The sequence below is a fragment of the Phyllostomus hastatus genome, unplaced genomic scaffold (genome assembly GCF_019186645.2).
Source record: "Phyllostomus hastatus isolate PE091 unplaced genomic scaffold, TTU_PhHast_1.1 phas_contig_86, whole genome shotgun sequence".
Lineage (NCBI taxonomy): Eukaryota > Metazoa > Chordata > Mammalia > Chiroptera > Phyllostomidae > Phyllostomus > Phyllostomus hastatus.
Window position 1 is genome coordinate 21,140,981 of NW_025333977.1, and position 144,179 is coordinate 21,285,159.

The 144,179-nt window shown below is 40.2% G+C and overlaps 6 protein-coding genes and 2 non-coding genes across 16 annotated transcripts in view; 5 read left to right on the plus strand and 3 right to left on the minus strand.

Annotated features, from left to right (window-relative positions):
- ACTRT3 (actin related protein T3) overlaps positions 1-798 on the minus strand; it is a 2,068-nt gene extending 1,270 nt beyond the window's left edge. Inside the window, exon 1 of one of the 2 annotated variants that reach the window (XM_045851609.1) lies at positions 390-798. In XM_045851609.1, the coding sequence (XP_045707565.1) occupies positions 390-589 (200 nt within the window). In that variant the 5' untranslated portion in view covers positions 590-798. Of the gene's footprint in view, positions 1-327 lie in introns of both variants that reach the window. The other variant, XM_045851610.1, reaches the window with a different exon arrangement.
- A 1,242-nt stretch (positions 799-2,040) lies between these two features.
- Positions 2,041-2,113, plus strand: TRNAV-AAC. Its single transcript has one exon. It is a non-coding gene; the product is annotated as a tRNA-Val (tRNA).
- A 1,309-nt stretch (positions 2,114-3,422) lies between these two features.
- Positions 3,423-18,608, plus strand: MYNN (myoneurin). Of its 4 annotated transcripts, none has more exons than XM_045851322.1 (8): positions 3,424-4,075; positions 4,927-5,223; positions 9,090-9,883; positions 10,605-10,764; positions 13,165-13,343; positions 14,159-14,242; positions 15,473-15,559; positions 16,850-18,608. In XM_045851322.1, the coding sequence occupies exons 2-8, from the start codon at positions 4,958-4,960 to the stop codon at positions 17,110-17,112; spliced, it is 1,833 nt and encodes a 610-aa protein (XP_045707278.1). In that variant the 5' UTR covers positions 3,424-4,075; positions 4,927-4,957; the 3' UTR covers positions 17,113-18,608. The 4 variants fall into 4 exon arrangements, with proteins under 4 accessions (XP_045707279.1, XP_045707278.1, XP_045707281.1 ...); XM_045851324.1 differs by lacking the exon at positions 3,424-4,075 and adding an exon at positions 6,721-6,870 and having other exon boundaries at positions 5,110-5,223; XM_045851323.1 differs by lacking the exon at positions 14,159-14,242 and having other exon boundaries at positions 3,423-4,075.
- Positions 18,609-23,547: 4,939 nt separating this feature from the next.
- On the minus strand, positions 23,548-47,308 carry LRRC34 (leucine rich repeat containing 34). The gene is made up of 11 exons (XM_045851576.1): positions 47,170-47,308; positions 40,315-40,435; positions 39,138-39,256; positions 38,976-39,040; positions 37,934-38,017; positions 34,389-34,517; positions 31,740-31,835; positions 27,635-27,789; positions 26,865-27,020; positions 26,195-26,321; positions 23,548-25,279 (listed from the first exon to the last, which is right to left on the minus strand). The coding sequence occupies exons 1-11, from the start codon at positions 47,276-47,278 to the stop codon at positions 25,076-25,078; spliced, it is 1,365 nt and encodes a 454-aa protein (XP_045707532.1). The 5' UTR covers positions 47,279-47,308; the 3' UTR covers positions 23,548-25,075.
- A 6,484-nt stretch (positions 47,309-53,792) lies between these two features.
- LRRIQ4 (leucine rich repeats and IQ motif containing 4) lies at positions 53,793-64,832 on the plus strand. The gene is made up of 5 exons (XM_045851983.1): positions 53,793-54,815; positions 58,283-58,456; positions 59,727-59,865; positions 60,873-61,069; positions 64,678-64,832. The coding sequence occupies exons 1-5, from the start codon at positions 53,793-53,795 to the stop codon at positions 64,828-64,830; spliced, it is 1,686 nt and encodes a 561-aa protein (XP_045707939.1). The 3' UTR covers positions 64,831-64,832.
- Positions 64,833-64,854: 22 nt separating this feature from the next.
- Positions 64,855-89,396, minus strand: LRRC31 (leucine rich repeat containing 31). Of its 4 annotated transcripts, none has more exons than XM_045851980.1 (10): positions 89,275-89,396; positions 87,714-87,965; positions 84,950-85,093; positions 83,093-83,260; positions 80,481-80,648; positions 80,088-80,255; positions 79,155-79,322; positions 76,218-76,352; positions 72,670-72,837; positions 64,855-65,911 (listed from the first exon to the last, which is right to left on the minus strand). In XM_045851980.1, the coding sequence occupies exons 2-10, from the start codon at positions 87,901-87,903 to the stop codon at positions 65,580-65,582; spliced, it is 1,641 nt and encodes a 546-aa protein (XP_045707936.1). In that variant the 5' UTR covers positions 87,904-87,965; positions 89,275-89,396; the 3' UTR covers positions 64,855-65,579. The 4 variants fall into 4 exon arrangements, with proteins under 4 accessions (XP_045707936.1, XP_045707934.1, XP_045707938.1 ...); XM_045851978.1 differs by having other exon boundaries at positions 76,218-76,385; XM_045851982.1 differs by having other exon boundaries at positions 76,218-76,385; positions 87,714-87,835; positions 89,275-89,385.
- A 9,061-nt stretch (positions 89,397-98,457) lies between these two features.
- LOC123827588 lies at positions 98,458-98,561 on the plus strand. The gene has a single exon (XR_006787252.1). It is a non-coding gene; the product is annotated as a U6 spliceosomal RNA (small nuclear RNA).
- Positions 98,562-123,543: 24,982 nt separating this feature from the next.
- SAMD7 (sterile alpha motif domain containing 7) overlaps positions 123,544-144,179 on the plus strand; it is a 22,811-nt gene continuing 2,175 nt past the window's right edge. The window contains exons 1-7 of one of the 2 annotated variants that reach the window (XM_045852081.1): positions 123,544-123,746; positions 128,480-128,585; positions 130,577-130,703; positions 133,331-133,455; positions 136,723-136,801; positions 138,079-138,707; positions 139,691-139,812. In XM_045852081.1, coding sequence (XP_045708037.1) covers positions 128,483-128,585; positions 130,577-130,703; positions 133,331-133,455; positions 136,723-136,801; positions 138,079-138,707; positions 139,691-139,812 — 1,185 coding nt within the window. In that variant the 5' untranslated portion in view covers positions 123,544-123,746; positions 128,480-128,482. The remainder of the gene's footprint in view (positions 123,747-128,479; positions 128,586-130,576; positions 130,704-133,330; positions 133,456-136,722; positions 136,802-138,078; positions 138,708-139,690; positions 139,813-144,179) is intronic. The other variant, XM_045852083.1, reaches the window with a different exon arrangement.

Genomic DNA, 144,179 nt, shown 5'->3' on the forward strand with positions numbered 1-144,179 from the left:
TTTCTGTTGCTTTCCATTCTCCCTACCCACTTTGGAAGACCTTTTGTGACAAAAAAAGTTGGCGGAGGCGGGGTTCATCTTCACATAATATTTCATCGAAGAAAATAACCCAAATGACAAAGGTAGCATGAACTAACATTCTTAAATGAATTAGAATTTTATGATGACTTTATAGGTTTGGGTACATTTGTATAGATACAGAATGCAAGTCATATTCACTCATTAGATGACTGATATTCGGAGATTCGCGGCCTTCACATTTTCAATAACGCAGGCTAGCTGAGACTCTCCTGGCTTCCTTACCTTTTCTCTCACCCTTACACACACCTCATCAGGGCTCTCGCTCTTTCCCCGCCCCACGTGTCCCGCCAGTCAGAAAAAGGCCGTACTTGATGCACAGCGAGCCTCTTCTCTCCTGCGCTTGGTCACCCACCCACAGCTCCTGCGCGCCTTCCGCCGCGCAACTGTGGCCTTTGGCGCGGCCGATAATGTTCGGGTAGATAAACTGGGGCTCCCGGGATCCAGCCAGGCCCGCCTTAACCACTCCCGAGCCGTTGTCGATCACCACCCGTCTCTGGTAGTTGCTCATGCTGCCCACGCCGCCACCACCTCCGCTGGCCGGGTCGCTCCTGCTGCCCCGGCTGCGGGCACAGCCGAGAGGACGGAAAGTGCGGAGAGTAGCCCTTAGGCGGCGCTACAAGGTTCCAGTGATGCGCGGGAGCAGACGGCCTGGAACGCAGCGTCACAAAGGCCCCCGCAAGGGCCCTTGGCGCCCAGGCCTGTAGACTCCGCAGACTCGCCGTGCGCTCCAAAGTGCAGCTCGCCAGGGGGTCTCACCGTGGCGTTACTCCCTGACCTCCAGCATCCCGGAACATCTTTATCAGGAAAAGGCGGTCCCCCCCCCCAAAGATACAACCTAACCTTTCACAAGTGGCTTTCTCTAATACCTCCATGAGCTATAAAAAGTTTTATTTCCCCAAGCCATTGAATTCTGGTTAATAAGCCTTAATCCAGGAGCCTGGGAAAGCTCTGGAATGCGCTGTTAAATGGGAAAAGATGGAAACATTAGACAAAGGAAAGTGGTCCCAGCAGGGAGGTAGGTTCCTGCTTTTGAAACTTTGTCAACTTCTGAAAAGGGAGGAAAAAATGCTAGGATTTAAAGTGAGTTTAATTTTTTTTTTATTATTGTTTCTATGTACTGGGCAATGGTTGTGTTTCCTGTGGTTTGTAAGCATAATGTACTCAAAAGCAAAATGGTAGAATCTCGGTATTTATTTATTTATTTGTTTATTTAAGCAATCTCATCAGGTTATATCCCGGGATAATATGGAAACTCAAAACGAAAACTTCTGGATTTTTAAACCTAAGAATGTCTCTCCCTCTTTGCAGGAAAAGTAATATTCCTTAAGTCATATGAAGCTCAGACTTAAAAACATTGTGTTCCAGAAAGGGCATCTTGGTGTCTAATTTTCCCCTCTCAATTTTGCACACCCTGAAGAGGATTTTTAAAATAGTACGCAACTTAGAAGCTCTGATCTACAGAAGCAGGGAAGGCAATTCAAAAGCTATTTACACGTCCCTCCACTAGCGGCTGGAAAGAGTCGCTTTCTCGCCAGCTAAATCCCGGCTCTGGGGTTTGGCGATGAGCGCTGTTGTGGAATCAGGGAGTCGAGTGTTCCGTGAGGGCGCGCCCTTCCAGGCCGGGGAAGCCCAGACACTCGCCTGGCACTCCCAGCAGTCCAACGCAGGGGAAAGATAGGTAATAACCACTTCTTTCCCATGGAAGAAAGTGTACCCACAAGAAGGGCAACTAGCGGGTGGGTAGGTGGGGGCTTTAAAAATATATTTTTAAAGTACACGCAAATTCTAATTTTTGAAATAGTAGCTCTGTTCCACTGGACATATGGTTATTTTCTCTTTCCTTGTTTTATTATTTTCTTTCTGGTAAAAGTTACATTAATACTGTTAGTTTTAAGAGCAAGCAAACAGCAAGTTATAATACTTATATATAGTGCTTCTAGAGGAGGGCACAACAGCCGGGTTTCCGTAGTGTAGTGGTTATCACGTTCGCCTAACACGCGAAAGGTCCCCGGTTCGAAACCGGGCGGAAACAGCTTCTTTTCTGGATTTTTAAATGACAGTGTCTACCAGACACGGTAATGCCATGTGCAATAAGGACTACAAACTTACATTTTAAAAAATTCAACTCACAACTTGATGCTGGGAAAACAATGTACAGCTTAGAAAGGGAGATCAGTGTGAAAACTGACAGCCCTATCGCTTCCTGGGCACTGTTTGTATTACGTCGTTTGGTTTTCTATTAGTTTGCCCCCCAAGACTGTAGATTTTCCTAAATGCCAGACAGAGACCATGCTTTATTCGCTTCCTGGGCACTGTTTGTATTACGTCGTTTGGTTTTCTATTAGTTTGCCCCCCAAGACTGTAGATTTTCCTAAATGCCAGACAGAGACCATGCTTTATTCGTATTCTTAATACAATTGTCATGCTTGACACCTAGAAGAGACTCGCACATTTTTCTGAATTAATAATTCATCAGAAAAGGCTCCGACAAAAATTAAAGTGGAATCAGAAAGAACGGCTTACTCAGATAAGTCTGTTAGGACAAGGGTCTCAAGATCTGGGTCATTCTCACTAAATGTTAGAATGTAGCATAGTATTTTACATACGAGCTGTAAACAGGATCAGCTTGACAGGAACTCAACTAGGTAAGTGTAGCCAACTGCAAAGAAGTTGGCGTGTAATTGACCAAATAGTGTATATAATCAATGGTTAAGCCTCCCTTCTGGGAGACAGAGCTTCGGATGTGAATCCCGTGTTCTTTATTTATTACAAGTAAATAAAATTACCATTCAACAACCACTTCGTTTTTTAATATACCACCCCAAGCGGCCAACCCCTTGAATTCAGTAACAAAATCAAGAACAAGCCTCAATTTTTTTTTCTTTATAAACATAACAGTTGTGGTTTTATGCACCAAAATGATTCTGAGTAAAAATAAGTTATAAAAACAGCAAACAGAATCTGGTTAGAAAAGTCTTGGAGAGAAGAAATGAATAAATTCAAGTGAGAATGTCCTTTAAGATAAAGTTGCTAATACGTTTCCTATGGTTCTGACACAATTTTTTAACAATTGCTGTTGGTTTTGTTTTTCTGAGACTTTTTTATATCCCCGGGTACGCGAGAATACGCCTTAACATAAATGACTGTGAATCCTACTGTTTCTGCTCTTTTTGTATATTATGCAAACTTGCTTCCCTCTCCCTCATTATACAAAATATGAATTAGATGTAAATAATTGTATTAAAATGTTTCTAGCTCCGTCTCAGAACTCTTTCCGGTATAACGCCCACCTTCCTCCATTGTTGCGCATGCCCAGTGTGCCCTACTGCTTTGCTCCGCTTTCGTGCTTCAGACTTCTGTATCCAGGTAGGGATATCCTGGAAACTGGGCTACAGTTGGCCGATGCAAACAAAACCCAGGAGGTCCCACGAGTTTTCGGGTACGTAAACTGACAAGGGGCGATCAGTCTCAGCTCAAATATTCCCCACGGCCGAGAGCCCAGTACACAAAGCAGTTGTTCATGAGGAAGGGAAGAATGATGGGAGAAGACGAGCAACTACAAACCCCAGCATGCAGTGCGCAATTTGGCTCCTGGAAAGAGGATTGCGTTGCAGCTCTGCCAGGCCTCGGGCCAAATTCGGGCAGAGCGCGAGACGTCGCCTGTCGTCCGAACAGAATGCTGAGGATGAGGAAGACAGGCGGGGCGTTGTGAACGAGCCCTGAGGTCCCTTATCTTTGACGCTCGCAATTTTGGTGGGCCCGGGCATGTAAGTGGTGTGTGTGTGTGTGTATGTGTTTGTGGGCCAGCCAGTTCGGCCCAGGCCAGTATCGGCTCTCCACGGTCCTAGAGCCTCCAGTGTTGCCAGGGACATCTGGGCCGGATGTGACGTTACCGTAGAGGAAGAAGAGAGAGGCGGAGCGTGGCGTGGTGACGTCCTCCCAAGATGGCAGCGAGAGAGTGAAGAAACAGTGTTTCCGCTTGGTTTGCTATTAGGTGAGTTCTCTCTTCACCCCCCCAGCCCTCTATCCCCGTGCTCTTCAGACCCTGGGCCACTGGGAGGCAGGCGCCTTGGAGTTAGAGCTGAAGTCGGGACGAAATTGTTAATGTGGAAAGCTTGGGCGAGGCAGCCCGGTGTTGGCCTTGCTTACAACCTTTGCTGTGGGAATTTGGGGGAGTGGGAGCTGGGCGAAGGGCAGGGCTCCAGAAGCCGCGAGAAACCGGCTTTCGCTGTCACTCTACCTTGCCACCTTGAGTGGAGAGTTGGGGAAGTGAAGGGGTGTGGCCTCTTTCCGGAGGGGGACGGAACCTTTGACAAGCCTTGGCCTTGCTCATTCTCCACCCCCTGGACATTCGCCTACGGTTTTAAAGCAACTGTACCGCGAAAGCTTAACGGGTTTCGGTGGCTTGCGGGCAGTTTTAAAGATCTCATACCGGGTCTTTCCCTCATCTTTCCTATGGAATCATTCCTTAATGGTTGGGTTTGTTTTTTTTTTTCTTAACATGTATGTATGCGTGCTGAGCTTGAAAATCTGAAGTTTCAACTGGTGCAAAATTGAGAAATTTTGTGGTGCTTTTTTTCCCAGCTTGTGGAAGTGTTTTTTCACTCTTGCCATTTATCGATGTGTCCTAAGTATTGTGATAGTTGGCGAAGATGAAACGAAGATAGAAAGAACTTATCCCTTTAGCATTTTTGACCATTATGTATTTGAGAAGAATTTTCTGGTGCGGGGATAAAATGAGAACTGACTTTTTTCTTGTTCCTGTTATGCCTTTACCAATTGCTTGGGTGAAGTGTTTGATGGAAACTTAAGATTGCTGATTTGATATTTCTTTTTGTCTTTTAGAGCAAGGGTAAAATTCCATTGAGATATCAAGATGCAGTATTCGCACCACTGTGAGCACCTTTTAGAGAGACTGAACAAACAACGGGAAGCAGGTTTTCTTTGTGACTGCACTATAGTGATCGGGGAATTCCAGTTTAAAGCTCATAGGAATGTGCTTGCCTCGTTTAGTGAGTATTTTGGTGCAATCTACAGAAGCACTTCTGAGAACAATGTCTTTCTTGATCAGAGTCAGGTGAAGGCAGATGGATTTAAGAAACTGTTGGAGTTTATATACACAGGAACTTTAAACCTTGACAGGTAAAGTACACAGTTTATTTAATCTGTAAAAGCTAATCAAAAGTCTTAAGAGCTAAAGTAGATACGTACTTTTTACATTCAGTCCCTGAACTCTGAGTCTTCAAATATGATGTTGTTTTGTGTTTTTTTAAGAAATCAGTACCACTAATTTTGATGAACAGACTATATTTTAAGTACAAAAGCACAGATGTTAGTATGATTAAAGCATTGTTTCTGACACATCTGATTTACCTACGGAAACAATGCCTATGATTTCAGTTACATAAATTTGAAGACCAAATACAATGAATCTAAGTGAATTCTAGTTTTCCCTTGCTTTTTGGTCTTTATGTTCTTTTGGTATTCTCTCCCCCTCACTTTCTGTCCATTATTGCTTAAGATGTTTGGGGTGAAGGACTGTAGATAGAGAAAGAAGCACCTCTGTGCTCACTTAATAGTGCTCCCATTTCCAACTCTAAATAGCAGTGTGCAGGACCTCTTTCTGATCTTGATTCACGAAAATAACTTCATTGGAGTATAAATGGTAGTGAGTTCAATATTAATGCTGCAGTTAGGTCCAAGGTGCTAGAATGGTTTTCCAGTATGCTGAATGCAGTCCCTGCACTAACAAAAGGTACTGAGGACTTTAATAACACAGGCACTGTGTGTCTCCCATACATAACGATCAGTATAATTAGTTTAATAGCAATGCATTTATTAGTTTGTGAGGGGAGATTAAAGGAAAGGGAGATTAAAGGAAAGAGAATCTTAGGGAAGTGTGAACATGAATAGATCATACTCTTCTGTCATAGAAAGATCGTGGGCTTTAGAATTAGATCTTACCTATTGGTCACTATGTCTTTGAGCAAGATGCAAACTCTCTGGGCCTCAGTTTTCCCATCTGTAAAAATGAGATGGTAATAACTACTTGGTGTTACTGTGAAAATTAAGGATTTATTTGAAGGCCCATCTCCCAATGAAAATTAGTTTCCTTGACTTTCCCTTCTCACCCTCTCCTTTAATTCCACATTTCTTGGAGAAAAATTGGGGGAAAAGTGTGAAACACCTGAATTTCTGCCACCCACTGATAACCACTACTAACATTTTGAAAAATAGTCTTTCATTTTTTTCCAAATGATCTCTATAGATATGTGCACATACACATTGAGCAAAATCCTCCCCTCTCTTTTATATTGCAGCTTATCATGGAAGGTAAAAATACCTTTTTAAAAAATTAGAATCATGGTGTTCCTTAATGCTTTTGAAAAAGAAACATTCATGCTGTTTTGGAATTATACTTTAAATGTTGGTATAATGAAATCTTTGAGTCAGTTCTGTGTAAATTGAATAGAGGAACAGAAGAGTGTTATAGCTTAATCTCATGATAAGTTATTTAAATTTACTGAATAGTTTTATGTAGAAGTGCCTGTGATTAAAAATTCAAAATATTTTATGTAAAATAACCACAAAACCAGTGAATTTTGGTTGCTTTTTAATTTAGTGTTTTCCCTTTCTCAGTTAACTTTGCTGGGAAAATCTTGATTTGAAGATCAGACAACTTTGTACTTTCAAGCAAAAAAAAACAGTCTGGAGAAAAGCAGATGTTTTGCTCAGTCTTCTGGTATATGTCTTTCCTGGGGAGCTAATTGTTTGAGTCCAGCCACAAATGTAAGAGAGGATTTTACCAAAAATAGAAAGTCTGTGTGATTTAGTGAATAATAGAAAATTAAGTGGACTCAGAAGGCAGCTTACCTTTGTCAAATTTTAGTTCTAACACTGTTGTTATCTTGGAAAAGTTACTCAGTTTTTTTGGACCTCTGATCTTTCATTGGTATGTAAATTGGAGATTATAGTAGATTTCATAGGCATATCCTGAGGGTAAACTACTCATATAAAGCATTTAGCTAGGTACCTGCAATATGTCATTAAGTAACTTTCAATTACTGTTCAAAAAGTACAAGCCAATTTTCAAGCACTGTAACTTCATGCCTGTACACAAAAGCACATCAATTATTGGCATAAACAAATGCTGATTGGTTCTCTTATCTGTAACTGAGATTACAGGCTATTTATGAAATAGATAAGTAATTTGTATGAATTTATATGAATCATTTTAATGTGTGACTCAGTGTTCATATTGGTCTTAGAGACTACTTGACTACTTGGTCATCTGTTTGGTGGTTCATTTTATGGAGTGCTGAGCACAATTACAGTATGAAACCAAAGTATAGAAAGTGATAGAGTAAATTTAGCTTTCATTCTAGTGGTGTCTCTGATTTATAACTTGATTCTAAAGATCATTGGTTCACACACACACACACACTCTCCAAAATTGTAGCCAAGGGCTGTAACAAAAGATGATCTTAAGTAATATTTTCTTATCTATGGGAAAGAAGACTCAGTTTGCAAACAGATGTTCCCAAACTGTATTTGTAGTATGTTTAGGAACTTGGAGTGGAATTTCTCAGAGAATTAAATGTTGAATTCAGAGAATTAAACTGGTGATTAGGTTTACAAAGTGGCCTATAAATCTAGATGATAATCAACTGATAAAATGGTTATATGTATAATAAAACAAATTTTTAACAGCTGTTGTACTGCTAAATTTAAAAAGGTGAAATACAGGTGGCACTTGGCAAAGCAGATTTAATTAGATTATGAGAAAATGGGTAGAGATTGTAGATACTATATTACATATACTCTCAGTGATCGAGATGTTCATGACACTAGTTATTTTTATTTCATTTCAAATTTTCTTTTTTAAAAAGATTTATTAATAGTGTTATATTTAGATTATTAGCTATGACCAAAACCCTTTTCTAGCTTATACACATAATGAATAGGAAAAAGAGTTACTTTTTCCTGGAGAATTAAATAATATTTGGTGGAAATGGCAAGTAGAAAAGGTACTTGGGGGAGGAGAGTGGGTGTGCATGCGCATGTGTCCCCTCAAAAAATTAAAAGGGTCACATTTTTAGTGTTAATGAAAACTCAGTTCTGATTTTACAGTTGAGAAAACTGAAGCCAGTATTATAGTAACCAAACAACATTTCACTACATTGTAAACTTCTGGAGGGCAGGGACTATTTGATAATGTTAATATCCCTCCTTAGTACCACACGAGGCGTGGGTGCTCAGGAAATATTGACTGGAATATTGGACAGGGTGGCGTAAGTGTTTCTATATAATTCTAATATGACAGACTCTCTAGCTAACTCAGCTTGGTGTCTCACAGACAAAGTGGAAGGGTTATAAGAGAGGGAGCACATTCTAAAACCTCTTCCTCCAAGTATGATCAGTAGACTAGCAGCATTGGCTTCACCAGGGTATGTGTTAGAAATGCAAACACTCAGGCCCTCCACAGACCGTCTGGATCTGAATCTACATTTAACAAGAGGTCTTGGTGATTCACATGCATAGGAAAATTTAAAAAGCATTGTTAAAGTTTCTCACAGAGAAAAGCAGAGAAAGATATAGGAACAGTTTTCTTAGACTTTTCCTGTTGTCTAGTCAGAAAAGTTGGTTGCAATCTGAAGAGGGCTCAGGGTGAATGGGAGGAGGCAATAAGTTATGTTCCAAGTGTTATTTAAAACAGGTAGAAGTTTTAACCTTTCTTTTTCTATAGTGGTACCTAGATAGCTATGAATACCTATTATTTTACAACTTTTCAAGTTCTGTAAAGCTAGAGATTTTTGCTTAAACATTACTCTGAGCAAATGAATGAATTTGCTCTCTGAGCAAATGCATAGTTTTGTTCTCTTAGTTATGCCTTTCTCGTCTTTCTGCTTCATTAGATCTTTAAAGATGTTGAAATATATGTGCAGCTCTGTTACAAAAACAGTTTTTCTTTGATCAGAATAATGTCATTTAGCCTTATTTCTTTACAGTTGGAATGTTAAAGAAATTCATCAGGCTGCTGACTATCTCAAGGTGGAAGAGGTGGTCACTAAATGTAAAATAAAGATGGAAGATTTTGCTTTTATTGCTAATCCCTCTTCTACAGAAATATCTAGTATTACTGGAAACATTGAATTGAATCAACAGACTTGTCTTCTTACTCTACGAGATTATAACAGTCGGGAGAAATCAGAAGTGTCTACAGATTTAGTTCAGGCAAATCCTAAACAAGGGGCTTTAGCAAAGAAGTCGTCTCAAACTAAAAAGAAGAAGAAGGCCTTCAATTCCCAGAAAACAGGGCAGAATAAAAGAGTGCAATATCCCAGTGACATTTTAGAAAATGCATCTGTTGAATTATTTCTAGATGCAAATAAATTGCCCACACCTATAATAGAACAGGTTGCACAAAGAAATGATAATTCAGAACTTGAGTTGACATCAGTTGTGGAAAATACTTTTCCAGCACAAGATATTGTGCAAACTGTTACAGTGAAACGGAAACGTGGAAAATCACAGCCAAATTGTGCTCTGAAAGAACACTCTATGTCTAATATAGACACTGTCAAGAACTCTTATGAACTGGAGAGCTCTGGGGAAGAGCTGGATCAGAGGTATTCCAAGGCCAAGCCGATGTGTAATACCTGTGGGAAAATGTTTTCAGAAGCCAGCAGCTTGAGAAGGCACATGAGAATACATAAAGGAGTCAAACCTTATGTTTGCCACTTGTGTGGAAAGGCATTTACCCAGTGTAACCAGCTGAAAACGCATGTAAGAACTCACACAGGTAAGACTGGTTTGTAGGAGATATAATTGTTTTTATACTGTGACTGAAATAATACTTTTTATAGTGAACGTATTAATATACAGTGACCAAAATTTGATACATACTTGTATGCATACAAGTATTTAGCATGTATAATTGTTGAACATTTTATAATTGTGCGCAAGTATTTAATGGCTGTTTATTTTATTGTAACTGATACTCTGTAGTCCTGGTTAAAATAAACATGTATTTTGCCCCCATAGTTAAAATAAACATAAATTTTGGATCTAGTTTATTAAGTATTTAACACAAAAATACTAAAACTAATAACCAGAAAAAGTAATTACACCTGAGGCCAATACTCAGATTTTGCCAACATATCTCACTACCTGCTTCCTGGACTTGGTCAACTTCTGAACGTTTATTGGCATTACACAAGATTCCTTCCTCAACTACACTTACCTATTAGTACACTTAGGTTTGTACTTTTTAAGTTGTAATATATATTTCTCTAATTGATCACTTTTTACTATTGTCAGTTAAAAAGCACTAATAATTTTTAACTCTACTCCTGTTTTTAATAGTTAATCCAGAAGAGATCCTATTTGCTTTTTTACTTCTTGCAATTAACATTTTCAGAATATAGAAACTAATATTGTTGATGGACTCTTGAAAGTTTATATGACTTATGCAACTAAAACAATATTTCTTTCTAAATATAGATTTTATTTCTTTTTTTTAGGTGAGAAGCCATACAAATGTGAATTGTGTGATAAAGGATTTGCTCAGAAATGCCAGCTAGTCTTCCATAGTCGCATGCATCATGGTGAGGAAAAACCCTATAAATGTGATGTATGCAATTTACAGTTTGCAACTTCTAGCAATCTCAAGATTCATGCAAGGTAAAAAACAAAAACAGAATAAGTTGTTTGATCTTCAAGTCTGTCATTCACAGTAATCTTATGAATAGTACTGTATTAGAATTCAGGACAGTAGAGTTCTAATTGTGGTTCCACCATACAGTATTAGCATAGTCAAGGAACCACAAGCTCTGGTGGCTGGAGGAAAATAAGTGAGAGTGATGTAAGATCAGAGTGGTAATAAGGCATCCAGATGGTGTAAGGTTTTATAGGCCATTTTGAACCTTTTATTCTTGAGATTGAGAAATAAGTGGTGTGATATTGCTGTTCTTTTAAGAGGATCATTCTGGCTGCTATATTTGGAAAAGATTGCAAGAGTGGAAACAAATTTTCCAGTTACTAAGTTCTAGGTAAAACCCAAGTGAACGTGATGTTGGTTCAGTTAGAGTGGAGCCAGTGAAAGATAAGTAGTAGTCAGGTTCTGGATATATTTGCAAATGTAGGACAAACAGAATTTGTTGCAGATTGAACGTGGGGTATAAAAGAAAGGAAGGGAAGGAGATCGATCAAAGATGGTTTTGACATTTTGAGCCTGACCACCTGAAAAGATGGAATTACCATTAACTGAAATAGAGTAAATTCATGAAAAGAGCAGTTTAACCAGGGGTACAGATGTTGTTTGAGTAGAGTTCTGAACATGTTAAATTTTAGATGACTATTAGACATCTGGAGGTATACAGTAGACAGTTGGTTATTTAAGTCTGAAATTCAGGGGATTTGTTTGATCTGAAGATACACATCTAGAAGTTATCAACATTATTGGGTTGGCCAAAAAAATTGTTGTTGTTGTTGTTGTTGTTTTCCATACAACAGCTCTAGTAGCTCTTAGTTGTCTTTAACTTCATTCAAAATGGTTTTGTTAGATTGTATTGTGACACTTTCCTGTTGGGTGCATTTAAAAAAATGAAAGTCGGTGAATTTTTGTGCAGCCATTTTAATACTGAAGATGGAAGAAAATAAACATTTTCATTATATAATGCTTTACTGTTTCAAGAAATGTAAAAATGCAACTGAAACACAAAAGAATTTGTTCAGGTATGGAGAAGGTGCTGTGACTGATCGAACTTGCCAATGTAGTTTGTGAAGTTTCATGCCAGAGATTTCTTGCTGGACAATGCTCCGCAATCATGTAGGCCAGTTGAAGTTGATAGTGGTCAAATTGAGGCATTAATTGAGAACAATCAATGTTCTACCATGCAGGAGATAACCAATATACTCAAAATATCCAAATCAATAAAGTTATTGGTGAAAATGAAAAATGTATCGTTTATTTTACAGAAAAAAACCATGTGGACTTTTTGGCCAATCCAATAGATAGTATTGCAAGCCGTACATTGGATGAGGTCACCAAGAGAATGAGTGTAGATAGAAAAGGGATCAAAGGACTGAAGTCATAAGACATTCTTAAGAGCTCTGGAAGATGGGCAAAAACCAGCAAAGGTGACTAGGAAGGAGCAGCCAATATAGGAGAAAAACCAGAAGAGTGGAGTGCCCCAGAATCCAAGTGAAGAAAATGATTTCAGAAGGGAGTAATCAGCTTTCTCAAATTCTGATGTTTGGGAGAAGACAATTGACTTGGATTTGCAAAGTGAGATGTCAGCAGTGCTTTTGATGAAAGTAGTGTTAGCAGAGGCTAGTAGAGAATAGATTAGTAGAGAAGAAATAAAGTAGAACAGTTGGAGACTCAAGTTTTGTCAAGCAGTAGCAAAGAAATGGAAGAGCAAATAAGGTTAAGTGTCTTTTGTAAGATGGGAGAAATCACTATATTTGTATACTGCAATCCAGTGGGATAGGGAAGATGGATGAGGTAGGATGGAGAAAAATGCAGGAGTAACACTGAGTAGGTCAGAGATAATATCTAAGGACACAAATGGGAGTAGTCGGATTCAATGAAGTATCATCATCCTCAGAGTTAACAGGAAGGAAAACAAACTATATAGGTACTATATAGGCATTATATATAGTATAAACTGTATCGGTTAGAGTGTTGTGATGGTGGGAATTTTCTGGTTGCTTAAATTTTTCTGTGAAATAGAAAGCAAAGGAATCAGCTAAGAGTGAGGATGGATAAGGAAGTGCTAGAGTTTTGAGGAAAGAAAACTTCTGAGGAGTGAGTGAATAGACAAGCAACAATAATTGCCTGCAATATTAAGGGCACATTTGAGAACCATATAAAGATGATGACAGTACTTTTTGAACTGGTCTCAGAACTGATGTTTTATAACAAAACATTGAAACTGTTGGTTTTAAATGTATATGCTTGGTCTGTTAAGATGAAATGAAATAAAATTATGAAAGTTGTGTGGAAAATGCTTGCTATATAAAATGACCTCCAAATTGTTTTATTTATTAACATATAACTCTGTGTATATTTACTAATAGGAAGCATAGTGGAGAGAAGCCATATGTCTGTGATAGGTGTGGACAGAGATTTGCCCAGGCCAGCACACTGACCTATCATGTTCGTAGGCATACTGGAGAGAAGCCTTACGTATGTGATACTTGTGGGAAGGCATTTGCTGTCTCTAGTTCTCTTATCACTCATTCTCGAAAGCATACAGGTAAGAATTTGATGTGGGGAGACTGCTTAAAGTAAGGGAAGCTGTAAAAATAAAAGGGGAAATTGAGTCTTTACAGAACGTAGGTTACAGACTATAGTTACATATCTGTTGTGTTTGCGCTTTTTATGCTTATGATTTTCTGATAAACATAACACATTTTTTGAATAATATACAATGGGTGAAATTTTTATCACGTAACATACATTAAAATCATAATTTTGACAATGTATAAATTTGAGTTGAAACTCTTTATGACCTTAGAAAAACTCCTTAGCCTCTTGAAGTTTCATTTCCCTTGGATAAAACTAGAGTAAAATTAAGGGGTAGGGGTGGATTTGGGTAGAACATTGATTTTGTGACTTCCTACACAGACATTCTAAGATTTGCATATTAAACAGTGTTCAGACAAATTCTGTTCAAAGATTTTCATTATTTGTAGGGTACCTTTTTAATAGATATTTTCTAAATAATTTTATTCTCAATAATATATTAGATAGCAAGAATTGAAATATGGATTGATGAATTTACAGTTATTAATCGTATAAAATCTAATTTCTTGCCCAATTCTAGTCTACTAGAAGGACATTTGCAGAAATAAAGTTTTATTATGTGAAAAGCATTAGGTTACATGAACAGTATAAAATAATTACTAATATTCACTTCAGTTGGATCACACTGAAAAATACCTCTAAAATACAATATAAAGAGGTTTTAATTTAAATAATATTTTAGAACAGCTTACTTTAGATTATTATAATTGATAAATATTATATTGGTATAGTACACCACTTCGCTATCTTTTATTTTCCATCTAGGTGAAAAACCATACATATGTGGTATTTGTGGGAAAAGTTTTATTTCCTCAGGAGAGCTCAACAAACACTTTCGATCCCATACAGGTCTGTGTTTAGGGGGAACGTATTATTTTTTGTTCTCTCTAATTTCTTTTTATGTAAACCTTGACTTTTAAACCATTATGGACTCTATGGTATCTATATAGTAATATTTTAATGCATAAATATCAACTTTTCATTTGCTTATTTTGTTTTAGTTAGGAGTATGAATTAAATGTGGTTGAGAATTGTGTAATTTTCTAAGAAATATGCCAGATAATCAAGTTTTTTTAAATGATTTGGATTTAATGGCAGATATACCAAGAAATGAAAAGGAATCAGTAATAAGATATTACATTTTCAAATTAAACAGTGTTCAGTATGCAAGTTTTAGGAATAAATTTTAATACTGACATGTTTCTTGTAAAAGGTAGTATGTAAATAGTATGAAGAAAATACTGAGTGTAAAAAAAAATGTAAACAAAGGAAAAAGCCACCTTAACAATGTGCTGTTTTGACTTTTTCTTCTTAAACATTATCCCTTATAATTGTTGCCTAGAATAGTATGAGCATCTAGGAGACATTTAATAAATTTATTGGCAACTTCTATATTCTCATGCTGTTTGGTTTGCATAATAAAGCATCAAATAGTTCTTCAAAAGAATTACAATTTTGTAGCACTTAATTCTGTTAGTTTTTTAAAGGGTTTTTCTAGTAATTTGTAAGCTACTTGACAACAGAAAAACATAATTATGCTTCTCCCCCCTGCTGTATGTCTTAGCCAGGCTCTGGCATCTAGTTGCACTCACTAAATGTCTGGTAGAAATAAAAGAATGTTTGTTTGTTTTTTAATTGATTGGAAAGAGAGAGAAACATCAATTAGTTGTTCTATTTATTCATGTATTCACTGGTTGATTCTTGTATCTGTCCTGAGTGGGGATCAAACCTGAAACCTTTGTGTATTGGGACAACGCTCTAACCCACTGAACTACCAGACCAGGGCTTTAAGAGAGAGGTTTTTTGTTTGTTTGTTTGTTTTTTAAGTTTAAAATTTCTGTTAATGAAGATGCTCCATTTTCCCTAAAATGGGGATGCTTTACGTAAAGTAAAGGAGTGCCTATAGAGAGAGAGAGAGTAGTTTTTATTTCGCTATATTAGAACCGCACGATTAAAATGGTAATTTGAAACTAAATTTAAGGTGTAGTAATGTTTCCCTTGTGTTCCTAAACATTGATATTTTTGTCTTAGTTAGCTTATAAAATTACTGATGTTTTAAACCTTTAACTTGTTTTTCAGGAGAAAGACCATTTATCTGCGAATTATGTGGAAATTCTTACACTGATATTAAAAATTTAAAGAAGCACAAAACAAAAGTTCATTCTGGTAAATGCTTATGTTTTTTTAAAATTTGGTGCACTCATATTGGTGCTCTTAAAATACTGAGATACACATAACAATTTAGATTTTTTAAAACTAGATACATACAAGTAAAGTAGCTTTATAATTTGTACTGTGAATGTCTTTTCATGTTGACCTAATAAATAATATTGAAATATTTTCTCCTTTAAAAATCTGATGTATGCATAGTTTTAAAAATGAATATATAAGCAAACTATGTATTACTATTCCCCATACTAGAATCTGGGTTGCCTAGAGTTTACTGTAGTTTTAGGGTGGTGGGGGGAGGCTATCATGAACGTTAACCCAAATATATATACATATATATATTTGGAAATAAGGAAATGGGAAGCTACAAACTGTTACATAAAAATAGAACTAAATATTAGAACTAAATATGATTGAGACCAAATGTGGGCTATAATAGAGACACAGAAGTGCTGAAGAAGAGTAAATACTTCTGAGGTGTTGGAAAGGCTGAGTTTTAGGGAACTTGCAGGACAGAGAGGAGCCTGGAGGATGGACATGGGAAAGGAAGGGCTCCTTCCAGGCAGCGTTGCGAAGAGAGTCAGTGGGACAAGCGAGTGCAGGCTGTATTCTTAGCTGGTTGAACTGAAGAGTAAGTACTCTGCAAGAACTGAGTTACAAGTTTATAAAAGCAAACAAGCAGTTTTGCCTAAAGAGGATAGTGAGATTGAAATCTTGTCATACTTTGGACTGTCAGGAGCATGGTAAAGCCAGTAGAAAATCTGAAGGCAAATATGTCTTTAATCAGTGTGATAATTACTCCCTTGACTAGAGCAGAATTCCTCACCTCTGAAAATATATGCACTCGCCATTCTGAACTTGAATATACAGAATAGTATGAATGATTCATTAATACAGTCAGTGAACAAATAGAGTATTTATTATGGGTATAGCACTGTTAGGTATTTTAGTCTAGTTGAGGATTAAGGCATACCTAAGTTGAGTGTTAAGTAGCACTGAGAGATAGGATGTCACAACAAGGCAGTATATGAAACATTGAAAAATGAGTGATAAAAGAGATAAGAAACAGCTAACCTTGGGCTAGAACAATTAAGTCCATTTTTACCATGGAGCTGGTGTTCGAACCTAGTCTTGAAGTCCATATTGATTTGTATGGCTAATGAGGGCAGCTCAGCAGAAGAGAAGTAGCTTGAGTAAAAGTATGGTAGTTGAAATGCAAGTTCTGGGAATGGGTGGGAATTTGTTTAGTTTATAAAGATAGTATAATTTTTTTCCCTTTCATTTTAGGGGCAGATAAAATTCTAGATTCTAGTATAGAGGATCATCCCTTCTGTGAACAGGATTCCATACAGAAAAGCCCTTTATCAGAAACTTTGGATGTGAAGCCTTCTGATATGACTTTACCACTGGCCCTTCCACTTGGGACTGAGGACCACCACATGCTTCTGCCTGTCACAGATAATCAGTCTCCTACATCAGATACATTGTTGAGATCATCTGTGAATGGGTATTCAGAACCACAGTTGATTTTTTTACAACAGTTATACTGACTTTGTGAGGAGTATGGAATTGCTAAGACATCTCTGGTAGTAAACAAACATCTCTGGTAGGGTGCAGATATTCATCTTAAAATACTATTTATTTGAGTTGTGGCCATCATGATTCATTCACTCAAGTAAAGGCACCTGATGCTGCATCATAACCACCATGCCTGTTTTGAGTTCTGGCTTTTATGTCTAGATTACACCTGCAGCTTTTTAAGAAATGAATTATAATACAGTAGCACTATTTTGGGTGGTTAGGTTTCATTTTCTTTTAGAGCTGCCTTAATTCCATTTTTATTTTGCATCTTAGAATTAATTGCCTTCCATGCATTGAAATGGAGTCTGTCAGTTTATATGATTCAGTTTGATCTGTGTGATTTAAAACTTTTCTTTCCCTCAAAATTTAAGCAAAATCTACCATGGCATCAGCCCAAGAATGTTGCTGTTACTAAGCCCCACAGACCAATGCATAAACTATGAGGGGAAAAAAATAAAATTTCATATTTCTGCCTAAGAAAATTTAAGTACTAATAAGAATTATGCTATTTCTCTATTAATATAATCCATTGGAGGTAACTTTTCTAATGAAACAAAAAGAAGTGTTTCTCTTAAGAGCTAGAAAACTAAATTTTTGTTCATTTTAGAACTCAGTAGTCTGGAGAAAACTAATACTTTTGAGTTACCTGAGACTGCATTTTCAAATAAGTTTATAATAGATATTTGGTGTTTTTACCTAGTTACAAAACATTTTCAAAATTTGACTCTGGTTATGTTTTAACAGGTTTGTAGGTTACTGAAGATGAGGAAAATTTTGATAAGCCTCTTGATATGCACTTTTTAAAATATTAAATTCTAAAAAGAATTTTCTAAATATAAACTTAAAGCATACTATAAATTACTTGGCTCCTGAATATGATTCATTATATTACATAGGTTTAGGAAATTAACTTCAATTATAAGTAAACATTTGAGTTATCGGAAAGCCAGTTTATTAAACATTTTATATTTGAGTGCTGTTTAAGTTTTAAGACTTAAAATTTTATAGTAAACCACAACATTTGGTGGTAGTTGTAGCCTCACAGTAGCCCTTCTCCTTCCTGCTGAACATAGAACATTCAGTATTATTCTCTTTGCTACCACTCTTCCCTACCCCACTTTTCCCACATACTGACTTATTTTACTGCGTGATCTTTGGACATTAAATTACCAGTTTCACAAAGACAGTTCTTATACTGCTGATTGAACACTGTGGTGACATATTTTATTTCTGCCATGCATTAGTTGTGGCTTGTTTTTGTTTTTAAAGTATACCTGTAATAAAGTTAATGTATTTTCCATTGGTACTGATTTCTTTAATTGTATTTTCTCTGGGGTTCTGGTCACAGGAACCAACTAGAGGACATAATAAAACTATGTAATTCTTGTAAACTGTAGAAATTGTCACCATTTCACAGCACACTCAGCATTTTCACAATAAATTGCTACCAGTGGTATTGACTTAATTGAATAGAGTTTGAAATATTGCCTTGTATTTCCATCAAACATAGTATTTAATTATTTATCTAAGAAATCTAATTATGCATGTATATTAACATACAGAGTTTAAATACAATTTATAGTTATAAAATGTTCAACTAATCTGTTTTGGCTTAAATGCAATAGGAATTTATTGGAATGTGAATGTTTTAAAGAAAATTAAAAGACTCGGCTTTTTAAAGAAGTCTGCTGAAATAGGTTATATTTAATTGACACCTTCATTAACCTAAACATCTAATGAACAAAAGTTCTTTTTAAAAACACTACAGTGATGTCATAATTCTGTGAGGGCAGAAAGCACCAAATTTCCTCTAACGTGGTAATTAGCATTCTGCCTTTGCATAGATTAACCTTCACATTTATTATTTTTAGCATTACTGGATTAGAGTGGGTGTGATTGATTTGCTGTGCTTTTTTCATCACAGTATCTGCTTCTTAAATAATTTTATTTTAAATTGGGATGGCTTGATACTCTTCCAAAATGAACAGGTAAACAAAAATTGAAAACTGAAGTTACTGTCTTGTCATTCTTCATAAAACCATTCTTTTTTTTATCATGATGTGCTTATATTTTAGTTGTATCCAGTATCATTCTAATACAATTTTCATTTTAGTTCAGTTGATCTTTAAATATATTATAATACAGTGTGCTAAGAAGGTTCTATAAATTATTTAAGTATTACTAAGTATTTTGAAAGTGGGATACTGAAGATCTTATTGAGTAACAAATTATTTTCTAAATTTTGTTTTATATTTGTATTAGATTTTTATTACTATATTGATAGAGATTAGACTTTTCCAATAGAAACAATAGACTATATATAAATGATCTTTGCTGTTTTTAAATGGTACTTGTTTTGTGTTTAATTTCATAGGATTTGATAGACAAATTTTAGAAAATTGTTTTTCTTTCCAAAAGAAAACGTTCTATCAGTTCTGTTGCAACAATAGTTTATCACTTTTCTGTATGTTTTAATTCTACAGAAATTGTGCAAATGCGTAGTGGAAATATATTCGTGTAAAGACATGTATTCATGTTTCTAGATATCCAAGAATAGTAGTTCTACCACTTGATGCATATCGGAAACATCTTTATAGAATAATGATATCCAAACCCCGCCCCAACTTAGGCCTACTGAATCCTCGGGACATGTACATGCTGGCAAAGCCCCACTGGTTATTTCAATGTATTACTATATGATGAGAACTATTGTCCTACATATTTCTTTATGTTCTTCCTTTGGGAAGCATTTATAAATGAAGCTCTTGATATAACTTTCCATCTTTTTCAGAGATTTTGAGTCTGTAGAACTTAGCTAGAAATACCACTGAGTAAAAAGAAATTGTAAATTGTATTTTAATACAATACCTATAAGTTCTACACTTTTACTCATTATTTATAAACAGTATTGAGATTTACTTATTGGAGTATTAAGTTTTTGAGATGATAATATGGTTTCTTTTTCTGTCTTCTGCAACCCCTATTCCTGTTCATTCAGGTGAGATTTGGTATGTTTGTTAAAGGAATTAAGTAATCATGCAGAAATAGGTTATTCCATTTTGAGAAGAATAGTCTAAAACATTGTGGATGTGAACAGATATTTGAATTGAAATATCTGGCTACTATTTCAAATGCTTGAAAGTTAAATCATAATACATGAAGCTACAAAGATAGATAAACACCCTTAAGTTTACAGTCAAATGAGAAAGACAAGCCTGGATATAAATAGCAATAAAATAAGTTAGAATGTTGAGTACTACAGGGGAGGAAAGCAAGAAAGGAAATGCTGAGCAGTCAGAAGGAGTTGAATGGACAGAGACAGGACCGTTGATCCCCTGGATCTGCAAACAAGATAGCTGATGGGAGCAAGTTGCGCACAGCTCACCGAGATGGGCAGAATGAGGAGCACCTATGAAATGAGACACACGTCTAAGACATGTCCTGTAGACACGGTCTGTACCTATCCCATCTTACTTGCCATAGTGCTCTACCCTTAGCCTGTGCCGAAGGAATGGGATTGGATAGCCAAGTTTGTAACCCACATTCTCACACACCCCTCGGTTGCGTGCTGAAGGACAGGGGTTGGACAGCCATGTTTGTACCACATGACACCATACGAAACCACCACAGCTGACCGAACACCTTACTGGGGCGGAACAATTCTTAGGCCAGACTGAGCTAGTTCTTTCTATGCAATGCTGAGGCTATTATGCATACACGTAAATGAAAAGATCATTTACAAGTAGCCCACAGTTGGTGAAGCAAGCCAAAATCTAAAGGAAATGGCAGAGAAAGCTGATTTGTAGAGCAGGGGAGGCAGGGGGTGGGGGGTAGGTTTGCAGAACCAAACAACTGAGGCCCCGTGAAAGGAGTGGCCTGGGCTTCTAGCTTTTCAGGCCTATTCTGGAGGGGGCACAGCTACGCCTCACTTCCTTGTCCCTGGATGCCAGTGATTGTTTTTGCCCGTTAGTTACATCCTTAGAGTAAATCCCTTAAACTGACCTGCTTGGGTCAGTTTCTATTCCTTACAATTAGATAGCCCAACTTGAAGACCCCTAAGTTTTGATCCTTAGTGATCGAAATGGTGATACCAAGGACATTTATGAATGAGAAGACTTTATTTTGGATGTACTGAGTTTGATTAGTGTAAGGTATCCATGTGAAACCATCTAGCAGTAGTTGGAAATGGAGCCTGAGACCCAGGAGAGGTTAAAACTAGAGATACAGGTCTTGCAGAACAAGATTAATAATTATTGTGATAGAAATGACTAAGGCAGCTCTGGGAGATGGTACAGAAGAGCGAAGGATGAGGACAAAATCTTGGGGAAATATTTTTAAAGGATGAATAAAGGACAGAAGATGGAAAGTGATAAAAACAAAAACAGTGGAGCAAGTTTCACAAAGACGAGTGGCTTTGTGTTGGTCACGTGGTACAGGAAGTTAAAAGGGATGCCAGTCAAAGACAACATTGGGTTGGGTGATTGGGAGCAAAAGCCAGGTGGATGTGGTTTGAGTAGTAGGTAAAACATAATACTGTTTAGTTTGAAAAGGACATCATGTGGCACAAACAAGATCATTATTTTATCAAATATCTAAAAAGTATAAAACTGTTTCTTGCTTTTTTGCTTAAATTTGAAACATTGTAAAGTGAGCATTAAATAATTTGCAGCACTGTGATACGAGGCTGTATATCAGCCAGATCATAGAGGACTGCTAAGAGGAAAATGGAAGGAAACTTCTATTAAAACATACATGGGTGCAGATTTGCTCATTACACTTCACATTTGCAGAAGTAGTTTTCCTACAGAACGTACCTGTCCTTCCGCTTGACCCCCCACCAGTGGGAGATCTGGAAAATAACTTGAGTCCTAACCAACTTGAAAACCTAGCCTTATAATATCTTAAAGTAATGATTAAACTCTTGGAATATTATTATCTTATTTTCTGCCCTTCTCTCCAAAATGGTGTCTAGATATATGGAGGAGGGGGCTTACATGACACAGTGGCATGGAGGCAGTCAGTGTCTTCAGCTCTTCCATTCTCTGGGCATCTTCCTGGCCTCTGACGCACTAGGCGACGGCTTATGAAATACATGATCAGGTTTTTCCTGTCCTGGATGGAATGCCAGTAGTTCTTGGCTAGACCGGCCTCATCTTGGCTCTCTTAGGTGAAGAGAATCTGGAGACTTCTGCAACTCCGTCTCCTGAGTCTCCTCTTGGGGGCAGAGAATATGGGAACTTGAGGGACCCCCACCATAGCACACAGGAACTGAGAGGCCTGGAAAAGCAAGCCATGGTACTAAGGTTTACTTGGATGTGACTGTGTCCTAGCTGAGACACTATCTTTCCAGAATGCTGTAGATTCCTCTAATACCCAGCATATTATAGAGTATTTCAAAGCCGTAAAAGATGGACTACTGTTACATGAATCACTAATGCTGAGCAACAGAAGTCAGATACAAAAACGTATATACTGTTTGATTCCATTTACGTAATATCCGGAAACAGCAGTTATCAAAGGAGTCAGGATAGTGGTGTCTACAGGAAGAGCGTTGGAGGAGCTTCGGAGAGGCTTGTGGCATTTGCTGTCCGTCTGTCATGGTTACATAGGTGGCGAGCTTTGCGATGATTCATCTTGCTGTTCACTTACAATTTTTGTAGTTTTCTGTATGAATGTTATGCTTCCATTTAAAAGAAGTATGTATATATTGTTTAAAAAACAAAAATTGAAGAATGAGAAAACCAGATCATTGGTTCTTAAACTATAGTGAGATTAAAGGTAACCTGGATTGTAAAAATACAGATTTCACAGACTGAATAGAAATTCTGATTCAGTAGGTCTGACTCTAATAATATAAATGTATTTCAAACATTTGCCCCAGGGATTCTGATGCTCCACACTTTAAAAAATGCTGATTTAATATCTGTAGTTTGACAAACTCTGCTAACTCTGGACAGATTTTCAAGTATAAGAAGTTTGTCATATCAATTGTCATTCAAACTTGAGTTTATTGGATCTTTAACTGCTAGGAGTAGCAGTTTAAAATGCTTTTGCTTTTTCCTATAGCATGGTTTTATTGGCTTCATTGAATTCTGCAGGTTTTCAAATTTGATTAAGAAATTGTATTCTCTTCCTATTGCACTTGTAATTATTACAGAGACACTTTGACTTTCCTGGGACATAGGGCTTTTTAGATAGATACTTCTAGATATATTTGGCATATAATAATGTAAAAGAACTCTAAAAAAATAGTCTTTTTAATCTGCAGGGATGAGGTCTTAAAATGGAAAGAAAAGATTTGAAACATGTAGAGAAGAGCATTGCCATGTAAGGCTTGATAACAATAACACTTAATAACAAAAAGTAAAATCAACAAGTAAAATCAGTGTATGAGTCGGGATACATTCTGTGCTCTCTACAGCTTTATTCCATTGTAAACATTTGTTGACAGTAAATACTCAATGTGGGTTTTTTTTTTTGGCATCATGGAAAGTCATATATAAAATTCCATTCCCAGACATGGTAGTTTTCTTTATCATAATTTATAAACAATATTTATGTTGAAAAAAACCTTTGAAATCCACACATTGTGTCACTAACATGAACTACTAAGTGTACATTTTTCAACCAATTCCAGATGTTTCAAGATTTTGTTTTTCAGCACAGACTCAACCTGATGGCCACCATCCCTCCTGGATGATTCAAATTGATCTCTGCTAGCACAGGAATGAATTTGTTAAGACCTTCAGGTCTTTTCTGGCTCATGACTCCCGAACGTTAAATGAAAATAATGATACAATTATTCAAATGTTCTTCCCATTTTAAAACCACCACCACCATCCTCACCTTCCTAGGGAGTATGGAAAGGTGCTGAGTATAAGGAAAGACCTGTTAAACTTTAAAAATAATGAAATAGTGAGTAGGGGATATTTACCTTAATTGTTTAATCTACTAAAGGATGGGCAGTGGCAGATATGTTTGGGTTTTTTAATGTTAAATTTTTAGACTACAGCTATGATTTGAGGAATTCACAATACTGTCAAGTGGATGTCATTACTTGGATAACTATAAAGCTGACCACCACCTCTATTACTCCTTCCTCAACATTTAGAGATAGACTGTCATTTACTTTTAGACTGCAGAACCTCAATTTAAAGTACCTTTTAAAAGCTGTTCATATACTTTTTTTAATACTTTGTCTGGCTTGAGCAGTAATAAATCATTCAGATTAAGCAGCCTCTGCCTGTGTATGAATTAATAAGTTTGTGAGTATAGGTCTCTAAACAAAGGATCATACTGTCAGTTGCCTCTTCATGGGAATCTTAATTTAAAAACAAGATTGGACTCAGGCAACAATCATTATTTACCATTAAATCATATAAAATGTTACTGGCACCCTCCAAAAGAAACTATCTTAAAAAGCTCATTGGCAGCACTGACTTGTTTGGAAAGATACTTACATGTGTTTGTAAATGTTTATATTTATATATATTTGCCTTTATTTGTGAGATTCTATAACACCCACCTGTAATACCTAAATAAGACATAACATACTTCTACCCCTAACCCCCTTGAAATTCCCTGAGAACCTGCCACCTGAAACCGTTTTGCCACTTCACGTCAACTTTCAGTTAGCATACCTCTAACGACTTTGCTTCATTGCTCTTTTACTCTTGGTGATATTTTTCTTTATAAAAATAGTTTAGTTCCTTGATTCTCCAGGGTTAAAATGTTAGTCTCTATTTTGTCAAATTTCTTTTAAAAATTACACTAGTCAAGTTTTTCATAAGGCATAGTTGTACAAAGTTTAATATATCTTTTACATATTTGACAAAAGTAACTTGTTCTAATTTATGAAAGAAATTTAATAAGCAATAAAATACTAATCTGTGAATGTAGTAAGACAAATGTATGAAATTTAAGAGCCTTTTTTCACAGCTGTTCGCCTACTGGTACAATACTAAAACCCGCATTAGATGAGGGGCTGCAAGCTTCTCCATAAGTTGGTGTCCAGTAATAGTGCTTTTTAAGGCCATTGGAGACTTCTGCAAGATACGTGTGTCCGTCCACCACATATGGCTCCACATCTGTATTGTCTGGTTTCAGACGGCCCATTTGAATTAAGTTGGAATATGCCTAAGATTTTTAAGAAAAGAGAAACTATATCATTAAGAAAACAGTTTGTTCACTGTACAATGCTTAAACAAATTAGCCATGCTAATTTTCAGTGTATAATAAGTATTCTAAACATTGCTGAGTCTTAATATTTTCCAGGTACTGTGGTTAGGTTTTTATTCACTTATTTCATACAATGAAATTATAATTTTACAACATTTCTAATATATTAGGTACTTTTAAAAAATGACTACCAGAGTTAACAATTCTCTGTATTACCAATTGTGTGGACCAAAGATCCCATGGTCAAAATTTTCAAATCCCACAGCAGGGGGGTAGCTATTATCTATGTCCTTGAAGATCTGACGATAGTGGGGAAACCATTTCTCAGAAGTGAGCAAGTGAAGATTTTGTCGTACAACTCTGGAGTTCATGAGGCCGCTGAAGCAAATCTACAGATTTAGGCTAAGAGAATAATCCCCATAGTACTATTAGATGCTGACCTGGCTGGCTGCCTAATTATTTCTTCGTTGTAGAAATTACCTTGTATATCTCATGGATCATTGGTATCTGTGTAAGGGTGTGTTACAAATATGTTCAACTGGTTTGTCAGTAAGTTTGAAATTATAGAGAAAGGCAAAAATTATACAGTAAAAGATTTAAAAGTCTAGTTGCATTCTGCTTTAGCTTTTTACTATTAGTTCTAAACTCGGGTTTTAGTATATGACCTTAGTAGTTTGATATCTTTTGCTATTTCAACCCCAAAATTTCCAGTAGCTAATTTTTAAGACTTAATGTTAAAATTTATCAAAACAAGTGTCTCACTCTACTTTGTAATCATTCCTAATGCACTTGTAATAGTGTAAATAATTATAAATGTCTGATGTTACAGAGAAGACCCCAAGAAATATGTCTTCAGTCAAGAAACAAACTTACCACACATGTAGCCTCATCAAATTTGTTTCCCCAAATGTAGATATTAGAGAGTGTGGTGTTTGTTTTCATCGATTCTGAAAGGGCAACAAGTCCTTCTCCCTCTATACTGTTGCTGACTACTGACAACCTAGAAACCAGTATTTCCATAAAAAGAGAATGCATAAGTTAGCAACAGCATTTATTACAAACAGGTTATTGTGTAAAGTTGTAGGATTATCCTTAAATATGTTTAGGGCAGCAGTCAAAATATTGACCAGGTAATTCCTAACATCCAAGGGATGCAGTTTTCTAATTGTATGCTTCATGTACCTAGTAGGGCTACCTACATTTTGGAAATAGTTTTACTATTATTCAGTAAACATTTGGGGATGGATTACAGATATATTTTTCAAGATAAAGTCACCAAAGTAATTTTTTTATTCATTCTTTATTTTTAGTTGACTGAATAGTTATGATTTTTGTTAGAATTCAGAATAAACATAAGCAGTAAGAATTTTCTCATTAATTTATTATTACCCTATTATTTTATTACTATTTTAAGAGTACTTTTCAAAAATAGATGAAATTGACTTTAGAAAATGTGTTCACATATTTCATCATGAATCTTAAGTGGTTTGAGATTACATTTCAAATTTTCTATTATTTTGATTAAATATAAAACCATACTAACGCTTTAAGACTCGTGTTGTGTGAAGCAAGAGTTTCACTGAGTTTCTCTGCTCCTACATTTTCTATTCTGTTAAAAGAAAGATCTATTACTTCCAAGGTAGTATTGCTTTTCAGGACATCAGCCAAAGAAGTGATTCCATCACGAGTTATTTTATTGCTGTGAAAGAAGAAAATATGTACTTACATTTGTAATTTGAAGTATTTTATTCATAGAGATAACATGCTTAAAAACTGTTATATAGTGCCCTGACCGGTGTGGCTCAGTTGGTTGGGTGTCTTCCTGCAAACTGAAAGGTCACCAGTTCAATTCCGGGTCAGGGCACAAGCCTGGGTTGTGGGTTCAGTCCCTGGTTAGAGCATGTGTAAGAGCCAGCCGATCAATGTTTCTCTCATATACTGATGTCTCTCTCTTTCTCCTTCCCTTCCTCTTTCTCTAAAAATAAAATCTTTTTAAAAACATAGTAATAAACAGTACTTCCTAGTTTAGTAAACATTTATTTTTAATCATTCAATTTCCAAAAAAAAAAAACTAATGAAAGTTTACCATAAAATGTTGCTTCTATTATGGTTTACATAATTAAACTGCTCACTGGAGTTATTAGGTGATTAATATCAGTATAAACTAAATTCTAAAGCTTAGGATAAAAGGTTGATAATAGTGGTTGTGTTTTCTAATCTTTGGAATAAAATATCCTACATACCATGAATATGTACATAGATTATTCTCATGTCTTAATTTCTGAATCACTTATTGTCTAGATTATCACCTACCAGCTGATATCAAGGTAGCGCAGGCTTTTGTTCAGATTCAGCCCATCACACAGCTGCTTGAGACCAGGGTTTCTGACGTCGTGCTTACTCATGTATAGTTCCACAAGCCAGTGATTTTCTTTCAACATTTGGCCTAGGTGAACGGTGGACTCTTCCTAAAAATAGATAAAATCATTTTTCCAAAGTATAACTTCGAAGTAGTACATTTGCTCTGAACATATGCTAAGTTATTTTAAAAAGAATACACCAGTTAAGACAGTCTACAACTTGCATTTTGTTTGGCCTGGCTTTTTTTAAAAAGCCATTTTTGGCATGATAATCTTTACCATTTTTGCCACGTACGGTGGTATGTTTACAGTCTTAGAAACAGGCAGCAGGCACTTGTAAAATGCAGTGACTAATGTTTTAAGAGGCTACTTAAAAAATCATAACTTACCAAAAACAATTTCAGAAGGAAAAAAAACAATCAGCTCCACAATGTATTGAGCATATAAGCTCCCTTACTGCTGTCCCCTCAAGAGTCTCTGAATTGTTCTTGACCTTCCACATGTTCCTAAACTTTGCTCCTGACCTCCATGCTTCACAGTAGGCAAGATTCAAAGGCATTTCCCAGTCTTGATTCTATTTTAAAGTACTCATTTTAACAATTGATTTATCTGACTCCTCCCTTTTATAATCATCCCAATGTCTAAATATGTTTTACTCTTGTTTTCTGGTCACTGGAAGACTTTTTTTTAAAAATCCTCAAATCTAGTTGCTTCCAGGAAAAAGGTGTATAACCTCAAATGAGGATTTGAATACCAGGCACTTCAAGTTTTTAACAAAATAAAAATGTGCTTTTTAAATTAATGGGCCAAAATATCTCATGGTCCTCTTACATGATTGTTGTATTTGCAGTAAGCTTTAGAGTCATTGGGAATGCTGATCACAAAGATTGATAACCATATATGAGTTCTTTCCAGAAAAAGTCCAGCCATTGTTGATACGAGAACAGTTTGTGCCAACATCAATGTAACCTGGCAGCCAGGGAGAGTGGACTGGAATGTGCATGTGTGAACAATGATGACTTCACTGTGCTAGTCAGTGGGGGTGGTAAACACCATTGAGTGAGCATGTGTACTTTGTAGCTGTCACATTCAAAAGGACTGAGCAAGAAAAGCAACAGATTTTGCATTAAACTTGAACATTCCTCCATGGAATTTTTTTGAATGATTCAGAAGGCCACGGCTATGAGCAAATGGTAATTAACAGCTTCATCACGACAACGCATCCACTCACGCATCACGTCTCCTACAGAGCTTTCTGATGAGTCATCAAATCACCCATGTTGACTTTGACGTCCTGTGACTTCTGGCTTTTTTCAAAACTAAAACCACCTTGGAAAGGGTAAAGCTTTCAGACCATTGAGGAGATTCAGGAAAATAGGATGGGGCAGCTGATGGCAATCTGGAGAACTGTGTGAGGTATCAAGGTGCCTACTTTGAAGGGGGCTGAGACATCATTGTCCTGTGTACAACGTTTCTTAACGTCTCTTCTTCAATAAATATCACTATTTACATGGATGGATACTTTCTGGACAGGCCTCCAGACAGTAGTTTTAAGATAAACTTTAAAATGTTTTTGTTTTTGTTTTTGTTTTTAGACAGAGGGGAGGAGAGTGAGAAACATCAATGTGTGGTTGCTCTGGCTGGCAACCCAGGCATATGCCCCAACTGGGAATTGAACCGGTGAGCCTTTGGTTCACAGGCTGGCACTCAATCCACTAAGCCACACCAGCCAGGGCTACAACAAACTTTAAAGGTTAAATGAAACCACACAGCAATAGTAGATTGTGCTTGTGGTTTATAATAAAAGTACCCAAATGCTAGATTTGGCTTTTGCTAGCTATACAACTGAGCAAATTATTTTATCTTTCCTTTTCCGTAAAATAAGTGAAATTATACTTCCCACACAAAATTCAAGTACCTACACGAAATGAATTCTATAGAAAACTACAAAGCATTTATCACTGTTCAATACTCTATAATCCTGCATCTGGTTTGTTTAAATTACTGCTTTGACAATGGTAACATATACCCAAGGGGAAACTGTAGTCTGTGATCTTAACAAATGCAAACTAATCTATTCAGGAAATCCAGTACTGCTCTGGATGGTGCCTGGAATGGAGGACATACTCAAAAATATTTGTGTTTTGAGAACAGGCTGACAGTGACCAGAGAGGGGAGGGGGGGGAATTTCAGGGGAAAGGGGAAGTGCAGGAACTAGATAAAGGACACATGGACAATAACAGGGGGGAGGGGTGGAGACAGGAGGGAGAAGGGGAGGGAGAAGGGGAGGGCTGGGGGGTGGACTGGGATGGGGACAAAGGGCAGAAAACTGTACTTGAACAACAATTAAACTTAAAAAGAAAAAAAAATTGTGTTTAACACCTTAGTTGCATTTTTAGGTCGAGAAGTTTGAACGAGAAAACCAGTGTCAGAAATAGTAAAGGGTGTTTTTTTAGCCCCATTCACTGAGTTTGTGATTTAATTTGTCTAGGGTGATACCTGGCATCGATATTTTTCCAAGCTCCCGAAATAATGAAAAGTAAAACTTTAAAACAGAATAATTTTGCAGACTTACATTTCAGAACTGCATAGCATGAGAAGGCGTAAGAGGATTCTGCTCCACAAGCCGTTTAAGAGAATACTCGGTGACAGAGAGGGTGGGGGCTATCTTGCACAAGAAGAGACAGCAGGCTTGAGTTTATGGAGCTGGAGCTCCTGAGAGCGAGGGACTGGGCCTGGGCCTGGGCCTGAGAAAGCGCCCTGGGCTTGCAAGAACTCTTCTCGGGAGTAATGAATGACGCCAGTCAACATACTTAAAAGAGGAATTGTGCTTCTGTTATTTTGAACAGTTTAACATATTTATTTCTTTGGGGCTTTAATCCAGAAAATGTTTAGCCTTCATATCTGTCATGTCCTCAATCCGAGAACCTTCCCAGCCACCTCTTGTCCCCACCCCCACCACCATCTTGTCCCCCTTCCTCATGCTCCCAAGGCACCCTGAGCATGTCACCCTCCAAAGTTGATCTCACTCCATGGACATGGAAAGCTCCTTGAAGACAAACAGCTATGTGCTTTGTTGACTTCTTATCTCTAACACTCAGCATTGTGTCTGATGTAGGGTTGCATTCAAATATTTATTAACTGAATGAATCACGAATGAAGCAATTCACTGAATCCTTACTTTGAGCCAGGTATTTTGCTGGCCTTTAAAGAAGGGTGCTTGTATTTGAGGACTCAGAATGTCTTGTTAAACAGATTAGATTTATGTACATGAAGCAATTAACATGTAAAATTCCCAAAATTTTGATACAGAAGAGTGCAGAGATAATTCAAAAGAGAGATCCATGTAGGCAAAGAATGCAAAAACACATGAATATGAAAAATACTTTAAAAATATGGTTAATTCTCAGTGACTCATACTAATAGAGAACAGTGAAATAGATAATTTAAAGGCTATATAAAGTACTTTGAACATTATTTTGGTAGATGATGTTTTTGTTTAGATCAACAGTACAATGAATTCTTATTCTCTGGCTCTTTACAACTGATAGGAAAGCCACCTACAAGGTTGTTAAGGAGCAAGGAGAAGGTTTGAAAGTAGGAACCACACTTTTACTCCTCTTTCCGTCTCCTAGACGCAGCTTGCGTACAGGGTCAAGTCCAGACTTCCTGGACTGCCATTCACACACATGTTGCCATTATTACTCATGATTTCAACATGACAAAACAGTTCACACTTGGCTGTTGACATAGCCTTTAACATTTTTAATCTTTTATTCCTTCATCATAACTCTCTGCCTCTCACAGGTTTATTCATTGAGAATTTGAGTTTATGAGAGAAAAAAATGGCATGCTACAGCTTAAATAAGCAAGCTTAAAACATATTTAGTTTTAAACTCTCATCCAGAATTAATAGTTTTCCTTTAAAGTTTCTTTTTTGTAAACAGTTTACAATTCTAAAAATACAATGCATTTGTGAACGTTGCCATAACATTTAGTAAGCAGTACCTTTGTTTTGTTCACATGTGGTAATAACTACTATCATTTGGAATACATACCTGTTCACCATACAGTAGAGGTCGGTTTAGGTTTATTCCTTTAATTGTTTGGTTTTGAGTCAGAGCTGTAGAAAATGCTATCACACTTTGCATTCCCTAAAAACAGGTGAATTCATTAAGGAAACTGGCAAAGTATATAATTTCCCTATAAATAAATATTGCAAGATTAGTAATTGAATCTGATAAATCAAATTGTGCTTTTAAAAAGTTTAAGCATTTCCTGCTCCCTGAATTCTAGGTTGACCAAATTCAGAAATGGATTGTTACGCTCTCTGCACCTGTCCTGACACCTGTTGACAACATGCATGGGGGAGTTTCAGTACCCGTGTCCCAGGGTATCTGCCTCGGCCTGCACCCGAGCACTCCAGGTTCTGTATGGCTCAGACCTCAGACACACAGACACACCTGTGGGTCCCAGCTGGGGCTCCGTCCTACTGAGAACAGACATCCTTGTGCCAGCATTCTTTTATACTCACACCCATAGGTTTAAAGTGTGTGTGTGGCGGGATAGGGTTCCTAGTGGCATTCCCACCACCCCAGAGGCCTCCCTCTCTACCGTACTGGCTGGGCCTAATTCTCCCCATCTCAGTGACGGAACCACCACACACACCTGGCAGTTGTGCCATAAAACCTGGGCCTCCTCTCACTCCCCAGTCCTGCTGCCCTCCCATCTAGTGAATCAGTAAGCCTTAGAGATTCTGCCTCTAAAAAAGTCTTAGATTAGTTCACCTCAGTGGCTACCCCTGCCCCCAGTCCTCATCACCCACAGGGACTCCTGCAGAAACTTCCTACGTGGGCCGTGGGTTTCTCCTCTTGCAAGCCTCTAATTCCCCACAGAGAAACCGGAATGATCTTTGGAAAGTACCAGTCAGATCACGTCAGCCCTCCACTTAAGGGCTTCACATGATTTGTGTTTATAATAAAGTCCCCTCTCCTTCCCATGACCTACACCCACAGCCCACACCACCTTTGCTGAATGTGGCTGCTGCGAACCTCTCCACCTTCACTGTGGGGTGCTGTTCTAACTCCCGCTGTCCAGCCACCGACTTTCCAGTTCTCAAAACCTGCCGGACTTGGTATTTCATCATTCATGTAGCTCCCAACTGATTTTTGCCATATCTGAACATCATTTTACTATTTAATACTTTTCCATGAAGTCTTTTTCACTTTATTTTAAAACACTGTGTCACTACTATGAATGGAAAACCATAATCCCTTGAAGTAAATAGACAACATCTGCAAAATATGTACCTGCGCATTAAAATTACCTCAGTCTGTATCAGTGATACTACCTATACCACACTTGGAGAAGCACTATCGGAGTCTGTGTATTGGACCCCTTGCCTGGAATGTTCTAGATGGACCCTCTCCCATGCAGGTTTTTCTCACCCTTCCTGACTCCTAAACACTGCTTCCTCAGGTCTTAGGCCACGACCCTATTATGCAAATTACCTCCTCCCCATCATCAAGAGTACTTATGTCGCTATCTTCATAGCATTTTTTTCTGTTTATTGATATTTTCCCAACTAAGTAGAAGTTTTAGAAGGGCAGAGATCATATCCAATGCACTCTTACATCCCTATAAGAATCTAGGGTTGTGGCTGGTGTGTGTAGAACTCAATGTAGAATATACATTGAGTTAATGCTCTCCCAGAGACAATACTGGCTGCACCCACTACTGTTTTAAGCCCCAGAACCTATTGCCCCAAAGAGCCTCCTGGACCATCTGACTGTTTCCATGTCCCTGCACAACAGGTTCCCAGCATTAGTCCCCAAGGTCTGGTTTAAAAGCACATTGAGAAAATGAAGCCTGGAATTTCAAGACATGCAAAAAACAGGCTTCTCACTGCCAGGCCCGTTGGAGGCCCAGAGCAGCTCTGGCACCATCAGTTTAGGTGTTTATGCTACAGTATAACCGCCCACTTCCAAATTTTTTCAAAAGCAAAAAATGTAAATTACACTAATAAAGTAGTATTTGTTTGATTAAACTGAACATGGTCTTTTTCTTTTAAAATCCCATACAGGTTAAGAAGGGTTATGGATAGAAGTTTAGTGAGATCTTTATTATTCTGGAAATTCTCCTATAATGTTATTTACTACCATCATTTTATTAAGTAAGCACTATCATGCCAAGAAGAAAAAACTTTTTCTCTGACATTCTCTACTAGACATTAGGGGCAAGGCAAACCATTTTTTTTTCTTTTCAAAAATATCATTATAATATCATTACATTTACAATTTTATAGATAGAATAATAATTTCTAGTAGTTTTTGAGAAAAGTTTACTTTTTTCATACATACTTAAGAAACTGAATGCTAAACCAATTTTATCTTCAAAACCACACTAATTTTTCTTTTTTTTAACCATTTTTCATTGTTATTCTATTACAGTTGTCCCAATTTTCCCTCTTTGCCTCCTCTGCCCATCCCACCCCACCCCCGCTCCCACGGTCAATTCCCACACTGTTGTCCATGTCCGTGGGCCATTCATACATGCTCTTTGACTAGTCTCTCCCCCTTCTTTCCACCCTTACCCTGCCCCCCACCCCCTCTAATCATTTATAATGGTGTCATTTAGCTGGTCTCTGTGCTGGTTCCCAGGAAAACGATCTATTACCTGGGTGACCTCCTCATAACCAATTCACTCACCAGATCGCAGTCGCCCAGATCTAACTTCTCTAAGGATGAATTAATTTGTAGCATGGCAGCAAAAAACATTCCACCTTCATTTTCGACCTTGTTTCCAGTCATTCTTAGGTATTTCAGAGTTGTATTCGTCTGAAAAGGAAAACAATCAACCCTTGGTTAAATTTTTTGTTGCATTTTTCCATTACCATTTAGTCCCTTTATGCCTCTTCCCACTGCACTCACCACACATGTCTATAAGTCCTTCTTCCTTTTTGACTCATCAGTTTTTCATGGAGATAGAATAGGATGTATTTCTTAAAGGTAACATTCAATTTTCCATAATAGGTAAAAATCGAGTTTAATAGTTTAGCAGAGAAAATGCCAAGAAAGCAGATGCCAAACAATGACCCATTAAGTGAAGTAGACTTTTACTATACTCTCCTTTCATTGGAAAATCTATAAATTTATCTTCTAAGAAAATCATAGCACTTTGTTATTGGGGTAAAATTCACATAACACAAAATTAACCATTTAGAAGTGACCAATTCACTGGCTTTTAGCAGCTCACCGGCTTTCAGCATTGTGCAGCCTTCATCTCCAGCCAGTTGCAAACACCGTCGCCTCTGCCAAAAGAGACCCTGTACCCACTGTGCAGTCGCTTCACTGCGTTACTTTTAAAGATACTGTTCTTGGGCATTTGCAAAATTTAATGCCTTCTCTCATTTCACTTTTTGGATAAATCTTTCACAAAGAAGTACAGACATGTCACTGTCCCAATGAATAAATATAAATATCAGGACATGTAAGTGCAAACAATTATCTTTAAAACTAATTTAAACTCCCTTAAGAGCAGGGAGAAGGCAAGGATGTCCACTCAGCAACTCTAACATCGTGCTGAAGGTTCTAGACAGGGCCATCAGGCAAGAAAAAAGAAACAACAACAACAACAACAAAAAGGCATCCAAATTGGAAAAGAAGTACAATTATCTGTTTGCATGTGATATGATCTTATAAGTAGAAAACCCTAAGGAATGTAGGAGACCGTTCTGTGTGGCATGGGCCCAGCTCCCACTCGGAGATGCACAGGACCCATGCCCACAGATAGGTTCTCCTGTGGGGAATCAGGCCTGCAATGTGCCTAGGCTGCTTTGAGTCTTGCTCTTGCTAAAAAACTCCCTCACCCTGAAATGAGGCAGCAAACATTTATTGCAAAGCAACTTCCTAAAATCAATACTAAACCTTCCAAGGATGAGTATAACCAATTCAACCACCTTTCCCTTTGCATTTGCAAATATCCTTCTTCTGTAATGTGATTAGTGGCATTGTCTTCTTTGTTTTATGTAAAAGGTAACCACCTAAAGCGAACCTGTGAACAGTAAATGAGGACCATCATGTAAAGTGCCAAGTAAAAGAAATAAAGGCCTGTCATGCCGGAGGCCATGGCTTTTGCTCCCCTTGAGAGAAAAGCCATGCTGTCCCTTTTCCTCTACCGGACTCGGTAGTCCGTGTGAATGTCTCGTGTCTCATCCACAATGTGGCAGACCCCATGAGCCAGGGGCCGCATCAAAGGAACCCACACACACAAAAGTCTGATAGAGTAAACAAGCTCAGCCGGGCTGCAGGACACCAGATCAATATGTAAAACGCAGTAGTATTTCTACCCACTAGCAGTGAACAATCCAAAAAATGAAATTAAGAAAGCTCCATTTACAATAGCATCAAAAAGAACAAATTGAACAAAAGGGCAAGACTTTCACATTGGAAACTACAAAGCATCATTGAAAGAAACTAAAGAAGACTTAAATAAATGGAAACATACCAAAGTCAAAGATCAGAAGACTTAATATCATTAAGATGGCAATACTCTCCAAATTAATCTGAAGTTTTAAAGCAATTTTTCTCAAAATCCCAGCTGCTTCTCTTGCATAAATTGAAAAACTGATCTTGAAATTCATATGGAAATGCAAGGGACCCAGAAGAGCCAACAGGGTCTTGAAAAAGGAACGAAGAACTCACACTCTCGGACTTCAAAACTTGCTGCAATACTACAGTAGTCGTGACAACGTGGGCGTGGCCCAAGGACAGGCATGCGGATTAAAAGAACAGAATAGAGAGTACAGAAACAAAAGAACAGAATAGAGAGTTCACATTTATAATCAACTGATTTTCAACAAGGGTGTCAGGAAACCTCAGTGGCAGAAGGACATCTAACAAACTGCGTCGGAACGACCGGGTATGTCCACAGGCAAACGAATGAAGTCAGACTTCTGGCTCCGATCACACAGCAAAACTCAACTCAAAATGGATCAAAGAACCAAATGAAAAAGCTAAAATATAGTATTGTTAGAGGAAAATAAGTATGAGTCTTTGTTACTGAGTTAGGCAAAGCCTTCTTAGATATAACACCAAAAGTACAAACAACATGAGAAAAAATAGATGAACTTAATCAAAATTTTAAAATATTATCCTTCAAGAACACCATTAAGGAAGTGAAAAGGCAAACTACAGAATGAAAAAAATATTTGCAAAATATTTATTTGGTTAATATTTGATATTTATTTGATTTTGTATCCAGAATATATAAAGAACTCGTACAACTCAAAAGGACAAACAACCCAATTTTAAAACAGGCAAAGAATTTAAATAAACATTTCTCCAAAGAAGATGCACAAATGGCTAAAAAGTGCACAGTGTACAACGTGAAGAGGCTCAACGCCACTATTTATTAGAGAAATGTAATTCAGAACAACCACAGACCTCCTCATACTCCCTGGGATGGCTGAAATCAGGAAGATAGTAACAAATGCTGGTGAGAAACTGGAACATTCATATACTGGCAATGAAACTATAAAAAGGGACAGCCACTTTGAAAAAGAGCCTGGCAGGTCCTCAAAGTATTAAATGATCCAGCAATTCCACTCCTAGGTAAATACCCACGAAAAATAAAAACAAGTGTACACAAAATGTGCACAAACATCCACAGTAACATTATTCATTAGAGACAAAAATTGAAACCCAGATGTCCATCAGCAGGTGGATGAACAAAATGTGATATAGCCATGCAATGGAATATTATTTGGCAATAAAAAGAACAAACCTTGAAAACAATATGCCAATCACAAAAGGCCACGTATTGTGTGATTCCATTTATCCAGAACAGGCAAGCTGCAGAGGGAAAGCAGGTCGGGGGCTGGTGGGTGGGGAAAAAGGAATGGAGAAGGGCAGCTAACGAGCACAGGGCTTCTTGGGGCGACAGTGGTGTGAAGCAGTGACAGTGGTGACCATGGCCCCACTCTGTGACTGAACTGGAAAAAAAACTGAACTGAACACTTTAAAAGGGTAAATCTTAGGTATGCAAATTATATTTTAAGCTATTTATTTTTAAATGAGTTCAAAAGTGCTCATATAATGTTCACATTTTAGTAAATCGAAGTGTAATGAAAAATATACATTCCCACAATATTAAAATAATGGTAATCACATTACCATTTGATTCTGCTGGTTCCAAGATATGAGAAGTTAAAGGTCCCACATACAGTGTTAGTTTGAGGCACCTAAGTACATACGTGCAGTGCTTTAGCAATCAGTTCTCCACCTTTGGGCCCAATATCATTAAACATGAGGTTTAAGTAAAGGAGACTGTGTTGTTTCTGTCGTAAGGAGAGAAAAGATGCCATTACACATGTGTTATGAGAAATCAATAAGGTATGAGCTGTTTTACTTAAGTAAAAGTATTTACCTCGAAAGAAAATATTTATAAATCAGAAAATATGCAAGTCTAGCAAAAGAAACTACAACTAAGGGGGGGGAAATCACTATTCTCATTTAAACATAAATATAATTGCAATGTAAGTAAAAGAAAAAGACTATCCTCAGCTCAGACCAATGACTCAAATGTGGATGCGCTCCATGCATTTAACTGCAGTGCACAGCAAGTCTGGGGAAGGTGACTCTGGAGCTCCAGTTCCTGGCTCCGCTGAGGCCAAATGCACAATGTGTTTTCCAATATATTTCAAGCATTGTAAATATACCATAGTCAGGAACTGACGTTTTGCAAAACTAGTGTTTTGTGCATGCCATCACACTTAGCGGTTTCACAGGAAACAGAATGAAGAACATGTTGATGATTTTGTAGCACTTTCATTTGTGATTGCTGAGAATAACGTCTCTTCATCTTTTAATTTTCACTCTGCCCATACACTGTGTGCCATTTTTAATTCATTAAAAGCACTTTTAGAAGATGAGGTTGGGATAAGTAGTTATAACATTAAAAAGCCAATGTAAGAGAAGAATCAAAAAATGATATATGCTGCTTTAAGTCTTTCTTTTATCTAAGAAAGAGGCAAACACATATGTGCTGATCTGAGGCTGAACCGAAGCCTTTTTTTTTTTAAGTACACCTTCTCTAATTAGGGGACCACACTGCCTTTCTTAGATAAAATGCAACCATATGCAGCATTTCAGTTTGAGTGTCTCCAAAGTGAATCTGCACTAAAGGGCTAATTTACAGGCTTAGCATGCTCAAACTCTGCACATTCCAAAGAAAGGACTGGTTCTTAATTGGCCTCTGGAAGAAAAGACATAAAACGTTTTGTAGTAAAATAATACCTGAAGCAGTCTTGCAGCATAGTATGCACCAACATCACTTATGAGGTTATATCTAACGTCCAAACCTGAAGGACACAGATGAATAGAAGCTGATGTTCCTAATAATGAACACTTAAAGTCAGGAAAATAAATGCATGAGTAATGATTTTTAAGGAGACATACCATTAATACAAGGATTCTTCTCTAAAATTTTGGAAAGGATCCAAAAATGTTCACCTGTTACTCTTTCCACTGGCACTGAGTGATTGTTACCAGCAATGTTTAATGTGATTTCTTTCAAGCTGTTAAAATACAAATAAGAAACTCAGTAAAGAAATAAAAGTATTTTTTACATGTAAATAGTAATACCATGGACAGTATTTATCAGAACCACATATGTACTATGATATAAATTTACAACAAGTAACTTAAAACTACTAAATTTTCCACAGCACTTTAATATATACTATATAACCTATTGGGTTGGCCAAAAAGTCCCTTTAGTTTTTTTCCCATATGGTGGCTCTAGCAGTGCTTAGCTGTCTTTAACTTCATTCGAAACAATTTTGTTAGGTTGTATTGTGACAGCTGTCATATCAGCATGCATTAAAAAAAACATCAAAATTGGTGAATTTTTGTACAGCATTTTAATATTGGAGATGGAAGAAAATATGCAACATTTCTGGCTATTATGCTTTATTATTTCAAGAAAGGTAAAAACACAACTGAAATGCAAAAAAAGATTTGTGCACTGTATGGAGAAGGTGCTGTGACTGACAGAATGTGTCAAAGTGGTTTTTGAAGTTTCTTGGTACTACTGACATTTTGGACAAATAATTCTTTGCTGTGGGGATGTTTTATGCATTGGAAGATTTAGCAGCACCACTGGTCTCTACCCACTAGAAGCCAATAGCAGGAGATAGCCAACATACTCAAAATATCCAAATCAATACAGTTATTGGTAAAAATGAAAAATGTGTCTCTTATTTTACAGAAAAAACTAAATAGACTTTTTGGCCAAGCCAATAATTTCTCTCTCACACACACAAAAGTTTCCCCACTTGATACATAACAACACTGAAGACTTTGATGATTTGTATAAACAAACAGCTCACAGGAGTTAGGGACGCATCTGGAGCCCAGATTTGGAGCCTGCTGGTCTGGCGCTGCTCCCAGCAGACCACACGCACTACCTCCGAGACCATGGACAGCGTCAGTCAACTATTCCTCTGAATCAAGAGGTCTGCCCATTTTACCAAGCATGTGCAAATGGCTTTGAGTCTACTCAGTATTTCAGGGTTTTCACACAGATGAATATCAGGGAATATTATTGATATAATCAGGTATTTGCTGTCCTTACCCCTTTCTGATTTCTTCATCCACTCCTTGGAGTATATGCAATAGAAAAGGGTTAACTTTCTGGGACTTTTTCAAACACAGATTATTATAATATTTCTGGAGACTGTCAACAGGTTCTGGAGCTTTTGAAAAATAAATGCATTATGATTACCCTTCATCATATATAAATTATTCCAAGAGCCCCTCCCCCCCCAAAAAATACACTTCTTTCAAAGATATGAATGTGTGTGTACAGAGTGGGTGGGAAAGAGAAGGAGAAAGAATTAAGAACACAGAAAGAGGAAAGACATAGATGTCAGGGATGGGAGAGCATACAAATGCTGTCTGGAGAACCGGGGCCATAGAAACCCCCCCTGAGGGGGGCAGACACTGACTTGACAGCGACATGAAAGGAGAACTAACCTCCATAGGTACCACGGCTGATAGCTGGGGAAAATGCTATCAGAGGAACAAAATATTCTGTCCCAAGTCATGCAGTTAATAAGGGCAGGGTAGAGAATCAAACTGGCTCCAAAGCTGCTTTCCACTCTGCCATACTGGGTTAAGGCAACTCTAGGTTTCTTATGATGGCTTCAAATAGACAGTTTTATCAGAGAATCCAAATTCTAAAGGGATCTGAAAAATCACCAGGTCCCTTAAGCTTCTTGGATACCCTCACACCATGCAAGTTGATGCCATCTTTGAACAAGGCTCTGTCGGTTCTGAATGCTACATGGAGGCGGACTCATAGAAAGAAGCTCTTTGCCTACCCTGCCTTCCATTTCCTCTTTCTAAGGTGATTCCCCCCACCCCCACCCCACTCAGTTCTTAATAAAGAAGACAGAAATGAAGCAGTAGTTGAGATCTCCTTCCTCTGTTATACCTACACCTTTCCATTATGGTCTTCGTGTTTTGGATATTACTTTAAAAGCATCTTTTTTCAAGGTTTAGGCCTTCTGGGGTGGAAGTACCTGTCACTGTCTTTGTTTCCTGTCCTACCTTTTGTGTAAAATCTCTTTTAAAAGTCTGTGCTCAGAGATCTCACTACTCAGCGAGGCTGGTGTTTTTAGGAGCCAGCTTCTCTAAGTCTCTTCATCTCAAAGATGTCCTTTGCTGAGTGGACTCTGCACTATGTGAATTAAAGAGTTTGCTAAACAAATTTGCAAAACAAGATTTAAGATGATGCCCTGGCTGGTGTAGCTCAGTGGATTGAGTGTGGGCTGCGAACCAAAGCATTGCAGGTTCGATTCCCAGTCAGGGCACATGCCTGGGTTGCAGGCCACGGTCCCCAGCAACTGCACATTGATATTTCTCTCTCTCTCTCTTTCTCCCTCCCTTCCCTCTCTAAAAATAAATGAATAAAATCTTAAAAAAAAGATTTAAGATGACAATTAAATTAAAAACCAAAGCAAATAAATTTTTCTTAAAGTTTTTTAAAAATTAGTTTTAAAAATAAATCAATAACCTGCACATCAACTTGGCAATTTCAACATCAAAAAGAAACAGAGCCCTGGTCAAGATGGCGGCACAGGTAAACTCGGTACTCACCTCTGCCCCAACCACATCAAAATTACAACTAAACTACAGAACCACCATCAGCGAGAACTGCCTGAAATCTAGCTGAACAGTAACTAAGGACATACAGAAGAAGCTATGTCAAGACTGGAAGGAAGAGCAGAGACACAAACTGGCAGGTCCCACACCCACATGTGACAGTTAACTGGGAGGGGTATCTTAGCTGAGGACGTCCCCTGCGAGCAGCACGGGGTCCCAGTCCCACACCAGGATCCCCAGCCCAGGGTTCCAGTGCCAGAATGGGAAGTCTCTGTGATTTCTGTCTGTGGAAACCAGCAAAGGTTGCAGCTGAGTCGCTGGCATCCCGGGTGTTCATCTTAAAGGGCCCAAGCACAGACATGCTGACAGACTCACTTGCTCTGGGGTGGCAGCTCCAAAGGCACCAGGAGTACATGGGGAGGAACTAAATTGTCTGGCACCAGGACCAGGGCTGTAGGGACAGCTTCCTCCCTGACAGAAGCACTGTGCCTTTGCTGAGCCCTCCCCTTGAAGGCTCAGAAGGGTGCCATAGCTGAGTCTCCATCAACCTGGCTAACGCCTGTGCCCTGCCCTGAGACCTCGCCCCACCTAATTTTCAGGCCCAACCAACCCACTTCAAGTGGGTTTCCTTCCATACAAATGCCCTGTTTTGGCTCATGCTTCTGACTTCCCTAAAATCTCTGAAAGATCCATAAACCCCAGACAAGAAGCATCTGCCCTTGGTTTGCCCCTACCTCTTGCTAAGCAGACCCAGGCCCAGTACTAGGGATGGCCAGGCTCAGTTTGCAGCTTAGTCTCTTCCAGGTACCTCCCCAGCCCAGCACAAGTGGCATCCACCTGCATATCACTTTGTATCTCACCTGGGCAAAGAACAACTGGCAGCTGACCTTGGACTGCACCTCCAAGGAGGCTCCGGAGCCAGCACACCCAGGATAGCGTCATACCATGCTACAGAACCACCCAACCACTCTCCAAGCCACACACTCATGAGGTGGACTCAGCAAACACCAGAGCCCCAATGAAGTGAGTCCTGCTCCAAGAGACTGGCCCCTGAACAGCAGCTCCTCTGCTGTAGTCACAGCAGATCCTCAAAGAAGCCAATCAGCTTAGGGGGTCAATCCTCCCACTGACATGCCAACTGCAGTCAAGACTCAACTACAACAGGAGGGTGCACACAGCCCACATGGGGAGGGGCACATCTGAAGCACCCTTCTCAGGTGACTGGTGGGGAGGCTGCACCACTGGGCCCCACAGGACACCTACCACATAAGGCCATTTTACCAAGACAAGGAGACATAGCTGCTCTACCTAATACATAGAACCAAACAGAGGGAGGCAGCCAAAATGAGGAGATGAAGAAACATGTCCCAAGTGAAAAACAGGAAAAAGCTCCAGAAAAAGAACTAAACAAAATGGAGAAAAGCAATCTACTAGATATGGAGTTCAAAACACTGGTTATAAGCTCAATGAACTTACAAGAAGAAGAGATCAGCTCAATGAGAACTTTAACAAAGAGATGGGAAACATAAAAATGTAGATAGAAAACATAAAAGAGGACCAGTCAGAAATGAAGAATACAATAACTGAAATGAAGTCTCTACTAGTAGGAATCAACAGTAGATTAGAGGAAGTAGAGGATCAAATCAGCGATTTTGAAGGTCAGGTAGTAGAAAACACCCAATCAGAACAGCAAAAAGAAATAGGAATCCAAAAATATGAGGGGCCTCTGGGACAATATCAAGTATAAAAACATTCATATGTTTTGACACCAGAAAGAGAGAAAGAGCAAGGAATTGAACACCTGTTTGAAAAAATGACTGAAAACTACCCTAACTTGGTGAAGAACATAGACATACAAGTCCAGGAAGTGCAGAGAGTCCCAAACAACATGAATCCAAAGAGGCCCACATCAAGACATAATAAAAATGGCAAAAGTTAAAGACAAAGAAAGAATTTTAAAGGAAGCAAGAGAAAAGCAGTTAGTTACCTACAAGGGAGCTCCCAGAAGACTGTCAGTTGATTTCTCAACAGAAATTTTGAGGCTACAAGGGATTGGCAAGAAATATTCAAAATGATGAAAAGCAGGGACCTACAGCCAAGATTACTCTACCCAGCAAAGCTATCGTTTAAAACCAAAGGACAGATAAAGAGCTTCCCAGACAATAAAAAGCTAAAGGAGTTCATTGCCATCAAACTAGTATTACAATAAAAAAGTGTCCTCTTTAAGAAAGGGGAAAAGATTAAAAATATGAATAATAAAATGGCAATAAATACCTATCCATCAATAATTACTTTAAATACAAATGGATTAAATGCTCCAATCAAAAGACACAGGGTACCTGAATGGATAAAAAAATAAGACCCATGCATATGCTTTCTCCAAGAGATTCACTTCAAATCACAAGACACACAGACTGGAAGTAAAGGGATGGAAAAAGATATTTCATGAAAATGGAAATGAAAAATAAGCTTGGGTAGCAACACTTATATCAGACAAATAGACTTTAATCAAAGGCTATATAACAAGAGACAAAAAAGGACCCAGAAATTCCACTTCTGGGCATTAATACAAAGAAACCCAAAACACTAATTTAAAAAGACACCTGCATCTGTACATTCATTGCAGCATTATTTACAATAGCCAAGATATGGAAGCAAACTAAGTGCCCATCAATAGATAAACAGATAAAAAAGAAATAGTACATATATACAATGAGATATTACTGGCCATAAAAAAGAATGAAATCTTGCCATCTGCTACAACATGTATGGACCAAAAGGGTATTGTGCTAAGTAAAAAAAATAAGTCAGAGAGAGAAAGGCAAATACCATATGATTTCACTTATATGAGGGATCTAAATAACTATATAAGTGAACAAACAAAACAGAAACAGACTTAAAGATACAGAGAACACTTTGACAGTTGCCAGAAGGGAGGTGGGGAGGGGGCTGGGTGAAAAAAGGTGAAGGGATTAAGAATCACAAACGGCAGTTACAAACTAGTCATGAGGACATTAAGCACAGCATAGGGAAGTATAGTCGATAATACTGTAATAACTATGTTATGGTGCCAGGTGAGTACTGGAAAAATATTGGGTGATCATTTTGTAAATTATAAAAATAACTGATCACTGGGTGTACATCTGAAACTAACATAATATTGTATGTTGACTGTAATTAAAACACAAAAAATTATTCAAAAAGAAATAAACATTTATCAGCAATCCCACTGCCAAACAACCACCACAATTGAGGTCTGGGGCCATTTCTTCTCTATTGTTTTATTTTACATGTATTTTTATTTTTCATTTTTTAAAATATTTTATTTATTTATGTTTAGAGAGAGGGGAAGGGAAAGAGAAAGAGAGGAAGAGAAACATCATGTGTGGTGGCCTCTCATGTGGCACCCACTAGGGACCTGGCCTGCAACCCAGGCATGTGCCCTGACTGGGAATAGAAACAGCAGCCCTTTGGTTCACAGCCCGTACTCAATCCACTGAGCTACACTAGCCAGTGCTCTTTTACATGTATTATTAAATAAAATTGGAACATTTAAATATAGTTCTATAGCCTTTTGTTTTCAATTAACATATTGTACATAGCTTTCCCTCGTTGTTAGATATTCTCTGAAAATGTTTAATGTCAGCATAATCTCTGTCTTGTGGATAGATGTACATAAGAAATCCTTCACCTATTCTAGGAAATTTTCCTCTATTTAAATAATATTTTAGGACAGTATTTCCTAAACTATGTTTTGCAGAATACCAATCTTCTATAAGATGATCAATCAAGATGTTCTAATTACAATGGGTTTTATGGTCAAATAAGTTTGAAAAGTGCTGAATTCGAGAAAGCCAAACAGACTCTAACCTACACTCATCAGGACATTTAAAACACTCAGATACACAAAGACTCTTCAAGCTGTTGAGCCTGGAGGGAAGGATAAAAATGCTCCACTGCCCGGACACATGTGACCATGGTTCACTTGCAATCTAGAAAATGTCATTCACATCCTGGACAGGAAACAAAGCAAGGAGATCTCAAACGGATTTACATGTTGGAGCTGAGCTCCACTGGGCTTCTTTCCTCCCTCGTGGCTACTGCCTTCCTTAGTATTAACATTTGGAGAGGACTGCCCTGAGGATCTGAGGGTCGTGCCGGCCTTTGGCTGGCTGTACCATGCCCAGGTCATGAAGAAATGTATCAGACTTAAACTCGTTTTTTGTGTGTGTGAATGAAGGAATCTAAGATTACAAGCATGTTTATTTAATTAACTGGCCATAGATTTAAGTATTTAAACATCTCTGTTATATATTTTTGCTACTATCTTTCATTTAAAATTCCCCTATGCAGTGTGTGTGTCAGGATATTATGGCACCAATAATTTATTTCCTATACTGTATAAAAAAATAGTAAATCAGTCCTCAAGATTGTAAAGCAAAAACTAGGAATAACAAGCCACGTAGGAAAATGTCAGGAATCTAACCTAAATTTCACTTTTCATCCTCGCCTACCTAAGCATTGAATTCCAAACAATTTCCACTTAGCTGCACATTTTAGAATTTCTAGAGAAAGATCTCATTTGGAGGTGGTTCCTGCCCTCCTAGTCTGAACAGCCAACAGCCAAGCACTGGGAAACTCAAGGGTCAAGGGCAGTCAGACTTAGGTGCCGACCTAGTTTTAACAAGTGACTTAAATTCTCAAGCCCAAATTTCCTTTTTATGCTCAAGTCAGAGCATAACAATGCCTGTCTCATGTAAGACTTCTAGCACAGTTCCAAACGAACAAGCACAGGCTTTAAAACAAGCATCCGAAATGTAAACTTTGTGGGGGAGGGAGCGTGCTTATTTTGCTAAAAATAATTCATGGGCGCAGAAATATTCAAAATGTAGGTGGCATACAGGTGCAACATCAGAACGGTCTCAAGAGTCTCTTAGGCACCTGGGCCCTGCTCTCTGGCGATTCCACAAAAGAGGGGCAGGAGAAGAGCACCCAGTCACACACACACACACACACACACACACTCACCCGCCCTGCTCCACCCAGAGATCTTTAACAGCAAAGCGACAGACGGACAGACTCGCCTTCCTTTAGGACATCTATGGCGCGAAGGGCAGACCCACCGCGGGGGCTTGAGGCCCCCCTCCTGTCCGCGTTTGGAGGAACCCCAAAGTTCCCGCCACAGTTGGGGTTCCCGAAGCACCCTCCCATCTCGCAGCCTCGGGCCGCACCCTGCTCTCAGTAATGGGCAGGTGCCACCCCGAAGTTCAGGCTCCCCCGCCCCTTGCGCATTTCGGATGATGAAGGATACCCTATTTCTTACCGCTACCGACCGCCTGGGCCCTAGCCGGAGTAGGAGTACGGCTTGTTGTGGGGGCCTCAGGGGGTAACGGGGTCCTGGCACCAGTGGTCTTCCCCTTGTTGCGCCACATTCTTCTCAGACCCTGTGGGGTGCAGGGGCAGTGTTGTCATGACGACCGCGTGCAAGCGCCTGGCCCAGCGTGCTTTGCGGTGCGGGGTGGGGCGGGGGGTGAGTGGTGCGGTGCTCAGACCACGTGACCATGAGCAGAGCGCCAGGTCCCGCTGGCTGGGATACCCTGCCACTGGGCACTAGAGCCGTGAGGCCTGACTAGGCAGGCAGTGACTCCCCATGCTATGGAGGCTCCCCGGTCACCATGTCTCCGTCCAGATCACCCTCTCTACCCCCAGGGGTTAAAGACACACCGATGATGGGCTTCCAGCAACTTTGCGGGGAGAGCTTTTCCAGGTTTAGGGGGCACTACTGTTGGGCTGGGCCGGGACTACAAAGATGATTATGACACAGTCCCCTCCCCAAATTGTACACATACCTGCGGAGGCCAGGACGGGCACGGCAGGACGCGGAGCTAAGGGAGCATAAAGGGACATGTAGATCAGTCTTGTAGAGGGTTGGGGAGCATCAGGAAGGGCTTCTTGGAGAGGGTCAATCCTGACTGGTGGAGCGAATCTGCCAGAGGCGGAACTGCTTGGTGCGTGCTTGAGATGTGCTGGGGACCTGCAGCTGCTTGGGGCCACCCAGATGAGTACAGAGAGTGGGGGGACAGGCAGGGCCGGGTCCACAGGCAGCCCTGTGCACAAACAACTGTTACAGAGCAGGGCGCTGGGAGCCCCCAGATCTGGAACAACTGTTGGAGAATGGATTTGACAGGTCTTAAGAGTGATGAGGTCTGAAGCACCTGCAGTAGCCCAGGAGAAAGAATAAGGCCTCAGCTAAGACCGGACTTGGGGGAATGAGGAGAAAGGGACAAAACCCAGAGATAGTTACAGGGTATGATCAGGATTTTGGTACTTGGACATGCAAGGGAGAAGAGGAAGGAGGGAGAGAGAGGCCTTCTGTTTGGGGTTGCTATGGACCCAAGAGAAGGAAGTCCAGGGCCCTGTAGAGGACTCTGGAGCCAGACAGAGACCTTCCAAGTGAAACCAGGCTGTTTATGAGCACAGTTCAAAGGTGAAAAAAAAGTCTGAATTCTCTCTCCCTCATGTTAACCCACTAGGCAAGCCCAGACCAGCACTCCACCGCCAAGAAATTGTCATGCTGGGCAAGGCCCGTGTCATCCATGGATTTTAAACATCACTTGAAATATCATTTCTTCAGGTTAAACGTGATGATGATAGAAAACACAATTGTGTGCTCATTTACCCTATATGCTACCAGCAAAATTGAGATGTGGTTTGAAATTCTGAAGTGGAAGTGAAGGTTCAGTTCAGCATCTGCCCCTCCCTATGCCTCCCTTAAAGTGTTTTGAGTTAAGAAGATAGGAGAAAGTAAAGAGAAGTTGAGGATTAATTCATTGCTGCTCCAGAGGGAGAGAGGGGTAGTCTTTCGAGGGAGCAAGAAGTGCGGAATCAGACTTTTGTTTTAGAGAGTGACTAATAAACAGGGTTAGGCCAGAATAAACAGAAAAGCGCTGCTTTAACCAGACAAACAGCACTCCTCTCCCTAGCTGCCGTAGCCAAACAGAAACAGTATTTACACAGAAACACAGCCCGCGATGTCAAAATGCATATTAAACAGATGGTCAAAAAACACTGACCACATGCACAACTCATTTCCATCAGAACATTTCGTGTTACCCCCAACAACTTGCAGATGGAGGAAGGATGTAGCTGGGGGGAAACCCTGGCCTGGAGAATCGCTGGAGGGCAGGGAGGGTCAGGGAGAGAGATGCTGCAGAGCTGAGTTTAAGGAAACAAGTGGATTCATTGGGTGCTTTTTGTGTCAAGAACCTAGAGTAAAGGTCTAACTTAAATCCAAGCTTTCTAGAAGTCAGAACCAAAGAGAACATAAAGGTATACAGTCCCCTTGCTTCGATGAAAGGCAGCATTTATGATTCTCTGGCACCCTATAGTAGGAAAGTTTACTAGGTATATCTTTATATAAGCAACTTAATAGACATATCTTTGACTATAGTTTTGTAGAAGATCCAGAAATATCTTTCAAATTATTGTTTCTTTTATTGTAACTCTATTTAGAAAGCCAATGGCATGGTGTTTAATTATGATCATAGTTTCTAGGTAAGTTGTTTCCTGAAAATATGGAGGTAGAACTCAAAGGATCTACAGAAATACTTAACATCCATTAGCCATTGTTCACAACTATGGTGTGGCTGAACTGAGGTGCTAGCAAGTGCTGGCACAGAATAAAGTGCTGATTGGTATTCTGGCAAGTATCTGAAGTGCTGGCTTCTAGGGTTGCTCATACATGCATGTTTAGGTACTGAATACACAGATGGAAAAATGAGTGCTCTGTTATTTTAAAAATTATTTTGGCCCATGGATAAAAAAGTGAGTTTCATTAAAAGTTTACATTCTAATTTTCTGCTGATATGAGAAAGTATGTCAGTGATTAATAGTGAAATAGTGTCCAAGACTCTCCTGCTCACTATACAAGTAACATTTTGAAAAACCAAATTCTAAAAACAGGAGAACAAAGGGGAAAAAAGGCTTTGTTAATGAGTCACTAGATCTATAGTTTGATGGTAGGGGTAAGGAGTTGAGGGTGAAGCATTTTTTAAAACAGATAAGATGCAACTATTGAGTCCATTGAAGGGAAACAAGCCCTGAGAAGCTATTTCAGATCAATAATTTGGCCACAGTGCGGGTGGAAGTACACCTTCAAGTTGCTTGTTTATACAGCATTTTCCACCGATGTCTATGCAGAACTTTATGCAGAAGTTTATGCAGAACTTCAGCTTGGTATTAATTGAAAGGAAACAACATTTTTTCAAGGGACTTTATTGTTTCCAAGACATTTTTATTAAAGCAAAGGGTAGTACTACCTTTATATGATTTTCTAGTCATAGGCCAGTTAAAGCTACTTTTAGCTTGTCTATATTAGAGGAAAAAGAGCTCCCAGGTGAAGTTTTAAGCAAATTCTTGAAATAATTTTAACTAAACATGTAATCAGAGAGTCACACACCATATTAACTGCAGGACCCCGATTTTGCCTAATTTTGTCTATCCAGTTGTGTGTAATTAGACTAGAAACAAAAGTATCAACATTTGATGTAAAGTTGAGAGGGCTGATCATTTTCTTTAATGTCTTTCTCGGGCATTAAAGTTACATAAAGAGGGGTTTGTTACCCCTAGCTTGTGTGGCTCAGTTGGTTAGAGCATTGTCCTACACACCAAAAGTTTGGGGGTTCAATTCCCAGTCAGGGTACATGCCTAGATTGTGAGTTTGATTCCCCCGTTGGGGTATGTATAGGAGGCATCCAAGTAGTGTTTCTGTCTCTCCATTCCTTCCTCTAAAAAATCCATAGGCATATTTTTAAAGGGCTAATTATTAAATTGTCCAAACCCTGATCCTTAAAATGATGATGTAGCAAGTTATTCCACTTAGAAACACCACAGTAATATTGGATGGTAGTGAGTTAATTTGACCACTTTCAGGTAGCAATTTCTAGGGAAAAAATAGCCAATAAAGAATCAATCTTTCCCATTCTTATTTACTGTGGCTGAATTACTGGCAAAGCCATTGCAAACCCTGGATTTACAACCTCTTATTCACTTATTTATTTCCAATAATAGTTTGTATTAGTTTCAGGTGTACAGCATAGTGATTAGACAATCATATATTTCACAAAGTGTTCCCTACAAACTCCTTTTATTATGTCCACTGATGATACTATATATATATAGCTGTCAGAAGGCCACCAAACTGGTTCCAGACACAAAGGGATATATCTGATTAAGGTGAGATAATATAAATACACATACATTCTGACATTCTAGTCAGGTTTCATCATGGAACAAGATGAATGTTAAGAGAAATAAGTTATTTTATGTGTCTGGAAGCCCAGACATATTGTGTTAACCCTAATTAGGATAGCTAGTCCTTGCGAATTCCCGCCAGATAACGATTGGAAGGCTGAAAAAGAAAAACCAAGCCTCAAACGTCACACCCAAGAAGAATTATTCTAATAAAAACCAGGCTTCTTGTGAACAAATGATGCTAAAATCCTGTGTGAGGTTAAGCAAAATTCTCTGCTTCTGCTCCCACTTCCTACTATGTTCTAAGAAGAGTTCTTTTAATCACTTTATCTCTAAAACAGGAATCATAGTGGTGCCTTTTCCTTAGGTGCTGGTGAGTATTAAATAAGTTAATTTAAGTAAAGCCTGGAGCACATGAGTGTCCTGGTGCTACTGGACTAAAGGGGTCCATTTGCCTGCTCACATCAAAGCCCAGTAAAACACAAACAGAAGTTTGCAGCCAGGAAAGTATGGGTTTGTTATTTGAGGAAATGGTGCCAAATCTGGAGTCACATGCAAGCTAATGTTCAAAGACCTAGCTCCCTGGTGGCTTTCGGGGGATGGATTACACAGTGGGGGTGGGGGTGGGAATCATTCATTAACCACTGTGTCTACCAGAGGTGGGGTCGCAGGCGCTACTGACGGACTGGGGCAGCTTAGGGAGTAGACAGTTGGTGCGCCTGGTGCTGATGTCAGCCACGGCAGCATTTCGTCTGGCTTCCTGAGGTTGTGGTCCCTAGAGTCATCCTGCCTTCAAGGTGCATCTGACACACAGCTGAAGTCAAGATGTTACCTTTAGCTTGACTGAAACTCTGTTTCTGTGGTCAACAGACCTGACTGAGGCTTGTTCTTAAGACAGTTTGATGCTGCCCAGAATCCAATGTCCTAAGGGCTTCACAACTAAGGAAGGGAGTGTACGGACAGAAAAGAGAATGGGTCATGTAAATGAAATTGAGTTCCCTTGTGTTACACTGTGTGTTCTTTATTTTCATTTATGTTTTCACCTAAGTCTGAATACTGTGGACTATCTAGGAGCCTTCAGCATTTCAGTAGTTTGTATTGAGGAACCAGGAGATGTTATCTTACAGGGCTGAACAGCATTAATCTGTCTGACGACCAAATGATAAAAAGGCTGCAGACAGCTATTTTTAGTGTATTTAATCAATGGTAAATCTTTTTCTTTATTTAAACAACAGAGAGAAACACCACCCCAGAGCTCCTTTTGAGGGTATGTATATAGTAACAAGGATCTGAACCGCATACTCTTATATCGCATGCTGCAGTGATACTAAGTGTAGGGCTGGAAACACACCCCCTCCATCTAGGGACTGGACTTCTGTGCTAGAGGAGAGGCCCCGTACTCCAACAGGAAAGCCCCCCACTCCACCATCCCCCACCCACCTGCCCCCCACCCCCACCTATGAGGTGAGTTAAAGTTGCTACTCCAATTAACCTGGCCACCACCCGAGTCTTCTCCCTTAGGCTTTGTGTGTGTGTTTTTGTGTGTGTGTGTGTTAATGATCAACGACCTAGTCTTCCATAATACAGTATTAACATCTTGGATTTATAGGACTTATAAATCTAGTAGTGTAAGACTGCTAATTTAGTTCTTATTATTTAAGGTTGTCTTTTACAGTCTTATATCTTTTGCATTTTAGAGTCAGCTTGTTAACTTCTACCAAAAAAGAAAGAAAAAAAGCTCACAGAGATATCTATTGGCATCATATTGAAACAGCAGAGCAGTTTGGAGAGTACTGGCATCTCAACATTATTGAGTGTTCTAATCCATGGGCATAATTTATCTCTCCACTTCATTTCTTTCTAGGTTGCAGATTTAGTTCATTTCAATTCACTGCAATTTCAGGTGTATTGCTTAAGGATTCAGGCCCCTCACCCTAGTCAGGTTTAGGGAGGTAAGACCGTGAGAGGACAGGATCTCTCTCTGCTCCTTAGTCCAGCCTGCAACCTCCGCTAAAGCCACGGAGTTGCCCCAGTCTAATGGGGAGAACTGGCTGGTGGGAAGGACTGACTCTGCACTTGACGCTCCCCCAGATTCTAATCCACCATGGCCGTTAAAAGTTTGGCTGGCTTCTCCTTGTCCCTCAAGGTCCTTTGCCTACGTCTATGGAGGGCTTGCTTCTCTACCTGCCAGTCTCCAAACTTGAAAATGCCTCCAGGCATGACAGTGCTCACTGGTCTCCACTTATTTAGGAAGGACTAGTCCATCTCGCAGATTTAATTCTTTTGACCTTCCTTGCACCTACAACTCTCTGGTGGTTTTAAGAAAAAAAAAGTACTGTATATTAAAATATTAATTTTTCCTAGTGTTTTTTCAGTGTCTTTTGCAAATTTTTACTTCCTACCTGGAAAGAGAACCAAGACAGACATTTTTAAAAACTGAAATTAGATACTCTTTTTTTTTCTTCACATTAGTCACCCGTTAGGAGAAAAAGGAGTCTACACTTTAATTCCTCTCCTAACACAGAACACAAAAACCTACGTTTTATGTTGTGTCATAATGTCAAGCACTGAATTTAATCAACTATATTTTAATTGTGTCTCTCTTAAGGATACCAAATCTGGTGGCAGGTAAACTCTGATTTTTTCTTTTCATACTATTTCAGATTTTGAATATTTGAATTTTTCATCCAGATAATGTCAAATAACATTATGAAATCAGTGGAACAGTCCTCTACGATACATCAAAAATATGACCCACAGCAAATCTCTGATAGAACATTTTTCGTGGATGGTTCTAATCAGAACCTGGCTACCATTCCATCGGAGATTTTAGAATTAAAAGACTTGGAAGAAGTGCATCTGGAAAATAACCAGATTGAAGAAATCCCTCCGGATATTCAGTATCTAAAGAATGTCAAAATCCTCTACCTGAACAAGAACAAGCTGAGCAGGCTGTGTCCCCAGCTGACTGGCCTGGGGAACCTGGAGGGCCTGGACCTGAGCGACAACCCCCTCCTCCCCTCCTCTCTGCTGGTCCTCTGCAGCCTCCGCAAGCTGCGCCAGCTCCGCCTCTACCGCACCCACCTGCGGGAGGTCCCCGTCCAGATCTGTAAGCATCTTCACCACCTCGAGCTGCTCGGACTGTCCGGAAACAACCTGACATCGCTGCCCAAGGAAATCGTGAACCAGACCAAACTGAGGGAGATCTACCTGAAGCAAAACCAGCTGGAAGCTTTCCCGCCGGAGCTCTGCGTCCTCTACAACCTGGAGATCATTGACCTGGATGAGAACAAACTAACGGCCATCCCAGAAGAGATCGGGAACCTGAACAGGCTGTGGAAGCTCTACGCGGCTGGGAACGACCTGCACTTTCTGCCCGAGTCCCTGTGCCAGTGCAGCCAACTGTCGGTGCTGGACTTGTCCCACAACCGGCTGCACTCCATCCCGCGCACCCTGGAGGAGCTCTCGGAGATGACGGAGCTGGGGCTGAGCGGGAACCCCCTGGAGAAGGTGCCGCGCCTCGTCTGCAGGTGGACCTCGCTGCACCTGCTCTACCTGAGCAACACCGGCCTGCGGGCGCTGCGGCGCTCCTTCTGGCGGCTGGTCAACCTGCGCTTCCTGGACCTCAGTCAGAACCATCTGGAAAGCTGCCCGTCGCACTTGTGTGTAATGAAGAACCTGGAGGTCCTGGCGCTGGATGATAATAAACTACGGCAGGTACTGATTCCCTTTCTGGTGTCACTACACTCGCCGTAAGGGCCCTCCCTGCCCTCAGTCGGTGTGATTCTGTGTCTACACAAATTCCAACTGACTTTATGCCCAAAAACCTGGTGTTAACAAATATGTCCAACAAGGTGATCATTTACACTACTCTCCCCAAATAACAATATTAATTATAAATAGTAGCTAATGTTTATAATATGTATGGCAGTCACTGGGCAAAGTGTTTTATGTGGATTATCTCCTTTAATCTTCACAAGGATTTTTGACAGGGTAATATTATCTTCAATGGTTTGTGAGGAAAGTGAGGCATGAGGAGCTTAAGTAATTTGTTGAGGCCTCATACCTACAACGATAAAGACAGGATTCTCACTCAGAGCTTCTGGGCTCCAGGGTCTAAATCTTTAACAAAGACCACCTCCTAACAGGATTTCTTTTAAAATGCTATTAGCAGGATTTCTGGCCTGTACAACCTTAGACCTGAATGGTCCATTAATGGGAAACTGCAAGCACAGCTTTACCCCTGGGGAAATTTGCTCCCGGAAGGGATGAAGCAGGGTGTCATGTTCAGAAATGTTCATCAGCCTTGTTGATAATCATGCAGCAAGGGGAGACCATCTAAATGTCAGTAGAGGAATTAACAAGGACATCGTGGTATACGTATTCATAAAATGCAACCCTACACAATAATTCAAGTAAGCTGGAGCTGTAGTTGCCAGTGTGGCTAAATCTCAAAATTGTAGTGTTGATTAAAAAGTAAAACACCAAATTGCAGAATCCTGTGATGCCGCTTATTAATCTTTAGTCACACGGAAATACACATACACAGGTGACCAAACACAGGTCTGGCTGTCTGCCACAACAAAAGCCAAACCTGTGAGACGTGCTGGTGAGAGGGAAAGTAGTTTGTTCTGATGCCTGCAATCTGAGAGGATGGGGAACTCCTGTCTCAAAGCCCATCTTAACATCTCAGTGCAGGTGGAGGTTTTTATAAGGAGAGAGAGAAAGCAGCATAAAGAGATCAAGGGAGGGGCTTGAAAGGTTCTGTACGTGCAGAACAGCACAGTCCATCCTGATAAGGACCTAGAAACAGGTCAAGCAATGGTCTGGTGTGCATCATCCTGGTTTTACGTTGGAGATCAGCAAATCTGGAGCTGGAGTGCCTGAAGGTAGGAGTCTTTATCTTTTGAACTTAGTTCCTAGGATTCTTTTACAAATATGCTGTTTATCTACAAGCTACATATTAGTCAGAGTCAGCAGTTACAAAAACAATGTCAGAAGAATGGTGGGGTAAGTTACAATTCCCCATTGTTACATGGAGATATACTAGGTCTATCTAGAAAGTATCCAGCCATGTAATATGAAAAATAGAGACATTTACCGAAGAAGATACAAGAAACGTTGTACATAGAACAGTAACACCCCAGTCCCTTTTAAAGTAGGCACCTTGGGACCACAGTTCTCCTAATTGCCATCAGCTGCCGCATCATATTTTCTTGAATCTCATAGATGCTCTGAAATCTCTTCCCTTTCAAAGGTGACTTTGGTTCTGGGAAAAGTCAAAAGTCATAAGGCACCAAATCTGGGCTGTAGGAGGGCTGAGTCACCTGAGTGATTTGCTATTTCACAAAAAATCTCTGTAGGAGACATGATGCATAATGTTGTCGTGATGAAGCTGTCAATCACCAGTTGCCCGTAGCTGCAGCCTTCTAAATCACCTGAATAGTTTCCACAGAGAAATAGTCAAGCTTAATGCAAAATTTGATGCTCTACTCACTAAGTCATTTTGAATGCGATGGCCACACAGTACACATGTTCACTCAATGGCTCTACAGCCCCCACTGACTAGTACAGTGAAGTCCTTGTTCACACATGTGCATTCCAGTCCACTTTCCTTGGCTGCCAGGTTACATCGATGTGGCTCAAACCATTCCCATTATATTAACAATAGCTGGACTTATACCATACAGACCTTGTATAGCTAGGCTTTTTTTTTTTCCTTCAAGAAAATCAGCATTTCTAACATAACCAATAGATGAGAGTGTCACACATTTTTAAAATGCTAATTTTCCATGTGGTTCCAGAGGGCCAGAAAGACCTATAGTTGGACATAATAGTGACACTGATTTGGGCTTGAAAAAAGAAGAAAATCTGGTGATTAGAGGTTTTCATCCAAGGTAATGAGCTTTTCATTCCAGGAGATGGTGTTTCACTGTGGGCTGTATGGTTAGCTATGAAATATATTCAACCACCACATTAGAAGGTAGAATAGAGGGCTTTCCAACCCTGAAAGTCTGGGAGTCTGGGAGATGCCTACCTAAAACCCACGCAGGGCACACAAGCCTTGGTATTCCCTGGAGGGGAGAAAAAGGGCGAGATATAATAGCCTTCATTGTTTGCATCTGAGAGTTCTACTGAAGTTTCAAAGTTGCTAAGTTACAGCCATAAAAAAAAAAAGAATGAAATCTTTCTGTGTGTGACAGCATGGATGGACCTACAAGGTATCATGCTAAGTGAAGTAAGTCCTACAGAGAAAGACAAATACCATATTATTTCATTTATATGTGGAATCTAAAGGACAAAATATATGAACAAACAAAATTAAAATAGACCCATAGATACAGAGATCAGACCGGTGATTGCCAGAGGGGAGCAGGGTTAGGGGACTGTGTTAAAAGGGTAAAGAGATTAAGAAGTACAAATTGGTAGTTATAAAATAGTCATGGGGATGTAAAGTACAGACTAGCAAATATATTCAATAATATTGTAGTAACTATATGCAGTGACAGGTGGTTACTTAAAGTATTGGCGGAACTACTTGGAAAGTATATGACTGTCTAACCACTAGGCTGTACACCTGAAACTAATACATAATCATACTGAACGTAAAAAACACATAAGTGCATTTGCAGCTACAGGGCTGTTGAATGCCACCATGCCATTCTGCACCCTTGGACTTGTGCAGTGCACAACCTGTGCTGGCAGCACTGTTCAGACACTCTATTTCCTGATAAAAGATCATAGAACTTGTAAAAAATGCTGAGTTAAAGCCTTTTAGTGTGAGAGATCATGTCACTAAATTTGTCAGTTCTAATAACTTAATTATGACTATAATTGCATTACACTAATGATTTTAGTCTTTTTTTTTCAATAATATCAAACATTTGCTACACTACTGTTCAAAAATTTGCAATAAAGGCTAAAAATTGCTCCAATTTAAAGCAGTGCATAAAAGTGAAGAGCAGAGAAGTTCAGGGAAAAAGTGGAACTCCAGATTTCAGATCTACAAGTTTAAATACTATCTCTGCAGACATATGTGCAAACTTGTCATATGTAGGAATTGCTAAATTGCTCTATTTTTTGTTTAAAAAATCTGCCTCAAAACTAAAAGTCCAACTTATTTTCTTACTGTAAAAAAAAAAATCTTGACCTGATTTTTTCTTATCTTTTCTGAATACTTCTAGTTACCTGCAGGCTTCGGCTCACTTTCAAAATTGAAGACGCTTGGGTTAACTGGGAATCAGTTCCTTTCATTTCCAGAAGAAATCTTTTCTTTAGAGTCTTTAGAGAAATTATACATTGGGCAAGATCAGGGAACCAAGCTCACCTATGTGCCAGATCACATTGGGAAACTACAGGTAAGCATCTTCAAAGTAGCAGTTAAAGAACTACATGCCTACTGATTCCTTAAGTTGCCTGATATTGAGAAAATATGGTGGTGTCCCCACAGGCTGTGTCTGGAATCAACCATAGTAGATTTCCAGCTCCAAACAGGCGGTCGTTATCATACTTGAAGCTTCCATTGTCTTCCCGAATGGTTACCCTCAGATTTATACTCTAAGAACATTTTGTTGTGATTGCTCTTGGGTATGTTATGCCATATTTCTTTCCACTGTGTGGTTTGTCATGTTTTATTTGCATAAATTAAATGACACTTCTTTTCATTTACTTTCCACTTTTTTATAAGTTGCCCCTGAAAGTTGTATTATTTTGAAGTTAAATTATCATACAGATGACATGACTGGGAGCCTGCATTTTGGATGGGGCAATAACACCTCCCACTCTACATGGTAGAAGGGCAATCATGGTCTGTTTCACTGTTGCACCAGATTCAGGGAAGATGGGTCCACTGCACAGTGCCGAGTCCTAGCAAAGAAACAAGATAACTTCACTTGAAGTAGCCATACCAGTTTGTCTTTATCTATACGCATACTTTAAAGAATTGTTTTTTTTTTTTTTCATGCTCCTGGTACTACACTCTTAATACTGATACAGTAAGTGTGGGCTGCCCATTATCCTGGGCATTTAACTGCGCAATGGTATGTATGACACAGATACTTCCCACCTGTGACACAGGGTTCTCCATTCCTCTGCTCTGTGTTCACAGAACTCCATTCATCAACTTACTCCTCGTATATGCCATGCCACACTCTGCAAAATCTTAGGGTGAAATATAAACAAATTTTTGCCCAGTAAATTTGAAAGTTGTTAACTTATTATCTGTACATTTGGCTACTTCCACTTGGGCAATGTTGGATTGATAGTTGAGCAAATTACACTTTTGAGGCTAATTACCATCTGAGATAATTAGCTATTGAAAGGGATAAATGATGTGTGTAGTTAAATAATCCAAATTATTTTTCCATTAAGTTCTTGTGAAACAAAGAACTGGATGGAAACACTGGATTCCCATGTTCTCTTTCCCTTACATAAATGGGAACCACATCTAATGGCTTAACTCAAAAATAACTTTATTTTTTGATGATGGTCCTTTACATGTTTTTTTTCCTTTATTGTAACACATAATAACCCTCATTAAAAGACCTTGGGAACTCACAGGTGATTCTAGTTATGATGTCATTTTTCAGCTTAAGGATCATTACAGTATATACTGTCATATTGTTTCAGAATCTCAAAGAGCTGTATATGGAGAACAACTATCTGGAGTACTTGCCAGTAACCTTGGGGTCAATGCCTAACCTGGAAATTCTTGATTGCCGCCACAATCTGCTTAAGCAACTTCCACATTCCATCTGCCAAGCACAAGGTGAAGCAGCTTAGTAGGTCCACAGCCTAGCAGAGTTTGAGGCCAGCATTTTCCATAGTGAAGGCTTCTTTGCTTTAGTGTTTAGAGAGGTTGGACATTCTTGCAGGGCTCACCTGTGATGTGGGGAAGGTCAGGTGCCTGACTAGTATAGCTAAGAGCCTCACAAAGGCAGATTATTTATTGGGAATTGAAAATAAAAGTAAATGGCAACTACTAAGAAAATTAGCATTCACCCATGTAGTCATTATACCACTGAAAATAATTTACTGAGCATGTGCCCCATGCCAGAATTGGGAGTTGCAGTGCTACAGTAAATTCACGTTAGGTCACTCCGTCACTTGAAGAAAAGGAAAAGTATTGAATCAGAGTGGTGATGTCAGCAAGGAGTGGGAGCTTTTGGAGCTACATGATTGACATGAAAAGTCATATATGACTCACATGTAAACACTCAAACATTTTCCACTGGGCTAACCCGTGATTTGTATATCCATTAATCCATTCATTTATTTAATAAGCTTTTGCTGAGCTCCTAGTAGGGCCAGATTTTTTAAAAAAATTTCTCCGCAGTGTGCTGAATCTTCAGGTTTATAGATGTGTTCCAAACTATGACTATTCTTTAATGAACGAAGGGTGAAGAAATATGAGTGGAAGCTCTTACCTGCCCACAAGATATTGAAATATTAGGGGCTAGGGGTGGGTATGCAGTACTCCTTAGTAATGCTCCTGATCACACACTTTTATCCTGTCCTTTGTCCCTGGAGGAATGGAGCGTTCTCAGAATATTTCGGTGTTTCCTATGTTCCTGTCTCTCACTCTTGATTACACTGGCTCCAACAATTTGGACTTGTTTTAAAGAAGAGAACTTGGGTTTGCCTCATGGGATCTGATGTCTCTTGTGAATGGTGCAATAGGAAACAACCATTTCTAAGTGACTAGACTAGAGAATTCATGTTTTAATCTTGCCTCCTTTTTTAAGACAAATCCATCATTTAAACAAATTGTTTCAGCTTTGAAAGAATTACTGCTGGAGGACAACTTGCTCACCCAACTTCCACAAGATTTAGACAGTCTGGTGAATCTAAAGGCTTTGACACTGACGGGCAATCCCATGGAAGAACCCCCAATAGAAGTGTGCACTAAAGGCAAAGAGGCTATATTCACATACCTTAAGGAGGAAAGATATATGAAAGTATTAGCAACAAAGGTAAAATCAGCAAAACTTCCAGATAATGTATTCATAGTTGCTTTGGAGAGGGGTCCGTGTTACATGTATTATAGATTATCCAATGAGGCTTCTCTCTTGTCACATCTGTACCTTGTCCTCAAGGGTAGAGACTCATTTCCTTACTCACAGCTAAGCAGGGGAATTTTGAACATCATCCTGGCATTTTTGTCTTTTATGTTCCTTATGTCCTTGTCAGAAAAGAAGCCAACAATCTGGCAAAAGAACTGAAATTCCAAATCCGAAAATGACCTAAAATCCTTAGGCTGTTCACTGGAGTGAACAGCTGGTACTAACAAAGTCAGTCAGATACGTCTGAAAAATCAGAAATGAAAGCATCCTGGAGCAGAGGCCTTGAGACCAGAGGCCAGCTCTGCCACTAACTAGGATCAAAGAGCTAAGAGCCCTGTCTCTCTCCTTCTTGCCCACCAAGCTCTGGAGACACAGGGTACCTCAGATGGACCAGGACTGTGTCCACTTCAGTCAACATTCAGGATTCCCTGTTCAACTGATCCAAGCCCTTTTCTTCTCACGTCCCCGCTTCCACCCCTGCTCCCTTAAAACACACCATCCACTCCGCAGCAGACTGACGCTGCCACCACACAGGCGGGTCGGCCTTCCTCTGCTGAACTTGACATGTTCCGTCTTCCCTGAAATGAAACTCAGGTAACATAACCTACCAAAAACACATGATTTTAATAAATCAAAGTAATGCCTGAGCTACAACATTAAGGAAAAAGAAAAGTCATTTCTATTTTAAAAATTATGAAAATATTTATTTTAAATACACACACACATACACACAGGAATGACTACACTAGAAGAATAAAAATAACACTTTTTTCCCTAAAAACGTTTTTGAAAAACCATATACCTTCTTGTACATTTTAAAATTTGTATTTAAGTTTTTTTGCCACTGGGTTTAAATTATTGCAAAAGATATACTTTCCAGTGAGTTTTAAATATTGATACTTTTAAATGGAGCTCTTAAACCAATATTTTAAGTGTATCCAATGGAATATAAATGTCATTTTGATTTGATATGTCAGTCAACATCAATTTACAAAGTACTCGAACAAGCTCTTAGTTTACAGGCAGAAAGCTTGCCATAATTTTTTCATCTTGAACATGTATTTTCATTCCATTCCCCCTCAGAATTGATCTTAATGTTGTGTGTGTGTGTGTTTGTCTTAAGGTTTAGCTTAAAATAAAATAAACATTTTATTAGTCATATTATTTTAAGTCATTTGTATTTCATGTTTCAAACTTCTAGGCAAAAAAATATTTTATGTAAATTAAAATTTAAAATTAAATTTTTGTGTGTGACCATAGTGTTTTTAGTGTTCTGGATTATTAAATTTTATTAGTCATCTTATAATTATTAGTAGTATAAAATTGACCAAAACAATATAACATCTCTTACATATTTTGATGTTTAAGTATTTGACCTATAGGATTTTTGTGAAGTACAGATACAAATGAGAGAAACTTTCTCACATAGTTTATGTATGCTCACACAGGGATACCTCAGGATTACTTACTGCTAGAGTGAGACAGGGCTAGGCGTCAGTTCTACGCCTGTTTTCCATTTTACAGATGAAGTGCTGAGAAACCTTGTTCACGTAAATAAGTTGACAAGAATGGAAGAAGTGTTTTTTGCCTACATTTTGTTTTAAATGGCAATGCATTACACGTATCCTGGACTTTTCCCAGATTTATACTCCCCCAAATCAGATAACAGGCTCTTAGCAGACAAATCAATGGGTCTACCTTCAATTCTCTTGAAGGCAAAGAGTTGGAAGGCAAAGCAATTGGTTATCCTGTTCTTAGGGCCAACATCAATAGTACTATTTTGAATTGTCCCTCTTTTGGGAGTCCATGGCCACACTCCCTAATCAGATGCAGGTGGATGAGAGGTGTGCCAGAGGGACCGCTGTGAACAGGGAGGTGGGAGCAGAGAGTCAGCAGTTGTGTTCCTAGGCAGGTACCTTTTAGGAAAGGGCACATATGGAAGGTGACATTTGGGAATGGATTGCTTCCAAACGATGCGAGCCTGCATGCACATCCTTGGGAAGTCTTGGTGGATCAGGGTGCATGCCACACAATTGAAGACTACTAAACCTTCACACGAAAAGCCCTGTACATTTTCGGAATGCCTCTAGAGGGCAATACTGTTCCCTTGAACAATCACCACCCTAACTGATCTGCTGCTTTCACTCCCCATCTCCTCTTTCCCATTTTTACTTCACCTGAGTCACAAACAGGGTCCTTGATGGTTTCCAACATCCAAGCATGCTCCTGCCTCAGGGTCTCACCTCTGGATCCTCCTGCCCGGAGACACTTCCCCCTGATCCGGACTATACTCTGCCCTCATTTAGTTGAGTCTCTGCTCAAATATCCTCACACCTGCCCTTAATCCACCTTACATAAAATAGCATACCCCCACTGTACTCATTCATTCATTCATTCAACAAATATTTATTGAGCTTCCTGTATGTGCCAGGCACTGTTCTAGGTACTGGAAATATATCATGGAACAAACACAAATATTGCTATCCTCATATTGCTTGAAGCTTAGTGTCATGGGAATTAAGACATGAAATATAAAACATTAAATTATATACTGAGTCAGAAAGTGTAAAGTGGTATTGGAAAAAAGTTCAAGCTGAGGGGAGCTGAGATTGCCAGATGTTGTGTGGGTATGTGTTGTGGGATTTTGATTTATTATTTTAAGATTTTATTTATTTTTAGAGAGAGAGAAAGGGAGGGAGAAAGAGAGGCAGAGAAACATGGATGTGTGAGAGAAACATTGATCAGTTGACTCTCGCGGGCCCCCAACTGGGGACCTGGCCCACAACCCAAGCATGTGCCCTGACTGAGAATTGAACTAGCAACATCTTGGTTCACAGGCCAGCACCCAACTCACTGAGCCATACCAGCCAGGGGGTAGGATTTTAATTTAAATGGATAGTTAAGGTAGGCCTCATTGGAAAAATGACTGCCTTAGTTAGCTCAGGCTATCACAACAACAGACTATAGACTGAGTGGCTTAAACAACAGAAATGAATTTTCTTGTAGTTCTGGGTGCTAGACACTCAAAGAGTCTTACTACTAGAGGAGGGATGTTCCTGAGTAGGTGGGAGGGAATAGGATCTAGTGAGGGGTAGGGGAGGGCTGGCTGTAATGGGCAGGGACACAGGAAGTTCAGTCATAAGATGAAGGCAGGGTAGGGGCACCCCTGATTCCCCTCCCTTGCACTGTCATCTCCAGGGCATTTAACACATTCGTGTATTTGTAGTTTATTGTCTCTCCCACTCCCTGGAGTGTGAGCTCCACAAAGTCAGTGACATCGGTATTTTACTGCTGTTTGCCCAAGGTTTAGAACAGTGCCTAGTGCATAAAAACACTAAGAACTTTTTTTTAAATTCATGGATGACTGGTCAATGGAGAAAGAGAGAAAATAAGGTTTAGAGTTCTAATCACATTCCATTTTCCACATCTTTAAGACCACACGTCAGAACAAAGGGATGTAACCTCCCCCAGTTCGTAGTGATACCCACTGATGCTGTTTGGGTTTACCTTGTTTTCAGATTCAGGCATGGTGGCGTGGAATGATGGTACGGAAAGGATTGGGGAGATTTGAAGAACTGGTAAAATTACGAAAGAAAGGAAAGAATTCTCCAAAAGATAAGAAAGGAAAGAAGGACGTAAAAGGAAAACCTGTAAAGGAAAAGAAAAAATAATTTTGTGTATTAATGACGAGGTAATGAAACCTGATGGATAAAGGAGGCAAAAATATATAGGAAGTAGATGCCTAGCACACTAAAATTATTCATAGAATTATGGCCATGTGTAAAAAAAAGAAACTTACTTTTACTGAAATATTTGTGATAAAATGATGTGAAGCCTGGGAATTGCTTCCTGATAATATCAGGGAGAAGTAAAAGTGGGAGATCCAAATAAAACCAGATTGGCCATAAACAGATAATTGCAGATGCATCTGACAGACATGTAGAGGTTTGTTAAGTACTCTGTCTACTTTTAAAAACTTTTAATTTTGAAATAATTATATATTCATGGGAAATTCCAAAGAAACGTGCAGAGAGGCCCATGGGCCCTTTACCCTGCCTCAGTGCCAACATCTTGCATAACTATAACACAGGAATAAGATCAGAAAGTCTGCATGGTGCTGATAAGAGAACTTACTCAGATTCCTCCAGTTATACACACACTCACTTACGTGTGCGTGTAGGTCAGTGCAGTGGTGTCACATACAGCTTCATGCAGACACCAGCACAATCAGACTACAGAATGGTTCCACCACAGGTCTTCACTGTGGTTTGGTTTTGGGTTTTGTTTTGTTTTTGTTTTTTTTTAGGTACATCTACCACCTACTCCTCTTTCAGTCCTTAAGCCATTCTCTGTCTCGGTAATTCTGTTATTTCAAAAATATTATATAAACAGAATCATAGTCATGACCTTGGAAATCAGCTTACTGATATCCACCATGGTCAAAGCGAATGCTGCTTCTGTGATCTCGGTCAAAGCATTCTAGTTCTTCCTCCAGGGAAGGTGGAAGGATCCATCTTTTCATTCCTATTTCAGTGATCTCTGGAAGCCTGGTCACGGCGCATAACAAGTGCCTAAACCATTGTCCGCAATCTCGAAAAGTTGATGGCCGAAGGCTGATATCCAACTCGGTTAATTCTTTGAGGAGCCACACGTTTTGGCAGAAGACAGCCCATCCTGCATCACACACGCTGTCGTTATAGCTTAGGTCGAGCTTCTGCAGCCTGGCCAGATGACCTGTCTGCATTACCGATGCTGAAAGACAAAATCACTATAAATGCTAAAATACAGGAATACTTTCTCTCCTGGTTGTTTCCCACTTTCAACACAACACAGTAGGTCCAAGATTCATAATGACAAGATTGGTAATTAGTAATGATTTGTTATTAGCTAGCAGCTTTATTTAGGGCATCTGAAATTACTTTTGCAACAGAATTTCTCTCTAGGCAACCCATGCACAACTTGAAAATGGATTTTATTTTCCCTTACTAAATCCCAACATGAAGAATATTTTTTTTGTCAAGTTCCTGCTTTTTACTCCACTGGGGGCCCAGTTCTTCTTGCAGGTTTTCTCTTATTAAATGTGAGAAACAATGGTTCATCCGCTTCAACTGAGGACTGTTAGTAAACAGTCTTCTTGTTGTTTAACACTGTTTAGTTGTTCATTGGTCATTCATTCGGTCATTCTTTATTCACCATTCTCAATTCATTTAATTGAGCACATTCCATGTGTAACATTTACCTAGATAATTTCTAATCCAACTGAGAGACCTCTAATACACAATTTTCTCTTAGAATAGCATGTATCACAGTATTACCTACAATGACACTTAATAAATGATCATTAATGATGAAGCTAAGAGAACAGCTCTAGCCAAGATAAACAGTATATGCTTTCATTTTCAGTCAAAAGTTGAAATAGATTATAGAGATGAGAGGAGTAGTGTAAAGTCTCAGAGTTGCAAGGGACCTTGGAGGTATCCTCACTCAAGCTCCGGGTCCATGATCGGAGAAGAACCCCTTTCACAGCTTCTCTAGGATGTGACCAGCCCGATTCTGCCTGAAGCACCCGGTTAGGTTGCCCCACAGAGGGAAGCAGCTCTCAGCAGGAGGATGCCCTTCCTCTGGGCCCCACCTGCCCTCTGGCAGCTTGCCCCCCACCCCCCATCATTCACTTCAGCCTGCCTGAACCCTCAGCTCCTCCCCGTGCTAGCCCTGCAGTGCTGGACAACAGTCAGGTGCCCTCAAATTTCCCCCCTTCAGCACCAAACATGCCCTGTTTTTCCAATCATTTCTTACACATCTTGGCTGCCTGACCAAGCAGGATACTCTGTTCCCATTCCTTTCGTTTGTGACAAGTTTGATTCCACAGTGCACTTGACGGCTTAGCAGCATGTATGCTCAACGGTGGCACTCAGGCCCTAGATGCCCGTGTCCATGGGTTTCTTCCTTTCTGTCGTTAGGCAACGTCACTCACCACATCCTCAAGACCTAAGTAAGTGTGAAAGACAATGTGCATGCCTTCTCTCTTTAGAAAATCTTCTATTATGGGAATTTTTGAAACATACTGAAAGTTGACAGATGAGGACCATGGACCCCCAAGGCCCTATCACTCAGCCCCAACAGTTATCGTCATTACACTGGTCTAGGCTCAGCTGGTCCCCTTCTTGCCCCTTTGTTTGTTTGGGTTGTTTTTAGCATTTTCAAACAAATCCTAGGCATCATTTCACCTTTCCTATATTGTTTAAATGTTCCAATCATGTGAGTGCTCTATTTATTATATTATAGTATTTTATATTATTTATATATTTTTTAAATCTGGGTAATTAGATCATAGACAATGGAAATACTTTTTTCATAGTTTACTATATGAAAAAAAATAATGCTGTTATTTATAAAAGAAAAAACATAAGCTACTAGTGATTAAAAAATCTTAAAGAATGTTTCTGCTAGAAATAATAAAAGCAATGTAAAAGTGACAATGGTGAAAACCACACATAGTAGTATATATTACTGGGTAAAACTTGAAAGGAAAAAATTCCCGACAAAATACAAAAGTTGCATTTTGCAAAAATTAAAAGTTGCATTTTGATCTGAGAAAAAATACTGGTAGTAAAATTTAAAAAACATATAATGGCTGAGCTATGATTAATAAAATTTGATGCAGACAAAAAAATTGAAGAAGCAAATTTTAATTACAGGCTTTAAATGAAATAACTCATAGATGTGTAATAGTGTCCAATTCAAGCACAAAAGTAAAGAATGAAACCAAAAGCTGATTCTTTGAGAAAGTATTAACACTGACTAACTTTCATGGTTGTCAGAATTCTACAGTGGCCCCAAGACTTACACTCCACTCCCCAGGGCAGTGAATATAATGGATTTCACTTCCATGATTAGGTTATGCTATATGGCACAGGTGATTTTAAGAAATGCAGATTATCCAGGTGGGTTTAACTTAATGACATGAGCCCTTTAAAAGCAAAGACATTTCTCCAGCTGGTAGCAGAAGAGAAAGGAAGTCACAGAAAAGGTCAGAAAGATTTGAAGTGTGAGAAGCACTGACACCCTGTTGCTTCTTGAAGATCAGGGGCCATGTATTGAGGAATGGCCTCCTGTAGCTGAGAGCTAGCAAGAAAACAGACACCTCAGTCCTGCAGCTTCAAGGAACTGAATTCTGCCAACAATAAGGATGATCCTGAGAGTGGATTCATCCCCAGCCTTCGGATGAGAGCTCAGCCTGCCTGACACCTTGATTTCAGCCTGGTGACACCCTAAGTGGAGAACTCAGACACGTTGTGGCCGCCCTCTAGCCTACAGAATTGTGAGCAAATAAATGGGTGTTGTTTTAAGTCACAAATTAGTTTGTTACACTGCAACACAAAACTAGTACACCTTTAGTCAGATTAGGCAGGAAAAAAGAAATATGAAAACACAAATGACCAATATCAGGAATGTGAGAGGGGGTATCACTACAGACATTAAAAGTGTAATAAGAGAACGATTTCATTTCCATAAATTCAACAAGCTTGATGAAATGGGCCAATTCCTTGAAAGGCATGAATCACCAAAATTCAACCAAGAAGAGATAAATAGTCCTGTATCTATTTTAAAAAGTTTTTTATCCTCACCTGAGGACATTTTTTTTTCATTGCTTTTAGAGAGAGAGGAAGGGAGAGACAGAGATGTGAGAGGGAAACATTGATTGGTTGCCCTCTGGTACATGCCGTGACAGGGAATCAAACCCCAAACCTTTTACAGGATGACACTCTAACCAACTGAGCCACACTGGCCAGAGCTCTATTTTTTAAATTACATTTTTAATTTAAAACTTCTCACAAAGAAAACTACAAGTTTAGACAGGTTCAATGGAAAGTTCTGTGAAATAGTTAAGGAAGAAAATAATACCAATTCTACATAATGTTTCAGGGAGATAAAAGAGGCAGGAACACTTGCCAACTCATTTTATGAGGCATCATTACCCTGATACCAAAGACACACAAAGACATTACAAGGCCATTATCTCTCATGAACACAGTCACATCCTCAACAAATATATGACAAAGATAATACATCACAACCAAGTGGGGCTTGTACTAGAAACATAAGGCTGATTCAACATTTGAAAATTAATTATTTTCATTTACCCTAATAACAAACTAAAGAAAAAAATGCTCATCTTCATAGATGCAGAAAAGGCATTTAAGAAGATTTCTCTTTTTAAAATTTTTTTTAGATTTTATTAATTTTTAGAGGAGAGGAAGGGAGGGAGAAAGAGGGAAGAGAAACACTAACATGAGCAAGAAACATCAATTGGTTGCCTCTTGCATGCACCCCAACTGGGGACTGAACCTGCAACCCAGGCTTGTGCCCTGAAAAGAAAGTGAACTGGGGACCTTTCACTTTGCGGGACAACGTTCAACAACTGAGCCACACTGGTCAGCACAAGATTTATCTTTAACTCATTATATGAACTCTTGCTAGATTAATATTCCTTTACCTGATAAGGGCACACTTATTTAAAAACCTATAGCTAACAACACACCTAGTGGTGAAGGACTAAATCCTTTCCCCTAATATTGGGAACAAGGCAAAATGTCTGCTCTCATTACATTCAACATCTACTGGAAATTATCTAGCCCATTAAACAACCAGGAAAAAGGATCTAATGATATACAGCCTGGAGAAGAAGAGGTAAAACTGTTTCTAATTATAGAAGACATGTAGAAAATCCTGCAGTATCTACAAAAACAAAACAAAACAAAACAAAAACTAGAACTAATAGATGAGTTTAGTAAGGCTGCAGTAGAATATGTCAATATACAAAAATCAATTGCATACCTACATATATACTATGTCAAAGACCAACTGGGAATCAAAATTCTAAAATAGTACGTTTTGTAATAGTACCTTAATTAAAAAATAAAATACTCAGATATAAATTTAACAAAATATGTACAGGATCTATGTGGTAGAAACTGCAAAACGCCAATGAAAGAAATCAAAAAGGACCTAAATAAAAAGAGGGTTACACTGTGTTCATAGGTTGGAATGCTCATTATAGTGAAGATGTCATTTCTCCTAAATTTATCTGTAGATTCAGTGCACTCCCAATTAAAATGACAATAAGATTTTTTGTAGATGTTGACAAGTTGATTCTAAAATTTATATGGAATTGTCAAGGAACTAAAGTAACCAAAACAGTTTTACAAAAGAACAAAGTCAGAATATCCCTATTACCTAATTTCAAGTCTTACTATAAACTTCAGTAACCAAGACACCGTGGTATTGCCAAAACAGTAGTTATATAGATTAGTGGAAGAGGCTAGACAGACCAGAAATAGACCCTCACAAATATGGCCAATTGATTTTTAACAAAAATGCAAAGCAATTCAATGAATAAAAGAGAGTCTTTTCAACTAATGTTGCTTGAACAATTGAGCAGTCATATGCAAAAACAACTTTGGTCCATATCTTACACCTTGTACAAAAATAACTAAATGAATAACAAGTCAAAATGTAATTAAAAACTTGTAGAATATAGAAAAATTCATTGAGAACTTGTCTTTTGCAAAAAGCTCTAAGATGAAATACAGAAAACTCTATTCATCAAATTAACAATTTGACAAATAGTCTTCAATAAAACTGAAAGTTTTACTCTGCAAGATACTGTTAAGAGAATGAGAAAATATGCTATAGAATCGGAGAAAACATTTGCAAAGTACAGATCTGATAAAGAACATGTAAATCTAAAGAAGTCATCAATCCAATTTCTAAACTTAGACAAAAGATTAGAACAGATCCTTGACCAAGGAATACAGACAAGTAACTATATTTAAAAAATGCTCATTATGATTAGTCATTAGGGAAATGCAAATTAAAGTCACGATGCTTTGTCCTCATCGTCCAATTATAATGTTTTACCATAGAATTTGTTTTGAAAACAAATTTGCCCCAACTAGATTGAAATATCAGAAAACAATGTGCACATAACACAAATTTTTTGTTTGCTTATGTGTAATTTGTCCACAGGAAACACTAAGTGAACACACAAAACTGTATGCAGCTGTGCCAAGCCAGGCATAGGAGTAAACAAACTCCCCACACCCACACCCACACACACCTCACAAGGACAATGAGCCTCACCCACCCACATCCGGGTTCAAACTTTCCATCTGACGGTCAGATAATCCTTCCACCCCTTAAAATAACTCACAAGCTGAAACCCAACGCTGTAAAGTCCTGAGCCTTTGCCTCTTCAATTTCCCCCTTCCTCCCAGCCAGTTTTGTCTCGTTCTTCTCTGTCCTCTTTTTCTCCCTCTTTCCCTGTCTCTCTTTGTTCTTTTCTTCCAGTGTACAGGCTGTTAGGTGTGGGGCAAAAAGGTAAGCCAGTGAGAGTGCCCACTCCCACAAACCTTAATCCTTTTCCAAGACAAAATGCCCCATTTGCTATAGTAGTTATGTATTTCTTAGCCACTTTACGCAGATAAGCCTTACTACCATTTGTGTTAGTGGCCTGTTTTTAAAAATGTATCACTGATGAAGTTTCTGAGTCTTGTGCTTCTCATTATAAGCCCTGGGGTTACTGTGGCGTGATTTTCCCACAGTGCATGACTTTTTAGGCACACATGTCATGTTAGAGCAGAACTGACTGTATGTGCACAGAGGACACAGGTGCAACTAATTAGCTGAAGTGCTTGCTCTGGACCCTTTGTTTGGAGTGGTGCTTACTGCTTCAGAGACTGGCTGAAGTGGCGGGTAGATACTGTGTGGAGGTGAGGGCAGATGGGAGACAGATGTACTCTAATTCAGTTTCCCAGTGGAAGGTGGCATGTAGGGGGGCTTTCAGGGGATATTTGTTTGTTTAAGTATTGCAGAGCCTGGAATCCCACAGTGCAAAAGTTGCTTCTTGTTCAGTTCTCTTTCCATCTTTCTAAACCGGCATGGAGAAAGTCTCAGACTGGTGCTACAGGTGCCTTTAATCCCTTCTCCTTTTCTAACATAGTGAAGGAACCTCTACTCAAAGCCTTCAGCTGGCAACCCTCTAATAATGTCTACCTACAAGTTACGATGATTGGCTTCCTGTTTAAATAGAAGCATTTAAGTTAAAGAGTCAATATAAAGAAAAATTAAGTGATAGCACAGGTACCATATGGATAGGGCAGCATTTGTAGAGGCGGAATGCAGAAGACTGAAGTTGGGTTAACACTGAGTTGGTAACGGACACCAGAGTCTCTCATGTATGGGGAGGGGCGGAGCTACCTGCCTGGCCGGAACCTCCCGGTTCATCTACGTCTATCTCCTTTTATGAAACGTCCTCCGCTGTCTTTCTGGTTTTAGAATTGCCCTCCGTTGTTTTAATGAGATCTCTCCTCAGCAGGTGTCGGGAGAAGGGAAGCTGCAAAGAGGGCCCCAGCCTCTCTGCCTTCTCTATCTGCCTGCCCCTGGGCTTGCTGGACAGGCACACTGGGCTCTGCAGGCCAGGACTGCTTTGGAACTTAATAGATACACACCCAGGAGAGCCATGTCCTCCGTTACCAGGGAACAGCTGCTCAGCCTCAGCACTTGAAGGGACATTGAAAGCTTTAGTGTTTCCAGGAGCAGCTTCAGGTTGCCACCAACACACTTATTCCAAGAAAGGTCAAATACTTCCAGAGCAGGGAGGTGAATGGAAGCTTCAGCTGAAATGAGAGCAAAAAGGTTAGTAATCCTTTAGGCTTCCTTAGAGGCCACGAGCCTTGAATCTGAGGAATGAAGGCTAAGCAACACATCAACATAACTGACATTCCAAAAGTTGTAGGGATAGTTCTCTCCTGCCTGATATTCATGGCCTCGGTTTATATTATCTGTTTTTGTTTGGGAGAGATGTTGGAAACTGTAGAAAAGTAAAACTTGATTAAACGGAATTCACTATCACCTGAGATTTCTTTCCTTCCCTTCACATTTAAGAAGAAGAAAGGGGCAAAGAGTTCGGGCAGCTGGTCAAGATTTCCAGCGTGAGCTCTGGTTGGACAGAGTCCACTGCGCAGGCACCGCTGAGAGTGGGAGCCAGGGCCAGACCTCCCTCGGACCCCGAACCTCGGAGTGTGTCTGTGCTTGCTAAACTGTGGCTACAAAGACAAGGCAGGGAAGTAACTATATTTTGAAACATTTTAAAAGGAAATAAAAAGAATTTTCTGTTTAGTTCTTAGTTTCCCCAACATTAAAATTGACCAGCACAACTGATTCACAAGACAAGGAGTTAATTACATTTAAAAGTTCTTCCTTTCTGCCTTCTTTCTAAAAACTAAAATATGTTCAAGGAGAAATATATATATTCTTTTATAATATCTAGTAAGAAAATCCTTCTGATTTATATGGTACAGAGACCTCTCAGTAAAAAATGGAATTTTTCCTTCTAAAGTGATATAGAAAAATATATATTACTTGATCTTAATTTATATTGAAGATTGCATGATAGATTTATGTTGTCTTCTACAGAAGACACAACAAAATTCAATATTTTCCAACTAAGAAGAATATTTATAAAACACTATGTTGTCCCCAAATTTATTTTTTGTGGAACTTTTCTAACTGAACATTACTCTGAGCACTGGAATGTGGTCTGTGTGTGTGTATACATGCTTGCCTAACCATTTGACCCCTTTGAGATGTTAATCTGTCTATCTGCTCACTCAATATGTAAAAATATCTAAAACATGCTGTGGGTATGCAGCAAAGAATAAACTCAATCCTTGCCCTCAAGGTATAATCTGAGAGAAGTATGGACATTAAAAAATAAACAGATAAATACATACTGATTAATTCTGATAAAGGCTATAAAGAAGACACAGGGGCTTCTAATGTAGCTAGGGAGGGGCTGTCTTAGAAGGGGATGTTTATGAAACATGAAGTCCGAGCTCCCCAGGGAAGAATGCGGGTAGAGAGTTCCAGGGAACAGGAAGGCCTGGAGGCAGGAGAGAGCCCAGTGACGTGAAGGAACCTAAAGAAGCCAGCTGCGGCCAGGTTTGGGGAATAAGAGGGAGAATGGCAGAGAGGTACTGGGGCCAGGTCATTTGGGCCTCTTAGACCACACGAAGGAATCTGGATTTTACTAGAGGTGTTATAGACAGTATTGGGCAATGATAAGATCCATTTTTTTTTACCTGGTAGTGATAAGATTCAATTTATTTTTTAAATAGAATTTATAGACTCTCTCTCCCTAGTAATATTAACAATGAACATTTATTGAGCATTTACTATGTGCCAGGTGCCTTTCTATGAACTTTACTTGTATTAACCCATTTAATTCTTACAATCCTACAAGATAGGATACTGTTATTTTATTTTGCATTTTACAGACAAAGAAACCAAAGCTCAGAGATGTTCAGTACCTCGGGTCACAAGAGCCAGAGCCAGGATTTGATTTTAGACAGTCTGATTCCAGGGGCCAGAAAATACACCCTATGCCTCCCACAAAATAATTGCAATCAATTTTAGGGAATTCACACAGACCCCTACCCCAAGCATAATGATAGACTGACCATCTGACCGGGGTGGGAGCTCCAGACCTGAAAGGCACATACATGCTACTTCTCCTCATCTGGATGCAGGGGCAATGCTATGAGCAATGCTTGGAGCAGTACATGGCAAGGACCAAGTCTATGGGAGCTGAACGAAATTCTTGGGCCAGAAGTGGGGGCAAGAGTAACCTAAACACAGAGTTGTTAGAATTTGGGATGAATTATAAATATGTATTTATTTCTAGTAACAGATATTAATAAATAGCTACTTATTAATAGAACACATTTATTTCATTTATAATAGCCTTTGTCTGGTCCATAGTACAATTCATATTTAAGGAAGTGCCAACTGACATAACCGTTGGAAGTTCAGAGAGGAGGACTTTATTTTTCCTCCTGTTCCTGAAAGCGCCAGAAGACAACCTCTAGTCTCGTGCGTGTGTGCAGGAAAGAGTGGACTGACCAGGCCTGAGGCTTCTCTCCCTAGGAAGGCCTGCTCGCAAGCCTGGCCCTCGGCTGGCATCTGGCAGCTGAATTTGGAAGTGTTCCCACCATTCCCTGACTGATAAGGGTGGCTCGTGGTGCCTAAAGTGTTTGTGAACAAATAATACGATTTATGCAGGGTGCCAGCTCTCCTCCTGTGAGTCTGGAATTTCGGTGTGTGTTGGGTAGAGGATGCCTGGCTGGCCAACCCCCACTCAAACCCTGGACTTGAGGCAGGAGAGCCTTCCTGGGAGACAGTTCACATGTGTCATCATAACGTGGGAGGAAAGGAGTGTGCCCTGTGTGATTCGCTGGCAGCAGACTTTTGGAAGCTTGTGCTTGGCTTCCCCAGACCTCTCCCCATGCTCCTTTCCCTTTGCTGATTTTGCTTCATATCCTTTCATTGCAATAAATCACAACATGTATACAACTATGTGCTGAGGCCTGTGAAATCTCTGAGCGAGCTACTGGGGACTCCCACCAGGCACCACGTGCCCAAATTGCTGGCTGAATGAGTGGTGTGGTTGGGAGAACACTGCAAAATCCCTTTGCCTCAAAATGTCTCCCTCTACTTGCTGGCAACATTCTTGCCCTCGAAAGGGCAGAAATGTCATATTTATTAGACCCTTGATGGAGGCTGGGCTGTGTCCATGACCTTCAGGCCTGCCCAGGGTCCTGAGAGAGCACAGTGAATCCTGTTGGGAAGTGGGTACTAGACAGTCAGCTAGGCCCACAGGCTGCTAATTGCCTCCCTTTTCCCATCAGACAACAATCCCAATTTAAACTGGTGCCTCACTGAAATTACAAGTTACTGCGGGCATGGACCTCCAGAGTTGGTTATATACACTTCAAATTTTACATGTTATATGCATGAATGCCAAAGTTATTCACGTGACCTTCAGGATGTCACCTTTAAGAAAGCATATTTTCTGAAAAGAAGACAAAATAGTACTTTACACCTTTGCCTATGGCTGAGTCTTGAAATAATGAAGTTTACCTGTAGGGAAAGACAGCCACCCTCCCCCCACCCCACCTCAGGTGTTAACTATACCACGATTCCTGGGGAATTTTCTTACCGAGGGCGGTGAAAGTCTCCCTTTCCAAAGCACAGTTGCTGATTAGTAATGACTTCAGTGCTGGTAAAAATCGGAGCCTGCTGAGTAAGTTTTCAGAAGAGCTGCCCATCTTTTTGTTGGCAGATAAGTCCAGTTCTTGAAGATGCGAGAGTAAAGGAATAACCTGGGCTGTTCAAATGGCAGCAGGGACATGTTTTAGGCACCGTCTCACAGAGTCCCTGGGTGTTTGGTTCCCACAGTCTCCTTGACGGGCAAGCCCTGCCCTCCCCTACACACCACCCTTGCACTGCCCTTCCCAGCATGCAGCCTGGCTCTTCCACGTCTAGAGCTCTGTCTGGAGACTCTGGAGACAGAGAACCAGCTCTAATCCTGGCTCTGCTACCGAAGACGTGTGTGATTTTGGACAATTTACTTAACATGTCCAAACTTCAGTTTTCGCAATAACAATATAGCAATTCTACTTCACAGGGTCATTGGGAAGATTAAACAACTTGGTACATCTAAAATGCTCAGCAGAGTGCCTGGCACACATCAGCTGCTTGATTAATGGTCATCATTATCATTCTTCTCTCAGAGTATGAGTACTAGGAAGGCAATGATATCAAGCAGTCTGAACAGATGTCTGTTGGTAACAGCACAGAATTGGGCCCCGAGGGCCCTGGAGATGTGAAAATGTGGCATCCAGGATCTCTGTGGAACTGTCTCACCTCAGAGCCTTCCAGACCACCTACGCCTTGGTCACATTGACCTCTTGGTCACCGTCACATCACCCTAATTCACTTCCCTCACAGCACCCCCTTTATGGAGTGTGTGTGTGTGTGTTCTGTCTTCCCTTACTGAAGGTGAGTTCTGTGTGTAGGAGCTGCTCCATCCCCAGAGTGTGCATCAGAAGCTGGGGCACCAGAGGCACAAACCCAACAAATAAATACAGAATTCTAAATTATATAACGAGGAAGGAGGGCAGTAGAAAGATGAAGGGAAGGCAAGCACCTGTGATCCCAGCAGATGTAATAACTACCCTCCCCCTTGAACCTCCATAGCACTTGGTGGTTCGCTGTGTAATTTGGATATTCATTGGTTTATCACTGCCCCTACCAGATGGAATTTCCTAGACCATGAATTTTCCTAAGCCCACAACACAGTTGTTGGCTAAATGATCTACAAGTCTATTTCTTTGGAGCTGTCTAGAATGATCAGATAAATGAATGATTAATTTATAAAAAAGAACACAGCCCTAGCCAGGTAGCTCAGTTGGTTCGAGAATTGTCCCCACACACCAAGGTTGTAGGTTTGATCCCTAGTCAGAGCACAAGACACAAGAATCAACTAATGAGTGAATGTGTAAATAAGTGGAACAACAAATTGATGTTTTTGTCTTTCTCTCTCTCAATTATTTAACATCATAAAGACTTATGTATTTAGTACATAATACATCAATAAATGAATTTTATTTCCATTTTCTCAAAATTAGCCAGAAGGAAAACAATGCAATTCACTACAGCTTTTAAATAATCAGCTTTCCAAGGCCATTCACCCATGTTGGTGGCTGTGCATCTAGATGAGAGAGGCAAACCCCTCTGTTACATTCGTGGTAACAGCTGGGGTCCTCTAGCAGTTTAATCTTCCCCTAAGCAACAACATGAGATGTGATACTCATGCTGTTCAGGTGTACCCAGGGAAATGTATTACTTGGAATTTGATGGACTGGTAACTTGGGAGTGTCTGTCCCAGGTATGATGCTCGTAAGCAGAGGGGATGGTTATACCTCATAAAGCTCTACCTGGAGCTCAAAAAGGGGTTGTTTTGTTACTTTAAACTCTTCAAGCCTTGAACTCTCATTTTCCAAACTTGAGGGATAAGAGCCTAAGAAATAACTAAGGTCTAAAAGATAGATGTTAGATCTAAAATCCTATTTTACTGCTTTCCTCCCCAAATTGTACTAAACACAACTGAAAAAATTCTTTTTATTTTTGTTCATTGAGTCACTCATTTATTCAATCACATGTTCAACTAACATTTACTGGGTGCCAACTATGTGCCAGCAGCTGTGTTTGGGCAAAGGGGAGATACTGAAGGTGACGCACCCCTACCCAGGAGGAGCCCGTGATCTGAAGAGAGCTCAAGGGCAAAGGCCCCGGGGACAGAGCCTGGCCAGTGTGCATGAGGACCAGCATGGAAGGTGTGGCTGGAGTAGCGCCACTGAGGGGAAAGGGTAGAGAAGGAAGTCCGAGTGGTGGAGGAAGCGGGCGACCATTTGGACCCTTGCAATAATCTAGGCAGGAGATGACCGTGGCTTTAACCAGGGTAGTAGAGGGCTAGATGGTGAGCTGAGATCAGATTTGGGATGTATTTTGAAGGTTTGTTGTGGTTACAGATGGAATAAAACCCTTAATCGCAAGGCTATGCTTGCTGTGTGTTATGGAAGCTATAATTCTATATTGCATGTTGTAGTAATAACAGGGCTAAGTCTGGGGTAGAAAATAAGTGTATTACCTGAAGTTGTGATGGACACCTGTTAGGCACTAGCCAGCTGATGTTTTCTGTAAGTTCATTTGTGTCTAAGTGACTTAACTTACTTGTTAGTCTGCAAGCCTCAACACCCTTTGTTTTGGCCTTCTCTCTACACCCCTCTCTGTAATAACCTTGGTGACACTAACAGATTTGTTTCTAAACAGCAACATAAGTCCAAAATGTTCCCCTTCAAGTGCCATGTCTATCATCTACAGACGCATATAGGAGGACTTCAGAGTCGCTAACATTTACTGGGCATTTAATACATGCCAAATAGTATATTGGGGCATTCACAGCACTTGTATGATTTGAGCCTCCCAGTAACTTTATAAATAGTAAGCTTAAAAGTATATCTCAAATTTGCCAAGTTCCCAAACATATGTCAAAGCTCCAAAGTCCTTCCTTGGCTCTGTGGCACATACTTACTCAGCGACACCACATCACCAGCTGTTAGCGAGCACTGGTGAAGATCCAGGACTTCCAGATGCTCCAGCGTGGCCAGCTGAGCTGGTGAGTCTTCAAAACCTCCACCCAGCTCCTTGTTGCAGGAAAGGTCAAGTTTCCTCAGCCCACCCAAGTATCCAAAAGCAGCATCTACAAAGAAAGTCAAAATCCCATTCCGACACATTACAAGGTGGTAAGCAGGCATGGAGCAGGGGAGGGGACATGTATGCAAAAGGGAGACTGAGGAAATAGATCAGAAAAACTCCAGGACAGAGGAATAACTGTAGGCTGCAGACTCCCTACCATCCTGCCCCCTTTGGATTTGACAGTGACTCCAAACATGCAATGGTTCTCCTAGTCCACTTGAGCTTTGGCGTTTCCATGGAATTCTAGACTTAAACTATCAGTGAGAAGGATAGCATATGCTCTGTAATCAAAGGGAAAACTCAATTTCACTTTATATTTCCCCTTAACTAAGGGAAAATGCTCTAAGCTGAGAAATAAGTTTTATCTCTGGATACCACGGAATCCATTCTTTCTATCAGTACCAATTCCTACTTACTACTGAACATAAAATAATGCTGACATTTTTAAAAGTAAGAGAAAAAGCAAGTGCTTTAATAGCATAGAAGCTTTTGCCCAGTATCTATCTTAAACCTAAAATATCCTGGCTTTTTCAGATTCAGCCATTTTAAAAGTTTATTTTTGTAGTCCTGAAAGTATATGCTTACTCTAAAAGAAAAACACACAAAGCAGATTTAAATTACCCATAATCTTATTCCTCAACATAACCACTGTGTATATTGTATATAAAAGTTATAAAAATATAAAAATACATAAAATAAAATGATATGTACACATAAACACATAAAATAAAATCATATAGTATATAAACTGCAGCCATTGCTAACATACCCAATAGCGTGACACTCTTTTGTGATAATCCACAGGACTGTAACTTTAATACTTTCAGACTTGAGGTACTTTTTAACCCCTGAGCAATACTGTTTAGACTGCCACCAATGTTTCTGTTCATGGAAAGATCAAGTACTTCAAGACTTTGCAGCACAGGGAGCAACTGACCTGGAAGGAAGGAGATTTGAACAAAAGAGCAACCCAGTGAAAATGTAGGTGTGGGAGGTGGGGTAGGCAGGAGGGGACTGAAGCCCCGTGGGCCTCCGGGATAGAGCGAACCACTCTTTCAGTTCACTGTGAGGGAGAACACAGCCAGCTTTGACTCCCAGGTTATCCAGTCCTGGGCATCTTCACCTTTTTCCCCCCAAAATGACTCTTCCAAATCCCACTTACCCATAAAAGTCCCATCTTCTGAGGTGAGGGCACAATCCACAAGCTCCAGCATCTGTATCTTGCTCCCTGCTTGGAACTCCTGCAGGATCCGAGGCACGTTTCCTCCCACTTTACTGTTCCAGGACAAGTTCAGCTCCTCTAGGTCAGGTACCGCTTTAAGTGCTTCTCCTGTTACAAAGTGGCCCAAAGATTGATCACTAGTTCGCAAAGCAGATAATGCATTTCAAAGTCAACCCAAACGTTATCTATGGAGTATCAAAGCAGGCAAAGTACAGGTTAGGTGCCAAGGACCAAAGAGAAGAAAAGGCCCCAGTCCCGGCCCACTCCCAGCAAGGGGAGCATCTGCATTTACAGGCAGAGTACACTACTCCTTCCAAAGTTCCAAAGCCATGCTTACAAGCAAAAAATTGTTTTTAAAAAATCCTCCTGTCAGTGAGGATTTCTTACTCAGTTGTTTTCATGGTAGTAAACATTTGTACTGGTCCATTGCTTTCTCTCCTGCACCCTCCCTGGGAGGAGCATTGCTGAGAAGCTTGGCCGGAGGTAGATATGAGACAAAGCCAGGCACTGGCCCCCAGGGGGGTAAAACTCACTTGACATCAAGAATGTCACATACAACTGAACCAACCACTGCAGAGAAGAACTAATATTAGAGCAGCAGGCACTAACAACTCATAACAACCACACAGCCTTTAGGTGTAGAGAAGGGGGAAGTGAGAAACAGATGAAATGACATTTCTGAGACCATTTCACACAAGAAAGCACCCACAGGCTACACAGGGGAGCCCGGGAGAGATCAGGGGAAGTGACGGGAAGGATCATTAGGAATGATTTCCACCGTCGTGGGGAGAACGGCTGGAGAGCTCCGCATGGAAAATGTACTTGTCAACGTGCAGAGTCAACCTGAATCTTAAACAATTCAGAGTGGTGGAGAGTGACCTGTGTCGAGAAGCCTTTCTTCCACAGCTCGCTGCTGGGCTTGGACTTCTACCTTTGGTTATTCATTCTATGGATTAAGGCTTTAGGAGTCCAGGAACCCCATGTTAAAATACAAGTTCTTCCCACATAGGTGTCATTTTATGTGACATCGGCAGTCAACTGGGGTGGCTTTCTACAGCCCTGAAGCATCAGGATCAGGGAGAAAGAGTGACGAGATTGTCTGCAGTGCTCTTGGCACCAGGCCGTTATGCACTAGACACCCTGCACTAAGCAATTGTAACGGGTGCAATGATGGGGAAATGCTTCCTGGTTTATGTTATCTGGCCAGTAGCATGTTTACTATCCCCATACCCCATCTGCCATTAAGGTGAAGGAAAGCCCCTTCTGATGGAGGAGGACACAGTCTGGGACAGGGGGAAGGGCACCAGACATCAGAGTGACAAAGATGCACACTCTCTCCTGGACAAGTAAGTTTGGAGTGGGTCCCCAGGCAGAAATTCTGTTTCCTGGATTCTCAAAGAAATGGAAGGAAGATCATGAAAAGATGAGATAAATCAAAGAAAATGAGGAAACTACATTTTATTTCCATGCCCAAGGAACAACGTGTTAAATTCGAGATTCTGCTACATCATAACCAGCTGCTAACCAGCAGAACTAAACTCCTCATGTGAAACCACAGAAAGGAAATTTTCGATGAAGGACTAGGGAAAGGAGGATCTACCGGTTACTGAGCACCTATTGTGTGCCCAGAATGTAGCAGGCGCTCTACAGAAATTATTTACTTATTTAATCTTCACAATAATTTTTTGAAGTGGGTATCACACATTTTCAGAGGTAAGAAAACTGAGGCTCAGAAAGATTAAACAGTTTGACCATGGTGACAAGGCTAGTTAGAAGCAGGATCAGGATTTGAACTAGGACCTGGCCAGCCCTGAGATGTATGATGTTTCTCCTCAGCTGTAGGAAGGGTGGTCCAGGGGGCATCAGAGGGCTCCCATTTTGTAGGGAGGGATTGGAGAGAAGACATTGGCATGAATTGTGTCATTTTTACAGAAATCTTTGCAGAGATGTAAATGATCAAAATACATCACTGCAATAAGAAACTTCAGATCAAAAGAAAGCTTAAAAATATTAATGTCATCTAAAACCAGCAAGCCTTTTAGCAAGTCTTTGGGTCAGCAGCAAATTTCACCCTATGTTCTGTTACTCTATGTTCAGCACATAAACTAACTTAACTGAGGTTATACTGCTATTCAAACCATTTCTTTTAGTTAAAGAATCTTGTTTTGATCACTTTTTAAAAAATGAAGGTGGAAAAACAGAAGAGATTATTTTGGGATTGGAAGAAAATTTAATTGTTAGCTACTCCACCTCCTCTAGTTCACAGATGAGGAAACAGACCAGAGAGCAAGTTTGACAGGTGTCTCCACTCAGACTCCGCAAGGGCAGGTACCTGGTCAGCCTTGCTCCCTTCTCTCTCCTGGGAATGAGCCCAGTGCCAGGTACAGGTTACATAGCTCTTTAGAAGTTACGCTATCGCTCCACACCACATTGTCTCAAACACAGCACACTCCTCCAGCGCTGAGAGAGTGGCAACCCAGATAGTTTGCCCTTGAGGGTGACACTGCAAAGGTGCTTTGAGTGAAGTCCTTTGCAGGAAGCACTCATCATACCCAGTGCTCGAACATCGTCAGTGGTGAGTCTGCAACTGCCCAGCCTCAGGCTTTTTAACTTGTTGACAAGATGCATTTGTTCAGTGATGAAAGGGAGGGTTCCTCCAACTAAATCATTCCAGGAAATATCCAGTTTTTCCAAGTCCGGGAGAAAAGGCAGTAAAGCAACTAGATGTGAACAAAAGAAAACACAGATCAGCGCATGAAAGGCGTGATGTGCAGTGAACAGATCCACTGCCCATAGGCACAGAATGGAGTTCTGCACTGTTAGAGAATAAAGGGGACGAGAGCACGCCGATCTCTCACCCGTGCAGTTGGAGAGATTGTAACATCTACATTTCCTATTTCTTGGAACATTTTCTATTTTTGCCAAATAACAATACCCTGAAAATGCAGTGGTATCTCTCTAAGATTTCACAGAATCTTCTCTACAGTTGAGCAAATGGTGGTTCCACTGTTACCACCACTGTTGCTCTAAGGCGCATACTAGTCCTTTAATTTTGAGGGTCCCTCTCACATCCACCACCCCGTCACCCATTGGATCCCCAGGCTGATGGCCTAGACTGCTCTCTGGGCCAGGACTGCTGAGGTTGCAGGAGCCCATTACCTTTTCTTTTTTGTCTTGACTACCTGGGCATCGCCACCTTCAAAAGCTGCTGTTATACTGAAATGGACTAACATATGGGGATTTAGACTGGCACAAAGCCAGACTGGAACCTTCCCTGCCACTGCTCATTAGAAGTGAAGTCACTCTCTGTGGAAAAGGTGCTCCAAGGCTATCCTTATCTCGGAAGCAACAAGAGTGTTGAGTGGCACTAAAGCCTGTTTGCCTTTAAACATCAGCCTTGCACGTTAAAAAGGAGGCAGCAGTCAGAAGCAACATGCTAAGCTCCTACCCTCACAGACCTTCCAAAATGCTGAGGCCACGCTCAGGAGCGAAAAATCATTTTGCTTTGTTTTTTCCATTTGTGTTCACAGCACAGTAGCAATTTCATCTTATTCACTGTGATTCTAGCTTTAGAAAGCATTAAGTCTATTGTACATATTAAGAAAGGAAAAAAAAAAACAGGGCTTGTGGGGCCCACTCTCAGAGATTCCAATTTGGTGGGTTTGGGTTGCACGCAAGTCCCTGCATTTCTACACGCTTCACGAATGATTCTGACACACAGGCACTTGGGAACCCCAGGCATGCTTAGAGTTCCCTCTTGGAGAATTGTCCAAAGTATAATGGCACATATTTTAATTAAAATAGTCAAGGACTCCTCATTCAAAATGCAGTTCTTTTGCTACATCTTTGTTGGTAGACACATCTAATTTGATTAAAGGATTGATTTCAAGTTTCTGAGAAAAAGGAAGGGGGTAAAGTGGCAATGGTGGTGTGGACATGGGGTTCTCACAGTTAAATTCCTCCTTCGGTGTAACAAAGGGTAGTGATAGTTTTGTATACACAAGTACAAGCAGTAATTTCTGGTAGTTTTACTTTTCATTCCACAGATAACTAAACAACACAGCACCACTTCAAATTCCCAGGAAGTTTCTGTTTTACAGCTGAGTGTCATGAGTTTACATCAAATGCAGGAACAGATGTTTCTCAGGGAGCCAGAGGCAACCAGTAGGGAAATAAAAATGCTCAGAAGAAACAAACAAATGAACTACCTCAGCTCAAATCTTTGAAGCTTAAAGAAGGATAAATTAACTTGTGTTTTAAAAAATTTAGTGGTACAGCTGCCGTTTCTGAGTAGCCTGGGGCCACCCTGCCAACCTTGGGTACCAAGTGAGGAATGACTCTGCTTTGCCTTCTTGTTTCCAGCTATGGGCCCTGAGTCCCTCTCTGTGCAAAGCCAGCTGCATACAGACCCATCTCCCTCACGTCCGCTGTCGTCAATCTGCAGTTGTTCAGATCTAGGCCCTTGTCGACAGCCTGCTTGCCCAGCTTCTGCAAGAACTGCCCATTTTTCTGCGTCTTGCATCCCAGTTCCATTTCTGAAGACAGAGCCTTGGCTGCATTGTAAGTATAAAGAAGAATTTGCTGTTAATGACAGACAGCATTGAGGATGCATAATAATCACACACAAAAAAAGTGAAAAGACTGACAACAGCCCTGAGTGGGTCCCCTGTGAACCCTGAAGCATTTACCAGGACCACACCTCTGTTCCTGCCTCCGGGTGCTTGACACTGACCACTACCCTGACCCTTCACTTAGGAAGGAGCCCAAGGAATCTCGGTGGCTTTTATTAAGTTATTTTCCAACTTAAATCTGTATTGGCCTCTGTTGTTTACAATAAAAAAATCCCAGTGTTTTCACAGAACATTACCTGTTTGCAACAAGATCGTGCATTCCTGTTTTCAAGGAGCTACCTGTCTAATGGAGGGACAGACAAGAAAGCCACAGTTACGATACAGAGAAGTGCAATGATGGAGGCATGCGTAGGGTGCAGGGCACACAGCAGTGACCATAAGTACCTCTAGTCTGGTGGGTGGGTCTTGGCAAGCTTCCAAGAGAAAGTGGTGCATGATTTGCTCCTGAGAGGACCAACAGGAGTCAGCCCAGTGGGTGGATGTGAGGGAGGGGTGAGCAAGGGAGGGGTGCAGAGGGAGAATGGTGTCACAAGGGAAGGTCTTTCTGACATCCCAGTTGGGGGAAACATGGCCAGTTCAGGAAACTGCAGGTGAATCCGACTGTCAGGAGTAGCGGATGAATGTGAGGCTGGAGCAAGGCAGAGGTCATGGAGAGATTGGTAACTGATCCCAAACACCTTGAAGGCCATGCTTGGGAGTGCAGACTTTCTCTTCAAGGCAAGTGGGTAAGCAGGTGAGAGACACCAGCATATCTGTGTTTAGAAAAAGCACTCGGCGGCAGTGCAGGGGACAAGTTGGCAAGACAGCAAGACTAGAAACAGAAGAACCAGGAAGCTGTCACCGTGGTCCAGGCAAGAGAAGGGCACCAGAATAGCAAGGGAGAGGATGATCCGGGGTCCGCGGGCCATTTGGGAGGCAGACTTGACATGACTCCAGGAGCCACAGAATTTTGAGAGACATGGAAATCCAGAAGCTGTGGCTGGCTGAAGCGGCCAGTGTTCACCAGCAGGGACAGCCAGCTGCCGGGTGCTGCACTGGTGATTTAATGAATACCTAGCTTCAGGTATTCATTAACCATGTTCCTGAGGCTCCAAACCACACTTTAAAACAAACACCAACAATTTTCTAACAGACATTGTCTTCCTCTAGAAGTAGACTTTAACTTCCTATTGACAAAAATATATTTAAGATACATCTAACCTACTTACAGGTAACATGATGTTATTTTAGGTGTGTAATACAAATAGGAAGTGAGGGTAGGAATAAACAGAACAACATTGGCCACAGGCTGATAATTGTTAGAGAGAGATGATCATGGGGACTAATACTATTCTCTATACCTTTGTGTATGTTTGCATAAAAAGTCTCAAATGTTTTTAATATATTTAATCCAATTAATAATAAATCGATGGCATTGTGTATGCCATCATATTGTTTGGCAATATGATGGCATCTTTGGAGAAAGATTTGACAATATTTATTTTCATAACCCTCAAATTTGTCATTTCTGTTCTGGGAATTTATACTTTAAAAGAAAGCTGAAATTCCATGAAATAGGGACTAAGGGAGAGGGAAAGCCAAAGATAATCACTGAAGGGCAAAAACAAGAATTTATTAAGTAATTATGGAGATGCATATAATGCGATATTATGCAGCTATTAAATTTATACACAGGAACATCATGAAGCGAATCAACATTGAGTAGTGTATGCTCCAGAAGTGGGGTCACCGTTTCATTCAACTCAAGAGGGATTTGTGGGCTTTCATAACTGCCAAAGACGTCCATTCTGGCCCCTGCGGGCCCACCTCGCTGACTTGTCGCTATTGTTGCCCCTCTCCTGTCTCTCATCCTGCTTCTCAGACTCCCTGGCTGCCTCTCCAACACCCAGGGTGCAGTCCCACCTTGGGCCTTTGCATTTACAGTTCCCTTTTCCTGGAAAGCTATTCCCACAAACATCTGGGTGGCTGGCTCTACTCACTCCTCCTACATAGCTGGCTTTATTCAGATCTCTGAACCAGTGCTACCACGTAGAGGACGCTTTCCTCCAACTCTGTCTAAAGTAGCAACTCTATCCATCCCAACATTCTCCACTTAGCCTGTTTACTTTTCTTCACATCGCTTATCAACACGGAAATTGTACCTGCATTTGGTTCTTTGTTTACACAAGGTCCTGTTTCTCATGGCTGTATTTTGAACACTTAAAAATACAGCAGCAGGCACATAGTAGGAACTCAATAAATGGTTGTTGATCAGCTAACTGACCACAAATGCATGCACATGAACAAAAGATCAAAAAGAATCTTGAAGAAATGATCATTTGTGTTATGACAAAAAAGAAATTAAGTATTTTCTCTACACCTTTCTGTATTATTAAAGTACTGTTGACAATTTAAAAGTAAAATTAACAAACCATTTAAATATTTAAGAAACATAATAAATGTTTAGACAGAGACTCATACTAGGTTTAGTTTAACCCAATGATCTCTTCAGGGGAAAACATTATTCTAGAAAATAAAGAAGTAACAGCAGTCAGAAGTTTACCGGCGTCTAAGGGGGCAGGTGTCTGTTTCTCATCACTGGGTTGGAAGTCACTTGTTTTAAGGTCATTGCTCTCTTTTCTGCTTTCAGCTTTGGAGGACCTGAGTTTTGAGCCCCTGAGGAATCTGTTGACAAATGAAGTCCGGGGTTTAGTTTCTCCGTCTGAGGAACTTTTCTTCCTTGTTTGACTCATGGTCAAGTTGAAGGAGGTCTTTCTCAATAAGACATCTTGTTTTCTTCTGTTTTCTAGAATTTCTGAGAAGAAAACAAGACTGTCAAGCCTGAGTGAGATCAGAACTTTCCTACACAAGTTTTCATTGCCACCTTTTCCTTCTGCTTTTATTGCTGGTAATGTTTAACGTAAAAATAAGAATGATGTAACCCAGGATCCGGGAACCAGCAGGTGGTAGCAGATATAAATCCAAAGGAAATTTGAATTTTTAACTTTGCCCTATTTCATTGTGTGAAATACAGGTTATTACATACCACTTTGGCAAGTACGTCAAATGTGTCGATGGATTTTACATTTCGGCAGTCAATTACCTTCTAAGAAAGTTAGTAAAAGACGATATAATAAGGGGACTAAATGGTAATGGAAAAAATACAAAAAAAAGACAATTTAACATAAGACTAAACTGTCTAGACTCTCACAAAACTGCCTCCCAGAGGACTTTGCCTTCAGTGACCCCACCCTCTTCTCTCTCCACGCCGCCGCTTCTTTTTCTCTTGGCCTTTTTACTTTCTCTACTCCAGCCCTCTAAAACACATTGACAGTAAAGAATTCATTCATCCCCTCCACAGAACCTACTATGGGCCAGATATTATTTAAGATGCGAGAGATTCAGTGAAGAACGAGACACACCTCACGTCCTCACCTGAGTGCCCACCATTACGCTGGGGAAAGAGAGAATTCTGGTTTGCAGGTGGCAAGATAGATGTATGGGGAGGGTGGAGGAAAGCAATCTGGTGTGATTTAAAGCTAAAGATTACTGAGGGTCACTCTGTTTTCCCTCCTGGGATTTGCTTACATCCAAGGGAAGTTGAAGACTTAAACTAAAGGGAGAAGACTGTAAATGGAATTTCAGATTCTGTTAATAGAATTTAGATGCCATTCTTGGGCCAAGGCCCAATATTATTATATCCTTCAAATTACAATTTTCATGACTTCCTTCCTAAAAAACAGGTTTTTCTGTTATATTATGTTCCAGAATGGTTCGAGAAACATTTTACACGGGAGTTCCTAAAAATGACCTTGCAGAACCCACCTGCACGCCTGGGGGAGGGGATGCTCCATACACCTAGAGTACTATTTTAGAAGTCACAAGTGGGCATCCCCTTCTTTTTAAAATTTTCTTTCCAAATTAGATCAGGGACCACTCAGCCCAGGTTTACTCAGGAAGACACAGCACCAGAGCTGGACAGTTTCCCCAGGTCATAGCCCCACAGCCGGCCACAGTCTCAGTGGGTTGGTTGAGAAAGACCTTTAGCTTATGAATCCAACCACACCCTGCCACCCTGGCTGCCCACTGCGGTTCCACCATCACCCCACCAATCCAAGACTTACCTCTGTGGTCATACTCACTCAATTTCACCTTCTGGAGATCTATGCAGAGCCATTCTCTGGAGAACCATCCAAGTAAATGTTTCACTTTTCCCCTCTTAAAGCAATGACTCCAGCTGCCAAGTCTTAAGAAAACACTACTGGATGGCGCTCCAGGATGTGGTAGTTTACCCAAGTGAAACCCCACCCGGTTGGGAGGCCCCACCGGGTTCTCTGTGCAGAAGAGTCTACTTTAGGGCAGAGTGGGAAGGGCTAGGCAGCCAAGGAAAGCAAGAAACTGCACTGGACTCAAGGGAACAGAGCAGGACACGAAAGCATGGTGGGCAAACCAGAAAGGTAGGATGGAGAGAAACACAAGAGAGGCTAACAGGGAATCAGACAAGGAGCAAGTATGAGGAAGGCAGACATGAGAGCCAAGGGGGAAAGCACCAGCAAATTTCTTGCTATTCAGTAGAAGAGGTTGCCAAGCTCATAGTTAGTTAAAAAAAAGTTTTTTCCAAATATGTTTGGGAGTTTCCTCATTATCTACAAGCTTCAACAAGTACTCAGGCTTCCCATGCTAATTCAAACTTTAAGACTGTCTTTTCTTTTCCCTTCGTCTGCACTCTGGGTTTAACTTAGTAAAGGAAAGCCCTGAAAAATGACTTCAGGGAAATTTGCTGATCACAACATAACCGTCAGACCACAGAAGCTAAAAACTGGGGTTTTGTCTTTTCTCCTAGGATCAGAAGAATTCACTCAGGAGCCCTTTGGAAAAACCAAGGGCTGGCATTTCAGTTTAACTTCACTACGTGGATTGAACAGCTACTTTTGATGTTTACTATATTATCACTAGACAAGGCTCTTTGTCACAAAACACCAAGGATAATAAACATATATCACATGCTCTTTCTCTTGTATTTAAGCAGTTTTTATTTATTTGTTTTTGCAAAAGCGAAGAATACCTTTTCCTTCTTTTCCATCTTTAGGTTTGGGCTTAACATATACTTGATATTTTTAAGGAATACTTTCAAAGGCCTTAAAATTTTTTATCCAGCCCTGGCTGGCATAGCTCAGTGGATTGAGAGCGAGCTGCGAACCAAAGTGTCACAGGTTCGATTCCCAGTCAGGGCACATGCCTGGGTTGCAGGCCATGACCCCCAGCAACTGCACATTGATGTTTCTCTCTCTCTCTCTTTCTCCCTCCCTTCCCTCTCTAGAAATGAATAAATAAAATCTTTAAAAAAATTTTTTTGATCCAGTTTCAGAGTGAATCATATTTTCAGTGTTTGTGAAAGGGAAATGCATTTTACTTTCTCCACAAAACTTCATCAAAAAGGAAGGAAGTCAGGATGCATGCTTACATGAACGAGCCTTGAGAACATTATACGAAGTGAAATAAGCCAGTCACAAAAACACAAATACTGCATGATTCCATTTACATGAGGTATCTAGAGTAATCAAATTCATAGACACAGAGAGTGGTGGTCACCTGGGTTGGGGGAAGGATAAATGAAATTGGCAGATGTTTAATGGGTACGCAGTTTCAGTTTTGCTAGATGAAAAAATTCTGGAGATCTGTTCCAAAACAATGTAACTGTACGCTTATAAATGGTTAGGAATTATACATTTAAAAATAATTAAGATGGGCCTTGGCTGGTGTGGCTCAGTGGATTGAGCACGAGACTTCAAACTGAAGGCTAACTAGTTGGATTCCCAATCAGGGCACATGCCTGCGTTGCAGGCCAGGTTCCCCAGTAGGGGGCCCTAGAGAGGCAACCACACACTGGTGTTTCTCTCTTGCTCTCTCCCTTCTCTGTCTAGAAGTGGATAAATAAAATCTTCAACAAAAAACATTTAAAAATGGTTAAGATGGTAAATTCTATACACTTTTTTAAAACCACAATTGGAAAAACATACCTATTAAGTATATAAAGTGACTCAGAGGACTAGAGGTCTCTAAATAAAAAGAAGTTTTAGGAATACCTTAATCAATTTCAACTTTTATTTTCCTTTTAATTTATACACAAGTGTGATTTTAAAAATCCATGCTTAAATATGTCTAAGTAGATTTTAATAAGTAAAAATAAAAATCCTAGGTAATACAAAGAATTTAATTCAGTCACTCACTTCTAAAGCATTTTGGCGGCATTCAGCACCTCGAGTCACATGTCTGGTGGGCTTAGTTCAGCCCTATCCAGAACTCTTGTCCCAGAAAATGCATTATTGTAGATCTTTTTCTAGCATTTCACTTAATTCTATCATTCTCAAATAATTTAAGCAGAAAGGGAATTTATTAAAAGGAAGATAGAACTTCTATTAAAGGGACAACAGAGGAGTGACAAAGGGACAAAAGGAGTGAATATGTCCTCTCCTTTTGAACCTATTTAAACAGTGATTAAGGGATTAAAAAATACTTCACAAATCTGTAAGGATAAAGAGAACTAGATAGATGTCAGCATAATTCTGGAATCTAGAACATAAAGATGAGTTAAACTGATTTTACAGTAAAGGGCCTGCAAAGGTTGGGGAACAAATTTTTCAAACTGCAGAATACCAAAAGGCTCAGCAATGGAGTCAATGATCATGCCAGGCAACTTTGAAAGAGAAGGTGAGTGACGGTAGAACTGAAAATAAGATGACAAAAAATTTGTAAGTTATGCCATTAAATTCCATTTCTCATGCAAGGACAACCAGGAGAATGCCTTTTCCCCACCCTAGTGAAAGGTAGAAAGTTTCTTTTCAGGACAGGTTGAAACATAGAGGATCTGGCTCAGAGACACTGGTCATGTTTTGTGCACCTTATTGGAAAGGGAGGTTAAGTGAAGTCTACATCTTGAACCACGAGACCCCGCCCCATTCTCCCTTCAGTTCCTCTAAGAACACAATGGCAACTAAGCCTAACCACCCTCCTCTACCACCCAGGAGAGGTCTAGGGCAGGACAACTCTCTGGGGACACTGATCAGCCCAAGAGAAAAGACCTGCAGATATTAACTATTGAGAGTCCCTCAACTCAATGAACCTGGCTGTGTAGGACTGATTGACAAGTCCTACACATATACACAAAACTCCCCACATAATGCCAAATGCTATACATGCTTGGAGGGCCAAAAATTTCAAGATAGTTGAGAAAAGACATTGGCATGAAAATGAGATGCAGAACCTTAGAAAAGGTGACTCAGAGAAAATAAGGACAATGTAGACAGAAGAAAGGAATTCCTAAAATCACTATTATACTTAGAGAGTTAAGGGTCCATAAACTATGAAGCAGAAGATGTAAGAAAGGGAAAATCCAGAGAACAAAGGAATGTCTAGAAATTTAAGATGTGATAGGTGCTGTGCAAGATTAAAGTGGCAATTGTGCAGTTGTGAATCTACCAAATCCTCCAACAACAACCACCTCCACAACAAGTGCGCAGTTGTCTACCATAAAAATAATAAGGTCCTCTGTGAGTTCCAAAATACAAAGACAGGACGGCTTTACTGACAGCCACAAGACCCACATGGCATCAGCCAGTGGACAGGAGGGAGTACAAAGCCAGCAAAGGGTTTTCTAGTGCACCGAATGCCAGCAAACTCTGTCAAACTGCCACAGGCACTCACCCTGAAATCTAAATGTCCCCACTCAGCACAGAAAGCTAACTGAGTATTTTGGGGGAACAATGCCAGAGCTGGAAGGACATTCTAAGGGGGGTGGCAACAGAAAGATTAGATGGTGTGGAAGAGTCTGGGCCCTATTAAATCTCAGAACTCAGCAACACAATCTCCTTTCCAGGAAAAAGCTCCTCACAGAGACTGTGCTGGGGGCAGAAGCTAGACCGAGCAGCTCAGAGACACTGGGGGAAAGGCGGGAGAAAGTGAAGATAAGATAAAGAGAGTAAAGAAAATACTGGAAAGTAAAGATCCAGATAAAGAAAGTGAAGAGGCAGAAAAGGTAGTTTCAAAAAGCACAAGGTAATAATGTTAAACTCTTCATGATAACAATAGAAAAGCTGTGGAGCGAGGAAGCAGTCCTCACTCACCCTCCCCTCCTAAGGCACACCAAGTGGGCCTCTTTCTAGGGCTGCTGGAGGTATGCTCAGGAAATGGCAGCTGACTTCCCAGAGCGCGTGATTCACGAGTGAGAGCAAGGGGAAGCCTGGGGCCTGGTCACACCGAAGTCCATTCCTTAGAAGTGAGTCTGTGAGTCCAGCCCACACTCAGGGCAAGGGGAGTTAGGTTCCACCCTTTGAAGGAAGGAGTATCAGAGAATCTATGGACATTTAAAAACTGCCAGCAATGTACAAAGGATTAGAAAGAAGGGGATATGAATAGAAAGAGATATGAATAGGCAAAGACAAAACAACAGTTGTATAAGGGAATCCCCTAAAGAAGAAACTCAAAGCAAGCAATAAAAGCAATAAAAGCAATAAAACTCTTAATTTATGAAACTATTTCTGAAATAAAATAAGGTTTACACCTGCATATTTAAATGGCATACCTAGGAAAATCTACCTGGGATGGATAACACCAAGACATATTCAAATAAAACTAATGAGCTTTAAAGAGAAAGACAGAAAAGGCAAACAGATCAGGTCATTTGTAAGGGAAAGACTTTTCAACATCTTTTTTTTCCAAACGTGGGTGAGGATTAAAAAATAAAAGAAGAAAGGAATACATGGACAGAAAGGTACATGCTTTAACCAAAGCAAAAGAAGTGGAGAAATACACACTTTTACAGTGATTTTATATTTTTTAAATTTTATTTTATTTTTGATTTTTAAAGAGAGGGGAAGGAAGGGAGAAAGAGAGGGAGAGAAACATCCATCACTTACCTTCCACATACACCCCAACCAGGAATCAAACCAGGTACAGAACCCACAACTCCGGCAGGTGCCCTGACCTATCTGGGGAATCAAACCAGCCACCCCTTGGTTCAGGACAACACCCAACCAATGGAGCCACACCGGCGGGGGCCAGTGAATTTCCTCTTGATGAAGAAAAGACAATAGAAAGACAGCGAGTGGCACTAGGTAAGTATATGGTTTTAAAGAGCTGAAGTGAGAACTGGAAGACTCAAAAGTGGGGATCTCACTTCTTCTGATACATGGTGTGTCAAACACTATGAATTATACACCCAAACTCTCTTCCAACCCTCTTCCATTGGATTGTTCCTACTGCAGAAACTACAAACTTAAAACTTTCCCCAGCCCACCCTGAAGCTGGGTTCTGGATGTGAACTAGCTTCTTGCATTTGTACGAGCCTTGACTTTGCAACTGAGGTACATGGGGGAGGGGCGGGTCATGTGACACCCAATTTCCTGATGTGTGTGGTTTCTAGCCAGCAGCTGTGGCAGCTGCTTCCAGTTTCAACTGGCAGCATCGTGACAGCGATAGGGCACACTTTCTTGGTGGCCTAATTATGTGCGGTGGCTTTGAGTTTTTCCTTGAAATACAACTTAGAATCCATTTCTCCATGATTGTGTGGACCAAAATGGGACCACATACTGAACCTAACAAGCTCAGAGAAGGCCTGCGGAGCAGGTTTTACCAACTCAGAGACTTTTAGTAACTGCATAGGATAGTCTGAAATTAACACTTCTCAACTAAATCGAGTCATGATGGGAGGTCATGTCCTAGGCCTGTATCTTTCTTGACAAAAGTCAATCTGTACCTTAACTGAGTCTGTCTATTGTGTCTTTCCATCTTTGTTAACATAACATTGGAATGTCAGAGGAATCCTATTTTTCCAGACCCTTCAGGGCACAATCCCCCAACAAAGCAGGAGACTAGGGAACCCCTATTGCTATCTCATTCCTCATTACCATGTCTGTGTCCTGTAAATGTTAACTGTTAACTATCCTATACTCACCAGTGTCCATCTGTTTTACTTTTTATCCAAACTCAGAGATTTTCCTGCTTTGTTTTATTTCACCTTCCTAATCTACCACCAGTGGATTGCATGTAACTCTCCTTCCGCCTCCTCCTTTGATTCTAATGTATAAAATAAACTGCAAAACTGCCATTCTCCATGGTGTTTTTATCAGTCCATTGAGACTTTGATTCCCAGCAGTTGTCATCAGTTTGGCTCAAATAAACTCACACAAACTCTCTGCAGGTTTCGACATTTCTTACATCAGCAATTCCATAAATGATTCAATACCTATAATAAATCCCTTCTACCAGTGGAGCCAGAGCAGACCCTGGTCTCTGCTGAAGGGCCCTGCCCGATACCCTGGGATGGCAGGAGGTCGTGGTGGCACTGGAGGAGCCACCCCACTCGGTAGGCTCATGACAGGGTTCTCATCTCCCAACTTGGTAGAGGCTCTCCCAACCAGGAGGAACTCGGTGCCCCCCCACAAGGGCTGCTGGGGTCAAGAAAAGTATCGAGACAGGGTGATACTTGACTATTAATTGCTAATAGTAAGTTTTAGGATAAGTATTGAAATCTTCAGCAAAGCCCACAAGACCCATACAATGTGGTTTCTACGTTTTTCACGAGCCTGACAAACTGACTGTTCCCCCACATTCTCTTGTTCAGACATACTGGCCTTTTCTTCTTCAGATGCACTCTGCCCTTCTCTGCCTCAGAGCTGCAGCCCAGAACATTCTTTAAATAGCCACCCCTACTTGTTCTTAAGTCAATCTTCCCATCAAATCTCAGACTTCAGGATGTCTGTGTTACAGGTTCTCTTTGCAACTGGAAAAGCCAGTGTTTGTGTTGCCTGCCACTTACCAGATCCAATAAGCAGAGACAGGGATTGAATCTTTATGGGCATTTTATTCAGATGGTCCACAATCTGAGAAGATGGCAGGTTTGTACCCTAACAGACTGTCTTAAATTCCATTTTAAACCTTTTTTATAATGAGAAGAAAAGTATAGGTAAAAGGTTTGGAATTCAGGGGGGAAGCTAATCAGATAAAAGATTCAGCATTCTTTCATTTGTGCCCTGGGCAGTGGTCTTTATCTGTGCCTTGGGTGGTGGGCATCTCACCCTGGAGCACAATGGCTCAGATACCATCTTGATTGCCTGCAGTTCTCCTGAGCACAAAGGTAGAACTGCTTATGGTCTCCTGGAGTCAAAGTGGGTCACACCTTCAGTTCCTGAAACAATAGCTTTTTACATATGTTGATTACTAAGCTTATTAGCTATTACCTGAAACTAAAATTTTTCCAACATTTGAGTCCCCCATCATCTTGACACCTTCTACCTCCCTTTATAATACAAGTCAGAGCCAGAATGAAATACCGATTTATATAAGTCAAAAATAGATGCCTGTCCACAAGAGCAGAGACTTTGCCTTGTGCACTAGCATATTCCTGGTGTTTAATAGTGCTTTGCACATGGTTGGTGTCCAATAAGTATAGTTTGAGTGAATACACTCCATCTTCCTGCTCCAAATGTGTTGCATCTCTGTTGCATCTCCGAATATGTGTTCCTATGATTGCTGCTACAAGGGAAGACACCAACACCTTGGGGAACTGGCCACCAACATTTTCAACCCTCATCGAGGACATTTTTTCATTGTTTTTAGAGAGAGAGGTCAGGAGAGAGAAAGAAAGAGAGGAGAGAAACGCTGATGTGAGAGAGAAACACTGGCTGGTTGCACCCCGACCAAGGATAGAATCCCAGCCACACCAGTCAGGGTTACCCACTGATTCTTAAATATTTCTGCTTGGGAGTGACATGCATCTTTTCCACTAACATTTTATTGACCAAAGTGAGTCATGAGGCCACCCACATTCAAAGGGTGAGCCAGGAAGGGGAAGAGAACTGCAAACGTTGGTCGGCTGCAGCCCTCTCACCCAAGAAGATGACCCTAGCATTGATGTTGGTTTAGAGGGAAGTATTGATTATCCATAAATAGTGATTTAAATTTTACTTCCTAAAGCAAGAGCATTGCATTCTTTGGTCTGAGGCATATTTTTCCCATCTCACTTTTATTGCGATGCTGTCTACTGACTAATGTGCATTCTTATCTTCTCAGTCCTAAGCTCAGGGCTTTACCACAAATGTCCCTGTGAAAAGGAACTATAGGTCAATAGCAGAATGTGCTTACTCGAGCTGGCCTACCATCTATTCACAGCCTTAGTGAGAACACGCAGACTGAGTCCCTTTGTTACACATGAACTTTGGATGTGCTGTTGCTCTCATTCATTTGCTCTTGGAGCTCTGCAGAATGGGGCCTGCATCAGTCGTCAACCACACATTTACTCAACACCTGTTACCTACAATTCCTTTACCAGGAATTGATAGGTGTAAAGAAACACAATTTATGGCTCTTGTCCTCAAGGAAATAACTCTCCAACTAAAGAAACAAGGTGTATACCTACCCAATATTACCAAAATTCATGACTGCGTATGTTTGAGTACAGCGTTGGTGGTCAGGCAATAAAAGTACTTCAGAGGCAAGAAAGCTCCACACAAGTGGTGGTGTAGTCAGGGGCTTTGAAGGATGTGAAGGGTGAGCCAGGCTTAGAGGTGGTGGGTCAGAGAGCAGAGGACGGATCTCCTCCTAGGCCTGCGCATTTTGAAGGAGAGCCTGAGAGAGGAGGAAACAGAGGAACAAGAGCAGCAACCGCAGTGGAGGAGAGCGAGCACCGATGGATGTGGGGAGGATACTGCTGAGGTAGCGGGAGGAGAAATATTGAAAGCAGAGCATTCCTCTGGGTCCAGTCGTGTCAATTCCAACTTCCAGGTTTTCCTCGGGTTGTACTTGCACCTGGCATTCCAGAAATTTTACATCCTCTAGGAAGTCTAGCATTGGGATTAATACCTGAATTCCACTCCACGTTAGACATTTTTGTGTCCTATCTGACATCCTCATAATTTAACAAACTATTTTAAAGATCTTTTTATATTAGCATAGAGTTATCTGTCTGAGTTTTAAAATAATATCCACTATAGGAAATATAATTTATATAATCAGTCCTCTATTCACTCATATGGTAAATACCTCAATGAACATCTTTCTGAATGTCGTATATCCTCTTTCCCCATCCTGCCCTTAATCTTCATTTTGATGTGATCTCTCCTGACCAAAATGCTGAGAGAAATATCTTAGCCTGCACTTTATTAGGATAGGTCAGGATTGATGGATTTCAGGCAGTAAAACTGAGTTGGTAGGGATTTTTGCAGGACATACGGATAGATGTGCATTTATACCTATGAGAGTTTAACCAACTAAGAAGTTAGAAGAAACAGTCGACATAAAGATTACCCTCAGTGCTCGCTTCAGCAGCACATACCCTAAAACTGGAACAATACAGAGATTAGCATGGCCCTTGAGCAAGGGTGATGTGGAAATCTGTGAAGTGTCCCTAATTTTATTTTGCTCTCAAAATACATTTTGGCAGGTAAGTACCCATACCATTCTGAGAATCAAGAGCTTTGTGCTATATTAAAACAATTTCAGAGAACCAATTCTATTCTAAAATGACTCATTCTGATAATAAAGCTTCAGATCTGCAAAAGAGGGGAAGCTTGGGGGGCAGAGAGAGAGAGAGAGGCTACCCTCACTTCTGACATCAATTTCAAGTTCAGGGTTCCTAAGACCACTGTTAGGGTTGACAATTTCCCGGAATAACTCACGGAACTCACTGACAGCTATTACACTGTGGTTATGCTTTCACAGAGCTAAAGGATACAGACTAGAATCGGGCAAGGAAAAAGAAGTACATGGGGCAAAGGCTAAGAAAGTATGAAATGCTGCGCTTCTGTTTTCCTCCCCCATGGAGTCATCACACTGTCACTTTCCTGGGTTGATGTGTGGCTATATACATCGAGTATAACCAACCAAGGAAGTTTAACCAGGCCTTGGTGTCCAAAGTTTTTAGTGGGGTCTCATCCAGGGAGTGATTTCAGGTTCCAGCCCCTCAAGAGATCAACTAACTATATGACTGGAAACCTAGAACCATTTCACAACTCGACTATCTGGCTGGCCCAATGCCCCAGGCAAACAAAAACACTCCTTCCAGGAAGCTGAGGACAAAAGCCAGGCCTCTTTTTCTAGCACAGGTCAGGTTCTTTACTACACAATACCAAACACTTAATCAATTCCATTATATTTTTCTAGGGAAACATCTAATTATTAATGTCCAATATCTTTCCTGAGAAAGTTACTTAATCAAACAAAATAGGAACAACCACCACCAATTTACTTGACAGCAAAAAGTGTCCCTGACTGCAACTGGCTGAATTCTTTTTTACAAAAATGTATCGGGGTGACACTGTTTCATACAGGTTTCAGGTACACAGTTGTGTAACACATCAATCTGTACACCATATCGTGGTTCACCACACAAGTCAAGTCTCGTTTATCACCAGGCTGAATATTTCAGATCCACATCTGACCACTGGTTGCACACCGCCCTTGGGACCAGCGTCCCTTATTTACAGATCTCCTGCTCTGCAGTGGCAGAATGCAGTTACACAGGGACGGATGGAAACAGAGACGATCTGAAAGAACTCTGGAGGGTGAGAAAGGAGGGATTTTTGCCACTGGAATTTTGCTCTGGTTGTTTTTTTCCTTTATAAAAAAGTATGCCATTAACCTCAAGAACCCATGCTCGCTTCAAACCTACTGACTTTTTTGTTCCATAGATAGGCTTTATGTAATTTATGCATTAAATGAAGTTAGACCCCTTTTGGAAGTATAGTCACCACCAATTACCAAATTCTGCGGCCGGGAGCAGGATCATTTACACACAATAGTGGCTTTCCACTGCACAATTACATTAAATTAATTCCCTGGTTTGGGCATGACAGGAAGACCATGTTCTGCCCTAAAAGAACTTTTGATGACTAACCTGTTGTCTAGGAAAGTAATGGAAACTGTTGTCATTCAAGAAAAATGTGGTCAGGCGACTGTTCCTTTGATTGCTAAAGCAACTGTAGGTGTTTTATTTAGTTGGCCAATTTTCAGAGGACTCTGGCCATAGAAAGGATTTTTTAAAATCCAATAATAGATGTACTTGGATTCTTTATGGCTTTGGGGACAAATGTTAATTAGATACATAAATATTCCTTGTAATCTTTGGCCTCATCTCCATTTTTTCCAGGCTAGAATTTCTGAGACTCCAGCTATTCGACATGGTAAATATTTTATAAAACTCAAAAAGCTGTCGACGCTTTTCAGTGGTACTCTTATAAAACAGAATAGCTGTTCAGCTGTATGCCGGGACATAAGTGTGGTCCAGCAAGACATGGGCTCAAAGTCTCCCCGAGAGAAGAGATTTTGGGCCAATAAAAACCCTTTCACTGAAGTCCTTGAATTGAAAACAATTTCATAACAATACTAAGATGTTATTTGTTTTTCACTTGTATATTCTCATGATTGTACAGTGGAGTTTTCCAGAGGCTACATGACACCTAGTGTCACAACAGATTAAACGAAGAAGTGAAACCGAAAAGTCAGTGTTTTCCAGTTTCTGTCTGTCACTACCAGAACCAGTAAATAGAGACAAAGATTGAATCTGTATGGGTGCTTTATTCAGATGGATGGCAGTCTGAGAAGATGGCAGCTATGCATCCCAAAAGACAATTATACACCTCATCTCAATCTGACCTTTTTTATAAGGAGAAGAAAAGTGTAGATAAGGGTTTGGAATTGAGGAACAATTAAAGCTGAAGTCTGGCATTTTTCCTAGCATTCTTTCATCTGTTGACGTACAATTTTTTATCTGCATCCTGGGCTGTGGAATTCTCTCCCTGGAGCACAATGGCTCAGATACCATCTTGATTACCTGCAGTCCTCCTGAGACACAAAGGTTGAATTGTCTGTGGTCTCCTGGAATCAGGATGGCTCATACCTTCAGTTCTTGGAAAAATAGCATTTTACATGCATTAATTACTAAGCTTATGAACTATAACTTAAAACTAATAAATTTCCAACACTTGAGAAACAGATAGGAGAATCCAGCTGTGTTCTTTTAAGCCAGCCATTAGAGAGATTGGTAAAAATGGAAAACAATGCCATTCTTCTCACTAAATTTTGTTGAAAATATATTTTTCTAAAAATATGTTATCTATATTAACATGCAATGAATTTCTTACTTAAAAATTAATTGATAAATATATTTTTTAATTCTAGGTTTTAATTTCTAGTGCATTAAATGCTATTGATATACAAATGTTTTTTGAGGCATTCCATACATTTTAAGAGCAAAATGAGTCCTCAGAACATAGTAGTTTGAGAATAGCTGGTGTAAGGAAAAGAGTAATGACTCTGAATGGAAACATCCCTACTAGCCTCTCTCCACACGTCCCCCTTTGAAGAACACACTACATGTACACACATACATCAATCAAGCTCTTTTTCATCCCTACTTAAGGAAAAACTTGTCTAATTCAGTGAGTATACATTAAATGACTCCACAAAGCAATTGAAAGGAAAAAAATTCCCCAGCCGAATAATGAAGATGGAGGAAACCAGAATACGTCACCCTAAAATATGCCTCTTTGAGATACAATTATTTTGAGCTGAAACAGCAAACACAGGCAAAGCTCTTCCCATACTTCATCTTTTCTGCATAAAAGCAGGACACAAATTCCCCTTTACTGGAGATGATTCTAGACTCTGACCAGCCCGGAGACGGCACCAGAGGAACCTGCAAACAAACCTTACTTCATTAGTTCCCTCACATATATTTACCTTCCCACAGTTGGCTGCATCAGAAACCGAAAGCCACCTGCCTTTACTTTGTCATTTCCCTGCAGGTGGATTGTTTTTTTGTTGAAAATGCTGTATAAGCGGGAGTTTTAAGCCAGTTCTTGGTTACTCTTTCTCTTTCCCTGAGTCTCTCCCATGTTTGTATGAGATGTATATGTTAACAAACTTCTGTATGTTTTTCTTTTATTAGTCTGTCTGTGTTACAGGGACACCAGAGAACATAAAAGACTAGGCAGAAAGATTTTTCCTCTCCTGTAAATGTAGTTAGTTTGAAAGCACGGAAGGAAAACCACAAAATAGGAACTACATGCAAATGATTTTTAGATTATTTTGTTGTTATGCTATTTTTGCATGCATACTCAACTGTATTTGAACATTATGAGTGCTTTAATCTTTTTGTTTTAAATACATACAATTTTTTTCTTCTCCTGTTTTATTCAGGTATATTTTACAATAATAATCTGCACATATTTAAAATGCATTGTTTGATGAGTTTTGACACATGTATATACCTGTGAAACTATCACAAGATAATAAACATATTCATCATCCCCCAAAAAGTTTCTTCATGCTCTTTTGTAGTTCATCCCACACCCTTACTTCCATCCTCATGTAATTATCTGCTTTCTGTTCATGATAGTTTGCATTATCTAGAGTTTTATATAAGTAAAATCACACAGTATGTGCTCTTTGCAACATTATTTTGAAATTTATCCAATTAGAATTTATTAGTAGCTTATTGGTAAGTAGTATTCTATTGTATAAATTTGCCAAAACTTGTTTATTCATTTGCTTATTGATGGACACTGGGTGGTTTCCAGGTTTTGGCTATTGCAAATAAAGCTATGTACATTTGTGGACAAGTCTGTGTGTAAATATGTTTTTATTTTAATTCCACCATATGGCAGATGTGTATTTAATTTCATAAGAAATTGTCAAATCGCCAAACTGTTTTCCAACATGATCACACTATTTTACTCTCCTGTCAGCAGTGTGTGAGAGAGTTCCCATAGTTCCACATCCTTGCTGATACTCAGTATGGTCAGCCTTTTAAATTAAGCCAATGAAAGATATGTAATGATAACCTATTACTTTTTCCCTACCTCCTGACTATCCTATAACACCACTGTTTCCAATTTTTCCCAATATTATTCATCTTTCAAGGCCAAGCACAGTGTGGTATGTTCTTCAATGAAATATTAAGCATTTGTAAATAAATAAATGAGTTCTTCATTTGTGCTCATAAGGAAAATCTCTAAGATACATTAAGTGAAATAGTAATGTCTGACATATATTACAGTGCTTTCTACAGGCCAGGCACTATTCCAAGCATTTAATATCAGTAAATTAGCTCATTTAATCCTTACAATGACCTTAACAGGCAGGTACTCATATTTTCCTCCATTTAGAGGTCAGGAAACAGCCCAAGGTCACAATGGTAAAAAATGACAGAGTCGAGACTGGAACACGGGCTTCCAGAGCCTCAGCTTTTCATAGCTCTACAGTACTACAGCTCCATGTGGTAAGGTACAGAGCTGCTACCATTTGTAAAATTCTCAAGGGGGAGGAAATATCTATTCACATTTATTTGTATATCCATCAAATATCTCTTTAAAAATACGCAAAAAGGCAGTAACGTTGATCTGCCATTGTGCAGGGAACAAAACAAACAAGCAAAATATAGCCAAAGACACTGAAATAGAGAACAGGCTGGCAGTGACCAGAGGGAGGGAATTTCAGGGGAGAATGGGAAGGGTTTACAGGAACAAATATAAAGGACACATGGACAAAAACTGGGGGGGGGGGCTGGAAATGGGAGTAAGGGACAGAAAACTGTACTTGAACAATGATTAAAATAAAATTAGAAAAAAATGGAAAAAATACACAAAAAGGCAGTAACGTTGATTGCCATTGTGGAGGGAAGTTGAAGCTGAAGGACAGGGACAAAAAGATGTATAGAATTTTAAACCTTAGGAATATATTATTTACTCAAAATATAAAATAAAATTTAAGTAATAAAAACACAACCCACAAGTCCAACTTCTTGTCCAACTTCTTTCCAAAGTGCCTTCCGAATATTCAATTCCAGATCCACGTGGCCTGACAAATGACATTCGGTCACTGCCTCATTTTTTTAATGCAACTCATCTTTCTGTACCAGATTGAAAACTTTTTGAGTGAAATACCCCCTTCATTTTTATAAGTCTTGGAGTTCCCTGCAGTACTTAGCACAGTACTGGGAGTTAGCAAATGCTGAACAACAACCTGTCTGTTCATCGGAAGCCCGCTCCCAGGAGCCTGGACTCTTTCCTGGCTCTGAGCCGACTCTGTGCAGCAGCAGGCTGTCTTCTGTGGTGAGATCACATGGGATTGGGTCAGCCAAGGGGGAAGACCCGGCACAGGCTGATCAGCTTACAGAGAAGAACCAAAAAACATTTTTTTAAAATTTAATATTGGAAAAAAATTAAAGCAGTCATCAAGGGAAATATAAATCCTTGGCTGGACTCTCTACAAGAATTTTATAATTTGGAATTGCCTTACTTGTTTACATAAGAGCAAGAGCCCTGTCATCTTTTCAAGGCCCTGGGTCTCTAAGGACATAATCCAGCTGGAAAATCAAAGGGATGGGGAATTTTTCCATGATGATGTAATAATCTATTTTTTTCTTTTTTTCTGGATAGATTGATGATGCTGAGCATTAGTAGAAAAACCCTGTAGCATCCCCAGGTGTTTCATAAATGAGGCAGTAAGGGCGGTGGGTTGATACCACGTAACTGAAGAGCTAGGCAGCCCTCCCTTCGGGTGCAGGTCATCGTGGTGAAATAAAGGCTCTTCGGATTTCAGTTCAGCCTTTTGTTCTCAGTTTCAAGTATTGAACTTCGGGGATACATCTCTAGAATAAATCCTAAAACTGATGACATTTTATTTTTTAGTAATTATGGGTGGCATTACTAAAACAGGGCTTAAATGCTCACATAGAAAAAAACCAGTAAGTGAAAAAATTTTCTGTCATTTGAAGAGGACTTCACCCACAAGTTGCCAAGTATCTGTGCCTGGGTCCCCTCCAATCAATAGGAAAACACAACTCATTCACACGAGATGCTGGCAACACCACATCGTGTTCTGTTTCCCAGGCAATTCTGCGTCCTGCTAGGGTCGGCTGTCCTGAGGCTCACCAGAATGACTACCTCGGGGTAGAATTTCAGATGAGAAACTATTTAGAAGTTTCCATTTCCCTTTAAAGATTATTTTTCTTACTCCCTCAGGTCCTTGCAGCCCTTAGCTTTCTTTGCTACAATTGCAAACAATGAGCAAAGTTGCGGGTTTACATTTAGAAATCGTCAGAAATTTTTATTTTATTCAAATTTACAAGGAATTTTGGCCACCACTTCAAAAGCCAAATGCTGTTCTGACGTTTTTATTGTTTTGGAGAACAAAAGACTGGCTTTTTGTTGGAAATAGTCAGAGTTGATTTTATGTTCAGATGCACAAGAACAACAGGTTTCTCTCATCTATCACCATTACTTCCAACACCAGCCTTTCTTTCAATGGCTTTTGATCTTCAAAACATCTTTCAGAGTTACTGAGAAACACAAAGGTTTGCAATTTAGGAGGATATCAGAATAATTTGGCAGGAAGAGTCCTTACATTTTAAACTGAATATCGTAAAAAGCCAATGGAGGGAATTTGCTGCTGGTAAGGAGCAAAGTCTTAGTTTGTCTCAGCCAGCCTTTGGCTTCATAACAGCAGAGAAAGGCAACGAAAAAGTACTTTTACAGTAATTTGTTTTTAACAATTCTTTCTAATTAAAGTCAATCGCCTTTTTAAAGGAAGTTGAATTTTCTGACTTCACACTTTATCTTCTCTAGAGAGGATGGATACGGTTCCACTTCCACACCCATGAAGCCAGCCTGCGTGTCTCCTCTCTTGAATGTTTGTTTACCCGAACAGGCCTGCTGACCAGATTGTTGGACGTGGAGAAAGACTGGTGGGGTGCCAGGACACTTGAGGAATCTCGGCCGTGCTCACGGACACACTCTTGGCAGGAAATGGGGTTGAGCTCTCCAGGCCCCAGTGCTGGGGCCAGCAGCCTGGTCTCTGTTCAGATGCCTGACTGGCCTCTCGCCAGCCAGCAAACGTGGAGCTCTCTCCCATGGCTGAGATTCTCCCCGACTCTTTGCTGTACTGGCCAAGAGAACTCTATCCAGGGACTTCCTGGGTGACTATCATTTTAAACACATGCAACTTTGCCCTAACCAGTGTGGCTCGTTGTTGGGTGTCTTCCCACAAAGCAAGAGGTTGCCGGTTCGATTCCGGTCAGGGCACGTGCCTGGGTTGCAGGCTTGGTCCCCAGCTGGGGCATGTATGAGAGGCAACTGGTCAATGTTTCTCTCTCTCTTTCTTCCTCCCTTCCCCCACTCTAGTATGTATTTTGAGATACATACTGAAAAATAAATAAATAAAATATTTTAAAAGTAAAAACATTCAACTTTATCTCATCATTTAAAAATTCTATTTGGAGATGTTTTACAATGCACATAGTATATTAAATAATAGTACATATGTATAATTTATAAATAGAAGGGAGTCATGCTTGATAATATTTTCTAATGGGAGTTCACAACCAAAAAAGTTTGGACACCACTCCTCTACGAGTAAAAGTTCTGGAAAGGGTCTCCACCACCTTCTCCCAAGAGCAGTTACAGCTTATGTCCCAAACTCAAGAACCGACTGGAAACAGCTCCAAATAACCAATGATGGGACAATTTGAGCATTAATACAAGCAACGGATTAAAACCTAGGAAACAAAATTAAACATCATGAGTTCATAAAGATATTTTAAAAAGAAACCCATCAGTTACCTTTGGAGGATGTGATGAACCAATTATTCTAAAATGAATCAAGCATCGAACCTGTTTTCTCTGTTGTGAACTGGACCCTCACATTCAGGGAATATTAGAATTCGACTACCATTGTTTGACAAATCTCAAATGAGATAAGATCTAGGCTGTGACCGTCAATAACCACTAACGTCAGAAGGAAAGAACTGAATGTGGTATGTCTCCTGATGGAAGATCCAAACCCTCTTTATATAAAACAGTCCTGCCAAAATATTAAACCTGAATCAGATTGAGTGATTAAATCTAATATTTAGGAAATGTGCAGACCTGTGGAGCATGTCAATAACACCGGGAGAAAGCAATAAGCAAAACCAGACCGTGGGAGATGAGACAGGAAAGATAACATGTTTCCTCAAACAAATGTATTCCAAGGAAAAAGAAAGGGAAGAAGAGGCTATTGCTTTACAGAAACTTAAGGCACAAAAACCAAATGCAACATGTGGATGTTTTTTGGATTCTTATTTAAAGAAACTTTAAAAAAGAATTCTGAGACAATCAGGACATTGACTAGACAATAATGATACTTAGAATTGTTAATGTTTGGGTGTGCTCAAAGCTCATGGTAATTTTTCAAAGGCCTTTTTATTTTTAAAATATATACTGAAATATTTGTGGATGAGATGATATCATGGCTGGCATTTGCTTTAATGTACTCCAGTGTGGAGAAGGAGACGCAGAAGGCAAAAATGAAACAAGAGCAGGCAGGAGTTTGTAATTACTGAAGCTACATAATTGGCACATCCAGGTTTACAGTTCTAGTGTGTTTCCTTTAGTGTACATTTGAAATTATCCATAATAAAGAGATTTTTTTGAAAGGCTTGTGTTCAACTACCATCCTCCTAAACCACACACTGGAGAAAATGTTCTTCAAAAACAAGAATTTCACATGTTCTAAATGTTCTATGGAAGCCAACAAAATATGTTTGAATGAACCAATGAATTTCTGCTCCAATTTCACCTCTAAGCAAATGTGTCCCCTCACCCCCCCCCCCCCAAAAAAAGAGGGCATGGCTATCTTGGTCATTGTTCCATATAGGATTTCCACTCTAGAAAGGGAAATCTGGTAGGGGTTAGTGCTCTCAATCAAATATTCCATACAGAAACCATAAAGTGTCGTTGAAAGAAATGAAACCTTGTTTAACGCTGGGATGTGCTAAGTCAGTCTCCTCCCCACCCCGCCTTGCTTCTGGAGGACTGGTCTGGGCAGCAATGCTGGAGATGGGTTTCAGTGGACTGGTTTGTTAAAACATTTTTAAAGGGAGATGACTGCCTCATCCAAATTTTATTTGTCATATGTTTGAAATCTTAAACGTTGCTGAGCATGTAGTAGTTGCCTGTAAGTGTTCATTTAACGAATACGTGAGCATTTAGTGTTTTACAGGATTCACACTTGTGCTTCAGGGGAAAGGACATCTCCCCAGCACACAGCCTGGAGAGAACACCATTTCAGGGGCACACCTCATTGTGGTGGTGGGAGCTGCCCTCCCTTCAGTTCCAGACGCTACAACCAAAATGTTCCAATACCTGGTGCTCCGAGGGCTTTGCTGCCACAAGAAAGTATCACAAGCCGAGTGGCTTAAAGAACAGAAATCTATCATCTCTCGGTTCTGGAGACTGGCAGTTGGAGATCAAGGCTTCAGCAGGGTAGGTTCCTTCTGAGGGCTGTGAGGAAGAATCGGTTCCATGCTCTCCCCTAGCCTGAGGGCATTTGCTGACAACCAGTGCCGTACCTTGATTTGTGGGCATATTACTCTAATTTTCACCTTCACGTGTATATGCTGTTCTCCCTGTATGCACGTCTGCGTCCAAAATTCCCTTTTTACACAGGCTCCAGTCTTTGCATTAGGGCCTACCCTAATTACCTCATTTTAACTCGATTATTTTCTTAAAGGCCCCATCTCCAAATAAGGTCACATTCTGAGGTATGGAGGGGTAGGGCATCTACATACAAATTCTGGAGCAATGCAATTCAACCCGTAACATTCCTGGTCCTTGAGGACCATTGCACTAGCAGAAACTCTAAGTTTTCCAAGGAAGTCACTGGGCTGTGAGGCCCTAAACTCCCCCCAGTCTCATGTTGGCTCCAAGACAGCCCTCTTGGTCTTGCTCCTAGAACTTTCTCAACACAGCCGTGGGCGTGTTGCCTGCTCTGTCTCCTGGTGGCCTGGTTTAATGCTGTCACTTCCCACCACTGGAATATGGTTCTCAGCTGTTTCTTCTTTCACTGCAATAATCCTTAAAGCTGAAGAACAGTTTCTCTCCTGCCAGAAACAACTTTTTTTCTATTTGCTTTCAGTGGCCATAAAGCCACTGGAAGTTTACACTGCTGTTAGATTCTTTGTGTCCCTTTAAAAGGTAGCCTGCTCCTTTCAGAGGAACTTAGGATGTATGTCCCAGATCTAGAGAAATGTGGACAGATAATAGAGTGTTTCTCCCCTATTGCCATTGAACTTTTCTCCAGGGATTGATTTTCTTTCCCTTATGCAAGACATGGAACATTCTTTGCTTCCTAGGGTACCCCAGGCCTCCTAAATTAAGGACAGCCTTCATCTGGATGCTCTAGAAATTTAAAACTTCCCAAAATTCAGTACCTCATTTTCCAATACCTTGAGGGGCTCTCATGCTAATAGCAATAGAAGTCCTAATGGCCTGCTGTGATACTCAAGGTTTACTATGGCCAATGTGCAAACCAGGTATCCAGCAAGCTCTCTGTACAGCATATGTGAAACATCTTCACCTGCTCTTTGGAGTCTGTGCCCAGAACAAGAAAAGGAAAGCCTTACACTTCAGATATGTAAAGCAGACTTCCAGCGAGGCTGGCTGCATTCTCAATCACAGTGCTTCCAAAATTAGAGCTAGAAAGATGAAGCTACGGACCCATGTTCCCTTAGCTAAACAGTGCCAAACATCGTTAGCAGAGAACTTTCAGAAACTTATGCTCACCTTGAGTTTTCTGAAACTTATGCTCACCTAAGGTTGTGGACAGGCACATCCCGGGTCACCAGACAACACTAATAGTTGCAAGAAAATTGAGTAACCTGGGGAGACAGGACCAGGAACAGGGAACCAAGAAAAAAACCCAGAAATTCCAATGGCACACACCTGGGGTGCCGTGTGAAAGGAAATAAGTTCTGCTTTAGTTCACTCAACTCCAACCTAAAGCACTGTGGGAGGGCGAGAAGCTTATGAAGCCAGCAGACTTGGGTTCAAATCCCAAATTCCATCTCTTATGAGCAATGCAAGCCTAATTGTATCTTTAGCTCAGCATCCCAATCTGTAAAATGAAAGCACTAATAATATCTGCCTCTCAGGTCTGTAGTAATGAATACATGAAAGGATATGAAAGCAGCACACAGCACAGGGCTCAATGCAGAGTAAGTCCTCAAAAAATCTCAGCTGTCATCATTATTGTATTAAGTCTGAGGTGCCCTCATGCCCTGAAGCTCTGTTCTGCTACAGAGGCAACGATAACTCCTTTAGCCTCAGCTGCTTGCATGTATGGACAAAGAATTCCCTCTCTCTAAATTCAAATTAGCACCTTCAGGTCAGTGTTATCCTGTGAAACACAGGCTGGTGGTAGCTCTCTCCCAAAGGCCAGGCCAGACCTGCCACATGTCTGTAGAATTTTGTAAGGTGGAAGCTCATTTTCCAGTATTCCATTTCATAATGATCCCCACTTCCTGTCTTCAGCAAGTCAATAGATTATGGCTAGCTCGTCACCCTCACCAAATAAAACAAATACCCACCAAAGCAGAACTGTGTCCCAGAAGGCACGGCTGGAAGGACCCGAATCCAAAGCTTTCTCCGATTGGAAGTGGTGACAAGGTGACCTTTTCCCCAGTGAGCAACAAGGGTGAAACTCTAGCTGCAGCTGCCCAGGTCAAAAGGCTGTCGCCATGGTTTCCGAGGCAGGAGCAGAGGCAGAAATACCATTTTTGTGCTCATAGATGGAAAAGATAAGCTATCACTCTCTTTCTCTTGGTGTACCTTTAGAAGGGCAAGAGCAGGTGAAGAGAAAATAAGAAACACTAGCAAGAAGGAAAACAAATGCATTCATCCTACGGACAAAAGAGAAAAATTACTTATTTTTCTCTTATACCTAGATAATTTATCATGCCTACCAGAAAAATCACTTGACCTATCGGCAGTTGCCTGTATTTGCAATGAACTTCCCTCCTTGACTGACTGTTTTTGGCTCAGGCTGCTGGCCCCAGACTCTCCTCGGGGCACTCCCCACGTGGGAGACCTGGAGGAAATCACGCTCCATGCTCATCTGCAAGGCTACCGGCCGCAGCTTGTTTTCCTTGGGAAGCATGTTTGCTCTTCCAATCGATAGAGCCTGGGTTTGTGGCCCCAGGGTGTGGCACAAAATATGTATCCTTGCTCCAGGTTTGTCCCTGTTACATCAAGGTGATTTCGTTTCGTTAGATTAGCCAGTAGTGGGGGTTATTGGTTATTAATTTTTTTGTGACTCTCTGCTGTAGTTTGATCAAAGACGGGGACACGATGAAGAAATGAGAACAGAACAGCACTTGTGCAAAGCAATGACTCCTGCGTTTGTGTCTGTGCATGTTGGGGTAGGAGAGGGAAGGGGCTGGGGGGATGGGCTGGGGTGTGTTTGCTGAATGATAAGTGCCAGGCTGTTTTCCTCTGAAAGTGTCCAAGATACATTTTCAAGCATTTTGTCCCTCCTCCTTTCCTAAAGCTTGACTCAAAGCTACAGGGTATTTAGAACCTCTGTTTAGTTGATGAGCTTTAAAACCTCTATTCTGTTGTAGGAAACATAACTCTGACATGAGGAGGAAAAGATGGGAGACACTGTAATTAGCTTCACTCTCCTGGGGTTTGAACTCCAGTTCTTAGGACTGTGCCTAACACCAAAGGCATTATTTCCTTCCCAGGTACCATCCTTACGAGCTGTAAGTGACACATGAGGCAAGCTCTCCCTTTATCTGCCCAATATTTCTATGGCACTTTGCAGTCGCCATGATTTCAGCATCCGTGAGATTCAAAGGAACACAGACCCTGTCCCAGGAGGGCAGGAGGGTAAGCAACCCCCCACTGCAATGACAGCAGAGGGAGGAACGAACCCTCATGGTGACTTCAAGTCCCCTTGTTCCCACAGGACGGTGGTCATTCTCAGAACAAACATTTTGGAACACCCCTTAATATCCAGAAGTGAAATTCATAGATAATGTAACCTGCCTACACACTTCCAAAAAAATCAATATAATGCCCTAAATGTAATATAAAAGAGAAAAGCAAGGAAAGTAATCTAAAAAAAGGCATATGTATTTTAATCTACAAATACCCCGGTACAACTATACTGAGACATGTGAAAAGTCAGTGGATTGTACCTACTATAATGAAAATATTTTACTTAATTTTTACTTGTATTTATATTATAGTATTTAATATTTAACTTATTATATACAAAAATGTTTAAGTGGTATTTAATATAATAACATGTTACTTATATTCACTAGGATATTTTTGACTAAAAAATATTTGACATTTTGAAATCAGAACTAAATTAGTATATCATGCATATTGTGAAATTTTATATATATAGATAAAATAAATAGAGGTAGATAATGACTAAGAATGCAGAAAAATGCAATGTGTTGATTTGGTGACTGAAATAACATGAATGGCATTGCTGTCCATGATGTGATTTTTTTTTATAATGAAGAACAACACCCCTCAATAAAGTTGGAACAGAAGAAAGACATTTTCCCTCAACTTATACCAGAAATAACTGGAAAATTCAGGGTATGCCGACAATCAAGCAAGAGAATGCTTTATGTTTCACGTAAAGTTTAATTTTAAGCTCTTCCAATTATAATTTATCCTCATGAATTCCCAAAAAAACACTTGTGCATGAGGCAATACACTTCTTTGTTAAGCAGGCCTGTATGTAATGGGATGCAGGGCAAGTGTCCCCTGAAAATAACAGAGTGTATCCTCCACAATCCTTGGTTGGGGGGCAGGCTGATACAACATTTAAGATATATGGGGGGGAGTGGCTGATACAACAGTTAAGATATATTGCATAACAATGGAGAGTTACTAGCTATGCCTTCCTGAAGGGAAGAGGGATGCAGCCCAGGGCCAACTGTCTGCATGACTGAGAACATTCAGGGATTGGTGACATAGACAGGATACAGTGCCTGCACGAGAGGCAGGGCGTGGGTGCCCATCCCAGATGTCCATGAGTCCCTAGGAACTTTCGCCAAAACTAAAAATGGCAGCCAAAAGAAGGTGAAAGATACAGGAGATCTGGCAAAAATGGTGGACACACCATAGGACAGGCTGGATATAAGATCATACAGGAAGTTCCAGGCCAAGAATTTGAATGTGGGCAGGCTAAGAAAGGAGGTCCACCAAAAGGCCTGGTGTGTGAGAGAAGAGGGAGAAACCACACAGTCTGGAGTAAGAGAAGACAGAGCCACGTGGTCTGGAGTAAAAGTGTGGGTGTCCACCCCGAGGTGTGCACTGAGAGAGTTTACTGCATGGAGGCCAGCCTGGGAGCCTGTGTGGAGCTGGTGGAGCTGTGTGAGACCTGCCTAGTCCCCTGGATTTGTAAGAGATGCTTGGAGCTGAACTGGGACTGGGAATGCTGAGCTGCAGACGTCTGCCGTTCTGAAAGATGGCACCCGTGACTGGCCTATTCTGAAACTGACCTGGTTTGGCAAAGGGAGACAGGATTATGTATTTTTGGATGTTTTGAAAGGGAGTGGGACTTAACGGCAAAAATCTGCCATTATTACAAATCTGTAAAACCTTCATAGGAACAACCCCTTCTCTTCTTCACCAAACTCTGGCATTGGGTGTCACGATTCCTGGCGGTGGGCAATCGGGCCCCACGGCTGTTCCAGAACAGCACTGGTGGAGTTCTGTAACAGAAACACTGTGATGAGGTGCACAAGGGCCAGATTTAGAAGGGTTTTGAATACCAACTAGTTGAGACTTATTTGAAAGATGTTAAAGAAAGACCAAAGTTGTACACTAGTTTAGAAGCCCATGCCAAATGCTGACATTGCTGGGGGTGGAAGGGATGTGGATGACTGAGGGCGGAGTGTCTGGGCAGTGACAGGCTGAGGCCAGCTCATTCCAACCAACAAGAGCTGCTACTAAATGTTGGGGAATTCTGCAAGTTGGTTGGTAAACACAGCCATTATTAAAAATCAAGTTATATAGACACAATTGAATGAATTATATTAAAATAAAGGTAATACATACTCAAAACTCACCAATTTCTAATTATTTTAATGCATTTTACTATTTCTGTGCTTTTGAGGGTTTTTATATCTACTTATTGGAATGGTGGGAATGACGTAGAATGCTGGGCTGCTGTGTGTCTCTTCAGGGATGATGGTGGCTTGAAGTCAGCCATGGGGGGAATATGAACACCACAGAAATCGGAAAACACTATGAATCAGAGCTCAATGTATTGTTTTGTAGATTGTAGACTTAAGAAGGTGATGGAGAAAATGTTAATAATCTAGATGAAAACTTTAAAAGTGTGTCATGTCTCTAAGAGGTGTTGCTTAGAGTTAACCACAAAAATTGAGGAAATATTTTTTATTTAGAAATGTTTTTTTAGCTTCACTGAGATATAACAAAATAACAAGGTATGTAAAGTGTACAGTGTGATTGTTTGATATATGTATGCATTATATTTCCCCATTAACTTAATTAACATATCCCTCATCTCACATATTTGTCTTTTGGGGATACTTGAATTTTTTTTATTGAATTGAGTGGGGTGACATTGGTTAATGCGATTATATAGGTTTCAGGAGTATAATTCTATAATATATCTCTGTATATTATATTGTATATTCACCACCCAAAGTCAAATCTCCTTCTGTCATCATTTATTCCCCCTTTATGCTCTTCTACCTCCCCCCAGCCCCATCCTTTTGGGAGTCATTGCACTGTTGTCTGGGTCTATGAGTTCAGGGTTTTTTTTTTCCCTTGGCTTAATCCCTTCATCCTTTTAACCCAGCCCTCCAACCTCCCTCCCCTCTAACAGCTGTCAGTCTGTTCTCTGTATCTATGGTTCTGTTTCTGTTTTGTTTGTTTGTTTGTTTTGTTCATTAGATTCCACATATAAGTGAAATCATATGGTATTTCTCTTTCTCTGACTGGCTTATTTCACTCAGCGTAACACTATTTAGGTCCATGCATGTTGTCACGATATTTGCCTTTTTTTGTTGTTTGGTGGACATATTTAAGTTCTACTCTCTTAGATAGAGACAGTTACACAACACAGTGTAATCAACTATAATCACTGTACTTGACATTAGATCCTAAGACCTTACTCATGTCATCACTGAAAGTTTGTACCTTGTATCAACTTCTCCTTATTTCCCCCACCCCCAACCCTGGCAACCACTTTTCTATGACCTTGACTATTTAAAGATTCCACATACAACTGATGCCATTCTGCATGGGAGGAAAATACTTGCACATTATATATCTGAAATGGGTTGTGGATAAAGAACTCCTACAACTTAACAACAGAAAAACAAGCAGTTTTGAATAGACGTTTCTTCCAAGGAGGTAAACAAATAGGCAACAAACACATGAAAAGATGCTCCACCTCATCAGTCATTAGGGAAACGCAAATCAAAACCACAATAAGATACCACCTTACACCCAATAGGGTCGCTATTATCAAAACAACAACAACAAACCCAGAAAATAACAAATGTTGATGAGGACGCGGAGAAATTGGAACCCTTGTGCGCTGCTGATGGAAATCTGAAACAGTGCAACTGCTGTGGAACACAGTATGGCAGGTCCTCAAAAAATTAAAAATAGAATTATGATATGACCCAGAAGTTTTACTTCTGGTTATATATCTAAAAGAATTGAAAATGGTCTGGAAGAGATATTTGCACACTCATTTTCACAGCTGCATTATTCACAATAGCCAAGAGATAGAAGCAACCCAAATGTCTGTTCATGCATGAATGAATAAATAAAAGGTGGTATAAACATACAACAGAATTTTATTCAGTCTTAAAAAGGAAAGAAATTCTGACAAATGCCACAACAGGGATGAACCTTGAGGACACAATGGTAGCTGAAATAAGTCAATCACAAAAAGAATAAATACTCTCTGATTCCACCCACAAGGGTCAAAATCATGGAATCAGAGAGTAGAGTGGTGGTTGCCAGGAGTTGGGGTGAATGGAGAAGGGAGAACTGTTCCATGGGCATAGAGTTTCAGTTCTGCAAGATGAAAAAAGTTCTGGAGATTGGTTGCATAGCAGTGTGAATGAACTTGCTATGGCAATGTACACTTTAAAATGGATAAGATTGTAAATTTTATATTAGATGTATTTTATCACAATTAACAAACAATATTTCATGCCATGTGTCCCTCATAGAGTTGATTCATTATCTAGGTAAAAAATACTGACATTTGAGGGTGCTTTGAAACAGGGTACTGCACACCGGGAGTCCGAGCACTGCACCGGAGGGGCGAGGGAACCTGAGGCCACTTGGGGCTTCATCAGTGACCCACAGTGTGCGAAATGCAGTTATTTAACCTTTTGAGGACTTGATCAAATGCCATTACTGCCTTCTAAAAAATGTCAATGTTTTAGGTATGAGTGAGTAATATTTGTAAAACTACAGAGGATCTTTCCCCCCCCAAAAAATATTACCATTAGAATGACTATACTACTTCTGTAAACACTGCAACTGTGTTCAAAGGAATTCTGTTCACTTAACTGGTCTGGGCTAGATATCTATTAATGATAGACCCTTTGTCACAGCAAGTAATATTTAGTTTCCTGAAATCAATCTTTAAAAGTCTGCTTTGTACAACTGTTGAAATCTATCATTACAAGGACTTATTTTTGGCACTGGGTCCTGGAGCTTTGGCTAATAGCAGTCAACTGAGGTAATTCTAGCTTAATTTTGCAAGTGCTCCAATGACAGAAGAAAAAATGTTACCCATGGATCATAATGACACTCATCAAAACAGCTCAACATTTTATAGAGCGTAAGAACATGGTAACTTTGGTTCCCACTTTCCATGACCATCTTTTGTTGGGAATATTCCTCTTATTCAGAAAAATGCAAATAATTTGGAGGAATCAAATTTCATCACAATGAATACCCACATAACAAAAAAGTACTCAGTTTCAGAAGTTTTTGTGGTATGGCCAAGCAGTTTAGATTCAAATTCCCTGGAGGAGTTTTTGTTCTGTGATCTTGGTACCAAAACACACACACACACACACACACACACACACACCCACCCCCACCACCACCACCACCCCCACCACCACCACCACCATCAATAAGCAATTTAGAAGTGTAATTGTTGAATGATCCTTTAAAGTTAATTTTCCTGTTAGAAGATAAAATGTCATTTCTTCCTGTTTCCTAGTCTACTTTCTTGTCTAGCCACGTTGATTATTTTTCCTGCTTAGTTCTTATTTTGACTGCTGAGTCAGTAGGGAAGATAGAGGAACAGGGGAATCATGTGGAAGAAACAAAAGTCATTTACCCCCCATAATGGCAAAAATTATAAGCAAAAAGCAAGAACCATGTTTTCAGCACATAGTTCTCAATGGTGCTCAGCGTTTTCTGGCCATTAAAATCAAACAGTGTTTTAAAAGCACTTTGCCATGCAGGAAATAATTTTTGAGTATTACTTTTTTTTGGCATTCATGGATTTCTAAGTCTTAGTAAGATTTTAAGTGATAAAACAAGTAAATAAGTGATCTTATATTTCAATGGAGAATATTAACTGAGACTTTTTTAAATTAATGAAATTAAGGAAAATGATAATTAAAATTAGTATCTAAAGAAACAAAAACCTCTGTTGATTGTCTTTCTTATCTTATTATTTCCAAATTGTCCACTTGTGCACTATCTATAGGGTGGGGCAAAAGTAGGTTTACAGTTTGTATGGAAAACAATATAGTAATTAATAAATAATAATACAAGGATAAACTGTGTTTCTCATACTCGCAACTGTAAACCCACTTTTGCCCCACCCTTTGTGAGCAAGAGATGAACCAAAGATCACTCATTCAATGGCATTGCCTTTATAACAATACGGTAATATACTTCACAGATATGAATATATGCAAAGTAAATACTTTAATTTGTACAAGGCTAGCTAATTGTTAGAAGTATTTTAAAATGGTATATAACAATTTCAGAAGAATGTATTTAATGCTATCACCATATTTTTAACAAATGAATCACAATATCATTAAGCTAGAGATCCCAATTTTTTACAGTTTCCTTAGATCATGAAATAATCATCATCTATATTCTGGGCAAAGAAAGGGAAGACAGATAAAGAAGGAGTATTTCCCATTCTTTGGAGTCTTGTTACATGGAAATGTGTTCTTACAATAAATCCTATTACACCCTATTTCTATACTTACATGATTAATTTCCAGAAATAGAGCTCTCCACACTATAGAAAAAAAATAATTTCAAGTGCTTGGTTGACCAGAAGTATGTCTGTATCAAAACAAATAATGACATAAAAGAGTTCAAAAACAGTTTGTATTTGTCAGTGTATCCTCACCACACTCAGAGAAGTCACTGATGTTAAAGCTGTAAGAACTTTAGTAGTAAACAAAATTTGAAAGCTAACTCTATATTATTGCATTTTGCTGTGTATAACATGTGCCCGTGTTTTTGGCCCAAACATTCAGGAAAAGGATCTTTCATTTGAATTATTTAATCCAATTTTTATTTATGTTTATTTAGATACTTTTTTGTATTATAAAGGAATTTAGCATTTATTTTTGAGCATATTATGACACAAGAAATTTTATGTGACAAATAATTACAAAACACAAGAACAGATACAAGGTATTTCAGGCACTACCCATGTATAATGCGCATCCTTATTTTTCCTTCAAAAAGTTGGGCAACAAAGTGCCATTATACACAGCACAGTATGTCATTTAAATATCTAGAGATGATACAAAGATCTGAAGCTACAAAGATAGCAGCCACTTCCTAAGATGGCTGCAGGGGGTGGGGGGACGTGAGGTTTAGTGCCACAGGGGAGGGGGTGAGAACTCTCGTCAGTGAAGATGCTGGGACAGACTGGCTGAGTCCACACTTTCTTTTTTCATATAATTAGCTGAGACATTTGTCCTTAAAACTAGGCTGTGCAGAGATAATGGATAACTCAGTTCCAGATCATCCCTGTTAGTTAGCATACCCAGGGTGGGGCCCAGAGGCCTGCTCACAGTTGTGATCAGGGAAGTCCCGGAAAGTCGGGAAGAAGGTGGCTTACCCTTTGATTCCAGGGGCACTGTGGTATTCTAGAGTCCAGGAGGAGGTTGCAGCATTAGAGGAATGGAAGGAGAGCTAAGTACAGAAGAACTCTTTCTACACAGCCCATGTGGTTTCCTAGAAGAGCACTTCCCAGCCAGGTGTCCTGGAGTGACCTAGGATGGCCCAGAGGCAAGGCAGGAAAGAGCTTGAGTTAGCTTCTCTGAGTGACCTGAGTGGCATGAGAAGAAGGGCCTAGAAGTGCTTGCATCCCCTAGGGTGATAAAAGAGTAGCAGAGACTCTGTCTGGGAAGCTTGCTAGAGAGGGTCATCAATGCCATGGCCAGAAATCTTCTGTGGTCAAAGGCTACAGAGGATGAACAGCCAATCCACGGGGACTCTGCAGTGTCAGATGCTGAGGCAGCAGGCAGGCCCTCCTGCGAGCAGACCGTGTGAGGACATTGGAATGGGAAGCAAGCAGAGAGCCCCAAACAGGAGGCAGCACCAGGAGAGCAGAACAGCAGAACGTGGTCCCTCAACACTCTCTAACGTCCCCTCCCCCACTCCCCCACCACAAGGTCCCCACAGTTTGTCCACCCCTCAACTCATGGGCCTTGTCAAGGAAGAAAAGAAGATGGGGGGAAATTCCAGAGGAGATCATTTATGAGAAGGGACCCAAAAACCCCAGAATTTATTTAAAATTGTATATTTATTCTTACATGTTTAAATTTCATTCACCTTCAATGATGTACTCCCCATTTGATGCAATATACCTATTAAGACTTTTTCCACTGCTCAAAACAGTATTCGAATTCACCACTTTTGATGCCTTTTAGTGCTTCTGCCATTTTTTGTTTCACCTCTTCCACATCAGCAAAATGTTTCCCTTTGGGGGCTTTTTCATCTAGGGAAACACACACACAAAAACAGTCGCTTAGGGCATGATCCAGTAAATAGAGAGGGTGGGGTGCAGGGGTTTTGGTCAAAACCCGCTAAACACTCAGCGTGGTGTGGGCAAGTGCACTCATAAATCACCCATCATGAAATGAGCAAAAAGAGCCTTCAAAAAATTTTTTTTACTGAAGCCAAACTCATCCTGCCACAACAACACCAGCTGGCACACTGATACAGCCGGGTTCCTAAACATTTGCTTAGTGAGGGAAGCCTGTACTGCAAGGGCCCCAAGCTCCAGAAGATAATTCTGTTTTGGGGGCAGTGGGGGGGTGTCTCCCTGTGTAATGTTGGAATAGACCAAGTTACTTGAGAAACACTGATTCTTTATATTATTGGATAGGTTTTAATTTACCAGATTGAACTAAACATAGTTTCTCACCTCTCATCCAGAGAATGGGACCTTTGGAGGAGACCAGATAGGCTGCAGGAAAATAAAGAGACTTTTCTCTGTATCTAGTGTAAGGTGCAAATTTACAACACTTCTGAATGATTAACAACCCCCAAAGCCACTGCTAGCCTCTCATCCTGCCCTGTTCCTCTCTTCCTGTGGCGCTTCTTCCACCTGTTCCCAATATAGCCAGGGCCCTCCAAGCCCACCTCTCCCGCTCCTTCGGTAATCATCGCTCTCAGAGAACCCACCCATCAGCACTGTGATTGCTCTCACTCACGCAGCAACAGTCACCCCGTGGACAGACTAATCCAACTGAATCTCAGCTGAGGTGCTGGGGCAAGAACCCGCAGGCCCCGTGCTGTGTTAGGGACTATCCCTTCAGATGCTGATGCAGTACTGGGAGGGGGGGGGCGTGTCTGGGGCTGTGCCTCAGGGGAGACGCTGGAGCAGCTGGCTTGGGGGAGCACTTAGAGGCTTAGGGCAGTGGTACTTTCCAACCACTATGGGAGAATTTCAATATTTTAACAATCAGCACAGCCAGACTGGTGAGTTCTAACTGGACACCAGAAGCTTCTATGTCTTCTCTTGCTCTTTCCATTGGAGCCCAGACTCTCCAGAAGCCACTGTTTCTCTTACTCCCCCCAAGTCAGGGCTCCCAGCCTCCCTTCCTTTCTTTTCTCCTTCCTCCACACAGTCCCAGCCCCACCCTCGTAGCAGGGGCTGGTTGGTGTAGAGGAGTAAGAGACGCAACAACTGCAAGCGGGGATCTGGGAACTCATCCAGGGTTGGATCAGGAGAAACTGTGGCATGCACGGACCCCACTGGTACTCTGGTCACATTTCCAGAACAGAATTATAAATGGTAGATTTACACTGAAATGAGGACTGCTGTTACACTATTAGATGGAGTCATATGGGCTGGCCAGAAACTTAATTAACTCATTAGGGTGGTTCTTGTATGAAAGCAATACATTTATAAGTTACTGTTGAATGACTATAAATAAGCCTTTTGGACACAAGCTCTTCTAGTTTGAGGATTGTCAGAGTGATGAAATTTCTATGCACTTATTATTTATTTGCAGAAACTTCAAAATATATGTATAATATAATGAGAGAGACAGTTTAGTAAAGAAATTAAAGCAAAGAGAAACAGCTATTAGAAAAAATCAAGCTGAAGCCACAGATGGTTTACAGTTTCCAAATGTATGCCTAAAAGCAGGCCAGGCTTACTACTGGCCAATGCAAAGAAAAAATTCACTAGTTACATGATTCCTGAGACTTTGTTTTGGTCTGATTTCCATGGACAATGGCCAATTATGCCTAGCACTGCAGGCTGAGAAAAATTTCTCCCATGGATCCTCAACGGAGGAGTTCACATACTGTACTTATCTAACAGAATAGCTAACATTTAGTGGGAACTCTGCAAGTACTTGTCTGCGTTGTTGCCTTCGCATCTCAGAACAGCTCTCGGAGGCTCTTCTGAGATGAGGAAAAGGTGGCTCAGAGAAGCTCAGTAATGTTGGGAACCGCCCTGACTGGTATCAGAAACTGAGACCCCCGCCTAGGCTAAGGCTAAGGGAACGCCCTTGGAACCGTGAGCCAGCAAGGAGACAAAAGCTTATCTCCCTGGCAGTAATGCTGTTTCTGCTGCTGAACCCCAAAAAAGCTTGGTCGGTTAGCCAAAGACGGGTAAGATTCCCCACGGGGGGAAACAACCCAAGCCAGGCACGATCACTTTGGGAGGCCCCCCAAAAGAAGGACTTGGGGGGCTGCAGCAAAAGGGGGTGATGGACCCTCACTCCTCGGCTTTGACAAAGTCTGAGTTCTCAGCGTCCGGAAGAAAATCTCCTTATCTCTCGGTGGCTTTAGTTCCCGCGCTCCACCTAAGCCTGAAACAATGACGGGAAGTACAGCTCGGTACTGGGAAGTGCGGATTTCCCGGGGTGATCGGGCCTAAGAAAGAACATGTAAATTACTGTGAAACCTTCTTTGTCCAAGAATGCTCTTAGTTGAATGAGGAGGGTCTTAGGAGGAAGCTAGTTTGTTCCTCAGCCTTACAGCTCTTTGACCCCCCAACTCAATAGACCGGCAGAGTTCTTTGTTTTATATGTTCCTTACTTCCCCTAATGAGTATTGTACGTTACCTGAGTTATTATGTAGCATGAGCCCAATAAAAGCAGGTATGGACTGTAAATCGGCGCGCTCCCCCACTAGGGGGGGTGGCCATTCTGTCCCTACTTCCCCACAGAAACTGGTTTGTCTCTGTGCATGTTTTTTCTCGCGTGTTTATCGTCGAGCCATCCACAGTGTGCCGTGGTCACTGCTAGCCGGTGACCCACGCGCAACACAGTAATTTGGCCAGGTTACATGTATCACAAATGGTGGGCCTGGCACTTGACTGGGTCTCTTAGTCTTTGAAGTCCTTGCTATTGGCCACTGCTTTCTGTAATAAGTTCTTTCTGGAATTTCTTATAATCCACTCAGTAGCCGATGACAAAAATATGTGTCAACAAAGGAGCAAATTATCTTCAAACTAGAAGCTGAAAGCATTATTTGTAACACTTTAATTTTTCCTATTAAATTTTGTACTTTCCACTAGTACATTAGTAGGAATAAAAAAAATTAATGTTAATTTTTCAAGGCTACAAATTCTTTATTTCTCTAGTAAATAAACAGATCAAGTTTTCACCATTCTATGTTTCTTCTTTTGTGTAGATGGCAGTTCTCACACAGACTCTGAAGGGTTTCCTCACTGTCTGTGAGGAGTTAAGCACAGATGTCAATTCTAAAAGATTCTTTCTTAAACAGTCTCCTATCTTTTGTTTAATTTTTCAGCTCTATAGAAAACAACTTAGTTTTTTTTTTCCTACTCACAAAAGAAACGTTTCCACTAAAACCCACTGGAAATATGAAATGTTATTTTCCCATCAAAGAAAAGCTTATTACTAATTTATATAGTATTTTCCCTTTGTGTCGCTGAGTGGCATTAAGCGAACGCCTGCAAAGCATCTTAGAGACTAAAGAAGGATTAAAACTGCAGCTAAACCCCCAGGCAGGTTTATGTGCACTGTTTGCACTTTCCTGGGGCTTAACGTCTTTCCACCTGTCTGTGGAGGATATCGGAGGGCAGCGTTTCTGTCACGAAACTGGACTAATCAACTTAGTTGAGTCAGTATTTAAGGCAAGGTGAATTAATTAAGAGTATCTGCACCATTTGTCAGATGTGTTTTCAGCCCGTAGTCAGAGGAGCTTCTGCGATGTAAAGACAGATAGTCTTTGGATGGTTTTCCCATGAGCAATGTCAAAACCAAGAGGTCTTCACAGAGGACGTAAGTATACAAATCTGCACATTGATGAGTCCAGACTGAGGCTAGTCACTTTTACTAAAACATTTGCACATGTAAGATGAAAGGGCAATTTTGTCTTAAAAGGAATATAGTTCTGCAGGAGTCTCAAGTAAAAAATGAAGAACTAAGGAAATAATCTTGTATAAATATCATTAATTGCATTCTTCCCATAATCACTGGGTGGGTACAGTATAAAAATAAAACACAGTGCACTTTGGAAAAATACATGTATATAAAGATTTATCTGTAAATGTTATTAGCTCTGTTATTAGCAGTAAGTTAGCTAATAAATTCTTATTTGGGTGAAGTTACTAAAGAGTAAAGATAATATACTGCTTCTACCAAATCAAGAAATAAATACTGCCTTGGTTGTTATTCTTTAAGGAAAAGTAAAAGGAAGTTTTTAAAAGATAAAGTCAGCTTGAAGTTGTAAATAAATGTATTTTGTCATCTTCAAATATATTAAGTGCCTGCCTCTCTGTCACTGCTATACATTTACTATACATTATTGTTTTAGCGGGCTCCCATTGCTGAAGGTAACTGTAGACCAAAAGTTGTCGTGATGCATGGAACACAAAGTGTCAGGGCAGAAAATTTCAGGAAAAACCATCCAGGAACAAACGATCATAATCATGAATATAAACTCATGTTACTATTTGTTAACTTGTTCTCTAAAACTATCTAAAATACCGAAAGTTCAGTTCAATTACATGAGTACTGCTAGAATTTCACTTTAGTCTATGTGCAAATTTATATTCAAGAGGTTTCACTTCACAATGTTTTGAAGAAAGTGAACAGAATTTATGCAAGCTCTAGTAGCACGTAAACTATTTTGAATTCAAGTAGGAAAGAAATTGTATCCTTTCTACTCGTTTAATGATGTCAAAGGTTTATGTCTTCGTGTCACAATATCTGCAAATGTGCCTAGAACTTTACATTGCAAGAAAGCGTGAGTGGATCTAATGACAATGAGCTTCCAGAAAGAAAAGAAATAAGAGGTAAGGGCACCAAACACATGCCATTTGTCTTCAACATCACTTTCCAAGGTATCCACAGTGATGTGATGTGTTTAAAAAGTACTAAAGCACATGCCTTTAGTAAAAGTGAAATATATTTTATGACCACTGCCAAATGCTTCTGTATTAACTGTTTTTGTTGGCAGTACTACAGTGATAACTCATTTTTGTTTATACTGTTTTAGAATAACAGAAAAAGTGCTTATTGTAATTTAAAACCAAAATTAAGTTTAGCTGCCTTGTAAAAGTAGAATGTTATCGGCATCATTCAAACTAGCAGGAAAGAATTCTCTAAACTTCCTGTACTTGGCAAAGATGGGGTAGGGAGGGAGAACACAGTGACCCAGAGTGGAAGGCCTATTGAGGAGAGACTCAGAGCAGAGTCTGGGAGAGGGGTTAGAGAGATTTCTGCAAAACAAAGTGGGAGGAACTGGTTTGGAGTTGCTGGGGTACCAGCTGAAAGAAGGTCAAGAAAACAAACAAGAAACCAGACCCTGACTTGTCAAAACTGCCTGAAGGAATGTTTCATAATGGAAAAGTCACGTTCAATTTTAAGTTGTTTTTGACACACATCCCCCTCTAGTCGGCCAAGACCTCAGTAAAGTCAGCTACACAGTACACACTGTGAATGGCTTTATGTGGATATTGAGAGAAATGCACTACATTCTGAGTCGGGGAGCCATGGGGTAGACTGGGAGCCCCACGAGAGCAAAAACTCATAGACAATGTGCCCACAAGGATGAAATCCCCAGCACTGGGCAGAAGCCTTGTGGAAGATGTGGGGTGGGGACTGAAGGTGACATTAGTCACTCAGATTTTAAGGAACAATGGCATTTGTCCTGTTATAAATTACTGTGATGCACATTTGGGTTGGAGATATTTTAAAATATTTCTTCCACTTGAAATAAGTACTTGGATAATTTTAGAATTCCCTTGTAATCTTCTCAAGAAATATGGGATTCTACAATTAGAACAGTCAAGTACTTTATGCCAATTTATTCGTCTAGTCTTACCTGGAACTTCATTTCAATTCACAAATGTATTCTGAATACAATAATTTGTATTTTATACAATATTTTATGTAATTATTCTTAAAATGTTTTGTATTGGAGGTAAAAATAATTTTTTTCATACTTCTAACTATAGATATGAGAAATTAGCGTGATTTCTCTTCTCACAGCAAATTTTTCTTTTAGAAGTATTCGACAATGAAATGCTTTGAAGCAGCTCTTTCTGCCTTCCTAATTTTAAAGATGATTTCCCATTTATAATTTTTAAAAACTAAAATATACTTCAAGAAGTGTGAACTATGCTTTGGCATTAAAATGCTTTTCAGGACCCACATTAATATAGAACACTTAGAATAGTGAATATTTGAAGATCTTGAGGATTGTTTTATACCTTAACAAAAGACCTCTAAAGATATCTCCTTCTCATTTTAACTTAAGAATTTATATTTATTTTTCTCAGAATTTTAGAAACACTTAATCCTACTGATCTTCCTTTTACCAAATACAGCAGTTATATAAAAATTAACGTACTGAAAAATGAATATACCCTAGAATTCATGCATTATACATGCAACAAATATTCTCTAAATAATTGCTCAAAAGCAGGGTTAGCCAAACTCAAACTGCACCAACTTTATTGAATGGTCATAGTATAGTCAATGAGAAACTGAAATAGAATCAAATTTGCTTCTAGCTCCTGTGGACCAGCTTTTGCTCCTGGCTACTATGGACCAGGCAAGCATTCAGTAAAAATCTGCTGATTTGGCAAGGGCTTTAGTTCATGAAGTTCATGTCTTACTATTACTGCCCTAATCAGTTGAGACAGAATTAGCACTAGCTAAGTCTCCTGTGTGCTGTCTGAAGGGGTTCATTGAGGGTAAGAGTCTGAAGACAAAGATTAAGGAGTCCTCATCCTCCTAAAGTGCTGAGCATCCAGGATTAGAGCTCTGGGTCAGAGAAATCCAGCTGAATGCAAACCTAAGCACCAGCGCTCTCCCGAAGCTCGGGTTACCTCCCGTGTAAGATGGACATTCCAGTCTGCACTTTGACTCAGAAGCATTTCATCTGACGTAGCAAAGTGACCTTGCTTCACAATGTGTCTACATGTTTTTTTTTAATGAAGAGGATACCCAGAAAATGTAAAAGTATTTAGGGACTCATAGGTTGACCCTGTGACTCAGTATCTCCAAAACAGTGTGTATACAGAAACAGCGATTTGGAGCCTCAACTATCTATCTGGCTAATGAAGAGAAAGATCGAGTCAATCCCAAAATATTTCCTTGGCAGTGTCCTGGTAATATTTGCTTCAAGATTTAATTTGGTTCAGGGCAGTCAAACTGGTCTGTATGGATACATATCATTATACATTTGTCAAAACCCATAGAATGTATGACATTTAGCATGAACCCTTGGGTGACAATGATGTGTCAAGGTAGGCTCATTGATTGTAACAAGTGTACCACTCTGGAGAAAACTATAAATTGGTGGGAGAGAGGTATATGGCAATTCTCTGTGCTGTCTACTCAATTTTGCTGTGAACCTGAAAATACAAATATAAAGTTATTTTTTTGAAGATTTTCTTTATATGTTTTTAGAGGGGGGAGGGAGGGAGAAAGAGAGAGAGAGAAACATGGACGTGAGAGAGAAACATCCATCAGTTGCCTCTTGCACATACTTCGGTCCTACTGGGGACCAAACCCAGGCATGTGCCCTGACAGGGAGTCGAACTGGCAACCCTTTGCTTTGTGGGATGATGCCCAAACAACTGAGCCACACTGGTCAGGGAAGTTATTTTATATGTAATTTTGATAAAACAAAAGATTACAGGCATAACATCAAAAAAACACAAAGGTGTCTTAGTTTGTTCAGGCTGCTATAACAGAAAACTATAGTCTGAGTGGCTTATAAACACGGGAATTTCCCAGAGGCGGGAAGTCCAAGATGCAGATGCCAGTAGATTCAGCGTCTGTGAGGACCTGCTTCCTGGTTCACAGACGGGCATGTTTTTGCTGAGTCCTCATGTGGCAGGAGGGTGAGAAAGATCTCTGTTGTCTCATTTCTAAAGGCATTAACCCCATTCATGAGGGATCCGTCGCCTCCAAAATACTCCACCTCCAAACACTGTCACATTGTGGATTAGGTTACGATATAGGAATTTGGGGGAGGGGGTTACATAGACATTCAGTCTACAACACCAGGCAATGATTTTTTTAAGAAAATTTGGGCAGCAATAGATGTGGTAGTGATAAGTAAAGAAGCATTTGCTCACCAAAGACAGTCAAGTGGAGGCCAGAATCATAACACATAGGTGTGGTAGGTGTGAGTGACTTCTCCCCAGAGACCTCGATGACATCAGGATATTTGCTTAGACATTGGAAATAAGTTACACTTTAAGTAATAACTTGGTGGACTGATTAAAAAATAATAAACTACCATATCAAAAGTATAACAGAATTTTATAGATTACATTGAACTCCCTTGGAATTGCAAAAAGAAATCCAGACCCAAGAACCATAGAATCCAGAACAGATATGGTACTAAGCAGGGTTTTAGATTAGATTTAAAGTAGATGAGACTTGTCTCTGATGACTCATTTCTTCATCTTCATTAGCCTGATAGCCTTGTGTTCCCCACTTATTTCACTGAACACGTGACTGACAGTGGAAAAAAACCTGCTGTGTCATTGCAGACAATGGACCCTACAGAGCCTCGTAGAAATACACATGTGGCTGGCGAACCTGGCAGTCCGGAAGAAAGGCATCTGTACCGATTATCCAGTGGAATGACATTAGAAGGTAACCTCTTGGCCTCAACTGCACTAGACACGTTGCTGCCTGATCCTGTATGCTCTCAGACCACTTCCGAGTTCACCTGCAACTGTGGAGGTCATTTTCCACCTCAAGCACCTGCATTGCTCAACTTCAGTTTGTTGGATCAGGCTCAGGCATAACCCAGATGTGAGGGAGAAGTGTGCAGATGTGAGGGAGAAGTGTGCCAACAAAAACTGATGGGCAAATAGCCAACTCTTTGTCTTTCATTGGGACATTTCTCCCGTGTGTACCTCAAGGTTTCTTAGAGGATCCCCAGCAGGGCTGAGCACCAGTTGCCCACAGTGGTGACTCACACGTACCTCACCCCTTATTGGCTTTTCCTTTCCTGATTTCACTTGCCCACTCTCTCATCATGTGGGCTTCTTAGGGTCACCTCCCCATAAACTTCTGCACTCAAGCTTTTGTCTCAAGGCCTGCTTAAGGGGAATCCCAAATAAGACAGTCTTGTATACTTTTGATGACTGATTTCCACAGCATTTCCTGAGTGGGTATGTGAGAGGAAGAGGGGTGCCAACGTCTAGGCAATTCTTGCACTGGGGGAACTCTGCACCACTCCCTTTCTTCTCCTTCCTCCTGGTTCACCTCAGGCACCACATAAAATGCCAGAGGAGCACTATATTTTATACTTTCAAAGATTCTATCTCATTCATTGATAAATTCAAATTCTGCAAAATATAGTCACTTTGTGATAGAAATCAAAGTTCATAATGTTTCAAAATGAAACACCAGTTTTGTCCCACATCGTACTGTTGCGGTGGCTGTGACCCAAATCTCACGTGGCGGACCTGCAATGTGAAGCCACAGAGCAGTGTCCTTGCCAGAATCACAGGCCCACGGCCGCCGTATCCCCAGCCTGCACTCTGTGTTGGCATTCTCCCCATGACTGGCAGGCACCTAGCAGATATTTTTATTCTAATCCCAACAGAGATTACAGTGAAAATACATCAGCACTTTTACGATGTGACAGATATATATATATAGCAAAAGCAAATGTTAAGTGACCCATGGACTTGAGTTTCCAATTTGGTCAGTAGGTTTAAGTCTGATAAAGAAGCTAAAGAAGTGATGCTTACTTAAATATCACTCTATTTTTAGTTATTGAAGCATATGAATGTATTGACCATTTACTATTTAAATCACAAAGAAAGGAAGAAAGAATGAAAGATCACGACTCTGAAAAGCAGAATTTTTCTTCATAATTTCCTTTTTTTTTCAAACATAGTTGCAGGTATATTGTTTTTTGTTTGCTTGTTTGTTTTGATTGACAACTAAGGATGATGAAGAAGGTAAAATGGCCTGTTTGACTAGTACCTATTTAGTATTTAAAATTATTCAAAGGACATTAATAATTAACACAAATGTAAGGCAAAATATTATCCCCTTGACAAGTGTCTCTTTTTCTGATCTGAAGACAAAGGCATGAATCCTTGTGCTTATGCATGTTTGAATTTAACTTGGTCATTTGTTCTCATTAAATACAGTCTCATGCTTTCAGCCTATATCCCTTCTAAGTAGACATATTTTTAGCTATTAAGGAGATTGCCCATTCTTTTTTGTTTTAATCTTATCAACTACATAGGAATATTTTTCCAATGACTGAAAATAAAGGAGAATGCATGCATTTTTACCTCTGGAAACATACAAATCAAAGTACGTTGTAAGAAAGGCAGTTGGTATTTCTAGAACCTTGCAAGGCTGGTTTAACTTTATTATTGCTTGTAGTGTGATGATATTACCTGTGGACTCCGCAACAAATTTCAAGGGCACATGGATAAAACACTGAGTTCTACGGTTGTATCTGGGTGCTTACAATCGAGGGCTTTTTGTGTAACTTGGGCAGCTAGTCTTCCCAAGTGTTGAGAAAATATAGATGGCGTTCATTGTGTTTAAGAAAAATTCAAATAGTTCTTAAAAAGTAGAGATGTTTGTTAATATACTTTTCTGGTTCTTTTTAGAATTCCACCAGTGGCGAGAGGTACTGATGATAAATCCAACAATGGCCATGAGCCCTTTACTGACAGCATCAGGGCAGCAAAGGATCCCGCTGGCTCCCTCACCATTTGAACCTCCAACTGTGGACAGGTATTTTTTTCCAACATAATATTGTGGTCAAAGAGAACATGGACAGTCAGTCATTAAGGTTTTGAATGATTTTAACCCCAGAGTTGTTTTATGGTCTAATGTAATTTCATTAACATAAATGAACCATGGTGCAGTAATTCACGTCAAAACACTCTGCTGGCTGTATGTACCTTCAATGCACTTCCCACCATTTCCCTTTTGAAGCCTGCTTGACATACTCTGCAAAGAGGGCACGAGCACTTTCACTACGTGACAGGCATTGTGCAGATGCAAACACTGGTGGAGTCTGTGAGAGCTGCCATAACAAAATGCTACACACTGGGTGGCTTAAACAACAGAAATTTATTTCTCACAGTTCTAGAGGCTCAACGTTCTAGATCAAAGCTCCAGCAGAGTTGGTTTGTGGTGAGACCTCTCTCCTTGGCTTGCAGACAGCTCTTCTTGCTGTGTCCTCACGTGGCCTCTTGCTCTCTACATATGCACACCTGGTACCTCTTTCTCTTCTTATAAGGACACCAGTACTGTTGGATTAAAGCTCCACCCTTTGGTCTTCATTTAACCTTAATTGCCCCTTAAAGGCCTTATCTCTAAGTACAATCACATTGTGGGTTAGGACTTCCACACATAGAATTGAGGGGACACAATTTAGTTCATAATAATTGGGTACCCTGCACTTCCTATAATAGAATAATTCATTCTTTTCAATAAAAGTGACATCATCAGTATCTACATTGCACACTGGCAGTTTTCTACCTTATCTTCTTCAGAATATTTTGGCATTTTGAGGAAAAATTTAAAATCTATTATTTATTCTTGTTCACGGAGTATAAACAATAAATTTGACTTCTACAGACCACTGAAGTTTGGCAAAATAAATAAACCATCTACCCAGGAGGTCAACCAGATGGCAAAACCAAAGCCAAATATCTCCATTAAATGAGAAAAGAATGTTGTGCTCAGACCAGTATGTTGGGGTGGCTCAAACCTGAGACTTGGCTTCTCCACCAACTACTGGACCCCTGGGCTCTGTGAGGTCACCCAGCCACCAGCGCAGCCAGCCAGCAGCATGGCCAGTGTGTGTGCAGCTGCTGGGACTCGGGTTCCTAGATCTCTGTGTTCCACTCCATGGGTGTGTGAGGTAGCAGGGCGTCTGGGGACCTGGTGGGCATAGGGGGCATCCAGAAAGAGGAGACTATGAATGCCTGAATGACCACCTGGCCTCCTACTTGGAGAAGATAAGGAGCCTGGAAGCTGATAGTTGGAGACCAAAAAGTAAAATCTGGGAACATCTGGAGAAGAAGAAACCCCAGATTAGAGACTGGAAGCATTACTTCAGGACTATTGAGGACATGAGAACCCAGATCTTTGCAACTTCTGTGGACAATGTCTGCATTGTTCTGCAGGTTGACAATGCCGGCCTTTCTGCTGAAGATTTCAGAGTCAAGAATGAGATGGAGCTGGCATGCAACGGTCTGTGGAGAGTGACGTGAATGGGCTCTGAAAGGTCACTGATGACATAAATATCACTCAGCTGCAGCTGGAAACAGAGATCAAGACTCTGAAGGAGGAGCGGTTCCTTAGGAAGAAGAACCACTAACAGGAAGTAAATGGTCTACAAGGCCAGATTGCCAAGTCTAGGTTGCCTGTGGAGTTGGATGTCTCCACATCTCAGAACCTAATCAAGATAATGGCGGACATTGGGGTCCAATCTGACAAGCTGGCTCAGAAGAACTGAGAGGAACTAGACAAGTACTGGTCTCAGCAGATTGAGGAGAGCACCACAAGGGTCACTTCACAGATCACTGAGCTAGAAACTGCTGAAACGACGTTCATGGAGCTAAGACGTGTTGTCCAGCCCTTGGAAATCAACCTGGACTCCATGAGAAACCTGAAGGCCAGCTTAGAGAAGAGCCTTGGGGAGGTGGAGACACGCTATGCCATGCAGATGGAACAGCTCCACAGGATTCTGCTGCTCCTGGAGTCAGAGCTGGCTCAGCCCCAGGCAGAGGGGCAGCAGCAGCCCCAGGAGTATGAGGCCCTGCTGAGGCCCTGCTGATCATCAAGGTCAAGCTGGAGGTTAAGATCATTGTCATTGCCACCTACTGAAAGAAGGGGAGGACTTTGATCTTGTTGACACCTCAGACAGTAGCAACTCCCTGCAATCCATCCAAAAGATGATCACCCACAGGATTATGGATGGCAAAGTGGTGTTCAAGGTCAATGACACCAAAGTTCTGAGCATTAAGGCAGCAGAAGCGGGGCACCCTTGCAAGGCAGGGGCAGAAGGCCAATAAAGAGTTCAGAGATCAATGAACTTTTTTTTTAAAAGGAACATTATGTTGGTCATGGAAAATCAGATTTTTTTTCTTTCAGACATCCCTAAAACTTTCCTTTCCTGATTTCTCTGTTGTTGTCAGTCAGGCCAATCCTTCCTTACTAGAGTTCTTCCTGCCAATCTTTCTCCCCATATTTCCACTTAAACCAATAGAGAGTACAGGACTTTTATATTTACTTTTGGGAAGAGATGATAGGATCCCGTATGGCAATTTAAAAAACTCACTGCCTATGCAATGGAAATTTTCTACAATTCCATCCTCATTTTATCTATTTGATATCTTTCTTCCTAGAGATTTATTGCCTTCCACTGTAGCTCCAACTGACCCAAGACAGTTTTGTGTTCCATCCCAATTTGGATCCTCTGTTCTACCAAATGCAAACATGCCAAACATGATGCCCAATCGTGTCTATTCAGGTATGAGCAGTCAATGGCTGTCCTCTGCACAGCCACTGAGAAATGGACAGCTGCAGGATGTAGCAGTTGTGCTTGCAGCTTCTGCAGTTAGTACTTAGGTTTAAATTACCGCTGTGTGACCAACTGTAAGTTGCTTCACTTCCCCTACCCAATTTACTGATGAATAACATGAAAATCTGCAACATTACTATCTGTCTTATCTTCCATGTAAGGAACTGATGAACTCATGAGATGAGATCTGAAAGTTAAAGGGGTTTAGGGAAGTTAGGTCTTAGTGGGGACTTGCCTTTTATACTGTGTAAGAGTGGAAAGCTTTTGATGAGTGTGAACAAGTAATGACATGGTCGGACTTACTTTTTACCAGGACCACTCTAGCTGCTGCTCTGGGTACAGTCTTGATAAAACCAAGTTCTGGGGATAAACTGATGGTAGTAAATGGGTTGTTAGAATAGTCAAAAGATTATGAGGGCTTAGCCCTGGGTGGTAACAGTAGGAATAGTAAGAAATGATTGGATTCTGTAATTATTTTGAAGGTAGAAACAACAGGGTTTTCTCATAGTTTAGATACAAAGTGTGAGAAAGAGTGTTAAAAATGACATCAAAACTTTTGGTCTGAGCAATCAAAAAAGTGAAGTGGCTGTTTACAGAGTTGAGGAATACTGTGATAGGAACGGAGTTCTTGGGGGAAGGAGAGATATTATGAGCTCAATTTTGGTTGTATTAAAATTGAGATACATAACAGACAACCAGTGAGAGACATCAGGAAGGCAGCTGAAGTCCAGGGAGGACTTCTGGAGGTACTGTCAATATGATTTTGGAAGTTTTCAGTATACATGAGACTAGATGAGATCATCTATATAGTGAGTGTGGGTAAAAGTTAAAAGAGTGATCTCCGGGACATATCAACAGCATTGAAAGGTGCAGAAGAACAAGGGAGAGAGAAAAGGAGCAACCAGTGAAGCTGGAGAAAATCCAGGAGAGTGTGGAGGCCAAGAAGGCAAGGGAAGAAATTATTTAAGGAGAGATTGGGCAACTGTGTCAAGTATGCCACCCATAGATCAAGTAGATGAGGACTAAAGATACATGATTAGATCTAGCTACGTGGGTGTCATTGGTAATCTTGATAAGAGCCATTTCTGTAGAGTGATGACAGTGAAAACATGACTGGTGGGGCCTCCAGAGAGACTAGGAGGCGAGAATTTTCTTACCACATTGAAGATCAAACTGATGCAACTTATCACCCCAAAACTATATTCATGAGTTTCTGTTTGTCTCTGTTTCCCAGCTCCAACAAGTCTTGATAGATAGGAACAGTGTGAGTGAAAAGCCTGCCCCCCAAAAAATATGGTTGGTACCAGGGCCAGTGAAGACACTGGACTGCCTGGATTTGAGCTACCCCAGTGCATGGATCCTCTGCACTGAGATTGGGCATTCGAGCAGCTATGAAACTAAAAACCCACCCTGGAGTGGCCCGAGGAGCAAATGAGACAGCTGCTTCTGGATGGAGGTCCCATTCAGCAGCAAGAACCCAGTAAATCGATTGTCATGGTTACAGATGACAGATGAAAAGACCACCGACTCAGAGTGTCCCTCACAGAGATGGAGAATTCAGAAATTGCCAGTTATTTGGATACAAACAGGCAGGTTGACCATCTGTCCCAGGAACATAGGTCAGGTCTCTCACCTCAAAGCTGATATGCAAGCAAGTAAGCAAAGGCAGGCAAGGCCTCAGTACTATGGAAACTGAGCTTCTAAGTAAGTTAGCAACATAGAAATTAAGACAATGGTCTATTTCAAAAATTGGGATGTTAGGTAGGGAGTGACTTGTTACAGTCAGACTAATACTAAGTTTGAGGTCAGTTATTTGGGAAAGAGAAAAATACCTGGAACAGGTTTGGTGAGTCTGGATTTCAAAAGGTCCTAAAATCTCCATGATTAGAATTGTGTTCTCCACTCTGGAATTCTCACACGGACTTTCTCTGCATCCGTGGGTTGTACGCCATGAGCTGGCACTTTCATGCACGTCAGCCGGTTAAAGGTGAATCTTGAAGCCACTGAACCATAAAAATATACAGCTTTAGAGTCAGAAGGATTTTTAGAGGTCACCTCGCCTAACTCCTGCTTTTTAAAAATGACAACAGATCTCAAAAAAGTATATCGTGGTTTATTTCAAGATAGATTATTATTAATAGTTTAATGAGCTCACAGAGCAAGTACAAGAAAAAGCTCTAGCCTCCATGATACTTACCCTCCTTTTGGGGAGAACAGACTTAAACAAGTAAAAATATAGTTGAACAAAACTATGTATAATAAGTACAATTTGTGTGTCTATTACTATTAGAGTGCACTCTGTGGACCTGTACTGGTCTGTGAAGTGTTTGTACAAATGAATGTATAAATAGAGAGAATTAGTGCTTAGAAACTTTTATAGCAATTTGATAGGGTAGTTTTACGTCTATTAATGTCATACTCTAAAAAATTTTTTGCTTGCATTTGTTCTTGTTTGCATTTCATTTTTCTAAACAAATCACTTTATTGTATTTTTTTAAGTGTTGGTCCATGATGAGTTGGAAATTTAAAAAGAAAAAAATGTTCTCACCACAGATGGTTTGAGAAACACCAGTATAGACTTTAAGCACTTTGACAGTGCACATGAAGAAAAAAATCAATATAGCATGAAGTTACTAGGCAAGAGTTGGCCTTGAATTCTGGTTATGCTCCCATTATTTCAAGACATTTTTGAAGGTTGACGCAAGCAAAGAATATGATTGCTACCCAACTCAGTTGAAATTGTTTCAGAAAACATATTTTCCTCAGATACACCAAAATGCTCACACAGAGAACTACATATTTTATCCACTTAAGTCATGCATTTATTTCTAGGGATTTCAGTGCATCAGGAAGTACTTACAATTTTTTTAAAGGTCAACTAAATCCTCTTGTACCAAAGAGGAAAAAAGGCTATCAATTTTTACTTCAAAAACAGGAGATCAAGAGAGCCACAGTTTATTTCATCTTTTTCTTTTTAAGAAATGGCAGGAAATATCACCAGTCATGAGACCCATCCTTAAAGAAAAAAATGATGTGGTGTCATCGTGCCCTCACCAACACGACTCTAAGATACTGAATAGCAGTGAACTGACACTGCTCCCAACACTGTGCTCAACCGTTATTAGCGAATACTGTTCTAATCTTAAACTTTTTCATTATTTTCAAATGGATATTGTTCATTTGTCTGTGGGGTGGATGGTGATTTTCTTTCTTAAGGTTGGGGCATTTTACCACCTGAATCCTTAAAGGCAATGGCCAGAAGGAATGAAATGATTCAAAGGCAGCATACTGCCAGGTAACGTAACGGTGTTGCTTTATTTGTTTTCTATTCATCCACTTGTTTGTTTGTTCATCTGTTTGAGATAGATAAGTAAATAGATGCAGCTATATATACATTCATTTTTTATTATAGTTGTATATTGTTGCATTTGTGTATGTTGTTAGATTTGTGTACACATATACACTGAATGAATGTATATGTATATATCTATGTATACATCCCTTTATATAGATATATACACACATACACTGATTAGTTATGATTACTTACAAAAACATTTCAAGAATATTACAAAAAGAAATATATATATGGTAAAAGCAAGACTAGAAAATTACATAGTAAAGCTAAGCTTATAGACCCTAATAGTTTTTCAAAGTCTCATGACTCCAATGCCTAGCTGCAATTCCTCTGAAATTCATACTGGCATTTTTGTCTTCAATGATTTCAATTCTATCCAAAGGTAGAGGCCAAGCTTGCCAATCCCACTTCTCATGTCCTCCCAACAGTGGCCTTTAGCTGTAGCTACCAGGAGAAAGAGAAGGGTATGACTAGAGTATGACCTGTGGGGAAAAGAAGGTAGCCTAAGAGATCCAGGTGATAACCCATGAGCAAACTAAAGTAAGCAAACACACCAAGCCCTCTTCCCCTCCCTCCAGCCCTTGACCTTTGAAGTAATTTGTAACATTTGAGACTTGCACTGACTTGCTGCATTTCTTGAGTCCCTCTAAAATTATATGGCAAGGTTGAAAAACCTCTTCCAGAGCTTCAGTTTCTTTGAGGATTAATCTCTGGCAAGAAACTGCCCTGTGTGGCATTATTGATTTATATTAAAAATTTATATAAATTTAACAGGCAAATCTGTTGAATTTGTCATATCTATTAGAGATAAATTTCTACAGACTGGCCTTGGGCTTCCATTGTGATAGTTAGCCACACCCCTTACCCTCAGATCTTAGCCCAAACTTTCCTTCCCAGTGGCTTAACGGGGGATTTGTGTTCTCAACCAACAAACTTCAGATAAGCAGTGTGAAGACTCACAGGAAAAACAGAGATGCTGTCTGAGGGAAGGCAGAAGGCTATTAAAATTATATTTCATTTTTTAAATTTTTATTGAACTTACTGGGGTGACATTTGTTAATAAAATTATATACACTTCAGGTGTGCAGTTCTATAACACATCATCTGTATATTGTATTTGTTCACCACCCAAAGTCAAGTCTCCTTCCATCACCAAAAAATTATATGTGTAATGGTTTTCTTAGGTTGTGTAAAATGCATTGTTTTGTTTTTAGGATGGAAATGGAAATGCATGCCATTTACCAACAAAGAAGAATAGAAAAAGTGAATCCCAAGGGATTAGCAAGTCTAGGGATACCATTCCTCTATGGCTCCAGTATCTCAGCGGGCCCAGCCACCTGCCACCAAAGGGCCGTGCTCCCTGCCAGTGACCTGCATTTATACAGACGCTCCCTGAGAAACCTTCATGGAAACCCCATGCTTGTGGCAACTGGTCCACACTTTCTAGAGGGCTGGGGGCAGAAATGTCCTCATCTCAGGAGAGGTGCAGGGAATCAGAAAGTTCTAGACAGTGATACTGAGAGTTCCAAAAGTCAAGCAGAAGAAAAATCCCTAGGCGAGATTCAAGTAATTCCCTATGAAGAGGATGAGTATGCAAAAGGCCCAGAAATTGAAGCTCAAAACAATCAGAAGTCAAAAGAAACCAACAAAAAGCCACCTGCAGTTCTCGCCAATACTTGCGGAGAGTTACAGCCCCCCCACAGAAAACCCTGGGGAACCCATGATGCTCAGATGGAAGCTAAGGCCTGGGACGGTGGGAGAGAGAAGGTCTCAGAGCAGTTTTCTGCAGCCTGTGGTGAAAAGAATGGGGTTTACCCTCCACTTCCTCAACGATCTTTGCCAGGCAGGTATCCAGGCACCAACGACCAATGCAGATTCTCATGAACCACTGGTCGTCAAGTCCTTAAGAATTTACACAGTAAACCAAAACCATCTTGCTACTTTTTATCCTTCCTCTGCTTTATTCTATTTAGAATGACCTCTTCTTGAGTTCACTTTATTACTTTAGTTCCAAGAAACCATATCAGTGAAATTCATCTCTGTATACTGCTGTATAGAGAATTTACAGCAAAGGTAAGGAAGGCAAGTATGAGGAAGGATGGGGAAACCTACCAGAATTTTTAATTAAAATTTTAATTTAATTTCCTGTTAATTTTTTCAACACAAAATAGAGGGATTCTTGCCTAAAAGTATGAATTCTATCTGTATTAAGTGCAGAAAAAAATAGACAAATGTAGCATTAACTTTCAGTGCCCATCACTGTTAATGATACCTTCTGATCTAAAAGTATAAACTCACCACTCTCCCCTGAATAATTTTCTAGAACTTCTTTACATAAAAATATTTTAAAACACAAGGATTGGGGGAAGGGGCCGTGATCTAGCCACCAGACCAACTGCTTCCCTTGCAAAGTGTTAATTTGCCATTTTGATGAAGATATGCAGCTAAACCCTTGGGTCATCCAGAGAGCTTGATAAATCAGTACCGTCACAGAATATGGTGGTGTTAATCCACAGAATGAAATCCACAGGGCATTTCTATTAAAATCTGGGAGAAGCAACTCTGGAACTTCTTTGTTTACTTACTGTGGTTCTTAAAGATCCTTTAGACAAAGAAAAGAAAGGAGGCAGCTAAGCTTTTTAAAAAACATCTCTCGATAACTCTTAATATTTTTAAGGAGTCTCCATGCAGATCTACATAAAGGGATCACTCTGCGATAATAAAATATGAGGGAATTAATGTAGCTATACATGAAACTCTGCTCTTAGCATCCTCCTTTCCCATGGAAATTTTATACCACAAAATAATTTTCTTTCCATTTTAAAGGAACACATGTGCTGGTTACAAGTGGGGAAAACCTGTCTTTGGATGAAGATATTCAGAAATGGACCGTGAGTGATGTGCATGACTTCATTAGTGGCCTTCCGGGGTGTTCAGACTATGCTCAGGTGACCTACATTTAAGTATTTTCATAAAAGTAAGATGCTTTGAAATACATTGCCTTTACAATGAGTTGTATCAAACTTGCATTGTGTCCTCAGAGAGGATTCCTAATAATCTCCCCCTTTTTTATGTCAAGGGTTACTCTGGGACAGGACTGTTTGGTGGAGTTGGGCCCCGTGTCTGGCTTTAGTTTTTACTCCATCGAGACTCCTGAGAGGGGGGAATTCTCCCCAGATTAGGAGATGCAGAGACCAAAGATCCAAAAAGGATGGGAAATGTCTACTACCTTCCCTATTCATCCATAAACAAACACTTGGGGGGCACGTACTTCTGCACTAGAAGTTTTTGGCTACTCATAGTAGGTAATGGAAATATATACTACATTTTAAAAAGGACAAGAAGGCAATAGATCTGAAAAGCTGGAAATCAACTATTTCGAAATCCTTTATTTATGCTAGGACAATATACAAAACTACATACACACATATAATTCAATCTAGTAGATAAATATCATATTCTTTAAAATGACAATAATGTCAGGACAGTTGAAATGAAGACTAATTTCATTCACATGGACAAATTGGTGACAAAAATCATGGATCAGCAAGTTTTTGATATGTCAATGCTATATTTTCATGCACATAGTTTACTTTTTCAAGTGATTTAATAACACAATTTCAAGCAACAGTGTGCCTGAAACAGTGTGTCTGGTATTAATGTCCTTATTTGTTAAAATATATGTTTATATATTGAAGAAAAAAAAACAAGACAAGGACATTATGATTTAACAACATCATAATTAACTGACATTAGAGATGCTGTTTTTCCAGATCTTGGTTAGAGAATATTTTTCTTTATGTAATGCTGTTAATTCTTTTATTTTGTCTTCCATTTATGAGACTTATGGAAAAGTTGCACAGTAGTAATTAGGAGTAAGACTTATAAAAATTGTACTGCAACAATTTAAATAAAATTTTTAAAAACTTTAAAAAAAGAGTAAGACTTAGGAAACTAGAAAGCAGAAGCTCAAATCCTAGCTTTTCCATTTTTTAGACATGTGATCTAAGACAAGTTGTCTCCTTCTTCTCTATGGCTCAGTTTTTTCATCTGTAAAATGGGGATAGCATAATATATTCTCAAAGGATTGTGGTAAGCAATAAAGGGTGCCTGGCTCTTTATCAGTACTCAGTAATTGCTAATTTCATCATTATATCAGCCATTAACCTCATGTATGACATACATTTGATTGTAGACTTCTGATGGATCTGCTTGAACTCTCATTATTATTAATCAGTCAGTGATTCAGTCATAAAAGTGCAGTTCATAATAACCACTCATGTAATAAATAATGTTACATGCATTTCAAACTTTATCACCCCAAATGTCCTCTTGGAGATACACAGAATCACATAAACATAAACACCCAAGCGTCACTGACTCATTATCTCTCACTAGCAGGATGGCTGTGCTCCCTATCCCACCCAAGAAGCAGAAGTAATTAATTCTAGGTGTTTCTCAAATATGTTCAGGATTAAGTCCTGCTCTTATTTCTTCATTAAAGCCTATTCCTTCTCAGCGACTACCAGTGAGACAAATTGCAAGAACACCACTGCTCTCCTGGGCGGGACCCCACCACAATGAGTGACGGTGATCTGTACAGAAACAGGAAAATCCCCCTGATGTAACGGGGTGCAGACTGGGTGCAGCAAACTCTTAAGCAGCACTGCTTGTGCACAACCCTCACAAGTGCCATTGTCTAAAACGTGCCTTTGGCTTTTACTGACAGCCCCGGGGACCAGTTGAGGTTACAGCCACTGTCCCCCACCCTCTTCTTCCTTACTTCTGCCTTAGGTGCTTCCTCAGCAACCTCCCTCCACCTGCCTCTGGTAGATAGAAAAAGAAATTCAGAAAAAAAATAAATAACCACAACTAAAATCCAATCCCTATGCAAATGAATCCTTTTACATAGATATAGAGAGAAGGATGTTGGCGCAGCTGTTTAGGGACATCCAGGAGACCTGGCGGCACATTTTGTCTAAGTAAATGTCTAGTTCAAAGAATTCAGCAGATAAAATATTCTCTCTAAACATAACTGAAATTACTAAAAGTATGGCATCATCTGCACTCGTGAGAGGGAGAATGGGACGCCTTCTCAGAGACAGTGGCATGTTCTGTGCCTTTGCCTCAGGCCCAGGGTTCGCCCACCAAGGCTGGACATTGAGCCCTCACGCACTTCCAGCCCTGGCTGCCAGGCTCCCTCTGAAAATGGACCCCCGTGGTTTCCCTCCACTGCTCACTGGAGTTCCTGCCACACAGAGAGAAATGAGGCCACATTTCCACCAGTAGTGTACTAAGCTATTTTCATCGGTGCTCCTTTCTCTGAGCGGCCCTGGGGTTAAGTAGGGAAAATCCTGGACCAGAAGTACAAACTATATGTTATTCATAAGTTCTCTAACTGGGGAGCTGTTCTTCTTGGACAACTTGCCTAACTTTTTCTATGTTCATCTCTGTATGTAAAAAACAATCATAATAACAATGCCTATTCTTGTTGGGTCGACTATATGTGAACCCTAAGCATGTCATTTTTAAATTTTGTCTTTTAAATTTAGTCTATACCATAATTCTGCAAAGAAGACATTAACAATATTTTGCAGCCAAATAAAACTGACATCAAGGAGGGGGCTAAGGAAAGGAGTAGTTGAAAAATGTGTATGTGACCATAAATCTAGCTTTTTCCATTATAATTACTCTACATTAAAGATATTGGGCCATATGGTTTCTAGTCAAGAGCCCCTAGGAGTTCATAAAAGTGGTAAAAGAGATCTTTAAGTAATTCTTTATGTTTCCACAACACCTAAAAGTGATCATACATTTCCCCAAGAGAAGGCTGTAAGACTAACCCACACTGTCCATTTCTTTTGTTTTGGCCCACATTAATTTGAAGTGGGCCAAATAGTTAATTTTATGTTTAAAATTATGTTTAATTTTTCTGTTTAATTAAATTGGAAAAGAAATAATTACTTAATAACTGTATTTTGTAAATAGCTAAAATACATTAGCACGCAAATCCCTGGTACAGAAGCTTCCCGAGGAGATTCTCGTTTTCAGCTGGTCCTGGGGCATGCCTTTCAAGGCCTGGGACACACAGAGGAAACGAGACAAACGTGGCCCCTCTTCTCAGGGAGCTCACAGTCCGGAAGAGGGACACTAGTCAGGGGCTCCAAACCCACGGGACCGTGCTGTGAGAGGGCCGCTACGTGCCTGGCAGGAACACGCAGGAGGGCCTCATGGCTCCCTACAGGAAGAAGCACCAGAAGTGAGACTTGATGGTGAGCGTACCAGCTGAGGAAGGCGGTGAGGCAGGAGAGAGGCAAAGGAGCAATTTCCAGGCAAGGACCAAGAACCAGAGAGAATTCAGAGTAGCAAATAGTTGGGATTTTGGGAGAAGTTTCTAGCAGCCCAGAGAGAGCCAGGGCCAAGTGGAGAGCGGTGAGAATGGCAAGACAGGAGACTGAAGTTGGAGAGGGGTCACGAGAAGCCTCGAAGACCCAACAATGGCCTATGACTTTATCCTAGAGATGGTCGAGGTTTTATGTGGAAGTGGCACGATTAGCTTTATATTTCAGAAGGATCACTCAGGTTACTTTTACGAAAATGGGTTGCAGGTGTCCAGACTAGTGGGAAACCCTCCTCAGATGAGCAACAGTGGAATTTGATTCAGGGTGGGAACAACAGGGCTAGCAGATAAATACACTTCTAAGTTAGATACACGTTAGAGAGCCTGCAGTGTAGAGAGACACTCACTGAAGCCCAGAGGGAGACCGAGGTGAATCGAGAACAACAAAGATGACCTGGGTCAGATGCATAAGGGACTCTAACACGTAAGGATGAACAAAGAAACAGTAGCCACAGAGACGACTGCAAAGGAGAGGGCAGAGGGTGCCCATGAGGGAGAAGCCGCATGAAGGCAAGGGAAGGACATTTTTCATGAAGGAGTTGTCAACAATGTCAAATGCAGCCACAAGCATAAGAAATACGAGAACTGAAAAAATCCATGTGTTTGGAAACAACAGACTCACTAGCGACCCAGAAGAGAGCAGGTGTGATGGACAGGTGAGGGTGGAAGTCGGACCCCTTGAGACTAAGGAATAACTAGGAAGTAAGAACATGGAAATGGAGAGCATCACAACTCTTTTGAGAAACTGGGCTCTAAAGGGCATGAGAGACATGGGCAGTATCTGCAGGCAGAGTGAGGAAGCGTGTGCATGTTTATTATTCTTATTGCTTGTTTTATGATGATGGAGATTTGCTTAAATGCCCATGAGAAAGAGCCAAGGAGGAAAGATGGAAGGCCAGAAAAGAGATTATTTAC

Coding starts and splice junctions, on each gene's coding strand:
- MYNN (XM_045851322.1), top strand. CDS start 4,958: ATGCAGTATTCGCACCACTGTGAGCACCTTTTAGAGAGACTGAACAAA. Junction 5,224..9,089: donor GGAACTTTAAACCTTGACAG/GTAAAGTACACA, acceptor ATTTCTTTACAG/TTGGAATGTTAAAGAAATTC. Junction 10,765..13,164: donor AATCTCAAGATTCATGCAAG/GTAAAAAACAAA, acceptor ATTTACTAATAG/GAAGCATAGTGGAGAGAAGC.
- LRRC34 (XM_045851576.1), bottom strand. CDS start 47,278: ATGTGGCGCAACAAGGGGAAGACCACTGGTGCCAGGACCCCGTTACCC. Junction 39,257..40,314: donor GATGAAGAAATCAGAAAGGG/GTAAGGACAGCA, acceptor GTATTTTAACAG/CTTGAAAGAAATCACATTAA. Junction 26,322..26,864: donor CACAACACGAGTCTTAAAGC/GTTAGTATGGTT, acceptor ACTGGTTTCTAG/GTTGTCAGTAGTCAGCAACA.
- LRRIQ4 (XM_045851983.1), top strand. CDS start 53,793: ATGTCAAATAACATTATGAAATCAGTGGAACAGTCCTCTACGATACAT. Junction 59,866..60,872: donor TTCCATCTGCCAAGCACAAG/GTGAAGCAGCTT, acceptor AAATTGTTTCAG/CTTTGAAAGAATTACTGCTG. Junction 61,070..64,677: donor TGAAAGTATTAGCAACAAAG/GTAAAATCAGCA, acceptor CCTTGTTTTCAG/ATTCAGGCATGGTGGCGTGG.
- LRRC31 (XM_045851978.1), bottom strand. CDS start 87,903: ATGAGTCAAACAAGGAAGAAAAGTTCCTCAGACGGAGAAACTAAACCC. Junction 85,094..87,713: donor ACCTGCCCCCTTAGACGCCG/GTAAACTTCTGA, acceptor CTTACAATGCAG/CCAAGGCTCTGTCTTCAGAA. Junction 72,838..76,217: donor GGAGACTTTCACCGCCCTCG/GTAAGAAAATTC, acceptor CTCTCATTTCAG/CTGAAGCTTCCATTCACCTC.